General features: G+C 44.2%; 11 protein-coding genes across 13 annotated transcripts; 10 read left to right on the top strand and 1 right to left on the bottom strand.

Annotated features, from left to right (window-relative positions):
* Positions 1-12,654: 12,654 nt before the first annotated feature.
* Positions 12,655-14,702, top strand: LOC105924242 (serine/threonine-protein kinase pim-2-like). 2 transcript variants are annotated; one of them, XM_036135098.1, is made up of 5 exons: positions 12,657-12,890; positions 13,318-13,466; positions 13,763-13,971; positions 14,062-14,214; positions 14,290-14,701. In XM_036135098.1, exons 1-5 carry the CDS (start codon positions 12,839-12,841, stop codon positions 14,468-14,470), a joined length of 744 nt encoding a protein of 247 aa, XP_035990991.1. In that variant the 5' UTR covers positions 12,657-12,838; the 3' UTR covers positions 14,471-14,701. The 2 variants fall into 2 exon arrangements, with proteins under 2 accessions (XP_035990990.1, XP_035990991.1); XM_036135097.1 differs by having other exon boundaries at positions 12,655-12,890; positions 14,062-14,702.
* Positions 14,703-19,951: 5,249 nt separating this feature from the next.
* On the bottom strand, positions 19,952-24,244 carry LOC110367987 (N-lysine methyltransferase KMT5A-A). Of its 2 annotated transcripts, XM_036135096.1 has the most exons (6): positions 23,949-24,065; positions 23,236-23,372; positions 21,501-21,700; positions 21,149-21,363; positions 20,635-20,856; positions 19,952-20,511 (listed from the first exon to the last, which is right to left on the bottom strand). In XM_036135096.1, exons 3-6 carry the CDS (start codon positions 21,665-21,667, stop codon positions 20,105-20,107), a joined length of 1,011 nt encoding a protein of 336 aa, XP_035990989.1. In that variant the 5' UTR covers positions 21,668-21,700; positions 23,236-23,372; positions 23,949-24,065; the 3' UTR covers positions 19,952-20,104. The 2 variants fall into 2 exon arrangements, with proteins under 2 accessions (XP_035990989.1, XP_021170616.2); XM_021314941.2 differs by lacking the exon at positions 23,236-23,372 and having other exon boundaries at positions 23,949-24,244.
* Positions 24,245-52,606: 28,362 nt separating this feature from the next.
* LOC118562608 lies at positions 52,607-60,493 on the top strand. Its single transcript, XM_036135084.1, has 9 exons — positions 52,607-52,730; positions 52,822-52,850; positions 52,945-52,960; positions 53,077-53,104; positions 53,233-53,305; positions 53,421-53,564; positions 53,685-53,881; positions 60,253-60,328; positions 60,479-60,493. The coding sequence occupies exons 1-9, from the start codon at positions 52,676-52,678 to the stop codon at positions 60,491-60,493; spliced, it is 633 nt and encodes a 210-aa protein (XP_035990977.1). The 5' UTR covers positions 52,607-52,675.
* Positions 60,305-66,596, top strand: LOC118562607. Its single transcript, XM_036135083.1, has 19 exons — positions 60,305-60,356; positions 60,531-60,649; positions 60,817-60,993; positions 61,282-61,490; positions 61,586-61,683; positions 61,798-61,823; positions 61,993-62,014; positions 62,105-62,132; positions 62,234-62,318; positions 62,444-62,590; positions 62,672-62,883; positions 62,973-63,076; positions 63,168-63,286; positions 63,393-63,560; positions 63,716-63,915; positions 64,011-64,123; positions 64,283-64,389; positions 64,526-64,702; positions 66,381-66,596. Exons 2-19 carry the CDS (start codon positions 60,548-60,550, stop codon positions 66,594-66,596), a joined length of 2,310 nt encoding a protein of 769 aa, XP_035990976.1. The 5' UTR covers positions 60,305-60,356; positions 60,531-60,547.
* Positions 66,597-68,822: 2,226 nt separating this feature from the next.
* Positions 68,823-71,585, top strand: LOC118562606. The gene is made up of 13 exons (XM_036135082.1): positions 68,823-68,909; positions 69,005-69,102; positions 69,217-69,242; positions 69,412-69,433; positions 69,524-69,551; positions 69,653-69,737; positions 69,863-70,009; positions 70,091-70,302; positions 70,392-70,495; positions 70,587-70,705; positions 70,812-70,979; positions 71,135-71,334; positions 71,429-71,585. The coding sequence occupies exons 2-13, from the start codon at positions 69,045-69,047 to the stop codon at positions 71,583-71,585; spliced, it is 1,326 nt and encodes a 441-aa protein (XP_035990975.1). The 5' UTR covers positions 68,823-68,909; positions 69,005-69,044.
* Positions 71,586-72,530: 945 nt separating this feature from the next.
* LOC118562605 lies at positions 72,531-75,294 on the top strand. Its single transcript, XM_036135081.1, has 13 exons — positions 72,531-72,617; positions 72,713-72,810; positions 72,925-72,950; positions 73,120-73,141; positions 73,232-73,259; positions 73,361-73,445; positions 73,571-73,717; positions 73,799-74,010; positions 74,100-74,203; positions 74,295-74,413; positions 74,520-74,687; positions 74,843-75,042; positions 75,138-75,294. The coding sequence occupies exons 2-13, from the start codon at positions 72,753-72,755 to the stop codon at positions 75,292-75,294; spliced, it is 1,326 nt and encodes a 441-aa protein (XP_035990974.1). The 5' UTR covers positions 72,531-72,617; positions 72,713-72,752.
* Positions 75,295-76,239: 945 nt separating this feature from the next.
* On the top strand, positions 76,240-79,003 carry LOC118562604. The gene is made up of 13 exons (XM_036135080.1): positions 76,240-76,326; positions 76,422-76,519; positions 76,634-76,659; positions 76,829-76,850; positions 76,941-76,968; positions 77,070-77,154; positions 77,280-77,426; positions 77,508-77,719; positions 77,809-77,912; positions 78,004-78,122; positions 78,229-78,396; positions 78,552-78,751; positions 78,847-79,003. The coding sequence occupies exons 2-13, from the start codon at positions 76,462-76,464 to the stop codon at positions 79,001-79,003; spliced, it is 1,326 nt and encodes a 441-aa protein (XP_035990973.1). The 5' UTR covers positions 76,240-76,326; positions 76,422-76,461.
* A 945-nt stretch (positions 79,004-79,948) lies between these two features.
* LOC118562603 lies at positions 79,949-85,162 on the top strand. Its single transcript, XM_036135079.1, has 16 exons — positions 79,949-80,035; positions 80,131-80,228; positions 80,343-80,368; positions 80,538-80,559; positions 80,650-80,677; positions 80,779-80,863; positions 80,989-81,135; positions 81,217-81,428; positions 81,518-81,621; positions 81,713-81,831; positions 82,798-82,953; positions 83,935-84,149; positions 84,281-84,366; positions 84,503-84,621; positions 84,745-84,870; positions 84,968-85,162. Exons 2-16 carry the CDS (start codon positions 80,171-80,173, stop codon positions 85,160-85,162), a joined length of 1,698 nt encoding a protein of 565 aa, XP_035990972.1. The 5' UTR covers positions 79,949-80,035; positions 80,131-80,170.
* A 1,482-nt stretch (positions 85,163-86,644) lies between these two features.
* On the top strand, positions 86,645-91,127 carry LOC118562602 (mesothelin-like protein). The gene is made up of 16 exons (XM_036135078.1): positions 86,645-86,698; positions 86,981-87,193; positions 87,370-87,540; positions 87,617-87,763; positions 87,924-87,973; positions 88,075-88,207; positions 88,402-88,484; positions 88,589-88,715; positions 88,874-89,064; positions 89,320-89,410; positions 89,516-89,636; positions 89,910-90,091; positions 90,308-90,463; positions 90,552-90,685; positions 90,782-90,915; positions 90,994-91,127. Exons 1-16 carry the CDS (start codon positions 86,645-86,647, stop codon positions 91,110-91,112), a joined length of 2,106 nt encoding a protein of 701 aa, XP_035990971.1. The 3' UTR covers positions 91,113-91,127.
* A 4,526-nt stretch (positions 91,128-95,653) lies between these two features.
* Positions 95,654-96,692, top strand: LOC118562612 (uncharacterized protein YBL113C-like). The gene has a single exon (XM_036135095.1). The coding sequence runs from the start codon at positions 95,725-95,727 to the stop codon at positions 96,688-96,690; it is 966 nt and encodes a 321-aa protein (XP_035990988.1). The 5' UTR covers positions 95,654-95,724; the 3' UTR covers positions 96,691-96,692.
* Positions 96,693-98,583: 1,891 nt separating this feature from the next.
* LOC110368138 (mucin-5AC) lies at positions 98,584-134,965 on the top strand. Its single transcript, XM_036135077.1, has 28 exons — positions 98,584-103,447; positions 103,966-104,177; positions 108,526-108,611; positions 111,758-111,885; positions 112,009-112,134; positions 112,232-112,422; positions 112,504-112,595; positions 114,342-114,472; positions 120,659-120,783; positions 123,217-123,343; positions 123,626-123,838; positions 124,015-124,185; positions 124,262-124,408; positions 124,569-124,618; positions 124,720-124,852; positions 125,047-125,129; positions 125,234-125,360; positions 125,519-125,709; positions 126,237-126,327; positions 126,515-126,635; positions 126,802-126,983; positions 127,200-127,355; positions 127,444-127,577; positions 127,674-127,807; positions 127,886-127,980; positions 130,566-130,821; positions 131,031-131,084; positions 134,654-134,965. The coding sequence occupies exons 1-28, from the start codon at positions 98,606-98,608 to the stop codon at positions 134,755-134,757; spliced, it is 8,502 nt and encodes a 2,833-aa protein (XP_035990970.1). The 5' UTR covers positions 98,584-98,605; the 3' UTR covers positions 134,758-134,965.
* Positions 134,966-140,126: the final 5,161 nt, after the last annotated feature.

The raw sequence follows: 140,126 nt of genomic DNA, 5'->3' as shown, positions 1-140,126 counted from the left end.
AGTAAGAGCGTTGACTACTAGACTACTGGAACCATTTTATTTATTAATAGGGTTATTGCCATTTAGGATCACCATCCAATGACCTCCAGTGGCAGGCCGCCCCTCCCCCTCACACACACTCCCAATAGACAGCAGCACTCATAGAAAATAGCATGAAGACCCATTGCCATTTAGGATCACCAGCCAACGACCCCCTAGTGACAGGCCACCCCTCCCCCACACACGGCCAATGGACCAGCAGCAGTCATAGACTTAGACAATAGCATGAAGACCCATTGCCATTTAGGATCACCAGCCAACGACCCCTGGTGGCAGGCCACCACTCCCCCACACACACACTCCCATTTGACCAGCAGCACTCAAACTTAGGTTAAGGCCCATTGCATCACGTGACTGCAGTAGTCGAGTGGTTAATGCTCCAGCATCTCATGTGGGAGAACAGGGTTCGACTCCTGGAGTTGACAACACTTTTCCCTGTTTAGTATGTGGACAGTCCAAGATATAATTACTATGAGCCATTGTATCACCATGGTTCCGGTAGCCTAGTGGTCTGTGCCCCGGCGTGTGCCCCCAGCGACCGGGGTACGATTCCGGCCTATCGGAACCTTTTTTTTTTTTTTGTCCTTAGTTAATTTAATCCTCTGGAGAACCAGGAGAGCCCCTGAATTTAGACTGGAATCCCCACAGTGGACTGGAATCGATGATATAAGGACTATGAGCCATTGTATTAGTGGTGGTTCCGGCAGTCGAGCGGTTCAGGTTCTTGGCTTGAGGTGGACGCAGATCTGGTTCGAGTCTCTACCAAACAGGTACTGCTCTTCCCTGCAGTAAGAACGTTGACTACTAGACTACTGGAACCATTTTATTTATTTTTTCTGGGGGAAAAAATATAGATCATAACCTGCCTTTGGACGCTGCAGCCCCAGAGAACCAGGAGGGAATCGATGATATAAGGACTATGAGCCATTGTATTAGTGGTGGTTCAGGCAGTCGAGCGGTTAAGGTTCCCGACTTGAGCTGGATGCTGATCTGGCTCGGGTCACGTCCTAACAGGTACTGGTCTTTCCTGAAGTAAGAACGTTGACTACTAGACTACTGGAACCATTTTATTTATTTATTTTTTCGCCAATGCCTGTCCCTGTTGGCGAAGTGGTCGAGGCAAACGACTCCCAAGCGGGAGATCCGGGTTCGATTCCCGATCCAGTCCAGCATTGGATGTCCTTCTAAGGACATCTTTTGCCACATCGGTGGCTATTTTTGTATTTTTATTTATGAATTGGATGGGCAAAAGGTGTATTGAGGTTTATGGCTCCGGTAGTCTAGTGCTCCTTATGGATGCACGGATGCAAGCCGAACCAGGGCACCACATGGGCCTTTCCTACCCAGGAAATGTGCACCCTAGGCCCGCAGGAACTTCTATGGAGAAGCCCCTGGTTCTCTAGAACCAACATCCATAACTGGACCCCCCCATCCCTCCCCCAAACACAACCCCAAGGGACCACCAGCACTTAAACACTTGGAAAATAGCATGAAGACCCATTGCCATTTAGGAACACCAACCAACGACCTCCAGTGGCAGGCCGCCCCTCCCCCACACACTCCCAATGGACCACCAGCACTCATAGACTTAGAAAATATCATGAAGACCCATTGCCATTTAGGAACACCAGCCAACAACCTCCAGTGGCAGGCCGCCCCTCCCCCACACACTCCCAATGGACCACCAGCACTCATAGACTTAGAAAATAGCATGAAGACCCATTGCCATTTAGGAACACCAGCCAACGACCTCCAGTGGCAGGCCGCCCCTCCCCCCACACCCCCCCAATGGACCAGCAGCCCTCATAGACTTAGAAAATAGCATTAATATGCACATGATACCCACGTGACACACAATAATCCCTTGTGGTATGTTTAACATGCCATAATACCAAAGTGGCACACAATAGTCCCTTGTGGCATGACCGGTTTTCACTAAGACCCTTAACTAAATTTGGTTGAGTCCATGATACGATTGACACATGTGTCAATCTGTATCATGGTCTCAACTTAAACACTAGGCCATTGCCAATTAGGATCACCGGCCAATGACCTCCAGTGGCCGGCCGCCCCTCCCCCACACACTCCCAATGGACCACCAGCACTCATAGACTTAGAAAACAGCATGAAGACCCATTGCCATTTAGGAACACCAACCAACGACCTCCAGTGGCAGGCCGCCCCTCCCCCACACACTCCCAATGGACCACCAGCACTCATAGACTTAGAAAATAGCATGAATGCCCATTGCCAATTAGGATCACCAGCCAATGACCCCTCGTTGCAAGCCGCCCCTCCCCCACACACACTCCCAATGGACCACCAGCACTCATAGACTTAGAAAATAGCATGAAGACCCATTGCCATTTAGGATCACCATCCAATGACCTCCACTGGCAGGGCGCCCCTCCCCCACACACTCAATGGACCATCAGAACTCTATCACTTAGAAACTACAATTCAAATGGACATGATACCTAGTTGACACTCAATAATCCCTTGTGACATGCTTAACATGTACATAATAGCCGAATGGCAAACAATAATCCCTTGTGGCATGCCGCCCCTCCCCCACAAATGGACCATCAGAACTCTAACACTTAGAAAATGGACATAATACCTAGTTGACACACAATAATCCCTTGTGACATGCTTAACATGTACATAATAGCCAAATGGCAAACAATAATCCCTTGTGGCATGCCGCCCCTCCCCCACAAATGGACCATCAGAACTCTAACACTTAGAAAATGGACATAATACCTAGTTGACACACAATAATCCCTTGTGGCATGCTTAACATATACATAATAGCCAAATGGCATACAATAGTCCCTTGTGGCATGCTCTCTGAAAACAAGGGCACTTTTTAACTTGTGATACAGTATCGCCATCTAGTGGATTTTGCCTATCATTGCAGTTTTACCGAAATGGCGTTAGGGGTTCCCGCATGGCTGTATTCAAAATGATACCGAAAAGGCCCATGCGGCTCTCCCCGCCACATAGGAACATTGACTGGCATGGCAGCATCAAAATGAATGGAAACGCTCTGCCACTTCGGAAACTCACCCTAACCCTAACCCTAACCCTAACCCTAACCCTTCCTCTCTTGCTATTGGGTCCATGTGTAAGCGTGAGACCATCGGAGGGCTCGGGTTTGTGGCGCTCAACGCTCGCAGCATGTGCACCGTTACCTGGTACTTCAAATCGGTTATCACCTGGGCTTTCCTCTCCCCCTCCATCTCCGGGTGAGCTTGAGCAATATGCCTGTCCAGCCTTGTGCTAGCATAACTGCAGCCCTCCACTGGACAGGGCATTTTTCTAATATTGACCCTCCCACTACTGTACTTGATCAATATTTCTCGCTCTTTTGAATTTTTAATGCCATGACTATTTCTTAGGTGCCTGCCTATATAGGTAAATTCAGAACGGCAGAGTGGGCAACAAACACTATGCTTTGGGGGCGCCATGTTGATATGAGAATCTGAAAAATAAGATAAGATAACACGAGCTGTGTTAATATCTCAAAGCCAGGTACAGAGCCCCATTTCCCAGCGTGATGCATAAGAGCTTCACAACTTACCGTGTGAACAGTGGAGGGGAAAGAAGTCCGCTCCAGTCCTGGGCTGTTAAGTACTGCTCCTCAGTCATTCGTTGATTGGCATGTTAGGTACCCACAGCTGCCTTCTGCTCATGCAATCAAGAGTGCAGCAAGTGGCTGCAGGTGTACCAAGTAAAGCCTCCTGAGAACCAGGGGAAACACTGAGTCTCCACATCAGACCCTGCACCCACCCCTGCTACCAGCAACCAAGCCCGGGCACCAGCGCACTCACACACACCCATGGACCATGGAGCGCCAACCTCCATAGACTTCACATCCAGCCTAATCCTACACCAAAATGTCAAAATCCGCTCTCCCTGATATTTTGCTGCAATGCTTGACAATCCATGGGATTTAAGATGTGATATTTGGGTAAAAGGGGCCAAATCGCCTAACCCAAACCCCAACCCAAACCCTAACCCATCCTGTCCAGCTTCCACCATCATCTCCCGTGCCCTCCCAAATGACAGAGGTGCAGGAAAGCTCTTTTTGGTGCTTAAGTCGTCACAAAACCCCTCCAGGTTGATGCTCCCACAAAGACGACCAGGTGCTTGTTCAGCTTTTAGGGCCGCAAAGGGTATGTCAACATTTCTCCGGAAGATGTCGCAGAGCAAGAGGTGCACAACCCTTACGCCAAGAACAGCAGGAGTAGCATCTAGAGCCTGGCAGACCGGGAAAATGCGTTCCAAACGCTTTGTTTGGAGCTCATTTCTAGTCCAGTGATGTAACGGCGGCGGGACTTCGCCAGCACTTGCAGCTGAGTAAGGGGCCAACCCGATAAAACCTCTGGTGTGAGTGAGGCTGTTGGGGTTAACGGTGTTGGTCCCCAGGCTGACACTCAACTGGAAGTCTGATGCTGACAGAGGATGCCCATAGAAAAGCTCCTCCAGGGCAAGCTCGAACTGAAATGCCCTCCAACATGCATCATACCTGGCCACTCCCTCATTTGTTTCAAAGATGCTTCGCAGCTCCGTCACAAAGTAGCTAAGCACCTGGCGCAGGGTCCAGATAAGGCCGTTTTCTACAGCCCAGTCTTGAAACGGGACAACCAATGGGTTCTCCAACAGTAACATCGTCAATGCCTGATGACAGAAGAAGGTCTTGGGATTGATCTTGTCGGGTATGTCACCCTCAAATCTGCGGACTTGTTCGATCCGAAGTCCAAGCTGCAAGAGTATCTTCTCCTTTAAATCATCCATGTGCCCAATGTACTGCCACGCCCTGGACATCAGTGCCCGCTGGAATTGAGGGTGTGACATACGGCACGTAACCAATGCACCACTGACTGGATGCCGAAATGGCATTTGCACATGGATGTGTGGGGAGTCCACATAGAACTGAATAAAGTTCAACTTACCATCAACACAAAGGACATCCTGCAAACTTTGATGCAAGCTGAGCGGCAAGTGGTCAAGATTTGACTGGTAATTGGTGGCCTCATGGATCCCCAAGATGGAGTAAAGTGATCCACGAGGGCCTACCAAGTCCTGCAGAGCAAACCTGGAGAACAGGAGATGGATGTCTTGGTCTCGGGCTGCTATCTTGCAAGCCGTGTGGACTGAGAGACTGGCAACACCTGAGGGAGCTACCAGGCCTGTGATGTCAATAGGCTCCTCATCCTTCTGCCCGAACATGGTCAAATAGAGAGCAGGCTTCAGGAGGTGGCTCTCACCGACATTCTTCATAGCACGATCAAGAAGAGAGAGGATAAAAGACAGGTCCTTCTTGAGGACATGATATCGAGCGGTGTTCGACGATATTTGCTTCTGCAGGGACGGCCTCCTTTTATCCTCTCCCTTGTCCCCCTTCAGCTCCTTCTGGAACTCATGCACAATGGTATTGAACATCTCACAAGCATAAGTACCAAAAAGGGACTTCTTTGAGAGACGTGTGTCTAGGTCGCTCAAGCTGGTGGGTGTGAAAATAATGGACAGGTGGTAACCACCATCCACATATGCAATAGTGTACCCACAGCTGTTTCGTAGAGCACTCAAGCCCAGTGGGGTACACTGTGTCAGATCCACATGCTTTTTCAGGAATATATAACTATCCTGAAGCATGTTGGCATGACAACGAGGCAGCATCAGATAGTGGAGGGGAGCTAAAAGCGCTGTGGCATGTTTTAGCTCCACCACCAGTCCATCAATATCAAAACTGAATGTAAGATCACGTTCAGGTTCGCTAATGTAACTAGAATGGAAAGCCATGCGGATATCAGCTCCCAGAAAGTCTGACAACTTAGCATACTGTGAAACAGTCTCACTAAGTGTCTGTGAATTCAGGGATCCAACCTCATTAATGTCAGACTGGGGGTCTTCCATGGTTTGCATAGCTTGGCTGTCAGATCGAAAATGACACAAGTAACTGTGAATCTACTTATATAGCAAAGTGCAAAAACATTAATTGCACATTACACAAACTAATGTAATGTCTTCAAAACTAAAATAGAGTTTACATATCAATGTTTTTTTTACAAATTGCTGTTTGCACATCTCTATATGTCCCCCATGTATTCAACATGGCAGCCATGTCCAATGTGTACCCCATGTCCACATCACCAAGTACCAAGTACGTGTGTGTACATGTGTGTGTGTATGTGTGTGCGTGTGTATGTGTGTATGTGTCTGCATGTGTGTGTGTGTGTGCGTGTGTATGTGTCTGCATGTGTGTGTGTGTGTGCGTGTGTATGTGTCTGCATGTGTGTGTGTGCGTGCGTGTGTGTATGTGTCTGCATGTGTGTGTGTATGTGTGTGTGTGCGTGTGTGTATATGTGTGCGTGTGTGTATAAGTGTGTGTGTGCGCGTGTGTGTGTATGTGTGTATGTGTCTGCATGTGTGTATATGTGTGCGTGCGTGTGCGTGTGTGTGTGCGTGTGTGTATATGTTTGCGTGTGTGTGTGCGTGTGTGTATATGTGTGCGTGCGTGAGTGTGCGCCTGTGTGTGCGTGTGTGTATGTGTGCGTGTGTGTGTGCGTGTGTATATGTAGCGTGTGTGTGCGTGTGTGTGCGTGCGTGAGTGTGTGCGTGTGTGTATGCGTGCATGTGTGCGCGTGCACGTGTGTGCGTGTGCACGTGCGTGCGTACACGTGTGCTCGTACACGTGTGCGCGTACACATGTATGCGTACAGGCGTGCTCGTGCACGTGTGCTCGTGCACGTGTGCTCGTGCACGTGTGTGCGCGTACACGTGTATGCGTACACGCGTGCTCGTGCACGTGTGCTCGTTCACGTGTGTCCACAAGCATGTATAAATACACCACAGCAATTTTTGGGGTTTTGGGAAACTCCATGAACCATTACATATAAGGTGCACGTGTGTGCATACACGTGTGCTCGTACACATGTGCTCGTGCACGTGTGTGCGTGTACGCGTACACGTGTGCTCGTGCACGTGTGCTCGTGCACGTGTGCTCGCGCACGTGTGTGCGCGTACACGTGTATGCGTACACGTGTGCTCGTGCACGTGCACGTGTGCTCGTGTGCGCGTACACGTGTGTGCGTGCACGTGTGCTCGTGCACGTGTGTGCGCGTCCACGTGTGCGCGTGTGCTCGTGCACGTGTGTGCGCGTACACGTGTGCTTGTGCACGTGTGCGCATGAATGTATAAATACACCAAAGCGACTCCATGAACCCAAATGTCCCACATGTTCCCAAATGTCACAAATGCTCCCAAATGTCACAGATGTTCCCAAATGTCACAGATGTTCCCAAGTGTCCCACATGTTCCCAAATGTCATAAATGCTCCCAAATGTCACAGATGTTCCAAGTGTCACAGATGTTCTCAAGTGTCACAGATGTTCCCAAATGTCACACATGTTCTCAAGTGTCACAGATGTTCCCAAATGTCACAAATGTTCCTAAATGTCCCATATGTCCAGGTTGTGTTTGATTACACATCAAGTCCATGAACCCAGACAAATGACATGTCTATGGACTAAGGAGGACACCCTGAGCAAGGAAAACCAACTCCCAGCTCGATGCGACACTTCTAGTGACACTATAGTCTCACATTTCATGTCACCCAGGACCTATTCCAAACGACTCAGGACACTCCAAAACACACCCTGGTAAGGTTCCCCTAGGGACAGCCCACCACAACACTTAAAGCAATTTTTGGTGTTTTGGTCAACTCAATGAACCATGGCAAATGAGGTGTCTGCGGACTCAGGGGGACGCCCTGAGCACGGGGAACCAACTCTCGTCTCGATACGACACTCCTACACTTTGGTCAAAAATGAATGGGAGTCTATGGCAGCTATAGGAAGGGGAGGGGCTAGGACCACCAAACTTGGTGAGAAGGTGGGTCACCCACAGAGGCCCCTCTGGGCCAAGTGTGGTCATCTTGCTTTATACTTTTTGAGTTATTGAGCTTGTCCGAACTTTTCAGATGAATGGGAGTCAATGGCAGCTATGTCAAGGGAAGGAGCCACATCCACCAAACTTGGAGGGTTTGTGGGTCCCCTCAGACACACTCTCTGGGCCAAGTATGGTCCCCCTACCTCTTGTACTTTTGGAGTTATTGAGCTTGTCCGAACGACTTTTCTGGTTTTCATCCCTAACCCCCAACCCCAACCCTAACCCAATACAACCCATTTGATAGCCTCCTGTCACCCAGTGAACCCTAGCGACATTCTCAAAAACGTAAGGTAAGGCTGCCATCCAGTGGCCAATGCTCGGTATTACACCTGCTCCTTCAGGTCTTCCATGAGCCCTAGTGGCCCATTCAAATTAATAGCGAAATGGCTGTGCATGCTTTCCCTGGATTTAGGGAGCATGCTCTGCCATGCCATCGTATAATGCATGGGACACTATGGACAGGGGGGACGAATCCTCTAACCCTAGCCCACCCAAGCCTGGTTCCAGCGGCCAGGCCAGGGCACGCTCTCACACAAGCCCGGGCCCTGGCTCAGCCTCATCCAGAACCTGCATCTCCAGGCAAACCCGGGGAACCCACTCTTAAACCCCCTTCACGAACAAAACCCAAGTGGCGCGCCCGCAAAGCCTCCGCGCCCCTGGTACGGCTGAAAAGCCTGACACTTCTCCCCTCTGGCCAGCAGGTGGAGCTGTTCTGGCCTACTCAGTCTATGCTGCAGGAAATCATATAAGCGTTCAGTAGTATCCCAGCAGCAGAGCCTCAACGCAACAGTTCCCTGCTTTGGCCAGCAGGGGAGACCTGGTGTTACTGCAGTTTCATGCACACACAGGCCTTTAATCAACGCTCGTGTTGGCCAGAGAAGGCCCAAAATCACCACAGATCATCTTCAGGGTGCCTCCAACGCATTCTGCGCCTTTGAAAGGGATCGCAGCTCTACATTTCGAGTCAGATTTTTTTCAAAGTGTGCACCTTCCCCTGGGCATTGGCGGGCGCTAGAGTGAGCCCACAATGCTGACATTGCTCTGAAAAATACTTTACTATGTGCTTCACTAGCTCACCCAGTTTCAAAAGCCTAGCTGGCTTGCTTTTTCTGGAGAAAAAAAGATAGATTATAGCTTAGCTACAATTAGAACCAAGGGGGGGGAGGCAATAGATTTCCCTGTTGGCAAAGTGGTCGAGGCAAATGACTCCTAAGTGGGAGATCCGGGTTTGATTCTCGCTATGCCTCACGATCCAGTCCAACATTGGATGTCCTTGTAAGTGTGGCAGGAGCAATACACTTAGTACTCTAACACTAGCACCATAGGGATCAACCAATGAATTGCGCCTGGGGGATATAAAGTGGAAAGCACTAAACCTAAGGCACACAGGTGCGGGATACATAAGAAGGGCCACAGACACTGATCCAGTTCACTTGTTTATTGAAATTTACAATCCAATAATAAAACTAATTAGTCCTTTTATTTCAGCAGTTTGTTAAAATGATTGCTTCTCAATATAAAACACTTGGCTAAAACACACACCAACAGGGGACCGAGGCCGTTCTGGGACGTGGACAACCAAGGAGGGGTTACACAAAACACAAAAAAACACCACCACTTACAGTGCACTGCAAAGTCAACTACCACCACCAGAGGGACCACCACCGCCACCAGGTTGGGCTCTCGGCCCCTGAAACCAGACAAACAATGATAAGAATAAATCTCAGGACACATGGACTTACAATAGCACAGTACAAAATGAATAAAATGTATTGCACTTATTCCCAGTAACCCGTCACAGATTACGTGTTGTAAAGGTCCACAAAAAAGGACGGCGCTCGCCCGATCAGGGCTCGCTGTATCTACGTGAGTAGTCCTTGGCCTCACGGTGGGTGAACAGTCTTTGTATAAATAGAGCAACCGACGGTGGTCAAGGAGCACCGACCAGAGCCGACACGATACGGCACTACGCCGTACTGTCCAGCGCCACGCGTAACCACGGCAACGGCACTAGCGGACGCGCTATCAGCACGCAAGTGATCCCGTATGCACCCAGACAGGACAAAACGGCAGCGTCTAGGTAGAAATAGTAGAGGAACGTTAGAATTACATTTTAAAAGTTCATGCACCAGCAACAGCCACTACTCACCATTCAAGGCACTAAAACATGCAAGCCATGCAGAGAGAAAAGCAGGGGAAACAATCACCGCAGCCTGGAACAGAATATATACACAACTAAACATCCCGTGATTGGCTCTAACAGCCAATCACGGGCCCGATCCCTCACCGTTAAGATGTGGAGTGCTCCTCGGTCCGCACAGGTCCGTACTATAATAAAGAGTAGTATTAGCGGACGGCTCTACAGTTTAGGTTGGAGACGTTGGGATCTCCTTACCTGTTGCGGGCTGCGGACAAACGCAGAAGTGAATGCCGGGGGGCAAGCCCTCGCGAGAAGTCGAACAGGGGAAACAGCAACCACAACAGTGCTTTTATGGCCCGACCGCGAGTGCAGGCAGCCAATAAGGACCCCGTCCCTTAAGTGGCCAAGCCTACATGGCGCATTACCACATCAGGACATCTTTTGTCACATCAGTGGCTATTTTTCATGAGTTGGATGGGCAATAGGTGAATTGAGGTGTATGGCTCCGGTAGTCCAGTGCTCCTTATGGATGCAAGGATGCAAGCAGAACCAGGGGGCCACATGGACCTTTTCTACCCAGGAAAGGAGCAGCCTCGGCCTGCAAGAACTTCCATGGAGCAGCCCCTGGTTATCCAGAACAAACATCCATGACTGGGCCTGAGTAGTGGATATTTTTTAAAAGAAAGTTAGAACCTAACAAGAAATCCATGTTGTTAGGTTCTAACTTTCTAACTTTACATAACACATATGTAAATATATGTTTTTGTATATTGTGTCAAAATACCTCTAAAATCGGTGGTGTGGTGAGCTCAACCATATTCTCTACCATTCACAAATTAAGAGATAATTTGGAAATTAAAGGTATTACATAAAAAAGATAACATAAAGAGCTCTTTAATTGTGTATTTAAATTGATTGTTTTCTTTTTATTAAACTGCATGTTTGACTGATTGTTTTTCTTTCTCACAAAGATCAAGCATTCATGTATTAAATGAGTGAAATGATGATTATTTTAGTGCAGTCCAAGTGTCAGACAGGCTAAGGAGAAAATAGTTTGTGGAAAAAGGAAGTAGCGCTTGGAAGGAGACTGCAGCTGCTGGCTACAGGAAATCTGCCGAGAAGAAAAGAGGAAGTGGAATCAGATGCTTTGGTTCAATGACCTGCTGCCTGGGGTCGGAGAAAGAGGAGCGAAAACTTTTGACTCGACCAGAGATCTGCATAGGGTGAAAAGTTTATGAGGTGATAAGGTACTGGGTGCAAGTGTTCGGTGGAGACGGGGGGGGGGGTTGAGGTTTGCAACCTCCCAACGGCTCTCTCAGCACATAAAAGAAGGGTGATTTGGGTACTCGTGGCTCAGATTCTCATCTCAGAAGACATGCAGCGTGGAGCAGAAGAGAAGAAGACCCAAGACGGAAGGACGATCGTGGAGCCAAAGGAAGAACACGGCGCCCGTGTCTCTGAGAACCGCCGAGACTGAGTCAGATTATCTATTTTTCGTGTTTTTCCACAATTCGGGGCCAACGATCTGCAAATCCTGTCAAGAAGAACTGCTGTGGTTTTGACCTGGTTGATGAGAAGATCCTAGATGTCCAGAAGATGCGAGTTGCACCCATGAGATGTCAGCTCTGCAGTTAGACCAACCTCTCAAGCCAAGGAGACGCACCTCAGGCACGGACATCAAGGCAGAGACTCAAGGCGTGAGTCTTTGTGAATGGGGCATCAACGGGACATCGGGTTTGCCATCGAGAGAAGGCACGTTGTTCGGCTGAACAACTCCTTATCCAGCAATCAAAGCCACTATAAGTTTCCATCTGAGGTTCGGGTCAGTTTGCTCCTCCAAATTTAAAATCCTCTCCTAAATATATTAGTAAGCAGCCTTAGATAAGAGATAGGATGTTGATTAAATATTCATTTGTAATATGTTAAATTGCTTAATGCTGTTTCTAATCCCCTGCTAAAGCATACTAATTAAAGAAGCATATAAAATTTTGTTCAAAGTTGTGGACATTCAATTTGTGAGTCAACATTTTCTGAGTTCTTCTATGATTGTAAAATAGTCATGGTGCATGGTTCTAGAAATATTTTGGAGGTCTTAAAAGGTTGCCTTTAGCCCAAACTATAAAACAACACCCTTAGGGACTTTTGAGTCTTTAAAAAATACTGATCGTGTAACAAGTGCTGATTTATAGGAGTAGGAGCCACCGTTAACTAGGGCGGTGGTCGGGGTACAGGTGGCCTCGGGCTACTAGGTTGCCTGACCTGTCCACTGCAGAAGGGTGTGGCCCTAGGACGAAGGTGGTTAGCTGGTCAGTCGTATCCTACTCATCTAGCTGAAAAGGTCTCACAGGAATTCTAAACAGGGTAATACTCGTTAGATTCAGAGGTCCTTAGAACCCCAGCTAGTTTGAGCTTTAACCCAAAATAGGAAGGATGTGGGGGAAGTGGGGTTTTAGTTCAAAGCCAAAAATCTGACAATTGTTATTTATTTAGCTCAGTGGTTGCATCCCGATCCACACTGCACTCCAGTAGAAGAAAAAAAGAAGAAGAAGAAGAGTCTTCAGGAAGTAGGTGGCGCCATCCTGTCAAGTACGGGGTCTCCTGGCACGTGGAAGGACCTCAGAGCACACAGCGGCAGCAGTAGCAGTAGTAGTAGGAACGACATCAGAATTGCTCCCTATTTCTGCTATTTCTACACAGTAAAAAATGGACCCAACAGCACCAAAGCCCAGCCATATACTTGCAAGAAGGGAAATAGGTAAGATGCTTTAGTACATGCAAAATGCATGCGCAAAAGGTTTTTACCTTAAGGGTATTATAGAATAGGCTAGCAACACACTTAGCCACAGATAGCATCTGCATTAACAGATATAATTTACAACCCACAATGGGTTTTGCAGGTAAAACACACCTTGATATATATATATATATATATATATATATATATATATATATATATATGTAGTCTCATTGTTATGAAGTATTTTTTCTTCTTATGTAATAACACATTTGTTTTACATAGATGTTTTTCACAATACTTTTTTTTAACGAGGTGATTGTTATTTTTAGTTCCTGAACACAGATTGTACCGATAGGTTGGTTAACTGTTAGTATTTCACTATTTGACATGCCAGAGGCCTCCAGTTTTGGTCCAGTTCAGATTGTGTCATGGTTCTGTCCCTCAGCCAAGGTCTGCAGTCCACGGTACCGCTGCGGAACTCCGCTCGGCAGAGGCAGCTTTAGTTGGGTGATTTCGGGGGAGCGGCTGTCAGATGGGCTCCCGGTCGCCATCAAGGTGATCTCCAGGGAGCTGGTCAAGGAGTGGGTCCAGCTGGTAAGTACGCTTCTTTCCTCCGGAAGCAGTCCGCTGCACAGGCGGCGGAACCACAGCTGCAGGGGGATGGGGATGATGTCATTGTCATTGGATTTCCCCGTAGTGATCTGCCCCAGTAGGAGAGTTATACAAACACCTGCAGACAATACACCAGGCCAAAGTTTTATCAGGGAAAGCACAGAAAAGCTGAAATGAGCTCGTTTGCTCGCCACATCACATCCTGCTGCTCTAGCTTCTTCTTTCTTTTGTTTTGATGATTTATGAATCAATGACTCAGTGCAACTCTTTCCCTGCAGCCTGGAGCAATAAGGCCTGTACCCTTGGAGATCGCTCTGTTGCAGCGACTCTCTGAACCTGAGGGTCAAAGCGGCGTGATCCGGATGCTAGACTGGTTAGAGGTGGAGGAGCTGGGCTTCCTATTGATCACGGAGCGGCCGGCCCAGTGCCAGGATCTCTTCGATTTTATCACAGAGCGAGGCGCGCTTCCTGAACGTCTCGCGCTCAGGTGTGCCTCTTGCAGCTACCGTGGTAACGTGTGCCTGTGGGTCCTCTGCCGGCCTCTTGTTAATGCCCCGTCTTTGCTCCGCCCCCTCAGGTTCTTCAGGCAAGTGGTCCAGACGCTGAGGTACGTGCACCTCCACGGCGTTGTGCACCGGGACGTTAAAGACGAGAACATTGTGGTAAACACGGAGACGATGGAGGTCAAGCTCATCGACTTTGGATCCGGGGCGCTGCTGAAAGACGGAAAGTGCGGAGCTCAGCCGAGGAACCCCACGACGACGGTGAAAGCGGAAGGGTTTCTGATGTTTTTTGCTCTGTGCAGGTACGCGAGTCTACAGTCCTCCAGAGTGGGTCCAGGGCCGGACCTACCATGCCATCCCGCTCACCGTCTGGTCGCTCGGCGTGCTGCTTTTCCACATGGTGTGTGGGAACAACCCTTTCGAGCCCGACCGGTAGATCGTCGAAGCCACGCCCCTGTTCACGTGTCCCCGCTCGGAAGGTGAGCACTGGACCCACCCCTGCAGACGCCCGCTTTATTGACTAGTGTTGACACGTGCTGACTCGGTTCGCTGGTGTCTCTCCTTTCGGCCCGAGGACCGGCCTTCTCTGGAGGCAATCCTCTCTCACCCCTGGATGAGCGGAGGGGAGAAAGAAGAGGAGGAGGAGGAGAAGAAAGAGCTCGAGGAGAAGAAAGAGCACGGGTCGCTACCCAGCTCGCCGCTGTGATCCCTGTCCGATCACAACCAGAGACTGACTTTTTCTATTTATTATTCTTTTTTACTGATTTAAAATTTGTCTTTTGATTTGTTCTATTAAAGAAAAAAACTTTGCCTGCAATGAGATTTTATTTATCATCAGTTTCTCGATGGTTCAGTGTTATGAAATTGCACCTGTTTGATTATGAAGATTATTATTATTATTAATTATTGTTAATATTTTTATTATTATTTATACCGGTGGTGAAGATTCTTATCCAGGTCATGGTCATTAAAAAAAATGGACTTCTTTCTTCGAAGACATCTTCAAACGTTGAAAATGTCTTCAAACCTTCGGGAAAAAGTCCAGTTGTTTTGCTATTTACACCGCATAGGTGTTATCGGTTGGTTAGACTTGTCCAGAAAACGTCCACCAAGAAGGACTGATTGAGAGGTACCAATGCTCAATTCACTATGCTAAGCTTGTCGTGTGGGGGAAACCCAAAACGCAATAAGGGTGAGATTTTCACAGAATGAACATTATATTTGACAGAAAAAGAAGAGTCAGACCTGGTTTGTGAAGCATTTTATTGTACATGGATGGAATGCTGTATTGTGCATTGGAAACCAACATACATACTTACCTTCTAATCGTACGGGGTATTTATGGCTGCTTACCTGTTACCTAGAGAAATTCAAAATACAATTCGAATGCAGCAAAACTACCATTGAACATATGCTATAAATAATTTTTATAAGATAAAACAAAACAATATAAACTTACAGTCAAGACAGTCTTTTCTTTTTTAATTAAATTCGGCAGCCATTTAAGTCGGAAGTCATCATTTGTTAACAAGGTTTGTACCTTGTTTGTAGGACATTTAGTAGACTTATCTTGATGTTATTCTTAATATGTAATGTTTATACGGTTTAATCCAGGTGTGTCTGGCTGTTGTTGGAGTGCTGTTCTGCAAAGGTTCATAGAGGAAGCATCAACCCACTCATCAAAATACAACACAGCTGGAACGGTGGAGGAGGAGAATGTGCCCTTCTTGAGGGGCGATTCGGTGATGCGGTCTGCTGTACGTCGCCGGTCTGACGTTTTATTGTGTGTTGTAATCGTCCGTCCGTCCGTCCGTCTTCTTCCGCTTATCCGGGGTCGGGTCGCGGGGGTAGCAGCTTCAGTAGGGAGGCCCAGACGTCCCTCTCCCCAGCCACTTGGGCCAGCTCCTCAGGAGGAATCCCAAGGCGTTCCCAGGCCAGCCGGGAGACATAGTCCCTCCAGCGTGTCCTGGGTCTTCCCCTGGGCCTCCTCCCGGTGGGACGTGCCCGGAACACCTCTCCAGGGAGGCGTCCAGGAGGCATCCTGACCAGATGCCCGAGCCACCTCAACTGGCTCCTCTGGACGTGGAGGAGCAGCGGCTCTACTCTGAGTCCTCCCCGGATGACTGAGCTCCTCACCCTATCTCTAAGGGAGAGCCCAGACACACTACGGAGAAAACTCATTTCAGCCGCTTGTATCCGGGATCTCGTTCTTTCGGTCACGACCCAAAGCTCGTGACCATAGATGAGGGTAGGAACGTAGATCGACCGGTAAATCGAGAGCTTCGCCTTTTGGCTCAGCTCTCTCTTCACCACAACGGATCGGTACAGCGCCCGCTTCACAGCAGACGCTGCACTAATCCGCCTGTCGATCTCCCGCTCCATCTTCTCCTCATTCGTGAACAAGACCCCAAGATACTTGAACTCCTCCACTAGGTGCAGCACATCCTCCCCAACCCGGAGAAGGCACTCTACCCTTTTCCGGTTCAAGACCATGGTCTCGGATTTGGAGGCACTGATTTTCATCCCGGCCGCTTCGCACTCGGCTGCGAACCGCTCCAGTGAGAGCTGTAGATCACGCCCTGATGAAGCCAATAGGACCACGTCATCCGCGAATAGCAGAGACACAATCCTAAGGCCACCAAAACGGATCCCCTCAACACCTTGGCTGCGCCTAGAAATTCTGTCCATAAAAGTTATGAACAGAATCGGTGACAAAGGGCAACCTTGGCGGAGTCCAACTCTCACCGGAAACGAGTCCGACTTACTGCCAGACTCTGACACCGGTCGTACAGAGACCTGACAGCCCTTATTAAAGGGTCCGGTACTCCATACTCCCGGAGTACCCCCCACAGGATCCCCCGGGGGACACGGTCGAATGCCTTCTCCAGATCCACAAAGCACATGTAGACTGGTTGGGCAAACTCCCATGCCCCCTCAAGAATCCTGCTGAGGGTATAGAGCTGGTCCAGTGTTCCACGGCCAGGACGAAAACCACACTGCTCTTCCTGAATCTGAGATTCGACTATCCGACGGACACTCCTTTCCAGAACCCCTGAATAGACCTTACCAGGGAGGCTTAAGAGTGTGATTCCTCTGTAGTTGGAACACACCCTCCGGTCCCCCTTTGTAAATAGGGGGACCACCACCCCAGTCTGCCAATCCAGAGGAACTGCCCCCGATGTCCACGCAATGTTGCAGAGCCGCGTTAACCAACACAGCCCCACAACATCCAGAGCCTTAAGGTACTCAGGGCGAATCTCATCCACCCCCGGGGCCTTGCCACCGAGGAGCTTTTTAACAACCTCGGCAACCTCAGCACCAGAGATGGGAGAACCCGACCTAGAGTCCTCAGGCTCTGCTTCCTCAATGGAAGACGTGTTGGTGGGATTAAGGAGGTCTTCGAAGTATTCCGCCCACCGACGCACGACGTCCCGAGTCGAGGTCAGCAGCACACCATCCCCACTGTAAACAGTGTTGGTACTGCACTGCTTCCCCCTCCTGAGACGCCGGATAGTGGACCAGAATTGCTTCGAAGCCGTACGAAAGTCTTTCTCCATGGCCTCTCCGAACTCTTCCCACGCCCGAGTTTTTGCCTCGGCGACCAGCCGACCCGCCTGCCGCTTCGACTGCCGGTACACATCAGCTGCTTCCGGAGTCCCACAGGCCAAAAAAGCCCGGTAGGACTCCTTCAGCTTGACGGCTTCCCTCACCGCTGGTGTCCACCAGCGGGTTCGAGGGTTGCCGCCGCGACATGCACCGACAACCTTGCGGCCACAGCTCCAACTAGCCGCCTCAACAATAGAGGCGTGGAACATGGTCCATTCAGACTCAATGTCCCCCGCCTCCCTCGGGACGTGTTTAAAGTTCTCCCGGAGGTGGGAGTTAAAGCTCCGCCTCACAGGGGACTCTGCCAGACGTTCCCAGCAAACCCTCACAGTGCGTTTGGGCCTGCCCGGTCGGACCGGCTTCCTCCCCCGCCATCGGAGCCAACTCACCACCAGGTAGTGGTCGGTGGAGAGCTCCGCCCCTCTCATCACCCGAGTGTCCAAGACATACGGCCGCAGGTCAGATGAAACGACAACAAAGTCGATCATTGAACTGCGACCTAGGGTGTCCTGGTGCCAAGAGCACATATGGACACCCTTATGCTTGAACATGGTGTTTGAGATGGACAATCCATGACGAGCACAGAAGTCCAACAACAAAACACCACTCGAGTTCAGATCAGGTGGGCCATTCCTCCCAACCACGCCCCTCCATGTCCCACTGTCATTGCCCACGTGAGCGTTGAAGTCCCCCAGCAAAACGAGGGAGTCCCCAGGAGGGGCACTCTCCAGTACCCCCTCCAAGGACTCCAAAAAGGGTGGGTAATCTGAACTGCTGTTTGGCGCATAAGCGCAAACAACAGTCAGAACCCGTCCCCCCATACGAATGCGGAGGGAGGCCACCCTCTCGTTCACCGGGGAAAACCCCAACGTGCAGGCACCGAGATGGGGGGCAACCAGTATGCCAACCCCAGCTCGGCGCCTCTCACCATGGGCAACTCCAGAGTGGAAGAATGTCCAGCCCCTCTCAAGGAGACTGGTTCCGGAGCCAGAGCGGTGCGTCGAGGTGAGTCCGACTATCTCTAGTCGGAACCTCTCAACCTCGCGCACAAGCTCAGGCTCCTTCCCCACCAGAGAGGTGACATTCCACGTCCCAAGAGCCAGCTTCTGCAGCCGAGGATCGGAACGCCAAGGTCCCCGCCCTCTACTGCCACCCGTTGCACAATGCACCCGACCCCTTTGGCCCCTCCGACAGGTGGTGAGCCCATTGGAAGGGGGACCCATGTTGCCTCTTCGGGCTGAGCCCGGCCGGGCTCCATGGGCAAAAGCCCGGCCACCAGACGCTCGCCAACGTGCCCCACCTCCAGGCCTGGCTTCAGAGTGGGGCCCCGGTGACCCGCGTTGTAATAGTAAACTCAATAAATACTTATTGAACTAGATGGTTCAATAAGTATTCTGCCCCATGACCTTCATCCAGGTTCGATGACCGACTTGCACATCAGGACCACTACGGGCCTGCACCACAGTTTATCATCGTCAACTGAAGTGCTTCATCAAAATAGGACTCGACGGGAACACTGGATGAGGAGCGGACATAAAATGTGCTCCACAAATATTTTTATAAAAAAATTAATAAAGTAAATACACTTCTCAAAATAAAGTGTAAAATCCAATATGCTTATGTGTTAATATGAACATCCTCTGCGGGACGTTATTACCAGGCTCCTTTCCACGTATTGGCTTCCTCTGTGTTCCGGTCCCTGCCTGGAAAGGGACAGACGTGGACCTCAAAGCATGTCTGGCTCAAAACCACCCCCTCTGGTGTGTCTAGTGTCAGTGTTGGGCAGAGATTCCGGGCATCCAGTCAGTAAGATTTATGTGTCCGTGTAACACCGTTTTATATTAGTAGCAGAACAACCAGATCACATAAATGCATTAAACATGAACCTTGTAAACATATTTCCCCTTTCATCTTAGATATCGGATTATGTGTATATGTGCTAGGTCATGAGGTCTTTGACTTTAGCTCAAGGGATAAGTATCAAGGGGTGGGCCTAAGATTTTGTTTAAAATCAACCAGATTTGTGTATCTTTTACCTTAAAAAGAAGGAAACTTTATTTGTCATTGCAATTGTACTTTCCAACGAAATGTGCCTTGTGCATTTAACCCATCCCTGGGGAGCAGCAGGCAGCTACCTGGGGCTGCTCCGTAGCCCCTACCTGGGTTAACTGTTTTGGCAGAGGGCTTCTCGGGGGCTGCGTATCACTCAACCTGTAAAACCCGTCCACGCAGGCCTGTGACTGGTCAGCTGGAAGAACGGGGTTCTCTAAGGGGGCTGTATCACACTGAGGTTTGCTGTATAGCGGAGCTGAGAATGGCAGGGCGGGTTTTTGTTCAAACATGAGCTAGGAGAAAATGGAAGGACTGAAAATGGTTTATTTTCTATATTATTCAATAAATAAAATATAACAACATAAAAACAAACGAAACCATTGCAACCTCTGCAGAAACACACACACACATACACACAACTTAGCTGTGTGTGAGAGGGTTAGATTGTGGGAGCTAGGTTTAACTGTCCAGCCACGAGAGACCCTGAGCCTCCCCACCAAATGACCTTTGGGTCACCCCATAGTCAATAAGGAGCTCCTCGCCAGCCTTTATGTCCCGTGCGGCTTTAATGAGAAGCACGGGCAGGGCCTCACCTGGGACATGGAAAACCATCCCTTTGACATTTAGTTTTTTGGTGGAGTGGTTTATCATCCTCCCAAAGGTGGCTTTGTCTGGGTGGCATTGGCAAGGCGCCACTTGTGAATTGACACAAAGTTTCTGCTCCCCAGCCTTGAAGAAGAAGATGTAGCTCCCCTCGCCGGGTTGCAGTGCCTCCAGCACGCGCCTGCCCTCTTCGGCGCTGACTACCGGTCCGTGGTAGTCGCAGACAACAGCGCCTCTGGCGAAGTCCTTCGTGGCAAAGACCCCTATGTGTGGAGGAGTGAAACATGGTCACTTTTGTAAACGGCACACTGTCTGGATTAAATGCATCAGAGAATTTTAACGCCCATCACGATGGGCAACCAAACTGCCATGTAACATCGACCCACCGTTGCCTGCTCTGGGCTTTTTGCTCTCCGCAATGGTTAGTCCAGGCCTCCTCTGTTGTTCTATGTGCCCTATCAGGTCTGAGTCCTTTCTCAGGTCCACTTTAGGTGGCGGAGTCCAGCCCTCTACGACCTCCCAGGCAGAGATGCAGTTTGAGTTCAAGCCCGAGCTCCTGATGTAACCCTGGACCGTGTGGACAGAGGGCTTTTGTCGGGTCCAGTAGGCTAGGAGAAAACAAGGGAAACCACCCACGTTCACTGTTACAATCAGAATCAGTAAAAAACCGGGCCAAAAACAACGTTGCATAACAGTGCCCTCATTTACATCAGGCTTAATATTTGGATATTTATTTTTTTCCATTACAGCGTAGAGCTTGTGGAAGCATTTGTACTTGGAAAAAAAAACAAATAGGTTTTGATCGCAACCCCGAGGTGCCTAACGATCTGCATATCGGCGTATGAATGTGTGCACATTAGTGAGAGCGACTGGGCTATTTTGAGCGCTTTGAGTACTTACAGAGTAGGTGTGTCTGTCTGAGCTTTCGCTGACGAATCCTCCATCTATCATACAGCGCCCTGTCCGCGGAGAAGCCCTTCTCTCGCCTCTGCTTCTTTGTGGGCGTCTGTCTGTGTAATGTCACAGGAAACTCCTGGAAAAAGGCGCCCACTTCCGTGCTCTCTCCGGGGCTGGTTTCCTGCGGCCGCTTGCGCTCCGGATCGCGGCCAGAGGGGCTGGGAGAGGAAGGAAGGACCATGGCCGTGGACAGAAAGGGAGCGAGCAAGAGAGAGAGAAAGAAAGACAGAGGGATGTGTAAACATGCAACTGAAGGCTTAGCGCCCCCGCCCCCCTCCAATCCTAACCCACCCACCTGCTGGCCAAACTGTTGAGGTCGGTGGCCACCATCGCCAACTCCTGAGGGGTCAGACGTGAGGGGGGGGGGGGTCCTGCTCGTCCTGGGCAATTCCGAGATACCCCAGAAGTGCTCTCATTGCTGTCTTGGAAAGGAGGTTTGCGTCTCGCGCAGCAATGAGGCATGCGTCCTGGCTGGAGACGACCGGGAAGTTGTAGCTGTGAAAATAAAAAAAAAAATATTATTAGCTTTTCCGTGGAGGGGGGAACTGCAGCCTCCTTTACATGTTTGTAATTAATCTAGGTTTTAAACAAAAAAAAAAACAGCAAATAAAAAATTACTAAATGAAAAAGACATCAGGGGTAAATTGTTCAATTGTTATTAATGGAGAGGCTGTTATGCTGCCATCTGTTGTGTCTTCTGAGTGCTGCAGTTGTATTGAACTGTTCTGAAAAAAAAAATTAAAAAAATAATAAATACGACACGCACGTTAAAAACGGCTGTTCTCTTCAGCTACAAGAGGACTACGTTAGTATAAATGAGTCAACTCCATCCAATTACTTAAATTTCCACATCCCCAGATCTACAGGAAGAGGAGGAGGAGTAGCGGCAATCTTTCAGTCTGATTTATTAATTAGTCCAAGGCCAATTAATAACTACAGTTCTTTTGAAAATCTAACTCTCAGTTTCCCTCATCCAAACCGCAAAGTAATAAAACCTCTTCTTCTTGTTTTGTATCGTCCACCAGGCCCTTACACTCAGATTTTGGATCAGTTGTCAGACTTCTTGTCTGATTTGGTGATAAACACTGAGAAAGTTATTATAGTGGGTGACACTGAATGTGATAACCTTAGTGCAGCCTTTAAAACTATCCTAGATTCAATTGGTTTTGCTCAAAATGTGTGTAAACTGACGCAGACCTGGCTCCATGCTTTAGACTTTGGGCTGACATATGGCGTTGATTGTGAAAAACTAACAGTATTTTCTCACAACTCTGTCCTATCTGACCATTTTTTAATAACCTTTGAGTTTAATTTAACCGAGTTCTCCACCCCCAAAAGAGGGTTTCATTACAGAAACCCTTTTTTATATCGGATAAAGCCGTTTCAAAAGGCTATTGGAGGACATCAGGGTCTATTTTTATCACTCTACTGAGTTCTACTGTTCTTCAGTTTTGCATTGCTTGTCATCATTTCAGCTTTTAACTTTTTGTTCTCTCTCTTTTTTTCTATATAGAAGGTACACCTGGTCTGATGTTCTGTTAACTGTGACATCATCCAGGGAAAACAGATCACCCGCTACTACTATCTAATGTAGAACAGATTACTGGATCAATGTGTGCTTCTGTGCTTCTTTGTCTGTCTTGTTGTGTCTCTGCTCTGTCTTCTCTAACCCCCTGTCGGTTTGAGGCAAATGACCGTTCATCCCCGTTAATGGGGAGTTTTTCTTTCCGCTGTCGCTTCATGCTTGCTCAGTATGAGGGGTTGCTGCAAAGCCATGGACAATGCAGACGACTCTACCTGTGGCTCTACGCTTCTCCAGGAGTGAATGCTGCTTGTCGGGACTTTGATGCAATCAACTGGTTCCCTTATATAGGACATTTTTGACCAATCTGTGTAATCTGATTGAACTTGACTTTGTAAAGTGCCTGGAGATGTGAGACATGTTTCCTGAATTGGCGCTACATAAATAAAATTTAATCGAAATGCTGGGTTTTTACACCCCCACCTTCTCGAAAAACAACTTCGCTCACTAGCGATGAAGACGGCTCAAATCAACGTGAGCGCTGGTGATGATGGTCCCAGAACGGTTAAAAAAGAAATGGCTCGCGGCCGTCTTGGTGTCCCTCACGATACCTGACCTGACTTTGGTGAAGTAGGTCTCGAGTAGCTGCATAGGATGAGAGGAAAGCATTGGCCATGGCAGTTGGGAAAATGTAACTGCTGTATAAGTCAGTCATAGCTGGTGCGCTCCAGCTATGGCTCTCCTGCGTCTCTCGTCTGTGGAAAGGAAATAGCACGACTGAGAGCCATCCCTAAGGGTTAAATTGGGTCATGTTTATGTTTTTTAATCAGTATTTGTTATTAAATGTGAAAAAATTATCAATCCGTTGCTTCGACGGATTGATTATGTGTAATGGTATACTAAAAGGGGTGCCGGGTGGCCGAGAAGAAAATTGGCTAGCTAATGTTTTTGGACCTTGAATGTCTCTTTTTGACTTACAGATGTGTTTTGTGATACTTCACTGTCAAGTGTAATAGGACTGCATGATTTATGTCCATATGTATATGTATAAACGGGTAGTAATAGATGCTATTTAATGTGGCCTTGTTGTTCTGTTTGCTATCTGTGTTAATTTCCAAAAACAATAAAGACACGATTTAAAAACAAACCAAAAAAAAGGGCAAACACATTGAGCTGAGCGCCACAACGGCTCGACCAAACCACAGGGAGATGCCTTCTCACCTGCAGGTTTTCCACCACCCACGGCTTCACGTGCGCCTTCAGCAGCATCAGGGCCACGCAGTAATAACAAAGGCGTGTCTTGTTCTCCTCCGTGTGGTGGCGCTCCTGGTCCAAATTAAAAGAGTCGGCTTTGGCCCTTTTTGTAGACCGCCTCGGTGTTTCTTGTCCAGTCCAGCTCATTGTTAAAATACACTCCAAGGTACTTATACTCCTCCATAGTGTCTACAGGGACCCCCTGGATGGAAACAGGGGTCACAGGTGTTTTTGTCCTCCTCAGATCCACTATTAGCTCCTTTGTCTTTGTCACATTGAGCTGCAGATGGTTCAGCTCACTCCAAGTGACAAAGTTTCCCACCACTCTACTATATTCACTCTCATCACCCTTTTCAATGCAGCCAACTATTGCTGAGTCATCAGAAAACTTCTGAAGGTGGCAGGACTCAGTGCAATAGATGAAGTCTGAGGTGAAAAGGGTGAAGAGGAAGGGGGAGAGGACAGTCCCCTGAGGGGCCACAGTGTTGCTTACAACCCTGTCAGACACACAGTTCTGTAGGCGTACATAATGTGGTCTGCCCGTCAGGTAATCAACAATCCAGGACACCATGGGGGCCTCCACCTGCATCGCCGTCATCTTCTCACCCAGTAGAGCCGGACGGATGGTGTTGAAGGCACTGGAGAAATCAAAGAACATGATTCTCACAGTGCTCGCCGGCTTTTTCAGATGAGTGTAGACTCTTTTTAGCAGAAAGATGATGCTATACTCAACTCCCAGGCGGGGCTTGTAGGTGAACTGTAGTGGATCAGTTAAGGGCCTGACCATGGGTCTTAGCTGCTCCAGGACTAGCCTCTTAAATGTCTTCATGATGTGGGACGTCAGTGCTACCGGTCTGTAGTCCTGAGAGCCGCTAGGACGCGGCGTCTTTGGCACAGGAACGAGGCAGGACGTCTTCCACAGCACAGGGACTCTCTGGAGGAGCAGGCTTAGGCTAAAGATTAGGCTAAGTACTCCACACAGCTGGTAGGCACAAGGTTTGAGCACTCTGGGGAATACACCATCGGGGCCTGCAGCTTTGCCGGAGTGGAGTCTGGTTAGCTGTCTTCTCACCGGGTCAGGAGTAAAGGACACTGTAGTGGTAATCGCCGCTGTCTCCGGAGAATTTCTCAGGGGTCGAACACGGGCCTTCAGAGACAGGGGAAAGCTGATCAGAGGAATCAGCTGACGAGTTACTAGGAGGCAGAGCACTAGATGACGCGAAAGCTGGCTGACTGGACGCGGGGGTTAACGCGGCTTTAAGTTGAGCTGGTGGATGGAGCGCAGGTGGGGAGCCTGAGCAGCACCACAGCGGAGGCAGACAGGAGGAGCAGCTGAATGAACCAGAGTGAATCCAGGAAGGGGGGTCTCTTGTCCGGCTTGGTACCACCAAGTAGGTCTTCAGTGTTGTCTTCAGTGCACGGAGACAACAAGGGTGAGTAAATCCAGAGCATGACGAACTGAAGAAGACAGGAGACAGAGTTAGAGCTTGGAATCAGGAACATCAAAACTCAGGAATGGAGATCGGTCGACAGGACAATGGCCTAGGCGTATCACAACGGACTAACACTCTGGCGTCCTCCAGCTGACTGAACATTCCTTTTAAGCTCAAGCAGAGTAGCCGTAACGAGCCGCAGGTGCGGGCCACAAAATATTTTTTTTTCACTCTACTGAAGGATATTATCTTAAACAATACAGGACATTTAACTGTAAAGGATTGGCAGAAGCCTGAAATAAGCTTAGAAGGTAAGGTGCTAGAACACCCTGCTGCATTGTTATCTACACACTGGTAGCCAAAGTTCTTCCTTTAAACAAGATTTTCTCTTAAAGTAATAGTTATATACTAGGTTATTTGCTAAACTTTAATAAGTTAAAAATATCAGTTCCTGACTTCTTAAGAGAATACAAGCATTGATACAACACATCATGTACTGAGATCTGAGGGGGATGAGAGACATGGACAGGTTCCTTAAATTGAATGCGGCAAACAGGATATCGGATTCTCCAGTGGGACGAGTGAAAACTTTCCTCCTGTCTTTAAAGTGATTTAAGTGAGAAGATCCTGTTACTGTCATGATTTTTGACAATTGTTTGGCCCACATGCAGAACACACACTCAAGAGACCAGAATGTTTTACGCTTAAAACGTTTTATTGAATGTGACTAGACTGGATCAGGGTTTCCGGAGCTGAGAGAAAAATGGAGGGGAGACAGAGTAGTTAGAGGGGAGAACAACGGAGTAGAAAAAAAATTCAAACAGGCATGAGAACTCACTGCGAGACGACAACTTTACCACCAGGGAAAGGTGATGGAATGAGAAGGATGGGACTGCTGCCGGTGTGGCGCTGAGGTTGCAGACAGGTAATGCTTTCCGGGAGGGTCAGAGATGAAGTGGTGGTGACGCAGGGAGGCTGGACAGGGGATTGGTGGAGGGTGAGTGAGGCTTGATCAGGAGACGAAGGCTCAGGAGGAGCAGAGTCGGCAAGCTGCCAGACGGAAACTTGGGAGACAGGTTTTCACAGGGGGAACTGGAGAGCAGTTTGGACGATCCGTGGATAGTCCTGGGAACAAAGGTTCAACACTTGGGTGGGACCTGGGAACAAGAGACGCAGGATTAGGTTCACTTGAAAGCTTAGGTTCAAGCAGAACGGAGATGGCTGAATCATACCACATGGTTTTCCACACTGGTGAAAAGTGCTGGTAGCAGCCTCCTTTTAAGCTCCTCCTGGAGAGCCTGAAATGACAAACACCTGTGCACCGCAGCCTCCCTGCTAATCACCCGCCACCTAAGAGGACAGAAAGGGAGCAGCAGCACCACCACCAGCCGTTTCTAAAGTCTGCCACAGGGGTCAATCAGTCTCCAGTATTCCTACCAAAGAACCTGACCCCATCAGAGAGAATGCTTCTGTGCCTGTCCACATCAGGATGGACGCCTCGGTTCCTGTGTTCGAGTGTCAAACAAACACTTTTGTTCTTGTCTCCGTGGGTTCGCTGGACAACACTGTTCCTGTCTCTGAGGGTGTGTGTTAGAATTATTTTTTCTATTCTCTATATGTTTTTTATTTCCCATATTCATCGTACTTATCATGTATTTACTCATTACTATTTAAAATGTTTTTAGGTTTGAGTTTATTCAGATATTAAAGTGCCTTTCAGATGACTAATCTTTCTCTCCTATGTGACAGAGTAAGGTTTGTGAAGAGAAAGATTCTCATGATATAAAGTTGTTTTGCAGCACCTCACCATCTGTGGCAGCTTTTTTCTCTGAGAACTGAACTGCTTTGTATTATTTTGAAAGTCACAGAGTTGTTTTGCTTCTCTCTACTCCCTAGATTACCCTTAATCGGCGACCACCACTCTGAGACCACTTAAGATGCAAAACTCTGGAAAGCATAAAGTATATTTCAGATTATTTAATCTACCACAGTCAGAGAAATGGTTACAAACACATCAGCGCTGATGGGCTCTTGATCGGCAAGAAGCCCCGATTGCTCATCATTTAAACATTATAAAGGAGTTTAGGAGGAGGTTCCGGTGACGTCATCCTACCGAATGGCAGCCTAGGGCGATAGCTCTCCACTGATTTTGACTATTTCACCCCATTTAAATACCAATATTCACATTTTGTCACAGTAAGTTGAAGGTGAAAGGGGTGTGAACATGGGGAAAAAAGAAAATAGACAGAAAACTGTGGTAGAAGACCGTCAGAGCGAAGAAAAGGCATCGAGGACCACGCCATCTGAAGAAGCTAGCGAAGAAGCTAATGCTAGCGCTAACAATGGAGCTAACGAGTCAACTTCTATTAGTTTAGCGACAGTGCTAAAAGAAATACGAGGGTTTCGCAAAGAATTTCAAGACTTTAAATCAGATTTGATCAACGTAAACCAGAAGATCACTGAAGCTGAGACAAGAATTGACCAGATGGAGGACCGGGTCCAGGGCGTGGAGCAAGTTTTGACCAGGATGCTAAAAGTAATGAGCGAACAGGAAAGCAAACTAATAAACCAAGAAGCAAGATCCCGACGTGATAATTTGAGAGTGTACAACATCCCGGAGCAGGCAGAGGGGACATCGGTGGCTGGTTTCATGGTAAAAGTCTTCCGGAGCTGTCTGGACATCCCCGAGTCCCTCAGCCTTGACATTGAGAGAGCGCACCGTGTGGGCCCCCCCAGCTCACGGGAGAATGGCGAAGATAAACCCCGCTCGATCATAATAAAGTTCGCTCGCTACACAACTAAAGAAGAAGTTCTTCGCAGAGCCTGGATGAAAAAGACTGTGCTTCTGGAGGGAAGAAGAATCTATTTTGACCAAGACTACCCTCCTGCTATCCTCCAGAGACGCAGGGAATACACGGAGGCTAAGCGGGCTCTGCGCGAACAGAACATCCGAATCCAAACTCCCTTTCCCGCGAAGCTGCGGGTGTTCTACAAAGACGGGACCGTGCTGTACAACACCGCGGAGGAAGCGACGGCGGACATGAGAGCGCGGGGCTTCACGGTGACGAAGGTAACGCAGAAGGAGAGCCTGATGGAGCAGCTGACACGATGCGCCGAGGAGCACCGGGAAAGAGCGATCCGAGAGAGGCTGCAGGTCTACAGGAGACGCGCGCCCTCCGCGTCCGAGGACCAGTGAGGTTACACAAGCTCTATAACAACCCACGCGGTAAGGTCTGTATATGAGACATGACTCTTTTCCCCCAATAAATGAGGATATGTATGTGGAGAAACTTTAGTGGAGAAGTACACTCTGGGCTGTTTGTGGGGCCCTTCCCCGTTCGGAGGGAGAGGATTCCCCCTCGCGGTGGTGGATAGACACTACACCTTGCAGGGTCCTTCACGAGAGACCCCTACCCTGGAATCACAGTTTTGTGTGAATAATTATTTCTCTTTTAGTTGTTCTTGTTCTATGTTCTTGTTTGTTAAGGGAGCTGACCATTCTATTTTACATCATGACATATTATACCACATAAATAATGAATAATGGTATTAAATGTATTTCATTTAATGTAAATGGGCTAACAAACCCAATAAAACGAAGCAGAATCCTAACTAAGATGAAAAAAGACAAGGCACAATTGGTATATCTGCAAGAAACTCACTTAAATGATAATGAACATGAGAAATTGAAGAGAATGGGATTTACAAATATGTTCTCTTCCTCCTATCAGTCTGGTCGAAGACGTGGTGTGGTCATCCTCATCTCAAAAACACTAAATTTCGAAAAATCATATGAATTGAAAGATAAAGAGGGAAGATTCATATTGGTAAGGGGTAGCAGTGAGGGCAATTTGGTGACACTCATGAACATTTATGCACCACCTGGGAGTGACTTGAGTTTCTTTAAAAAAATCATTAACATCATGGTAACAGAAACTCAAGGCTTCTTAATATGTGGTGGAGACCTGAACGTCAGTCTCCGGCCGGAATTAGATAACTCTAATGGAAAAAATCTGGAATCAAACACTCTACATAAGAAGATTTCTGCTCTTTTCAATGAGGTGGGGTTGATTGATATTTGGAGAGACCTTTTTCCCACAAGACGTGATTACTCACACTACTCAGCCCCTCACTCACTTTACACCAGAATTGATTATTTTATTACATTTGGCAAAGACAAAGATAATATTCAAAGCTGTGGAATGGGGACAATAGATGTGAGTGATCACGCACCCCTAACTCTGGTGATCGATTTAAATTTATGCCCCAAGGTGACTACTTGGAAACTAAATTCATATTTGCTCCAGGACATTAACGTTAGGAAACAAATTAGAAAAGATATAAAAGAATTTTTAGATATAAATGACAATGAAGAGGTCTCTCCCCCAATTCTTTGGGACACCTTAAAAGCTGTGCTAAGAGGAAAAATTATAGCGATAAGCTCATATAAAAAGAAGATGAAAAACAAAAGATTAGAAGATTTACAAAAAGATTTAAAAACCTTAGAAGGCCAACATAAACAGACCTCAGCACCAAACATCCTGAAAGAATTAAAGAGTATAAGAAATGAAATAAATAATTTAAATACACAAGAGATTAAAAAGAAATTAATGTATTTGAAACAAACATACTATGAAAGTGGATCAAAATCTATGAAAATACTTGCATGGAAATTAAAAAAGAAACTAGCAGACAACACAGTAACAAAGATTAAGGATCCCAAAACAAAGAAAGTTGTCACCAAATTAAAGGAAATTCATAAAGTATTTGAAGATTTCTACAAAACACTGTATACCAAAGTCCCTGGGGAAAACATAAATTATATTGATGACTTTCTGAAATCATTGGACCTGCCAAAACTAAATCCTAAGCAAAATGAACAAATGGTGGAAAACATAACAGAGGTGGAACTCAAAAGAGCCATTAGTAGACTTAAGTCAGGCCGCTCACCAGGGGGAGACGGCTACACAGCTGAGTGGTATAAGGAATTCAAACATGAGCTGATCCCCATAATACTTCCTACCTTAAATTGGGTACTGAAAAAGGGAGAAACACCTCCGAGTTGGAAAGAGGCTATAATCACTGCAGTACCAAAAGAAGGTAAAGATAAGAATGAATGTGGTTCATATAGGCCCATTTCTGTTTTAAATATTGACTACAGATTATTTACTTCTATAATGGCCAGACGGATGGAGGAATTCTTACCAATGTTGATACATAACGATCAAACTGGATTCATAAGAAACCGACAGACACAAGATAATATACGCAGAACACTTCATATTATAGACCAAATTAATAAAAATAAGACTGAGGCGGTGCTGGTAAGTGTCGACGCTGAGAAAGCGTTTGTAAAGAAAATCCCAATTAACTGAGTCAGAGTATTATACAAATTTGGGTTACATGAAACCGTTATTCAAACTATAAAAGCCTTATATACAAACCCCACAGCAAGAATCAAGGTTAACGGATATTTATCTGACAGTTTCATATTACAGAGAGGAAATCGTCAGGGCTGCGCATGGTCCCCACTTTTGTTTGCTTTATATCTAGAACCACTGGCCCAGTCCATAAGACAAAGCCAAAATATTAAAGGAATTACAATTAAAGGGAGGGAGCATAAGCTTGCTTGTTATGCAGATGACATCTTAATATTTTTAGGACAACCGACAAACTCACTACCTGAACTCATTCATCTGTGCAAGCAATATGGTAAAATGTCTGGGTACAAAATTAACATGAACAAAACTCAAACCCTTTCCTATAATTATAATCCACCTGTGGAAATGGTTACCAGATACCCAATGATGTGGCAGGCCCAATCCTTAAAATATTTAGGTATTACCATACCAAAGGATCAAACCAAACTATTTGATGTGAACTATGTCCCATTACTAAAGAAAATTGTCGAAGACATAAAACGGTGGAACTTGATTCCTTTTTTCACTCTACACTCGAGAATAGAATCCATCAAAATGAATGTTTTGCCAAGATTACTGTATTTGTTTCAGACCCTCCCCATATCTATTGATCAAAATGTCTTCAATGAATGGGACAAAATGATTTCACGATATGTATGGGAGGGGAAGAGACCAAGAGTCCACTTCAAAACCTTACAACTAGATAAAGAAAAAGGAGGATGGGGCCTGCCATCTTTGAGAAACTATTACCGAGCTGCACAAATGAAAACCGTAATAAATTGGTGTGATGTTTCCTGCGATGCTCAGTGGAAGAATATAGAGGAGAAAACTCTTTCAGTTCCAATACAATCTGTATTGGCAGACACAAATATCGGGAAATATATACATAATACCGGTAGTCCCTGGGTTGAATGTACTCTCTCTGTGTGGCAAAACGTGGTGAAAGAATATAAACTGGAAAAAGATATCGCAGGATTGAAATGGTATGCATACGACTCTGATTTTATACCAAACCAATTAGATTCACGATTTAAAATTTGGACTTCTAAAGGGTTAAAAACTATAAATGATCTAATTAAGGATGGTAAAGTAATTGCATTTGAGACACTGAAACATAAATATAATTTAGAAAAGCAGGATTTCTACCGCTACTTACAAATACGACATTACATAGAAACAAAGGTTGATTTAACATCGGATGCTAATGTATACTTACTGAAACTATTTAAAAATGCATACACAGGGGATGGAAACAAGAAATTAATTTCTTTTTTGTACAAATTTTTGACAAGTCATGGGTCGTTCTCAACTGGGACTGTTAAGGCACTATGGGAGAAAGAAGCAGGAATAAACATAACAGAAGAAGAATGGACTCTGATCTGGAAGCATCAGTGGAAATGTACGTCTTCACAGAGATGGAGAGAGTTTGGATGGAAAACACTGATAAGATACTTTATTACCCCATATCAAAAATCACACTATGATGGAAATCCTCCTGTTTGCTGGAGAAAATGTGGAAACCTGCAAGCAAACCATTTTCACATTATGTGGGACTGCTCGGTAGTTAAACAATATTGGAAAGACATCCACAAAACACTACAGGAGATATTTAAATGTATAATTCCCTTTGATATGAAAACTATTTTCTTTGGAAACATACCACAAGGTTGGATGAAAAATGATAAATCTCTTTTGAGCATGTTGTTAGTTGCTAGTAAGAAGGGTATAACCAAAAAATGGTTATCACAGGAGGTACCACATCTGTCAACATGGTGGGAGATAATGTTGGATATTTATAAAATGGAAGAGATGACAGCAGCTATAAATAACAGACAGGGATGGTTCATGTCATGCTGGGAAAAATGGATTGATTATACAAACTTAAAAAGGCCCGATTTCATTCTGAAAATGTGAATATGTGAGATAATGGCAATGGTCACTCCCTTCTGTTCCCTTATGTGTGTGTTTTTTTTTTGTTTCTGTTTGCTCTCTTTTCTTTCAACAATGGGAAACATGTTAAGATGTCTAAATACTAATGATATATGTACTTTTCTGTACATGTAAAAAATACCCATTTGTATAAATTTGTTGAAAAACTCAAAATAAAGAATTAAAAAAAATAAAAAATAAAGGAGTTTAGGTTAACACCCATAAAAGGCCGTACATATCGGTAAACGGTGTCATCAGTGGATAAACGGTGTCAACTCCTGGACGCTATCAATCAATCAATCAATCAATCAATCAATCAAATTTTATTTGTCAATTACAATTTGCATTGCAATCGAAAAGTCAGTTCCAGTACAACCGTCCATCACATACACTTAACAAACAAACATTTGGGGGGAACGATTGACTGAGGCCTTGCGTTGCCAAGGAACGCAGCCAGCCAGCCGCTGCTAAAAAGCGCAGCCGTCAAGGCCGCATTCCTCCAAACTGCCCAGACCCCGCCTAAACGGAGTTTACAGGCGCTGCCTTGAAACTCTCGAAGAAAGAGCAACAACATGGGGGAAAGAGAGGGGGAGGAAAAAAAAAAGACAGATGTTTGCCTATTTATGCTCTCACCTATAAAGAGACAAACAACCGACACAAAAAAACCCTCATAGCACAAAAGCACAAATAAACACAAGACAACATGTATGCAGAAGGTAAACATTTGAGACCTGTCGCGTGAGTGTAATTCATCAGTTTTTATGAGTATCAGTTATGCGTGTGTGTATGGGCGAAAGTGTTTTATCTCCGTGAACACTCTCCAGAGGCCATTGTCCTTGATGTTATCAGCCGACCCACAGTTCAGAGAAGCATCCTCAGGTGTCAGCGGGGGAGGGGGGTAGCCGGGGGCTTTTCTGGGCACTCTCCGCCATAACAATCCAGGAGTAGAGATAGGGAGGGAATCCAAATATGTTATTTGTTATGAGACAAGCTGCACTGCCTTTCCTGTCAGCTTTTAAGTCTTTTGCTGGCTCCACATAAATCCAATTTTCCAAATTATTGGGCTTTTTCGCGCTTCACTCCCAGATTTTATCCCATCTCCCCTTGAGTTCAACCCCAAAGTCAGTCTGCGTTCCAACACAGGCAGCTTTTCGGCTTCGCTCCATTCACCTGCCAGGTTTGTCCGTTCACAGCCAGAGTGAGCGCGTCATGCAGCCGGCAGCCTGATCAAGGCCAAATGGCTCCGACATCCGCTGTATTTGCCGATACTTCAAAAATCCACAAAAACCAATAAGTAGAGATCCCAGTATCCTTAATCCAATGTGAAAATTTCAAACGTCCAGGAATGACAAGGTCGAAAGACACACCGTTTTCCTCCAGGAATTTAGGGTGTATCTCACAAAATAAGTCAAATCAGGACCGGACGGGTCCCCCTTCCGTTGCCTACCCGTCAAAAAAAAATTTATCAATAGTATTGAGAGACCAGCTTACCAGATCAATGTTTTTCAGAGTTCGGTTGATATGAAGAAAGTGCTCAGAAGACAAGACATAGCAAAGCAAAGCAGGAGAGGGGGGGGGGTAAAAGCTGCAGAGAGAGAAAAGACACGACCGACCTCGTAGAGAGACAGAGAGACAGATGAGTCATTTCCTCGTTGTCCGGTGTTATCCAAGTGTGGCAGACAGTCCTGGGATAAACAGCTCGTTCCACTTGACCTCCTTGATATCCTATCAGACCCCCTGATGATGTGTCTTAATGGCACATCACCAAAGATGATCAACCAGTGGAACGACAGCTCTCAGGCTGTCCCTCTCCAAGAACAGCTGGTGATTCTGTCCACTCCAAGCGCATCAGCTTCCGGCTTCCAGAGTCCGTCAATCTTTAATCTCCATGGCAACCAATTCTGTACCACGCTCTCTGGGGTCACACAATCTCTTTTGGTGTGCCCGAATGGCACATCATAAAAAAACAGCCCAGTTGTCCGTTAGCCCCCCTGTTGGTATGCTCCAAAGGCACATCACAACAAAAACAGTTCCAGAAATGGGCCGGACAAACCTCAATGGAAACATCTTAGCATCAATCAGCATGAATACTTCATAATTACGCATTTTTAGTCATGACCACAGTCCAAGCATTTTATTTAAAATTTAGGGTTCAACTATTTGAGCTAGGCCTGTTTTAGGCTCCTATGCGCACATTATTTTAAGTTTACTTTAGACTAAGTAAGCTAATGCTGTTCAGTAATCAAGGCAAAATTTGTCTACTCTACTTCCACTCCAAGAAACCTCCTACTTGGTCCTCCACTCTCCATTCCTATGGACAAACATCCATCACTTTCAAACCTCACAAATCCAAGAGTACCAGTAGGGGGCATCACAGGGCGGGCTGGGTCTTCAGCAGAAAAACCCCATCTCATCTAAGAAATGGTAAAAAACTGATGGAGCCCAGTCTAGGGCACTCCCACTCTGGGCCAATCTGAGCGAGAAGACACCCTGTATTGAATCTAAAAATTAGCCTTACCAAGTTATTTTATGGATCTGTGGTACCCCTCAGATCCAGGCTCTCTATATAATAAAACAAAAAGATTGCAGGGACTGTAGGTCTTGGTGTGTGTATCTGTAACAGATAGTTTCAGATACAGTTTCCATTCTTAATCACAAAACCATAACAATAAACTTAGTGCAACATCACAGTATAAATCATCATAACACATAAAATCAAACATAGTGATGGAAGTCAGTGGAAAAGAGGAAAATAAAAACATTCGTGACGTCAATAATGCAAGTAAAAAAACCATCAGGCCAGTCTGAGCACGTGGCTGACATGAATCTATTTGCGCATAAGTGGTCAGCTCAGGGTTCTCAGGCAATTGCTCCTTCATGGCAAAAAGAAAGAAGAAGAAAAAAAATATTATATTTCTCTGACATGTTACTCCCAAACTTCTTAAGTCTTTTTCTTGCTCCTCTGCGTGGACAAAAACGATTTAGTTGGATGGTAATGAGTGTTCTGTCCTTTTTCAGGCAATAAGCATTTTATCCCCAGTAAGATGCTTTGTGAAGATGGTTGGCAGACACCAAGCCTTGTTTACTGTTGAAGAACAGAAACAAGGTGTAATTAGTGTTCTTATCAAGACTCCCAATCTTGTGTCATTTACCTTCTTCAAACACTTTCACATCCAGATATTTCCGTTCCCAATTATTGTGCTCTTAGCTTAACCTCCTTTACTGTAATCATTAGATCTTGCATTACTCTTATATTAACGGAAAAATCTGAAAGTTCAACTTTATCTCCAGCAGCATTTCTTCATAATTCTTTAACAAAATGTTCCCATGTGTGTCTCACCTTACAATGTCCAACAGTTGAAAAATCTCTGCAACAGAAATTTGTCATCATATGGATACTGTGTCAAGGTTAATCTCAACCTTATTTAGCACACTAAGTCTCAACAAGGAATTGTATTTAAACCTTTCAGAAACTTCTTGCTGAACCAGCTATAAAATACTTCACATTTTTCTAAAAAGCCCAACAGAAAAACCCTTAAGTTTGTAAAAGAAAGCTCTACTATATATATTTCCAGAATATGGTTGTGATGGTACTCAGAGACAACCCTATGTACTTCTTACGTCTTATTTTGAAAAACTCAGCTGGGAAAAAGGAAGTGTTGTTCATGCCCCTAGCGCACATAAAGTCGTGATTCGTTGCTATTCAGGAAGTGGGTGTAGCCCAGGGCGGAGACAGGAAGTAGTTCTGTGAATCAGTTTCAGCTTGACGTGCATCAAACCAAAGGACTTCTAGCCCGGTTCTGCCGGAGGTTTTTCCTTCCCGTTAATGGGTGGTTTTTCTTCCCACTGTCGCTTCATGCTTGCTCTGTATGAGGGATTGCAGCAAAGCCATGTACAATGCAGATGACTCTTCCAGTGGCTCTACGCTTCCCCAGGAGTGAATGCTGCTTGTCGGGACTTTGATGCAATCAACTGGTTTCCTTATATAGGACATTTTTGACCAATCTGTATAATCTGACCCAATCTGTATAATATGATTGAACTTGACTTTGTAAAGTGCCTTGAGATGACATGTTTCATGATTTGGCGCTATATAAATAAAATTGAATTGAATTGAATTGAATAGTTGAATACGCCTTTCCCCCAAAGCGAAGAGCAATTCTAACCCCATTATTTTCTTATTTTTTAATAATTTCTGCTTGTTTTAACAGATAGCTTTTGTAAGCAACCCTGGTTGTATTTTGTGTCCCCCTGTTTGAATCTTGTTTAAAACAAACCTTTAAACTGTAGTATGCTGTGATCAGTAACTCCTTTTTTCTCTTTAAAAACATCTCCCCCTGAACATTTTACTGCTCCATACTGTTCTAGTTAGAATTTTTTAAGAGTCTTTAAACCTTTTTCAGGTAACATTAGTTTAATTGATAACACACCCAAGCATAATTTTATCCATTATTACTACCGTTGCTTTTCCTGCAGTTTATCCAAATTCAGCATCTGTGTTATGTTATGTTTATGTTAACTTATATCACCCAGTGATCTATAAATCCTTATTTTATGTTTGCACCTTGTTTTGTCCCAGCAGATTAAAAATCCCCATTCTAGAATTTGCTTTTTTGTTTCGTCAATCACTGTCTGTTGTGATTATTGAAGAAATTGTGCAGTTCCCTTGAACCCTCTTAAATATTGACCACCCGTTGATAAGTGATCAGCATTAGGTTTTGTCCTTCTTCTAATTCTTTGTTTAGCCTTGTTATCTGCATTTTAATCTGTGGATTGGTGGAATTCTTTGTATAAACACTTCTTTGTGTCCGTATTTGTTTAGGCCTCTATAATTCTGTTCTTTGCATTTTAAGTGTGAACCTGGTCAGGATAGAGAAAGTCATCTCCGATGCTCCTTTTGGCAACCCCACCAAACCCAAAAACAAAAATGTTCACAGTCAGTGTTAGGTTACAGGTAATCCCTGTGGGAACACAAAGTCGTCTCCTTGGTCCAACCTGGTTCCAAGTGCCTGGGCCATCGAAACACTCCACCACCTGCGACAAATCTCTGACATTTTCAAACCACAGCAGCTATTCCTGGGTGTCTCACACCCCCTGTCTGTGAAATGTCTCTCGTCGTAAGCCCAGGCTTTCAGCTTATCTCCTGTTAAGTGTCCCCCTTTTGAGCCCATTTACCCCAAGTTGCATATTGTTGAATCCCCATTTTCAAATGTTCTGTCGTTAAGAGTCCAAGAGTGTGTTCTAGGTGCATTTTCTGAACGCCAACCTCTCCACGTCATGTTCGTGAAACCTTGTAGTTGAATTCCATCACCTGTGAAGCAAAGCAGTCATGCATAGTCCTGTTCAAGATGTTTTGTAGCACAGCAGGAGTTTCACTGTTGGGTGCCATTGCAGCTTTGATGTTCCTCAGAGCCAACCTTCATGCATTGATATCATGTTCAAGCTGTTATCCTCCTATCATTATCTTGTGTCCAGGAGTCGCTTCTGCTGTCCTGACCAAATTCCAAAAGTCCAACTAATCTAATTGACCTCATTTCTTTTCTGTATGTACACACGAGGATATTCATGAAATTATCCTGGTCTAAACGAAAATAGTCGGCTAAACTCTGTTTATGTGTTTTTTCCCTTCTGGATGTTTTAACATCTAGTTAAAGAACAACTATTGTGATATTTTGTGTTCAAAAAGGGACCTCTTAGGTAACTGCGTACAATTCCAAACTATTTTCACTGGTGTTTTAATCCCTATTTACCCATATTAGTTAGTAGAATAAGTCATTATTCTAATCTTGCAGTTTTATCCATTTAAGTCCATAACCTTTGTGGTGCTTTATTGATGTCTGCCGGAGTGGCAGATTTTACAGGCGTCCTAATTATTTGGCTCCTATTCGCGCCTCTGCTTACTTTAGGATACCCAGTAAATGTTGTGCTCACAATTTCTCCTTCGCTTGAACAAGGTTAAAAGGTTTAGAGTTTATTCTGCTTATATTGAAAAATTGGCTTGCTCACTTGTTCATTGATTCGTTTATGCTATTAACTGTTGCTGTAATGCCTACTTCAACTTTTTCGCCCACTAGTTCTGTCATGATCATAATTATCACTCATTGATGTAAATGTACTTTTTCCCATATCGTCTGAATCGCATACATTGTTCTTATCCACTTTCTTTTAACATTTACACGGCCCCTCTATGTATCCCACTCGTTGCTTTAATCACCAATATTTATAAGTTGTTGAACCTGTTTAGGTTTAGCATAATTTCTTAAGCTGCTCTATGCTTTCATCTGGTAAATTAACATTTTGGTGCAAAATTAATTTCTTTTAGCGGGGTCCCCTATTTCTTCTCATGCACCTTGTGTTTTGCGAAGCTTGTCGTATCTTAAAGGTGCCTCTTTGAATCTTATTTAAACCCCTTGTGGGGTTAATAAAATTCCAAAACATATCTATATATGTTTTAGATGATTTAAATAAAAACTTTGTTAGAAAAGTAAAAGAAAATCCTTCTTATCAGCGGCATCTTATCTCATCTTTTCTTTCGGGCCAGAACCTCTCACCCGAATGCGTTTGACCTTCATATAGCTCGCTAATAACAGCTCTGACTTAAAACAATTAACATCCTAGGGGTTTAATAATAATCTTGATTGCTTTTAATCTGAAAGTTTTCTCCTAAGCGCATCCGCCAATGTGTTTGTTTCTAATGTGTGTTTTGTTTTTTAATTGTGTACAGGAAAATCTGAAGTGAAATGCAGAAGGGGTGTCTGCCAACTCATCTTTGTTTCGTGTTGCGGTCCATTGAAGGTTATCTGATGCCTCTGTCTTTGCCCCCGCCATTAGTTGTCCATTTTCAGTCCTCACGTCTGAGTTCAGCAGCACAACATCCTTCCAGGACAAGCAGTGTCCATGAATCTTCTTTCTCCAATCGTTGTGTCTGAAACCACAAGGAATTCTGCCAGCATTTTGCCAATATGGATTTTGTCCAAAATCAAATTATCTAATACAAGAATTGTCCATCTTCATTGGTAGTGTAGTGTACATAAGTTGAAAAGAAAAAATTAAAACAAAAATTACAGTAAAACTGTCTCAAAACAAAACCAACCACATCGTTCCCTCTAAAACAAACTATTCTTAAAGTTCTTCACCTTTACCCCAGATCTTGATCCCTTAAAAATTTATTCAAGCAAAATATTTTCACAGATAGTTCAACCTCTTTGTATAAGTTCAATAATAAAAAACATATTTCTCTTAACCTTGTAGCATCACATTCCCCATTAAACCTCTATGCAGCTTCTGTAAAAATGACTGATTTTTGTCCAAAATTTGATTAAAAACTGGATTAGGCAGGAGTCAAGTACATCACCTTTTTTTTCTCTGTCCCCTGGACCACTGTGGCACCGCTTGGTACTCACTTGCTTCTGAGAATGTCTAAGAAGAAAGAGACTAAAATCTCTCTGTTAGCAGATTCCAATTATATATATGACCAGGTTTCCTTGCAAGAAAAAGTGAGAAAACAGGATAGAAATGTTAATGTGAGTCAGTGGAGAGGGCAACAGTGGGAAGGGGTACATGAAAAATTTCTAAAGCCACCTTTCTACCACTAGAAGGTCTCAATATTACCTGGTGTCTAAGTTGGTTAAAACTTAGCATAATTTAGTCACTTTTGTCAATCCCTGTATGTCCATTTTAAATCTTGACTTCTTACCATACGACCTGAAAGAGCTCACTTTCCAGAGTCTTCTGTTGGAACAAAGGTGGCTTTGCAGCTTCATTTCCCATTACCTGAAAGAAGTAACTCGGAGAAAAACAATGCTGTTAGTGTATTAGGTGACAAAAGAAAACCTGGTCTTTTTAGTGTCTTGGTTCTTAATGTGATGTGTCTAAGTTCTTGGTTGGTCCAGGGCAGGTAGGAATCTCTCGTTCCTTTTCTTTCAGCGTTTTGTATTAAAACATCTCCTTTTCTTAAATTATCTGCCGAGCAACCTTGAATGTTGTCACTTTTTTACCACTGGTGATGCAAAAATTAAAGCAAAGGAATCATTTAACAAAGAAATAACCAAAATACACAAAACAATAAAAACCCAAAAGTAAAAAGTCTCCCAAGGAGCGTAATCTGTGTGTTCCAATAGATTATTGTCTTATAACAGTTTTTTGACTTCTTTCTGGTCCTTTGACTATGTGTATTTTACCTTTATTTATATGTAACTTTTCAATCTTAATTGGTCAAGGGTGAAACTTTAAAGCAACCACTTTCTCTTTCAGGCTTTTTAGATTCTAGTGTTTTTCTATAAATGATAGGAGTTTCCCCGTAATTCAGCACATTGAGAAGGCTACCCAAAACAAACAGAGATTAGAACTAGAATTTAACCCTTCGGAAGCTCGCCTTTTATTTTATTTTTGCTGATATATTTTTCATGCCCCCTCAGGCCAGAACACAAGTAAAAAGGAAATAAAATAAATGAATAGAAAACCCTTAGAAAAAGCAACCATACTTAGTTCTATACAGTTTTGTTCAAACCCAAAGCACAGTTTTTTACATCTATTTAAATTAAAGATCATGTATATCTAAATTTCTTTCACATGGACTGGTTTGCGATGAATCATTATTGTCACAAGGAATGAGAGCTCAGTAATTTTATTACTGTAGGGCTAAAAACAAGTGATAGGATCTAATTTCATACAGTAAACTCAACAAGCTTTTATGTACAACTTATTACCAGTTCCAATTTCTAACAAAGCTGAAATGTTTTTTGTTCAAGCCACGTTAATCTTTCATTGCAACAATTTAATTCAGCCGGATTTTTAATGTGGGAAGAAAACAAACTTTGTTATTGAAGTCTCCCTTCTCCCTCCTTTCATTTTTTGACCTATTTCATGCTTAAAAATGTATTTGAATTACGGAGCTGCAGTCTCCATAAACAAATGAACATTTTTGAAACCATGATATTTATAATTTGAACTGAATTAATTCACACAGACGGACGTTTAGTTACATACGATACATACATACATACATACATAGTTACATAGAAACAACGACATTCAGACAAACAAACACACGCAGGCCTTTACTTCTGACAGGGAGGGAGGGCTGGTCAGATCCTAGCGACGGATATGGCAGCGTCTTTCAAAATGCCCTGGCCAACCACACGCCCAGCACAAGGCGTAATCTTTGGTTTGTCCCTTTCTATGATTTCTGTACTGCGGTGTATCTCTGCTCGGAATTTGACCCCATGGAGGTCTCTAATACATCTGAAATGGGACATCTGGAGGGAGGGACCACACAACCTGGTCTGCACCAAACACAGGTGTCAGGGCAATAACCATCTGAGCTTTTGCAACATTCTTCTTCTTCCTCCTTTTACTTTGATTGTCTCTCACCTTTTTTAGCTGTTCAGCTAAGAGTTGTTGTTCTAACTTCTGTGAATCACTGCTAATCTGTTTCATATTCTTTTCACCCCTATCCAGCTGATGTACCAAAGCAGCCATCCATTGATCTAAAGGCATATCATAACTCGCAACCATTCTGTCCATGTCCTCCTTAACATCCTCGGTTTGGCCCTTTAACATTGCCTGTTTAAAGAGTTCCTGCAGCGTGCCTGATAACGGGCAAGAGCCCGTCTGGTCTTCCCATACTTTCAACATTCTATCCACTTATGCTGAAGCCGTCTCCCCCGCACGTGTAGTGTCATTTAAAAGACCAGAATCCGTACTCACTGGATAAAACGTCCTCAGTGTGCTCCAAAGTTGCCGTGCCACCGGGGCCAAAGGAGCAGCTGCTCCTAGTTCGTCAGTTCCAGCAGAAACTTCAACCGCATGTACCTCATGTGGTTCCAGGTATGCTGATAAGCCATTCCTCACATCACCAATAGCCAATACATGCCCGCTCAAAATTTTCAAGAATACTTTGATCCAAAGGTGCGCCCCTTCTCTTGGATCAGGAAACATGTTCCTCAGCTGAACACCGTCAGCACCTGATAGAGGGTTGTAAGCAACTGCATGCACCTGTCCTGTAGTACTGTGAGCCTGAAACAATGGCAGTTGCACACTTTGTTTCGTTGCAGGTAAAGAAAGATCAGTTTTGTTAGAATGCAGATTATATCTGGGGCCCTTTTCCGCCCTGTATTTGCGCGTGTCATCGGTTTTCATAACATCTGTGTCATCTGATTCTGCAGTTTTAAGAGCGTGTCTTTCCACTTGTTCTATCGCATTCCATAGCTGGTCTCGTTTGTGTTTATCTAACCTACTTTTTCCATGTAATGGTCTTACGTCACAGCTTATCTGTCCCCCACATAACTCCATACCAGGCACCTGCACCGAAGGGTCTGATGAAGTCACCACACTCCTGGCCTTGGATAACAGTTCTCTAGTATCACCACATAGATTGTTTTGCATAACAGCGGCTGCACCAGAAGCAGACATGTCTGGAATGACTGGAGGAGTTGTGTACTTACCTTCTTGTTTGAAAGAAGATGATTCACTTACCCCCTGCAGACTTTCACTCTCTTGTTGTTGTTTGTCAAGGCCTGAGAAGCATATGCTGAAATAAAGTTCAGTTAGTTTTATCAAGCCTGTGTGTCAGAATTGGAGACCCGGCTCCGTGCTGTTGAAAAACCAGCTGATAGCCGCTCTTTTGCTAGCGCGGAGCCGCATAGAGTAACTTCACGTAGCGAACCTAAAGCAGTAGCACCCGAGCAGCCTGGTAACCAGGCTGGCTGGGTGACAGTTCGTAGGAAGCATAGCTCTAGATTACAGACCCCAGATCACCACCAACCCATCTGCGTTTCTAATAAATTTTCCCCTCTGAGCGACAATCTCGCCGAGGAGCCGACCTTAATTATTGGCAGCTCCATAATGAGAAATGTGGCACTAAAGAAACCAGGGACCATAGTTAAATGCCTACCAGGGGCCAGAACAGGCGACATAGAATCCTACCTAAAACTACTGGCTAAGGATAAGCGTAAATACCGCAAAATTGTTATTCACGCTGGCGGTAATGACACCCGGTCACGCCGATCAGAGGTCACCAAAGTTGGTGTTGCTTCGGTTTGTGAGTTTGCTAAAACTATGTCGGACTCTGTAATTTTCTCTGGTCCCCTGCCTGATCTGACCAGTGATGACATGTTTAGCCGCATGTCATCATTCAACCGCTGGTTGTCTAGGTGGTGTCCAGAAAACGACGTGGGCTACATTGATAACTGGAGAACTTTCTGGGGAAAACCTGGTCTGATCCGGAGAGACGGCATCCATCCTACTTTGGATGGTGCAGCTCTTCTTTCTAGAAATCTGGCCGGATTTATTAGTCCTCCTAAATGCTGACAACCCAGGGTCCAGACCAGGAAGCAGAGCCGTAGTTTAACACACCTCTCTGCAGCTTCTGTACTGTTACCCACCCATTATCCTATTGAGACGGTGTCTTTCCCACGGCCAAAACTTAACAGATCAAAAACTGATCTAAAAGGAACAAATCATAAAAACCTAATAAAAATCAATATGGTTCACCTTGAACCTAAAAATAAAATAATAAAATGTGGTCTATTAAATATAAGGTCTCTCCCTCCAAAGACTTTGTTAGTTAATGAATTGATTTCTGATAATCAGATTGATTTGTTTTGTCTCACAGAAACCTGGCTACAAGAGGACTACGTTAGTATAAATGAGTCAACCCCCTCCAGTTATTCAAATTTCCACATTCCCAGATCTGTGGGAAGAGGAGGAGGAGTGGCAACTATCTTTCAGTCTGATTTATTAATTAGTTCCAGGCCAACTAATAATTACAGTTCTTTTGAACATTTAACCCTCAGTTTCCCTCATCCAAACTGCAAAGCAATAAAACCTCTTCTGTTTGTTGTTTTGTATCGTCCACCAGGCCCTTACACTCAGTTTTTGGATGAGTTGTCAGATTTCTTATCTGATTTGGTGTTAAATACTGATAAGGTTATTATAGTGGGTGATTTTAACATCCATGTTGACACTGAATGTGATAACCTTAGTGTAGCCTTTAAAACTATCCTAGATTCAATTGGTTTTGCTCAAAATGTGCATAAACCGACGCACTCTTGGCTCCATACTTTAGACCTTGTGCTGACATATGGCATTGATTGTGAAGAATTAACAGTATTCTCTCACAACCCTGTCCTGTCTGATCATTTTTTAATAACATTTGAGTTTAATCTAACTGAATTCTCCACCCCCAAAAGAGGGTTCCATTATAGTAGATTTTTATTGGATAATGCTGTATCAAAACTTAAAGAGTCTGTCCCCTTCTTAATATCCTCAGTATTGCAGAAATGCCCTGTAGATGGCAGCATTGCTGTTTCTTCCCATTCACAAATCGATACCTTTGCTAACAATGTGACTTCCTCATTGCGTTCTGCATTAGACAACGTAGCTCCCTTGAAAAAGAAGGTGATTATTCACAGGAAGCTGGCTCCTTGGTTTAATTCAGAGCTGCGTTCCTTGAAGCACAATGTTAGGAAATTGGAGAGAAAATGGCGCTCTACACACCAAGAGGAATCCTACTTAATCTGGAGGGACAGACTATTGTTGTATAACAAGACCCTCCGCAGAGTTAGAGCAGCATATTTTTCATCATTAATTGAAGAGAATAAAAATAATCCTAGATTTCTCTTTAGTACAGTTGCCAAACTTACCCAGAGCCACAGCTCTGTTGATCCATCCATTCCCTTAGCTCTCAGTAGTAATGATTTTATGGGATTCTTCATAAATAAAATTGATGCCATTAAAAATAAAACAATTGGCATCCTCCCAAACATGATTACCTCGTCCTCAGTAAGTGAGGCAGCATTGGAGGAATCTTTAGAATCTGCGCAGTGTTTGAACTGTTTAGAAGCAGTAGAGCTTTCTGAGCTATCTAAAATTTTAGCTTCATCTAAACCTTCTACCTGTATGTTAGACCCAATCCCAACCAAGTTGTTTAAGGACATATTCCCTTTGATCAGTGGCACTATTTTAGACATGATTAATCTATCCTTAGTAAATGGATATGTACCACAGGTTTTGAAAGTAGCTGTTATTAAACCTTTACTTAAGAAACCTTATCTTGATCAAGATGAGTTAGTAAATTACAGACCTATATCTAATCTTCTTTTCTTATCTAAAATTCTTGAGAAAGTAGTTGCTAATCAACTTTGTGAACATTTACAAAGTAATGACCTACTTGAGGAGTTTCAGTCAGGCTTCAGAGCTCATCATAGCACTGAAACAGCTCTGGTGAAGGTCACTAATGATATTCTCATGGCCTCAGATAATGGACTTGTGTCTATACTTGTCCTGTTAGATCTCAGTGCTGCGTTTGATACAGTTGATCACAATATTCTCCTACAAAGACTTGAACATACTGTAGGGATTAAGGGGAAAGCATTAGGCTGGTTTAAATCTTATCTGTCAGACAGATTCCAATTTGTTCATGTTAATAATAAATCTTCCTCAAACTCTAGGGTCACCTGTGGAGTACCACAGGGTTCAGTCCTTGGACCAATTCTCTTTACTATATATATGCTTCCGATAGGCAAAATTATCAGACAGCATGGGATTAATTTCCACTGTTATGCTGATGATACTCAGCTATATTTATCCATAAATCCTGATGAATCCAATCAATTACTTCGACTGCAGTCATGTCTTGATGACATCAAAAGCTGGATGACTTTAAATTTCCTGCATCTAAATTCTGACAAGACCGAAGTTTTAATCTTTGGGCCAGAGTCCTCAAAAAATAAACTTCTTAACCAATCACTTAATCTGTGTGGCATTAACCTGGCCTCTGGTAATAAAGTAAAAAATCTTGGTGTTATTTTTGACCAAGACATGTCATTTAAATCCCATATTAAACAGGTTTCCAGAGTTTCCTTTTTTCACCTCCGGAATATCGCCAAAATTAGAAACATTCTGTCCAGGAGTGATGCTGAAAAACTGGTCCATGCATTTGTTACTTCAAGGCTGGACTATTGTAATTCTTTACTATCAGGAATTCCACAAAATGCAGTTCAAAGCCTTCAGCTGATCCAAAATGCTGCAGCAAGAGTTCTGATGAAAATCAACAAGAGGGATCATATTTCTCCAACTTTAGCTTCCCTTCATTGGCTTCCGGTTAAATCAAGAATACAATTTAAAATTCTTCTTCTAACGTATAAAGCCCTTCATAATCAAACTCCATCATATATCAGAGCTCTGATTACCCCGTATGTTCCTAACAGAGCACTTCGCTCTCAGACCGCAGGTCTGCTGGTGGTTCCTAGAGTCTCTAAAAGTAGAATGGGAGGCAGATCCTTTAGCTATCAGGCTCCTCTCCTGTGGAACCAACTCCCAGTTTTGGTCCGTGAGGCAGACACCCTGTCTACTTTTAAGACTAGGCTTAAAACTTTTCTTTTTGACAAAAATTATAACTAGTGACTCATGTTACTCTCAGCTACCTTTATAGTTTTACTGCTATAGGCTTAGGTTACTGGAGTATATCAGGATCTAATTTTCTCACTATATTGAGTTCTACTGTTCTTCAATTATGCATTATGTGTTGTCATTTCTGCTTTAACTTTCTGTTCTCTCTCTTTTCTCTTCATAGTAGGTACACCTGGTCTGGCGTTCTGTTAACTGTGACATCATCCAGAGAAGACGGCTCACCCGCTACTACCATCTAATGTAGAACAGATTACTAGATCAATGTGTGCTTCTGTGCCTTTTTGTCTGTCTTGTTGTGTCTCTGCTCTGTCTTCTGTAACCCCAGTCGGTCGAGGCAGATGACCGTTCATACTGAGCCCGGTTCTGCCGGAGGTTTTTTTTCCCGTTAATGGGTGGTTTTTCTTCCCACTGTCGCTTCATGCTTGCTCAGTATGAGGGATTGCAGCAAAGCCATGTACAATGCAGATGACTCTTCCTGTGGCTCTACGGTTCCCCAGGAGTGAATGCTGCTTGTCGGGACTTTGATGCAATCAACTGGTTTCCTTATATAGGACATTTTTGACCAATCTGTATAATCTGACCCAATCTGTATAATATGATTGAACTTGACTTTGTAAAGTGCCTTGAGATGACATGTTTCATGATTTGGCGCTATATAAATAAAATTGAATTGAATTGAATTGAACCTGCCGGGACAGCGTCCTGACCCCGGTCCAATGAGAGCTTATTTTTTGTCTCTCAGACACCAAAACTTACTATGTTCCTATATGCCTTATTATAGTGTTGTTACACGGCAGTTTCAATGAGCCAGTGTACTCTGGATGAGCAGGTTATACGTCACCTGAACAGGTGCAGTCTTACCCTTCACTTTCACTGGCTCAATGTCAATAACGTGTCACACACACACACACACACACACTCACAACCAAACACATACACATCTTTTCTGGCCAAGCTTCAGTTAACTCTATACGTACCCTTTTACTTACCTCTTTCAATTATAGTTGGACTAGCAGCTTTTAAAATTGTTTAAGAGAACTTTTTGAGCTATTAAAACCAAAACTCCAGCGGCTAGTCAGAATGTTTTGTCCAAACACGGTTTTACTCTTCAGCCCTACAAGGATATAACTCTATGTCTCACAGACACATGGACGCTTATCCATTTTTGAAAGTTATACGTCGCCATTAGTAGTTACGAACAATTTTAGCCACAACAGAAATCCTAGTCAGTCCCCACGTAAACGCTTCCCCGGTGCAACGCCCTTTTAGTTCCGTTTCTATTTCCTTTTTTATTCATTTTATTAAATGTTCACTTTTCTTTATCTTGTGCGGTTGCTTTACACTGGCCAGTTACAACCCACCTCTCGATGCGCAAAATTTTCAGAGGGTGGCTTTTATTACTGTGTGCAGACGAACAGAGAAAAATTGTGTTTTCGTTTTCACACAGCAAAGGGACTCGAAACCCACCTCCTAGATCACCTATTTTGCTTCAGGGCCTGTTCCTGACTCCGCGGACTTTCACCTCAGGTGGTCATGCGCCTACCCGGAAAAGTGGCTTTTAAGCCATCTCTATGAGATTGCTAGGGACTCTAAACCCAATTTCCGAGATGGCTGGTGGCTTTTGTGACCCTTATGGGGTCCCTGGACCTTAAACCAAAGCCTGCACGCGCCTTACTCGTATGGTAATTATCGACACCTTCGTAACCGGTTAATCAAAAACCGTTTCTCTGCCTCATGCAATGCAAAAAGTCCGCCCGTCCAGGAAGAAGAAACACTGGAGATAGGAATGGAATTTCCTTACCTTCTGCCCGGCCGTAGTCTGTGTGTTTTTCTTCCTGGATGGCGTCCTGGCCGGAAAAACCGGAGATGGTCCGTCGCCTTTCTGGGTCCGAGGCGGAAACACCAGTTTGTTAAATCCTCTATAGACCCAGCTCGTTTACCCTTAATCGGCGACCACCACTTTGAGACCACTTAAGATACGAAACTCTGGAAAGCATAAAGTATATTTCAGATTATTTAATCTACCACAGTCAGAGAAATGGTTACAAACACATCAGCGCTGATGGGCTCTTGATCGGCAAGAAGCCCCGATTGCTCATCATTCAAACACTATAAAGGAGTTTAGGTTAACACACATAAAAGGCCGTACATATCCAAACTGCGTCATCAGTAGATAAACGGTGTCAACTCCTGGACGCTATCAGACAGATGAGTCATTTCCTCGTTGTCCGGTGTTATCCAAGTGTGGCAGACAGTCCTGGGATAAACAGTTCGTTCCACTTGACCTCGTTGATATCCTAACACTCTCCTTGCAAGATAATTAACTGACTGTCAGGTTTAAAAACCTAAAACATTCATTAAACAAACAAGAGGAGAGACAACAGAACAGTTAATTTTCATAGATCTTGCAAGGAGAACTAAAGGGAGATGCTTAATACAGATCTCCAAATTCGCTCTGAAGCAAATCTGTCGCCTCCTCTTTTTATTTAGGAAAAGGAATCCCTGGTTCCATTGTCAAGCTAAGGGGTAGGGATAAGAAAAACAACTGTGACCTTCAAGATAATACTAAGCATTACACACAGTACAGTTGTGCTTAAGTACTCCAGATAGCTGAATAGAGTTCATAAAAACACTTATCATAGTCACAACATATTTCTCTGCTTTCTGCAGGCCTTGTGCAACGATAAGAGAGAGATCTAAAACATTTAAACTTCTTAGTAGTAAAGAGTAAATATATATGATAAATGCAATTAACATAATAAATAACATAAAATATGCAGAAAATAGTAAGAATAATTTCATTTCTGACTTCCCTGTTGTCTCTCTTCCTTTAGTTGTTAATGAATGTTTTAGGTGTTTGAACCTGACAGTCTGGCTGACGCCTCAGTTCCTGTCTTCACTCTAGAGTTCTGTGAGGAGGGAATCTAGATGGACCCGCCTCTAGTCGATGTACCTGAGCTCATCTATGAGGGGTTCCAGGTAGAGCCACCTCCAGTTAATGTACCAGTACTAGTTGAGTCAGGGGTCCAAGAGGATCTGTCTCTAGTCGGTGTGTCAGTGTCTGTCGACCCAAGTGGATCAACCTCTAGCTTTCGCTCTTGTCACTGAGGTTTGCAGAGAGCTCACCCAATGACCTCAGTACCCAGGGCCTCGTCGAGATGCTAAGCATCCAGGACTACATGGTTATAAGGTCCCGAGGTTGCTGCGAGAGTTCCTGCATTCGGAGGTGCTAAGTTGGGTTCTTTCAGGGAACTTCAGGCAACTTCCTGACTTGTTGCGTGGGTTGCTGTTAGCAGAGGTTCTGCAGGGGCTGCTTCAGAGGTTCTTGGGCACCAAGTTTTTTGGTGTCCCTGACCTCAAGCTTCTGGTCACGACAGGTCCCAAGGTCCAGGTTCTATCTAAAATCAAGCTCCAGGTTCTGTTCGACGACAAACTGCTGATAAGATGCAGATATTTCATTTGTGGTGCTCGTCTGAGTCATCATCACCTGCCTAGGGTCCTGGTCAGTTGCATTCTCCAAGGGTCTTGCTCTGCTTAAAGGGTCCTCGGCATCACCCATCTGAGACTCTGCTCCGCCGAGGGCTGCCTTCGGGGCGCCCACCTGAACCCATGGCATGTCTGACTGAGCTCTTAGTTCACCCTTTTTGGGTTGTTAGTGGGGTTTTTTTTGGACTTTTGCCCTCCGTCCGAGGCCCCCCTCTGCCCACCCCGTCTGGTTTGTTTTTTGTTCGGATTTTTTCTCTTCATATGTTCTGTTCATGTTCTGTTCTGTTCATCTCTGAATTGTCTCGTTACTGCAGTGTGCTTTACAGATAAACTTGCCTTTGCCTTTTTTAAAGACTTTGGCTTATGATTAATGACGCTGCAGGTCAGAATTGTTGTGAGAGGATGAATGATGGACCTTTTCTGAGAAGGTTAGTGTTGACAATAAGGTTGAGTGAGACACAACTGAACACTCTGGTTTTACTGGGTGTTGTCTGTTAGAGGAAGAACAATTTCACCCACAGGCAAATTCTTTCAACGCTGGATTTAACACACTTTTGGTTCCATTGTGCATGGCTGACGATATCTATCAATATCATGTTTAAAATTGAATTGAAGTTAAAATTATATGACGGAAAAGCAATAAAGTTTATAATAGTGAATCATGGTGTTTTACACAAAAATAGTGGTGAAAAATAAATCTATGAATTAGGGGTCCACCAACCTTTAAAAATGGATATTAAACTTACCTGGCACGCATGTGTTTACATTATGCCACCCAATAGTTAAGATTCACAGTAAAGGTAAACATCTTGTTAAGGTTGCAAAAAACTGTAATAATTAAAAAATACTGTTAAGTCATGAAAGCTGTTTTAAATTTTTTTGTAAGCCAACTTCTTTTAACTGAAATACCTTTTACAGACACAAAATGCTGTACATCATACTTAAAAGAAAATTACCAACAAAATTAAAAGATTTACCATAGATGACTGACACAAAAGCTTACTGAAACAAATGAGGGTCAACTATCTAACAGCTTTGGAGCAACAGACTAAAAGTCCTTAACCCCGCTTGTACCTAATGCAGAACCAGATCAGTCGCCTGCGTCAGTAGTCTTAAAAAATTGCTGTTACGTGTTATTGCAGCAGCCCAACTAAAGAGGGTCAGAAATCTGCAACCTTCATAACCAGAGAAAGAACTGTAACTGTAACCTTTTCATTTCAGCTCCTCTGCTTGCCAATGGAGAACTTTATTTAAACGGGATACAGATGCACCCTTCAGAATGGAAAAAACATATTGAAATAAATTGTGAAAAGTGCGCTGACTGAGTGACCCATTTTTTTCTAATGGCACATTTCTGAAATAACATACATGCTAAGTTATTTTGGAATGTGTGCTTGTGCTATTGTGTCTTTGCCAAATATTTGTTTGCTCCACCCAGAATATAGCAATTTAACCTTTGAAGATGGGTCCTCATTTCTTTGTCAGAGAATGAAGGAACCGGGTGAGTTTAAGTCTCTACTTGTTTTAGAACATAAATTCTGATGGAATTGCAGATTCTGACCTATAACGGTTGTACAAAAACCAAGGTGATTTGGTTCTTATACTGAGTAGTGCATTTAATAGTCAGAATGATCTTAAATGAAATGCGTGTTCGTGTGTCTGTGAAGATGCCACGATTGTTTGTTTAAGGTTACTTACTAAATTGCAATTATGCCCTGAAAATGTGTTCACTCCTCTATGATAAAACAAACATTACAACATTATGTGAAATATTTGCAGATTCAATTTGAAACTGGAATTTACCAATAAATTAAGAAAACATCCGTTTTATGTGAAAGTGATTATTTAATCATTTACCAAAAAGTACAAATACGTATAATTTGATCAGTCTATATACAGTACTCAGCTAACCTATTCCTTCTCTTGATTTTTCCCAGCAGTTTGCAACAATCTTCTCGGTGTAAAATGTTATTAAAAATAACTTAACTAAGGCGAGGAGAGCTACATTCTTACGATGGATGTCCCCCAAGTTTCTGCACATGTTCTACGACTCTTGCTGCTCGGGATCGGTAAGAGCTGCCCAAAACTCCAAAGAGGATCAATATGTTCTCTAATTTATTAATATGGATTTAATCAAGATTTTTATTGTAACCCCTCTAGTATGTATTTCCTCGTTGGCCTCCACAACCGTAAGTTTGATAGTCTGGTTTATGATTTCTTTCTAGCTAGCAAAATATCTCTGAAATGTCTTTTAAAAATTTAGCATTGTAAATTTCTTTTCAGTCCAACACAAGACAAGGTATGAAAAATATAATTAAAAATTTTAAAAGACAACATAAAAAATACAAAAAACTACTCAATGCCCTATAATAAAATACAAGGTGTAATACAATTTATTAGTTTTATTCCATATAGGTGACAGTTTACCAACACATCAAAACAGGTCAGCATGCATACTTTGCTTCTATTTCTTAATTATTTAAAATAAATATTCTTTTTGAGCTGGAAAACTGATTCACTAAAAGTTTACATATCAAGAATACATTTTTTCTGTTTTTCTATTTTTTAAAGGATTTCTGTAAACCAGTTCAATGTTATCCATGACTCTTGCCAAGGTGTGAATCTACAGGATGCTGGTCGCAGTGTAAGCATTGCACAACATCATCATCAGTCTATTAATATGTGCAGTGTAAACACACAGCCGTGACTCCCTCTGGTGTTTAGTCACAGACATTACTGCTTCCTCTGCCTTTTTCCAGATATCTACAGCAGTAGATATATTTGTAAGGGATCTTACTTGTAAAAGGGTGGAAAATGCAAGCCTACCAGAGGGATTCCTCATAGAGATGGAACAAAACATCCGGCGCTTGGTAGACTCATCCTTAAAAGCCTATTTGAACCAGGTAATTTGAGGAAATTCTCATTTTATGCAATACTCAATCTAAATATTTATCACACTCTATATGCAGATGGGGAGAAAAAACTGTTACAAACATCAAATTGCATTTTTGTTAAAATAACAGGTCTCCAATGAATCTAGAGCCGATGTTCTGGAAATATTTGGAATCCTGGATAGTCTAAATCTGGGTGACTTCAGAGACCCAGCATTTATCAGGCTGTGGTTCTCTCTGAAGATGGCTCCTCTTTTGCCCTTTGTTGATGAGAGCTTCTTAGTCCAACTTGGCAACCAGAACTTCAGCTGCAGTTCTTACCAGGAATTGTAAGTAAATTAAGCAATGCTATGCCTTTTTAAGATGTTATCTTTCATGTGTAGTGCAGGGAATAGGTCTCATTTCTACTGATGCATTGGTAGTAACAAAATCCCAATTACAATAAGAGAACTGAGGACTAAGTTATTATGTACAAGGTTGTGAAATGGTATAACACACCTTACAGATTTACAAAATATGTTTTTATCTATTACAGGTAAAAATGTGTCAACATCAATGAGGTTTTGTCTGAAAAAGTTTGTATCCCTTTACCTTTAACTGGTTGAACCTCCTCGGGCAGCAAAAACCTCCATAATTTATACACCGAGCTGCGTCTCGGTGTATAAATGTGTGTGCGTTAGTGAGAGCGACTGGGTGAATGTGGCTATAGTGTACAGCGCTTTGGGTGGTCAACATGACTGGAAAAGCGCTATATAAGTTCAGTCCATTTACCATTTTTACCATAAAGTGTTTGCTTTATTGGTGGTTAGGGGACCCGGTGGTGCCAAATATCCAGGAGCCTCATTTCTGTCAGTTTGCTCCACGGCAGCTTTAGCTACAATTCAGTTCTATTCAATTGTTATTTCTATAGCTCCAATTCACAACACACGTCATCTCAAGGTTCTTTCTACAGTCAGACTCCATCAGATCCTCCAGGTTGGTGAGAAAGTTTCCTCTCTAAGGAAACCCAGCAGGTTGCATCAAGTCTCTCCAAGCAGCATTCACTCCTCCTGAAAGAGCGTAGAGCCACAGTGGACAGTCGTCTGCATTGTTGATGGCTTTGCAGCAATCCCTCATACTGAGCATGCATGAAGCGACAGTGGAGAGGAAAACTCCCCTTTAACAGGGAGGAGAACCTCCAGCAGAACCAGAACCAGGCTCAATGTGAACGCTCATCTGCCTCCACCCACTGGGGCTTAGAGAAGACAGAGCAGAGACACAGAAAGCACAGAAGCACACATTGATCCAGTAATCTGTTCTACATTAGATGGTAATAGCGGGTGATCTGTCTTTTCCGGATGTTGTCACAGCTAACAGAATGTCAGACCAGGTGTACCTTCTATGAAGAAAAAAAGAGCACAAAAAGTTAAAAGCTGAAATGACGACAAGCAATGCAAAACTGGAGAACAGTAGATCTCAGCAGGGTGAGAGAAATAGACCCTGATGTCCTCCAGCAGCCTAAGCCTATAGCAGCATAACTATAGAGGTAGCTCAGGGAGCCACTCTGACTAGAAGCTTTGTCAAAAAGGAAAGTTTTAAGATTAGTCTAAAAAGTAGACGGGGTGTCTGCCTCACGGACCAAAACTGGGAGTTGGTTCCACAGGAGAGGAGCCTGATAGTTAAAGGATCTGCCTCCCATTCTACTTTTAGAGACTCTAGGAACCACCAGCAGACCTGCAGTCTGAGCGAAGTGCTCTGTTAGGAACATACGGGGTAATCAGAGCTCTGATATATGATGGAGCTTGATTATTAAGGGCTTTATACGTTAGAAGGAGAATTTTAAATTCTATTCTTGATTTAACAGGAAGCCAATGAAGGGAAGCTAAAACAGGAGAAATATGATCCCTCTTGTTGATTTTCATCAGAACTCTTGCTGTAGCATTTTGGATCAGCTGAAGGCTTTGAACTGCATTTTGTGGACTTCCTGATAGTAAAGAATTACAATAGTCCAGCCTTGAAGTAACAAATGCATGGACTAGTTTTTCAGCATCACTCCTGGACAGAATGTTTCTAATTCTGGTGATATTCCGGAGGTAAAAAAAAAGGAAACTCTGGAAACCTGTTTAATATGGGATTTAAATGACATGTCTTGGTCAAAAACAACACCAAGATCTTTTACTTTATTACCAGAGGCCAAGTTAATGCCATCCAGACTAAGTTATTAATTAAGAACTTTATTTTTTGAGGACTCTGGTCCAAAGATTACAACTTCTGTCTTGTCAGAATTTAAATGCAGGAAATTTAAAGTCATCCAGCTTTTGATGTCATCAAGACATGACTGCAGTCATAGTAATTTTTTTGGATTCACCAGGATTTATGAATAAATATAGCTGAATGTCATCAGCATAACAGTGGAAATTAATCCCATGCTGTCTGATAATTTTGCCAATCTGAAGCATATATATAGTAAAGAGAATTGGTCCAAGGACTGAACCCTATGGTACTCCACAAGTGACCTTAGAGTTTGAGAAAGATTTATTATTAACATGAACAAACTGGAATCTGTCCGACAGATCAGATTTAAACCAGCCTAATGCTTTCTCCTTAATCCCTACAGTATGTTCAAGTCTTTGTAGGAGAATATTGTGATCAACTGTATCAAATGCAGCACTGAGATCTAACAGGACAAGTACAGACACAAGTCCATCATCTGAGGCCATAAGAATATCATTAGTGACCTTCACCAGAGCTGCTTCAGTGCTGTGATGAGCTCTGAAGCCTGACTGAAACTCCTCAAGTAGGTCATTACTTTGTAAATGTTCACAAAGTTAATTAGCAACTACTTTCTCAAGAATTTTAGATAAGAAAAGAAGATTAGATATAGGTCTGTAATTTGCAATGATGTCTAGATGTTGGACAGGAAGAACAGATGGTTAGAAAGAGGGGTGAAACACAGATAACATGATGACATTTGATATTATTGCCAGATTGAGAAAGAGAGAGTATGCTGTGGGGAGTTAGATGGCAGAGAAGAGAGAAAGCTAGAGAGGAGAGTGAAAATATGGCCTGAGAAACATACTCCCTCTTACACAGACAGACAAGCCGTGTTCTCATCAACCTTTTTAATGTGTATTTTGAAATATCACATTAGAAAAGGTTGATGGAAGCAGCAGAATTCGAATTAACAACCTAAATTTCGCCCAAAAAAATACACTAGCTTGATTTGATTTGAATTTTTTGTAAACCAGTAAACTCCCTAAAGGGGAGATGGAAACATTTGTTGAATAAGCTCTGACATAGCGAACGTTTACCTCACATGACTGATCAGCTGTTTCCGCTGCTGGCGTCTTTCTGAATGTTCCCTTAATCCCCAGAAACATGTCTGGAAGCAACAACAGGTACATGTGGACCGACATGGACACTCTAGCATATCTTGGTCTCATCTGTCAAAAAATTAACACATAGATTAAAACCTTGCTTCATTACATTATCTGTGGTCTGTGCCGTTAACAACCTCTACTTCCTGTTTGTTTTGGCAAACGTCAATATTTGATGACATCACGTTTTTTGCCCCCTGGTTAAATTGCTAGAAACTAGTAGATGGAAACACGTATGATTCACATTTTAATTTTTGCAACATTTCAAAAGTTCACAGAAAATTAGAATTAGATGGAAATACGGCTACAGACACAGAGAGTGAAACACAAATACAATCAGAAAGAAAACAGACGGAGACAGAAGAAGAGCAAGAGACAGATAGGCAGCAGTGTTTCCCCTAGGAAGTTTGTCTTGGGGAGGCAAAGATTTTCCTTCCACTTAACTGTCCATTACCATCTCAGAATACCGCTGAATGAGCGGCCAGCTTCTCTCTATTTTTCCCTTATTTATCCGTCTTTCGGTCTCCTTTTGTGTTTCTGTCTCTATCATGTGTCTTTATACAGGGTTATATTATGAAGGCATCTCTTCTTCTTGAATAAAAAACCCTAAATTACTCTAAACTCTGGCAGATCTAGGTTTAGAGTGTAACTTAATTCAGTGTTTATTTTATTATATTTGAGATCTGTTTCTGATCATTCATGTGTTAAGAATAAAGCAGCAATTTGCTTTTATCTATTTTCAGACTCAGGAAGGTGGATTGTTATTTCTGGCAGACAGATCTGGTGATGTGCAACAATAAGAGCAAACTGTGTTTTTTTAGGACACCTGAAAATGACCAAAGAGTCGTTTACTTGCTGAGAACGTGCTATGCTGGGGTAACTAGTTGGGTCATATAAGCACTTATTGCTCTAATGGCCGCTGCACGTTTCCCCCAACAGAACAGGCTCCACGGCTTGTAGACTGTGGTAGGAAATTTAAACAGCTAGGGTATGAAGGGGGAGGGTGTGGGGGAGGTTGCACGTCAGGGTTTGTTGGGGGGGGTTCTGGTTCATTGGCCCAACATCTTGCGACATCTGTGGCAATGTGCTGTGTGATAAAACTGCACTTTTCAGAGTGGCCTTTTATTGTGGGCAGTCTAAGGCATACCTGTGCACTAACCATGGTGCCTAATCATAAAAATCAACAAGTGGGATCATATTTCTCTGTTATATCAATAATAGAATTTAAAATTCTTCTTCTAACGTATAAGGCCCTTAATAATCAAGCTCCATCATATATCAGAGCTCTGATTACCCCGTATGTTCCTAACAGAGCACTTCGCTCTCAGACTGCAGGTCTGCTGGTGGTTCCTAGAGTCTCTAAAAGTAGAATGGGAGGCAGATCCTGTCATGAACAGGGACAGATGAACCCAGTATTAAGCCAGACAAGAAGGAGGTATGATTAAATAAGGTTTAATATATCAAAAAAGGTGTGGGCAGGACAAAAACAGAACTTGTGGTCAAATAACAGTCCGAGGTCAAACCAGGTAATCATATGAGCGAGAATGTCCAGGGCAAAATCCAAAAACAGAGTCAAAAAAAGGGTTGTAAGCATTTGTTTCCAGACGAAGAAAGCCCAATAATAGCATTTTCTGGTGCCGTTTGGCAGAGATGTTGATGGCAAGGAAAAATAAATAGTTCAGACCATCCATCCATCCATTTTCCAACACGCTTATCCCTGGAACCCCTCACGCTGGGATCGTGAGCGGTGCCGGTGTCTATCTCCAGCTGTCAATGGGCGAGAGGCGGAGTACAACCTGGACAGGTCACCAGTCGATCACAGGACAGAAATAGTCCAGACTTTGGCCCAATTTACTGTGATATCACCAAGACCTGCTGTGCTTGGATAGCACAGGTGACAGGTGTCGTTGTGCCAAATGACTTATCCCTACCAGAATGTGTATCCCGCGCGTCGGGAGCGCATTCAGCTGGAAGAATGAATCCAGTCAACTCCGCCTCATTTCCAACCTATTAGGCGGGGAAATAAAGATGTTTTACTTTAAAGATAAAGATGTTTTACAAAGACTGGGCTATTTCTGTCCTGTGATGGACTGGTGACCTGTTCAGGTTATACCCCGCCTCTCGCCCATTAACAGCTAGATATAGGCACCGGCACTTCACGAACCCAGCAGGGATAAGCGTGTTAGAAAATGGATGATGGATGGATGGTCTGAACTATTTATTTTTCCTTGCCATCAAGATCTTTGCCAACTGGCACCAGAAAATGCTATTATTGGACTTTCTTCGTCTGGAAACAAATGTTTACAACCCTTTACGAGCACAGCCGTGATGAACTGATGAACTCGCTCAGCTGACAATACAGCGATCTGATTGGCTGAGCAGCAAAACTCGAATCACGTGACCTCTTGGACCGGAACGCCACAGTTTAGATTTTTTATTGGCTTTAACTTATTAATGTGCAAGTGAAAACGTGGGAACATTGGTGTTTTGAGATCACTGCTATGTGTAGCAACTTATCCCGGTGGAAAAAAGTTGCCCCCTGACAGTTCATATGAAAAGTCATCCTACAGATTCTGGCCCATGGACTATAAGGGAGTAATTTTAAAGTTCAAATGTATATGCAGACCACACTCAGAGTGATGTTCTTACATTTGCATTTATCCATTATTACTTAGTATTTGTAACCCAGTTATTGCTGCCATGGTCAGAAACTGGGTGGATTTAAAGCAGACATGTTTGTCAAAGCAGCAGCGACTGCTTGCTCTCTACAGGTGTGCGTTTACCTGCGGCACAAAGCACCACATGTGACTCAGACACGGGGAGCTGAAATGAGCGACCACAAGTAAAACATTGCGGTTGTCATTACATGTAATTTTTCAGGTGAAGCAGAGGGGAAAAAATATGGAATCACTCAGGGAAAGTATTATGGAATCATTAGAAAAGAAACAAACAAAGGAACATTTCAGCAAAGTGCCCGTTATAACAGCCTGCCGTCTCAGAGGTATGGACATAAAAGGTGACAAATATTCATCAATCTGGCTCAAACTTTGTCTGATACCTGAACATATGCATAGACATGTGTATGTCTGTGTATACGCACATGTGGAGTAGGTGAGGATGTGTCTGCATATACATATCAATTTGTTTTTGTTTGATTTATTTTATCTTATCTATATATTTCTGCTTCTTTCTTAATTTTTATCAAGACTTAACTATTTTACAAGAGCTGATTTAGCAGATGAATTTCTCCATTGTGAGATTAATAAAGTCTTACCTTATCTTATTAAAAAGGATATATTATAAAACAGTTTATTCAATTAAATGTGCATGCTTATCATTTAAAGGATAAGGTCTATTACTGTGGAGCTTCAGACGATTCAAGGTACTGACAGGAAATTAATCTACAGCAACTTCATCACAGTATTTCTTTCAAGAAAAAACACACAAGGTAGGATATTTATATTTTTGTGAGATTTTTTTTTGTGGGGAAATAAAAACATATTGTTGGTCAAATTCGATTAAAACATAAAAATTGTAATTACACAATATCTGACTACTAAATAAAATAAGACTTTACTTAAGTAATCTTGTGATGAGGTTCTTATTTGTGCTCTTTTTACAGAAACTGGATGTACAGAGATGAGGATAGGAAGTAAAGAGTGGCTGCAAAGAAACATTGGAATTTTTTTAAACTTTGCAACTCTTCAGGAAATTAAAAGATTTAACAACAACTTCTCTGCTGTAAGTGATTTTAGGGCTAGGTTAATTTATTGGTATATATATATATATATATATATATATATATATATATATATATATATATATATATATATATACACACTCCTTACAATGATCAAGCATGGATATTTTCAAAAGGAAGTCATGAAATCTAAAACATGTTGTTATAGATTGAAGTGCTTGAAGAGCTTTCACCACAACAGAAGGCTGAGCTAATGCTGGACCCAGACAGCGGGGCTTTGGATGATGCAAACTTCGTAAGGGAGGTGCTCACCAATTTGAAACTGTCAACCGGAGACGAACAGCTCAGTCAGTTTTTCCAGACCTTTGTGCAAATCAGCAAACAGGTGACTGCTTAACACTGACCTCGTCATTTTCGCCCCACAAAGATGTTTCTCACTCCACCCATGAACGACCTTGTCTGGTCTCTAGCAATGCATGACAAGCAAAACTCAAGTCAGTTGTTGGATTGCTGTCGAGGAATGTTGACAGAACTTTTCTCATGTCTTGATTTCTGGCTGTAATGTAACTGAGTAGGAAGATTGGCCCACAGTCTGAATTTCTCAGCTTTCCTTCATGATAGTAAAAGGAGGAGGTGACCTCTTGAACTACAGCTCGAATGCTTTGGTTTACAGAAAAACATGACCTTCATCATAAACACAGCTGTACGAGACACCATATTGAACATAAGCCTGACGGCCCTCGCGCCGGCATTTGAGGGCTTTGGACCACAGGAATTTCAGCTTTGGTTCCACGTCTACCTTGTTCCTGTAATACCAAGCCTCCGTCCTGACTACTTGTGGGTTATTCCGAGGGACATCAGCTGTACATCCTACGCGGCCATGTGAGACATATTTTAAGACGCAACAAGCTGATACTTTGGGGGTTTATGATGGCGATAATGTGGTTCCAGCAAAGTGAATTTTTCTCTTTCTTCAGACTGACTGGTCTTCAGAAAACGTTGACGTTTCTGCTGCCAATGGAGCTGTCAATGGGCATCAAATCAAGTATGGAGTTCCTGAGAGAGACCTTCCCACGTAGGTGTCAAAACATGTTTGCCGGCACGAGCTGTGCTAAAAAAGAAACCTCTAACACCGCACTGACAGCAATCTATTGAAGCCATGCCTTATTTCGTTTTTGTCCTTCAACAGGCTGCTCAACATCATATTCCTTCACGGTAAGATCGATTTCACAGGTGCAAATTGCAGATCATGCACTGTTAGAAATGATCCAATCCACAAGGCTTTTGCTACATAAACTATGCAAAGTGGCAAAGCTAATACTCCTCGGATTAAGGTAGATTTAGCCGCTAGTCTAACATTTTTGCTACTATTATTTGTCCTCAGTGCAAGGAGACAGCTGTTGATGGTAAGCCTTTAACAGGTCTCATGTTGACGTACTAATATGATTTGAATGTCACGTCCCGAGTTCTGATCCCTAAATCTGCTCATTTTCCAGAGAACCTCATCTGTGCTGCAGTCAATAGGTGGGTGGTTCAATGAGTGAGCCAACGTTTAGTTTGCAGCTTCTCTGACGCACAGTGTTCAGAAGGTGACTGTGGGTTTGTTTTCTCCTTGTTTGGCTCAGATCACAGCTCCAACAAACACTGGCAACCGACAACTCCTCTACAGCTCTGTGCTCTTTTACCATCACTGAACATGCCTGTTCTGTGGTAAGACTGTGATCCGGAACCTATAAGTCCAAGACAAAAATGGGGCTTATGAAATGACAAGCCTATTACAAACACCTGGGAGCCCTGACGGTTCTCTCTTCCTTTTCTGTTTCTCTTTTCCCAAGGCTGACCAGCTTGCAGCGCAAAGCCTGGCCACACTGTTAAAATGCTCGTTGGAAAGCCATACGACATACCCGGTGGAAGTCTGGAAGCTCTTCTTTCAAAAAGTCTCTCCCGCTCTGGATGAGGCTCTTGAGACGTTTGCCACCGTGGTGAATCCATTGGCTGTTTTCAAAATTTCTTGCCTTCCTTCCAAAGCATTCTCAACATCTAACCGGTTTTCCCAACCGCAGACCCCCAACAACAGCAGCCCAGCCGTATCGAACGCCCTTGATGCCCTGAGAGAGGCGAGACTAGCCAACCTCAGCAATGCACAGCTACAGAGTGGCACTTTCATTGGTGATCTGGTCCAGCGAAACATTGGTCCGTTCCTGGCCTCCCCATCCACAAACTTCCTGTTCTGCCTTAGCTCCTACAACTTCAGCTGCCTGACCTACCAGATTGTGTAAGTACGCATCTTGTATCACGAAGGGAGGTATTACAACCAGAAACCTGCACATACTGTGCCGTTAATTACCTTTCCTCAAATCTTAGTGTCAAGGGGTTAAGCAACCAAAGGGAGCTCATGAACAGCAGCAAGCAACAGGCAGTCTTTACTTATTTCATCAAACCATTCCTTTCAAGAGTGGGAACACCAGGTAAAGCCAGTCTCTTGTGATCCATTTGCTAGTCTTTTTGTAGCAGAGGCCGTTATTTTACAGCCAAAGTCTGTATCCAACCTCTCTGCAGATGCTGGCTGCACCTCATCTACTAATGGGAGTCAGGAATGGCTACAGGCAAACCTTGGCGGCTTTGCTTCTTTTGCAACCATCCAAGAGTTGCAAACCCTCAACCCACACTTGTCTACTGTAAGTGCCAATGGCAGCTGTTGATCTAGCCTCTCAAACCAACTTGTTGGGATCTGCTCAACTGCAAGCATACCTGTTTCATTCCACATTGCTTTCTTTGTTCTAGACTGAAGTATTGTCAGAACTGGCTCCCTCTCAAGTGGCACAGCTTCTTATGAGCGTAGGGAGCTCAGACGCCACCACTCTTATTGATCTTGTCTTTGAGCGACTTGAAAAGGGTGACGCTCTTGAAAACCTAGATGACTTCCTGACGCAGCTCACGCTAAACGGACAGGTACGTCCCACTGTCAACCCCAGCACAAGAGACAACGTCACGCTGAAGACGTACAAGTCTTAGCCCTCTGTAGGGCAGCTTTATCGCAACCTTTGCAATATGCTTTGTGTAGTACATTTGTCGCACAACTTACCATCGTTGTGCTACTTTGCAAGGTTCCACAATTCCAGACGGCCGTTCGAGATGCTGTGATGACCAGAGCCTTTTACATCCTAAGCCTACGTTTCTCAACCTTCAGCAAAGAAGATTTTTATCTTTGGTTCCATGTGAAACTGGTTTCCATCCTTGCCAGTTTCACTCCACAGATGCTACACAGCACAATATCCAGCCTGAGCTGCACAAACTACCATGTTGTGTGAGTAGCAATCTAAAGCAATGTATTTCAAAAACATTTCATTAGAATCCACTACTGATGGACCATAAAAAAAAACGTTGCCACGACCCTTGCAGTGTGGGAGGGTTCGCCAAAGTGTTTCCTGCCATACCCCCGCGCAGACGGCAAGAGATCACCAATGTTCTGCTGGGCTATCTGAAAAGCTCTGCCAGCGTCATCAACAAGCCCGGTAAGAATGAAAGAGGGACCCTGGCCCAAGGATTTAAAATGTAGAGCCATTAGGTTGAAAGGGCATCCAGAACAAACGCGGACCTCTACAAGTCTGATCATTTAAAAGAAGACCCTGGAAATTGTGTCTATTCTAACATACGCATGCGTACTACCTCAGTTTGCAGGCTGACAATGGAGACTGATGTCGAATGGATGGTAACAAACTTGGGTCCCTTCTCGCAATACGCAACCTACTCTGATCTCAAAGCCTTCAACCTCTCTCAGGTAAATCAGACATTTTAATGAAGATCCTTTCCAAAGGACACAGTGCACTATTAGCTATTTAAGGGCTCTGTACAAGGCTTGCTCTTCAATGCCCAGAAAAACTGCATTCATTCTTACTCTTGGTCGGTTTCATCAGGTCAACATCGTAGGTGTTCTCACACCACAACAGAAGGCTGAGCTAATGCTGGACCCAGACAGCGGGGCTTTGGATGATGCAAACTTCGTAAGGGAGGTGCTCACCAATTTGAAACTGTCAACCGGAGGCGAACAGCTCAGTCAGTTTTTCCAGACCTTTGTGCAAATCAGCAAACAGGTGACTGCTTAACACTGACCTCGTCATTTTCGCCCCACCAAGATGTTTCTCACTCCACCCATGAACGACCTTGTCTGGTCTCTAGCAATGCATGACAAGCAAAACTCAAGTCAGTTGTTGGATTGCTGTCGAGGAATGTTGACAGAACTTTTCTCATGTCTTGATTTCTGGCTGTAATGTAACTGAGTAGGAAGATTGGCCCACAGTCTGAATTTCTCAGTTTTCCTTCATGATAGTAAAAGGAGGAGGTGACCTCTTGAACTACAGCTCGAATGCTTTGGTTTACAGAAAAACATGACCTTCATCATAAACACAGCTGTACGAGACACCATATTGAACATAAGCCTGACGGCCCTCGCGCCGGCATTTGAGGGCTTTGGACCACAGGAATTTCAGCTTTGGTTCCACGTCTACCTTGTTCCTGTAATACCAAGCCTCCGTCCTGACTACTTGTGGGTTATTCCGAGGGACATCAGCTGTACATCCTACGCGGCCATGTGAGACATATTTTAAGACGCAACAAGCTGATACTTTGGGGGTTTATGATGGCGATAATGTGGTTCCAGCAAAGTGAATTTTTCTCTTTCTTCAGACTGACTGGTCTTCAGAAAACGTTGACGTTTCTGCTGCCAATGGAGCTGTCAATGGGCATCAAATCAAGTATGGAGTTCCTGAGAGAGACCTTCCCACGTAGGTGTCAAAACATGTTTGCCGGCACGAGCTGTGCTAAAAAAGAAACCTCTAACACCGCACTGACAGCAATCTATTGAAGCCATGCCTTATTTCGTTTTTGTCCTTCAACAGGCTGCTCAACATCATATTCCTTCACGGTAAGATCGATTTCACAGGTGCAAATTGCAGATCATGCACTGTTAGAAATGATCCAATCCACAAGGCTTTTGCTACATAAACTATGCAAAGTGGCAAAGCTAATACTCCTCGGATTAAGGTAGATTTAGCCGCTAGTCTAACATTTTTGCTACTATTATTTGTCCTCAGTGCAAGGAGACAGCTGTTGATGGTAAGCCTTTAACAGGTCTCATGTTGACGTACTAATATGATTTGAATGTCACGTCCCGAGTTCTGATCCCTAAATCTGCTCATTTTCCAGAGAACCTCATCTGTGCTGCAGTCAATAGGTGGGTGGTTCAATGAGTGAGCCAACGTTTAGTTTGCAGCTTCTCTGACGCACAGTGTTCAGAAGGTGACTGTGGGTTTGTTTTCTCCTTGTTTGGCTCAGATCACAGCTCCAACAAACACTGGCAACCGACAACTCCTCTACAGCTCTGTGCTCTTTTACCATCACTGAACATGCCTGTTCTGTGGTAAGACTGTGATCCGGAACCTATAAGTCCAAGACAAAAATGGGGCTTATGAAATGACAAGCCTATTACAAACACCTGGGAGCCCTGACGGTTCTCTCTTCCTTTTCTGTTTCTCTTTTCCCAAGGCTGACCAGCTTGCAGCGCAAAGCCTGGCCACACTGTTAAAATGCTCGTTGGAAAGCCATACGACATACCCGGTGGAAGTCTGGAAGCTCTTCTTTCAAAAAGTCTCTCCCGCTCTGGATGAGGCTCTTGAGACGTTTGCCACCGTGGTGAATCCATTGGCTGTTTTCAAAATTTCTTGCCTTCCTTCCAAAGCATTCTCAACATCTAACCGGTTTTCCCAACCGCAGACCCCCAACAACAGCAGCCCAGCCGTATCGAACGCCCTTGATGCCCTGAGAGAGGCGAGACTAGCCAACCTCAGCAATGCACAGCTACAGAGTGGCACTTTCATTGGTGATCTGGTCCAGCGAAACATTGGTCCGTTCCTGGCCTCCCCATCCACAAACTTCCTGTTCTGCCTTAGCTCCTACAACTTCAGCTGCCTGACCTACCAGATTGTGTAAGTACGCATCTTGTATCACGAAGGGAGGTATTACAACAAGAAACCTGCACATACTGTGCCGTTAATTACCTTTCCTCAAATCTTAGTGTCAAGGGGTTAAGCAACCAAAGGGAGCTCATGAACAGCAGCAAGCAACAGGCAGTCTTTACTTATTTCATCAAACCATTCCTTTCAAGAGTGGGAACACCAGGTAAAGCCAGTCTCTTGTGATCCATTTGCTAGTCTTTTTGTAGCAGAGGCCGTTATTTTACAGCCAAAGTCTGTATCCAACCTCTCTGCAGATGCTGGCTGCACCTCATCTACTAATGGGAGTCAGGAATGGCTACAGGCAAACCTTGGCGGCTTTGCTTCTTTTGCAACCATCCAAGAGTTGCAAACCCTCAACCCACACTTGTCTACTGTAAGTGCCAATGGCAGCTGTTGATCTAGCCTCTCAAACCAACTTGTTGGGATCTGCTCAACTGCAAGCATACCTGTTTCATTCCACATTGCTTTCTTTGTTCTAGACTGAAGTATTGTCAGAACTGGCTCCCTCTCAAGTGGCACAGCTTCTTATGAGCGTAGGGAGCTCAGACGCCACCAGCTCTTATTGATCTTGTCTTTGAGCGACTTGAAAAGGGTGACGCTCTTGAAAACCTAGATGACTTCCTGACGCAGCTCACGCTAAACGGACAGGTACGTCCCACTGTCAACCCCAGCACAAGAGACAACGTCACGCTGAAGACGTACAAGTCTTAGCCCTCTGTAGGGCAGCTTTATCGCAACCTTTGCAATATGCTTTGTGTAGTACATTTGTCGCACAACTTACCATCGTTGTGCTACTTTGCAAGGTTCCACAATTCCAGACGGCCGTTCGAGATGCTGTGATGACCAGAGCCTTTTACATCCTAAGCCTACGTTTCTCAACCTTCAGCAAAGAAGATTTTTATCTTTGGTTCCATGTGAAACTGGTTTCCATCCTTGCCAGTTTCACTCCACAGATGCTACACAGCACAATATCCAGCCTGAGCTGCACAAACTACCATGTTGTGTGAGTAGCAATCTAAAGCAATGTATTTCAAAAACATTTCATTAGAATCCACTACTGATGGACCATAAAAAAAAACGTTGCCACGACCCTTGCAGTGTGGGAGGGTTCGCCAAAGTGTTTCCTGCCATACCCCCGCGCAGACGGCAAGAGATCACCAATGTTCTGCTGGGCTATCTGAAAAGCTCTGCCAGCGTCATCAACAAGCCCGGTAAGAATGAAAGAGGGACCCTGGCCCAAGGATTTAAAATGTAGAGCCATTAGGTTGAAAGGGCATCCAGAACAAACGCGGACCTCTACAAGTCTGATCATTTAAAAGAAGACCCTGGAAATTGTGTCTATTCTAACATACGCATGCGTACTACCTCAGTTTGCAGGCTGACAATGGAGACTGATGTCGAATGGATGGTAACAAACTTGGGTCCCTTCTCGCAATACGCAACCTACTCTGATCTCAAAGCCTTCAACCTCTCTCAGGTAAATCAGACATTTTAATGAAGATCCTTTCCAAAGGACACAGCGCACTATTAGCTATTTAAGGGCTCTGTACAAGGCTTGCTCTTCAATGCCCAGAAAAACTGCATTCATTCTTACTCTTGGTCGGTTTCATCAGGTCAACATCGTAGGTGTTCTCACACCACAACAGAAGGCTGAGCTAATGCTGGACCCAGACAGCGGGGCTTTGGATGATGCAAACTTCGTAAGGGAGGTGCTCACCAATTTGAAACTGTCAACCGGAGGCGAACAGCTCAGTCAGTTTTTCCAGACCTTTGTGCAAATCAGCAAACAGGTGACTGCTTAACACTGACCTCGTCATTTTCGCCCCACCAAGATGTTTCTCACTCCACCCATGAACGACCTTGTCTGGTCTCTAGCAATGCATGACAAGCAAAACTCAAGTCAGTTGTTGGATTGCTGTCGAGGAATGTTGACAGAACTTTTCTCATGTCTTGATTTCTGGCTGTAATGTAACTGAGTAGGAAGATTGGCCCACAGTCTGAATTTCTCAGTTTTCCTTCATGATAGTAAAAGGAGGAGGTGACCTCTTGAACTACAGCTCGAATGCTTTGGTTTACAGAAAAACATGACCTTCATCATAAACACAGCTGTACGAGACACCATATTGAACATAAGCCTGACGGCCCTCGCGCCGGCATTTGAGGGCTTTGGACCACAGGAATTTCAGCTTTGGTTCCACGTCTACCTTGTTCCTGTAATACCAAGCCTCCGTCCTGACTACTTGTGGGTTATTCCGAGGGACATCAGCTGTACATCCTACGCGGCCATGTGAGACATATTTTAAGACGCAACAAGCTGATACTTTGGGGGTTTATGATGGCGATAATGTGGTTCCAGCAAAGTGAATTTTTCTCTTTCTTCAGACTGACTGGTCTTCAGAAAACGTTGACGTTTCTGCTGCCAATGGAGCTGTCAATGGGCATCAAATCAAGTATGGAGTTCCTGAGAGAGACCTTCCCACGTAGGTGTCAAAACATGTTTGCCGGCACGAGCTGTGCTAAAAAAGAAACCTCTAACACCGCACTGACAGCAATCTATTGAAGCCATGCCTTATTTCGTTTTTGTCCTTCAACAGGCTGCTCAACATCATATTCCTTCACGGTAAGATCGATTTCACAGGTGCAAATTGCAGATCATGCACTGTTAGAAATGATCCAATCCACAAGGCTTTTGCTACATAAACTATGCAAAGTGGCAAAGCTAATACTCCTCGGATTAAGGTAGATTTAGCCGCTAGTCTAACATTTTTGCTACTATTATTTGTCCTCAGTGCAAGGAGACAGCTGTTGATGGTAAGCCTTTAACAGGTCTCATGTTGACGTACTAATATGATTTGAATGTCACGTCCCGAGTTCTGATCCCTAAATCTGCTCATTTTCCAGAGAACCTCATCTGTGCTGCAGTCAATAGGTGGGTGGTTCAATGAGTGAGCCAACGTTTAGTTTGCAGCTTCTCTGACGCACAGTGTTCAGAAGGTGACTGTGGGTTTGTTTTCTCCTTGTTTGGCTCAGATCACAGCTCCAACAAACACTGGCAACCGACAACTCCTCTACAGCTCTGTGCTCTTTTACCATCACTGAACATGCCTGTTCTGTGGTAAGACTGTGATCCGGAACCTATAAGTCCAAGACAAAAATGGGGCTTATGAAATGACAAGCCTATTACAAACACCTGGGAGCCCTGACGGTTCTCTCTTCCTTTTCTGTTTCTCTTTTCCCAAGGCTGACCAGCTTGCAGCGCAAAGCCTGGCCACACTGTTAAAATGCTCGTTGGAAAGCCATACGACATACCCGGTGGAAGTCTGGAAGCTCTTCTTTCAAAAAGTCTCTCCCGCTCTGGATGAGGCTCTTGAGACGTTTGCCACCGTGGTGAATCCATTGGCTGTTTTCAAAATTTCTTGCCTTCCTTCCAAAGCATTCTCAACATCTAACCGGTTTTCCCAACCGCAGACCCCCAACAACAGCAGCCCAGCCGTATCGAACGCCCTTGATGCCCTGAGAGAGGCGAGACTAGCCAACCTCAGCAATGCACAGCTACAGAGTGGCACTTTCATTGGTGATCTGGTCCAGCGAAACATTGGTCCGTTCCTGGCCTCCCCATCCACAAACTTCCTGTTCTGCCTTAGCTCCTACAACTTCAGCTGCCTGACCTACCAGATTGTGTAAGTACGCATCTTGTATCACGAAGGGAGGTATTACAACCAGAAACCTGCACATACTGTGCCGTTAATTACCTTTCCTCAAATCTTAGTGTCAAGGGGTTAAGCAACCAAAGGGAGCTCATGAACAGCAGCAAGCAACAGGCAGTCTTTACTTATTTCATCAAACCATTCCTTTCAAGAGTGGGAACACCAGGTAAAGCCAGTCTCTTGTGATCCATTTGCTAGTCTTTTTGTAGCAGAGGCCGTTATTTTACAGCCAAAGTCTGTATCCAACCTCTCTGCAGATGCTGGCTGCACCTCATCTACTAATGGGAGTCAGGAATGGCTACAGGCAAACCTTGGCGGCTTTGCTTCTTTTGCAACCATCCAAGAGTTGCAAACCCTCAACCCACACTTGTCTACTGTAAGTGCCAATGGCAGCTGTTGATCTAGCCTCTCAAACCAACTTGTTGGGATCTGCTCAACTGCAAGCATACCTGTTTCATTCCACATTGCTTTCTTTGTTCTAGACTGAAGTATTGTCAGAACTGGCTCCCTCTCAAGTGGCACAGCTTCTTATGAGCGTAGGGAGCTCAGACGCCACCACTCTTATTGATCTTGTCTTTGAGCGACTTGAAAAGGGTGACGCTCTTGAAAACCTAGATGACTTCCTGACGCAGCTCACGCTAAACGGACAGGTACGTCCCACTGTCAACCCCAGCACAAGAGACAACGTCACGCTGAAGACGTACAAGTCTTAGCCCTCTGTAGGGCAGCTTTATCGCAACCTTTGCAATATGCTTTGTGTAGTACATTTGTCGCACAACTTACCATCGTTGTGCTACTTTGCAAGGTTCCACAATTCCAGACGGCCGTTCGAGATGCTGTGATGACCAGAGCCTTTTACATCCTAAGCCTACGTTTCTCAACCTTCAGCAAAGAAGATTTTTATCTTTGGTTCCATGTGAAACTGGTTTCCATCCTTGCCAGTTTCACTCCACAGATGCTACACAGCACAATATCCAGCCTGAGCTGCACAAACTACCATGTTGTGTGAGTAGCAATCTAAAGCAATGTATTTCAAAAACATTTCATTAGAATCCACTACTGATGGACCATAAAAAAAACGTTGGCACGACCCTTGCAGTGTGGGAGGGTTCGCCAAAGTGTTTCCTGCCATACCCCCGCGCAGACGGCAAGAGATCACCAATGTTCTGCTGGGCTATCTGAAAAGCTCTGCCAGCGTCATCAACAAGCCCGGTAAGAATGAAAGAGGGACCCTGGCCCAAGGATTTAAAATGTAGAGCCATTAGGTTGAAAGGGCATCCAGAACAAACGCGGACCTCTACAAGTCTGATCATTTAAAAGAAGACCCTGGAAATTGTGTCTATTCTAACATACGCATGCGTACTACCTCAGTTTGCAGGCTGACAATGGAGACTGATGTCGAATGGATGGTAACAAACTTGGGTCCCTTCTCGCAATACGCAACCTACTCTGATCTCAAAGCCTTCAACCTCTCTCAGGTAAATCAGACATTTTAATGAAGATCCTTTCCAAAGGACACAGCGCACTATTAGCTATTTAAGGGCTCTGTACAAGGCTTGCTCTTCAATGCCCAGAAAAACTGCATTCATTCTTACTCTTGGTCGGTTTCATCAGGTCAACATCGTAGGTGTTCTCACACCACAACAGAAGGCTGAGCTAATGCTGGACCCAGACAGCGGGGCTTTGGATGATGCAAACTTCGTAAGGGAGGTGCTCACCAATTTGAAACTGTCAACCGGAGACGAACAGCTCAGTCAGTTTTTCCAGACCTTTGTGCAAATCAGCAAACAGGTGACTGCTTAACACTGACCTCGTCATTTTCGCCCCACAAAGATGTTTCTCACTCCACCCATGAACGACCTTGTCTGGTCTCTAGCAATGCATGACAAGCAAAACTCAAGTCAGTTGTTGGATTGCTGTCGAGGAATGTTGACAGAACTTTTCTCATGTCTTGATTTCTGGCTGTAATGTAACTGAGTAGGAAGATTGGCCCACAGTCTGAATTTCTCAGTTTTCCTTCATGATAGTAAAAGGAGGAGGTGACCTCTTGAACTACAGCTCGAATGCTTTGGTTTACAGAAAAACATGACCTTCATCATAAACACAGCTGTACGAGACACCATATTGAACATAAGCCTGACGGCCCTCGCGCCGGCATTTGAGGGCTTTGGACCACAGGAATTTCAGCTTTGGTTCCACGTCTACCTTGTTCCTGTAATACCAAGCCTCCGTCCTGACTACTTGTGGGTTATTCCGAGGGACATCAGCTGTACATCCTACGCGGCCATGTGAGACATATTTTAAGACGCAACAAGCTGATACTTTGGGGGTTTATGATGGCGATAATGTGGTTCCAGCAAAGTGAATTTTTCTCTTTCTTCAGACTGACTGGTCTTCAGAAAACGTTGACGTTTCTGCTGCCAATGGAGCTGTCAATGGGCATCAAATCAAGTATGGAGTTCCTGAGAGAGACCTTCCCACGTAGGTGTCAAAACATGTTTGCCGGCACGAGCTGTGCTAAAAAAGAAACCTCTAACACCGCACTGACAGCAATCTATTGAAGCCATGCCTTATTTCGTTTTTGTCCTTCAACAGGCTGCTCAACATCATATTCCTTCACGGTAAGATCGATTTCACAGGTGCAAATTGCAGATCATGCACTGTTAGAAATGATCCAATCCACAAGGCTTTTGCTACATAAACTATGCAAAGTGGCAAAGCTAATACTCCTCGGATTAAGGTAGATTTAGCCGCTAGTCTAACATTTTTGCTACTATTATTTGTCCTCAGTGCAAGGAGACAGCTGTTGATGGTAAGCCTTTAACAGGTCTCATGTTGACGTACTAATATGATTTGAATGTCACGTCCCGAGTTCTGATCCCTAAATCTGCTCATTTTCCAGAGAACCTCATCTGTGCTGCAGTCAATAGGTGGGTGGTTCAATGAGTGAGCCAACGTTTAGTTTGCAGCTTCTCTGACGCACAGTGTTCAGAAGGTGACTGTGGGTTTGTTTTCTCCTTGTTTGGCTCAGATCACAGCTCCAACAAACACTGGCAACCGACAACTCCTCTACAGCTCTGTGCTCTTTTACCATCACTGAACATGCCTGTTCTGTGGTAAGACTGTGATCCGGAACCTATAAGTCCAAGACAAAAATGGGGCTTATGAAATGACAAGCCTATTACAAACATCTGGGAGCCCTGACGGTTCTCTCTTCCTTTTCTGTTTCTCTTTTCCCAAGGCTGACCAGCTTGCAGCGCAAAGCCTGGCCACACTGTTAAAATGCTCGTTGGAAAGCCATACGACATACCCGGTGGAAGTCTGGAAGCTCTTCTTTCAAAAAGTCTCTCCCGCTCTGGATGAGGCTCTTGAGACGTTTGCCACCGTGGTGAATCCATTGGCTGTTTTCAAAATTTCTTGCCTTCCTTCCAAAGCATTCTCAACATCTAACCGGTTTTCCCAACCGCAGACCCCCAACAACAGCAGCCCAGCCGTATCGAACGCCCTTGATGCCCTGAGAGAGGCGAGACTAGCCAACCTCAGCAATGCACAGCTACAGAGTGGCACTTTCATTGGTGATCTGGTCCAGCGAAACATTGGTCCGTTCCTGGCCTCCCCATCCACAAACTTCCTGTTCTGCCTTAGCTCCTACAACTTCAGCTGCCTGACCTACCAGATTGTGTAAGTACGCATCTTGTATCACGAAGGGAGGTATTACAACCAGAAACCTGCACATACTGTGCCGTTAATTACCTTTCCTCAAATCTTAGTGTCAAGGGGTTAAGCAACCAAAGGGAGCTCATGAACAGCAGCAAGCAACAGGCAGTCTTTACTTATTTCATCAAACCATTCCTTTCAAGAGTGGGAACACCAGGTAAAGCCAGTCTCTTGTGATCCATTTGCTAGTCTTTTTGTAGCAGAGGCCGTTATTTTACAGCCAAAGTCTGTATCCAACCTCTCTGCAGATGCTGGCTGCACCTCATCTACTAATGGGAGTCAGGAATGGCTACAGGCAAACCTTGGCGGCTTTGCTTCTTTTGCAACCATCCAAGAGTTGCAAACCCTCAACCCACACTTGTCTACTGTAAGTGCCAATGGCAGCTGTTGATCTAGCCTCTCAAACCAACTTGTTGGGATCTGCTCAACTGCAAGCATACCTGTTTCATTCCACATTGCTTTCTTTGTTCTAGACTGAAGTATTGTCAGAACTGGCTCCCTCTCAAGTGGCACAGCTTCTTATGAGCGTAGGGAGCTCAGACGCCACCACTCTTATTGATCTTGTCTTTGAGCGACTTGAAAAGGGTGACGCTCTTGAAAACCTAGATGACTTCCTGACGCAGCTCACGCTAAACGGACAGGTACGTCCCACTGTCAACCCCAGCACAAGAGACAACGTCACGCTGAAGACGTACAAGTCTTAGCCCTCTGTAGGGCAGCTTTATCGCAACCTTTGCAATATGCTTTGTGTAGTACATTTGTCGCACAACTTACCATCGTTGTGCTACTTTGCAAGGTTCCACAATTCCAGACGGCCGTTCGAGATGCTGTGATGACCAGAGCCTTTTACATCCTAAGCCTACGTTTCTCAACCTTCAGCAAAGAAGATTTTTATCTTTGGTTCCATGTGAAACTGGTTTCCATCCTTGCCAGTTTCACTCCACAGATGCTACACAGCACAATATCCAGCCTGAGCTGCACAAACTACCATGTTGTGTGAGTAGCAATCTAAAGCAATGTATTTCAAAAACATTTCATTAGAATCCACTACTGATGGACCATAAAAAAAAACGTTGCCACGACCCTTGCAGTGTGGGAGGGTTCGCCAAAGTGTTTCCTGCCATACCCCCGCGCAGACGGCAAGAGATCACCAATGTTCTGCTGGGCTATCTGAAAAGCTCTGCCAGCGTCATCAACAAGCCCGGTAAGAATGAAAGAGGGACCCTGGCCCAAGGATTTAAAATGTAGAGCCATTAGGTTGAAAGGGCATCCAGAACAAACGCGGACCTCTACAAGTCTGATCATTTAAAAGAAGACCCTGGAAATTGTGTCTATTCTAACATACGCATGCGTACTACCTCAGTTTGCAGGCTGACAATGGAGACTGATGTCGAATGGATGGTAACAAACTTGGGTCCCTTCTCGCAATACGCAACCTACTCTGATCTCAAAGCCTTCAACCTCTCTCAGGTAAATCAGACATTTTAATGAAGATCCTTTCCAAAGGACACAGCGCACTATTAGCTATTTAAGGGCTCTGTACAAGGCTTGCTCTTCAATGCCCAGAAAAACTGCATTCATTCTTACTCTTGGTCGGTTTCATCAGGTCAACATCGTAGGTGTTCTCACACCACAACAGAAGGCTGAGCTAATGCTGGACCCAGACAGCGGGGCTTTGGATGATGCAAACTTCGTAAGGGAGGTGCTCACCAATTTGAAACTGTCAACCGGAGACGAACAGCTCAGTCAGTTTTTCCAGACCTTTGTGCAAATCAGCAAACAGGTGACTGCTTAACACTGACCTCGTCATTTTCGCCCCACAAAGATGTTTCTCACTCCACCCATGAACGACCTTGTCTGGTCTCTAGCAATGCATGACAAGCAAAACTCAAGTCAGTTGTTGGATTGCTGTCGAGGAATGTTGACAGAACTTTTCTCATGTCTTGATTTCTGGCTGTAATGTAACTGAGTAGGAAGATTGGCCCACAGTCTGAATTTCTCAGTTTTCCTTCATGATAGTAAAAGGAGGAGGTGACCTCTTGAACTACAGCTCGAATGCTTTGGTTTACAGAAAAACATGACCTTCATCATAAACACAGCTGTACGAGACACCATATTGAACATAAGCCTGACGGCCCTCGCGCCGGCATTTGAGGGCTTTGGACCACAGGAATTTCAGCTTTGGTTCCACGTCTACCTTGTTCCTGTAATACCAAGCCTCCGTCCTGACTACTTGTGGGTTATTCCGAGGGACATCAGCTGTACATCCTACGCGGCCATGTGAGACATATTTTAAGACGCAACAAGCTGATACTTTGGGGGTTTATGATGGCGATAATGTGGTTCCAGCAAAGTGAATTTTTCTCTTTCTTCAGACTGACTGGTCTTCAGAAAACGTTGACGTTTCTGCTGCCAATGGAGCTGTCAATGGGCATCAAATCAAGTATGGAGTTCCTGAGAGAGACCTTCCCACGTAGGTGTCAAAACATGTTTGCCGGCACGAGCTGTGCTAAAAAAGAAACCTCTAACACCGCACTGACAGCAATCTATTGAAGCCATGCCTTATTTCGTTTTTGTCCTTCAACAGGCTGCTCAACATCATATTCCTTCACGGTAAGATCGATTTCACAGGTGCAAATTGCAGATCATGCACTGTTAGAAATGATCCAATCCACAAGGCTTTTGCTACATAAACTATGCAAAGTGGCAAAGCTAATACTCCTCGGATTAAGGTAGATTTAGCCGCTAGTCTAACATTTTTGCTACTATTATTTGTCCTCAGTGCAAGGAGACAGCTGTTGATGGTAAGCCTTTAACAGGTCTCATGTTGACGTACTAATATGATTTGAATGTCACGTCCCGAGTTCTGATCCCTAAATCTGCTCATTTTCCAGAGAACCTCATCTGTGCTGCAGTCAATAGGTGGGTGGTTCAATGAGTGAGCCAACGTTTAGTTTGCAGCTTCTCTGACGCACAGTGTTCAGAAGGTGACTGTGGGTTTGTTTTCTCCTTGTTTGGCTCAGATCACAGCTCCAACAAACACTGGCAACCGACAACTCCTCTACAGCTCTGTGCTCTTTTACCATCACTGAACATGCCTGTTCTGTGGTAAGACTGTGATCCGGAACCTATAAGTCCAAGACAAAAATGGGGCTTATGAAATGACAAGCCTATTACAAACACCTGGGAGCCCTGACGGTTCTCTCTTCCTTTTCTGTTTCTCTTTTCCCAAGGCTGACCAGCTTGCAGCGCAAAGCCTGGCCACACTGTTAAAATGCTCGTTGGAAAGCCATACGACATACCCGGTGGAAGTCTGGAAGCTCTTCTTTCAAAAAGTCTCTCCCGCTCTGGATGAGGCTCTTGAGACGTTTGCCACCGTGGTGAATCCATTGGCTGTTTTCAAAATTTCTTGCCTTCCTTCCAAAGCATTCTCAACATCTAACCGGTTTTCCCAACCGCAGACCCCCAACAACAGCAGCCCAGCCGTATCGAACGCCCTTGATGCCCTGAGAGAGGCGAGACTAGCCAACCTCAGCAATGCACAGCTACAGAGTGGCACTTTCATTGGTGATCTGGTCCAGCGAAACATTGGTCCGTTCCTGGCCTCCCCATCCACAAACTTCCTGTTCTGCCTTAGCTCCTACAACTTCAGCTGCCTGACCTACCAGATTGTGTAAGTACGCATCTTGTATCACGAAGGGAGGTATTACAACAAGAAACCTGCACATACTGTGCCGTTAATTACCTTTCCTCAAATCTTAGTGTCAAGGGGTTAAGCAACCAAAGGGAGCTCATGAACAGCAGCAAGCAACAGGCAGTCTTTACTTATTTCATCAAACCATTCCTTTCAAGAGTGGGAACACCAGGTAAAGCCAGTCTCTTGTGATCCATTTGCTAGTCTTTTTGTAGCAGAGGCCGTTATTTTACAGCCAAAGTCTGTATCCAACCTCTCTGCAGATGCTGGCTGCACCTCATCTACTAATGGGAGTCAGGAATGGCTACAGGCAAACCTTGGCGGCTTTGCTTCTTTTGCAACCATCCAAGAGTTGCAAACCCTCAACCCACACTTGTCTACTGTAAGTGCCAATGGCAGCTGTTGATCTAGCCTCTCAAACCAACTTGTTGGGATCTGCTCAACTGCAAGCATACCTGTTTCATTCCACATTGCTTTCTTTGTTCTAGACTGAAGTATTGTCAGAACTGGCTCCCTCTCAAGTGGCACAGCTTCTTATGAGCGTAGGGAGCTCAGACGCCACCACTCTTATTGATCTTGTCTTTGAGCGACTTGAAAAGGGTGACGCTCTTGAAAACCTAGATGACTTCCTGACGCAGCTCACGCTAAACGGACAGGTACGTCCCACTGTCAACCCCAGCACAAGAGACAACGTCACGCTGAAGACGTACAAGTCTTAGCCCTCTGTAGGGCAGCTTTATCGCAACCTTTGCAATATGCTTTGTGTAGTACATTTGTCGCACAACTTACCATCGTTGTGCTACTTTGCAAGGTTCCACAATTCCAGACGGCCGTTCGAGATGCTGTGATGACCAGAGCCTTTTACATCCTAAGCCTACGTTTCTCAACCTTCAGCAAAGAAGATTTTTATCTTTGGTTCCATGTGAAACTGGTTTCCATCCTTGCCAGTTTCACTCCACAGATGCTACACAGCACAATATCCAGCCTGAGCTGCACAAACTACCATGTTGTGTGAGTAGCAATCTAAAGCAATGTATTTCAAAAACATTTCATTAGAATCCACTACTGATGGACCATAAAAAAAACGTTTGCCACGACCCTTGCAGTGTGGGAGGGTTCGCCAAAGTGTTTCCTGCCATACCCCCGCGCAGACGGCAAGAGATCACCAATGTTCTGCTGGGCTATCTGAAAAGCTCTGCCAGCGTCATCAACAAGCCCGGTAAGAATGAAAGAGGGACCCTGGCCCAAGGATTTAAAATGTAGAGCCATTAGGTTGAAAGGGCATCCAGAACAAACGCGGACCTCTACAAGTCTGATCATTTAAAAGAAGACCCTGGAAATTGTGTCTATTCTAACATACGCATGCGTACTACCTCAGTTTGCAGGCTGACAATGGAGACTGATGTCGAATGGATGGTAACAAACTTGGGTCCCTTCTCGCAATACGCAACCTACTCTGATCTCAAAGCCTTCAACCTCTCTCAGGTAAATCAGACATTTTAATGAAGATCCTTTCCAAAGGACACAGCGCACTATTAGCTATTTAAGGGCTCTGTACAAGGCTTGCTCTTCAATGCCCAGAAAAACTGCATTCATTCTTACTCTTGGTCGGTTTCATCAGGTCAACATCGTAGGTGTTCTCACACCACAACAGAAGGCTGAGCTAATGCTGGACCCAGACAGCGGGGCTTTGGATGATGCAAACTTCGTAAGGGAGGTGCTCACCAATTTGAAACTGTCAACCGGAGACGAACAGCTCAGTCAGTTTTTCCAGACCTTTGTGCAAATCAGCAAACAGGTGACTGCTTAACACTGACCTCGTCATTTTCGCCCCACAAAGATGTTTCTCACTCCACCCATGAACGACCTTGTCTGGTCTCTAGCAATGCATGACAAGCAAAACTCAAGTCAGTTGTTGGATTGCTGTCGAGGAATGTTGACAGAACTTTTCTCATGTCTTGATTTCTGGCTGTAATGTAACTGAGTAGGAAGATTGGCCCACAGTCTGAATTTCTCAGTTTTCCTTCATGATAGTAAAAGGAGGAGGTGACCTCTTGAACTACAGCTCGAATGCTTTGGTTTACAGAAAAACATGACCTTCATCATAAACACAGCTGTACGAGACACCATATTGAACATAAGCCTGACGGCCCTCGCGCCGGCATTTGAGGGCTTTGGACCACAGGAATTTCAGCTTTGGTTCCACGTCTACCTTGTTCCTGTAATACCAAGCCTCCGTCCTGACTACTTGTGGGTTATTCCGAGGGACATCAGCTGTACATCCTACGCGGCCATGTGAGACATATTTTAAGACGCAACAAGCTGATACTTTGGGGGTTTATGATGGCGATAATGTGGTTCCAGCAAAGTGAATTTTTCTCTTTCTTCAGACTGACTGGTCTTCAGAAAACGTTGACGTTTCTGCTGCCAATGGAGCTGTCAATGGGCATCAAATCAAGTATGGAGTTCCTGAGAGAGACCTTCCCACGTAGGTGTCAAAACATGTTTGCCGGCACGAGCTGTGCTAAAAAAGAAACCTCTAACACCGCACTGACAGCAATCTATTGAAGCCATGCCTTATTTCGTTTTTGTCCTTCAACAGGCTGCTCAACATCATATTCCTTCACGGTAAGATCGATTTCACAGGTGCAAATTGCAGATCATGCACTGTTAGAAATGATCCAATCCACAAGGCTTTTGCTACATAAACTATGCAAAGTGGCAAAGCTAATACTCCTCGGATTAAGGTAGATTTAGCCGCTAGTCTAACATTTTTGCTACTATTATTTGTCCTCAGTGCAAGGAGACAGCTGTTGATGGTAAGCCTTTAACAGGTCTCATGTTGACGTACTAATATGATTTGAATGTCACGTCCCGAGTTCTGATCCCTAAATCTGCTCATTTTCCAGAGAACCTCATCTGTGCTGCAGTCAATAGGTGGGTGGTTCAATGAGTGAGCCAACGTTTAGTTTGCAGCTTCTCTGACGCACAGTGTTCAGAAGGTGACTGTGGGTTTGTTTTCTCCTTGTTTGGCTCAGATCACAGCTCCAACAAACACTGGCAACCGACAACTCCTCTACAGCTCTGTGCTCTTTTACCATCACTGAACATGCCTGTTCTGTGGTAAGACTGTGATCCGGAACCTATAAGTCCAAGACAAAAATGGGGCTTATGAAATGACAAGCCTATTACAAACACCTGGGAGCCCTGACGGTTCTCTCTTCCTTTTCTGTTTCTCTTTTCCCAAGGCTGACCAGCTTGCAGCGCAAAGCCTGGCCACACTATTAAAATGCTCGTTGGAAAGCCATACGACATACCCGGTGGAAGTCTGGAAGCTCTTCTTTCAAAAAGTCTCTCCCGCTCTGGATGAGGCTCTTGAGACGTTTGCCACCGTGGTGAATCCATTGGCTGTTTTCAAAATTTCTTGCCTTCCTTCCAAAGCATTCTCAACATCTAACCGGTTTTCCCAACCGCAGACCCCCAACAACAGCAGCCCAGCCGTATCGAACGCCCTTGATGCCCTGAGAGAGGCGAGACTAGCCAACCTCAGCAATGCACAGCTACAGAGTGGCACTTTCATTGGTGATCTGGTCCAGCGAAACATTGGTCCGTTCCTGGCCTCCCCATCCACAAACTTCCTGTTCTGCCTTAGCTCCTACAACTTCAGCTGCCTGACCTACCAGATTGTGTAAGTACGCATCTTGTATCACGAAGGGAGGTATTACAACCAGAAACCTGCACATACTGTGCTGTTAATTACCTTTCCTCAAATCTTAGTGTCAAGGGGTTAAGCAACCAAAGGGAGCTCATGAACAGCAGCAAGCAACAGGCAGTCTTTACTTATTTCATCAAACCATTCCTTTCAAGAGTGGGAACACCAGGTAAAGCCAGTCTCTTGTGATCCATTTGCTAGTCTTTTTGTAGCAGAGGCCGTTATTTTACAGCCAAAGTCTGTATCCAACCTCTCTGCAGATGCTGGCTGCACCTCATCTACTAATGGGAGTCAGGAATGGCTACAGGCAAACCTTGGCGGCTTTGCTTCTTTTGCAACCATCCAAGAGTTGCAAACCCTCAACCCACACTTGTCTACTGTAAGTGCCAATGGCAGCTGTTGATCTAGCCTCTCAAACCAACTTGTTGGGATCTGCTCAACTGCAAGCATACCTGTTTCATTCCACATTGCTTTCTTTGTTCTAGACTGAAGTATTGTCAGAACTGGCTCCCTCTCAAGTGGCACAGCTTCTTATGAGCGTAGGGAGCTCAGACGCCACCACTCTTATTGATCTTGTCTTTGAGCGACTTGAAAAGGGTGACGCTCTTGAAAACCTAGATGACTTCCTGACGCAAACCTTTTTAATTTATTTTTCAGTCTTTGGCATAATTTGCTTTTATTACACAGTTTGTTGACAGTAAAGGGGCAGAAATGCAGGCTATATAACCGAAGGCTAGAAAGTTAACACAGGATATTTGTGCCCACGATGGTAGTCTATGGTGACGCTTCACTATCTCAGCAAAAATTGGTTTCTTTCGATGTGAGTTTTTTTTCTTAAATTCCACTTTTATCACATTTCTTGTTTCCAACAAGTTTATTAATGTCAACAACTCTGTTTGCTATATGTTAGGTAAATTAAAATCAGGGCTAACAGAAGAACAGTGAAATACAACACGTGTCTATTTTTTTACAAACATAATAAATGACAGATAAAAAATTTCGGAGATGGATTCATTCATATGTAAGATTCAGTACCCTTGTGCCCTCATGTCTGAGCTAGTCTCAAAATCCTTAACACAAAAATATTTTCTTTCAAATCTCCTATTGAGAAACTAGATGTTGTTGCATATAAACATATTAACATGTTTAAATGTTTGCAGCCGTAAATACCAATTTCAAACCTGAATAGTAGACTTGCACAGACTTGCAAAGTTGTAACTCTGTTGTGGGCTTTGTCACCCTTTTTTCTGGTTTAAAAATAAAAATAAATCATAACCCTTGAACTGATGTCCAAAATCTGTAGGGTGGGTCTTACCTTTTTTAACTGTTACTTGTTTTTTCCCAGATGGATGTTCTAGATCTTCTCACGTTCAGTCAGCTAAGACAGCTTGCAACAATGCCCTCACACCTAAAAGGAATGCAAGATGTGAGCAAGGTCATGGGAGTTATCCAATCAGCTGATTTTGCTGCTTTCTTTGACACAGTCTCACCAGTGATTGAGGTAAATGTGTGTAACAGTATCATTGTTAGACTCATCCTAGCTAATGTTTTGTCCAAGGATGAAATTATACATTATAATCCATAGTACAACCCAAAAAGTCTATAAATATATGGTTTAATCCAGAATAAATAAAAATGACTTGAATATGATCAACTAACATCTATTATCCAGTCCAAATTTAGGATTAAACAAATAAACATAGAACTTCTTCAAGTTATATCTAGCTTACTTCAATTTTAAAGTTACTCAGAGACATTTATATTACACTTTGAGAAGTAGTACTTTCAATTTCTCTTTCTACCAATAAATGGGTCTCTCTACTGGTACAGTATTTAGCTTTTGGACTAATGTTTGCACAAACGTTGTTAGAATGACCCAAAATGACAACCTTCCGCTTAAATGTGCTGTGCATCAGCCATGAGGAATATATATATCAGTAAAACGGAATTGGGTCTCTCTACTGGTACAGAATATAGTTTTTAGAGTAATATTTGCACAGACACTTTTAGAATGAGCCAAAATGCCAACCTTGGTTCACTCTACCAGGCAAAAATGATGAATCTAAATGATCTTGTTTGAAATGCTTATGAAAAATATAGACCTGTATTTGAACATATTTTTCATAAAGTTGAAAGCATTATCAAAACGAAACGGCAGCAAGAATCCCAGGCAATGTTTACAAGATGCCAATGAGACCATGTAGGAGTTATTATTTGAAGACAATGAACAGGTTCAGGAATGGACAGCTTGACCTGTGCAGTTTGGAGAAACAGTTTGAGAAGTGAGCCTAAGATGGTGTGGCGCAAAGAGATAGCAGAAATATTAGGCCATTATAGAGGCGTAAGAGATGAAGAAAGGAAGAAGACCACAGAGACGCATTGGGGCTGAAGGAAAGGAGGAAGTTCATTGTATATGTGACATAGGAGGATGCTGTGGATACTCTCTGTTTGGACAAACATCTGTTTCTAAACTCACCTACAGGCCCAATCTGCCAACTACACACTGGAGGTCAAATCCACCTTCCTCCAGGCAGTTCTGGACAGAGGAGATTTCTCCCTCCCAGCTGTTAGTGATGAAGAGTTCCTGTTGTGGATGAGGGTGCGACTGAGGCCTTTGTTGGTCAATCTTTCATCAAGTCTAGTTAAACCCTTTTTCAGCATTGGGACAAACAGGAGCTGCTACAGTCACAGAGAGATGTAAGTTGTTCAGGGAAATAATAGGATAACAGAAATCTGAAAAATATTGCACAAAAGCTCGTTATTGGAGACAAGGTTTTTTGTTCAATTTTATTGTTGCTTAATAATAATTGTAATTATTGTTTGTTTAGCATTACAGTGCTTGACAATGTACAGATGACACTCAGCAAAAGCACCAAAGAAAATATCTACAACAACATTGTTCTTTTCCTTCAAGGTTTGTGTGAGAAAAGATGGTGCCATGCTGTAAACCAGCTATAAAACTCTGTGCACATCTACAACAGAAAATATGTTTTAAACTGTTTCATAATAAACAAACTAAGAAACCTTCTTTTGAAAAAAATCTCTACAAGGAGTGAAGTGCTACAGCGGTGGAAGCTTCTACCTCTTCCTGAAGAACACCTTCCTCAGCTTCGGCTTTCCAGATGTGTCCACGCTCATTTCTCTCCTGCCACCGACACGCAAGTCAGAGGTGAACATTATTTAACTGCTGAAAACAGACCTAGAGGAAGATTGGTGTAGTTTGAGTATGTGACGATGAAAGCGATGTATCTGACAGAGATTTAAACCATGTTACCTTTTTATTCTTCTCCAGCTCCTAAACACCATCAGCACCTCAGAACTGGGTCAACTCCTCAGTCAGCCGGGGGTAATTAATAACAGTCCAGACGTCTGCATCATCTTCAGCCACTACAACAACACCGCCACCTTCCTACAGTCGGTATGTCCCTCTCGTCAGTTTAACATGTTTGTAGCATCATCTCAGTGGTAATCTGTGTGGGTTCTCCTCACCGTGTCATTAATGGGTGCTCCTGCAGGAGGACGTCCCAGATGATGTGAGGAGGACCATCCTCCCCTGTGTGTGGCCCTTGGCTCTGAGCAGCAGCAGCAGATCTGAGGTTGATCTGTGGTTTAACGTACGCCTGAAGGACTACCTGAGGTTCCTCACCAAGGAGCTCATTAGTTCTACTGAGGTCCAGAACGCCTCATGTCTCGCCTTCCAGAAGCTGTAAGTTGGTTTCTCACTGCGTATCATGACCAAATGTGTGGGCTGCAAAAAAATTATTTTTTATCATTTTCCATGCAACAGGGTGTTGTATATGGGAAATATCTTCACATACAACAGTTCTGAATTTGGACAGAAAGATGTGTACAGCAGCATCAGGAAATACTTGAACACTGGTGAGATTTCAGATCCTGTTCCTGTTTATTATTTAGAAACAGTAAAATATATGTGTGATGACTGTGTAATGAAAAATACAATTTTAAACTTAAGCTGGAATCTGAATGATGCACTTGCCAAATCATAACCATCATGTTTCCTATCAGCAGATTATACACCCTTACACGGGTATGTTTTGCACTCAGGTTCTGGAGTCAGATGCTACGATCCCAGAGATCCAGAACTGAGCTGTTCCTCCTGGTTTGTCAACTACATCGGCAGCTTTATTACATTTATCACTCTGGACGATCTCACCAGCTTCATTTCCACCTTCAAGGTTTGTTTTTCCTTTCATCTCTATAAAAGAGTGGTAGTTTTTGTCTGTCTTGTTGTGTCTCTGCTCTGTCTTCTCTAAGCCCCAGTGGGTGGAGGCAGATGAGCGTTCACACTGAGCCTGGTTCTGGTTCTGCTGGAGGTTCTCCTCCCTGTTAAAGGGGAGTTTTCCTCTCCACTGTCACTTCATGCATGCTCAGTATGAGGGATTGCTGCAAAGCCATCAACAATGCAGACGACTGTCCACTGTGGCTCTACGCTCTTTCAGGAGGAGTGAATGCTGCTTGGAGAGACTTGATGCAACCTGCTGGGTTTCCTTAGAGAGGAAACTTTCTCACCAACCTGGAGGATCTGATGGAAGCTGACTTTTGAAAGTGCCTCAAGATGACATGTTTCATGAATTGGCGCTATATAAATAAAATTGAATTGAATTTTACAAAATTTAAATCAAGTTTTTCTAGGCCAAAAACGTCTTGTAAAAGATAAAATAGGCAGGAAATTTAAAATTTCTCACAAAATGTATTGATCTCAAAACCCATTCTGTCTACACTGGGCTTTAAGGGATCAGAGACTTGAAGAAAAAGGCCCTGTTCATGTAATGTGTGCTGAAGAAATCCTGTTTTAAGTTAGTAAATTATGGATGTGTTTACATTTGAAGCTGCAGTTATTCTTGGAGGATCAATCTAATCTGGAGCTCTTCAGCAACACAGCGGTCTCTAGAGATGTGACAGACTACTACATCTCCCAGCTTTATGCATTCAACCCAGCCTTCAGTGCTTTCAAGTAAGTATTTATCCCTCATGGCTTGATGGCACGACATTATCTGACTAAAACATATAGCATCATTCATCATCTCAGGTCTTTCAGTCTATAGGCCAAATTACTCATCTTTACTCATGGTTGAATTATACTCCACCTTTCATTCAGGCTCCCAGGCTCTCTGTTGTGCTCCTCAAACGTCCCAAGCTCAGTATTTTCTTCTCTTACTGAAGCTGAGACCATGGTCATCTTGGACAGGCTGAAGACCTTCTGCAGTGGAACAGAAGATCCCGAGGTACTAGATCAAGACGTTCCTGCACAGAATTATTGTTTGTCTTAACAGTTCTGTTCAGCAATGTTTTTTTCTAGAGTATTTTATGAATTCATATCTCAATCTGAGTGAAACAACTTTTTAAAATGATGATAGCTGTTTTGCGTAAGAATCTAAACATTTAAAACAATTCAAAATTAATTTGTCTGAAGATACTCTCAGAAAATCTACCCTGTTTTGAAGCTGTTGTCCAAGACTAGAGCATCTATAACGAAATATTTAAACCTGTTGAATGAAATTGAACAGGTTTCTGCAGCTCTGACGTCCAACATCAAGACCTTCACAAAGCAAACCTTTGAAGAACTTGCAAATGCCTCTTCAGCACTGACCAGAGATCAGATCCTGTCAGTGTCCTCCTCAGTTCTGGTGTCCTCCTTGTCAACCCTGGGCTCTGTGAAAAACTGGGGCCAGGACCAGACCACCACCATTATCCAGTCCATCACCTCCTCAGGCTTCCAGGTAGAAGTTTTGAGCTTTTCTTCCACTTCCCTAAAACCTGTTGTTATCCATTGATTGGCTGCACGATCATTGAACTGAATTTGTTTTAGAAACTTAGGATCCAATATTAGTGAATGCTTGATTAGTTCCTAGTTAAAAGATAACCTGGTTTTAATGGATAACCATGTACCTGGCAGATCAACAGTGCAGCATCTCTGGAGTCCCTGGGAACTCTTGTTGTTGGACTTCGCTCAGAGACGATACAGATGATCTCATCTTCTGAAGTCCTCAGTGCCTCCAGGAACCCCAACCTAGTTTCTAACATGCTGGAAGCCCCAAAGGTTGTCCAGCAGACATTTGTCACAAAGGTACACGATCACCATGTCCTAAAGTCTAGCAGCATTGCCCGAATAAGAAAAGTGAAAATGATTGCCTACTTCTCAGATCATTTCTGTGGACACAAATCCGGCTAAAGTGGTGCAGAATGTCCCTGATGTCTTAGCAAGTGAGATCCCACCTTCACTGCTGGTGTTTTCTGAGAGGACAGCAAACATCAACGTGATAAACAGAAAGACGTGGACACCAGACCAGGTCAGTTCTTAGTTCTGCTGTTAGATGGATAAATACAAACCTGATGCTGTGAGAGATATTTTGTGAAAAGTCTCAGAAATCACCCACCATGTTTAGGAGATTTTTCAAAAAGGATATTAACATCTTATACGAAGACTCTCTCATTTCTTGTTCTTTATAGTCCGCCATGTTTATTGGGACTTTGGCTGAAATCAACGTTGACATTGAGCAGTAAGTAACCAAAACCCGCAGCTATTAGTCATGAACGTTTAATTTAAAAAGAATTAGCTTTACATGCATTAAACTCTGCTTTTCTGTCTTTCTCTCTACAGGTTTTCACCGTCTGTGCTGCAAGGCTTCAGTTGTTCCTCTGTTCAGAAAATGTCAAAAACCACAATCAAGCAGATGATCCGTGCCTGTCGACAGAGGAAAGGCAGGGCTAAGGTGGAGCTGAAGGAACCACAGGTAAGTTCAGCAAAGAATAATTTATTGATATTAGGTGCTAAAAGAAGCTTGCAATAATAATTATACTGTCAGAAACTGTGAAGATGAGAAGCAACAGCAATCACCAGTTATGGATCGTAACATTAATCTAAACATTTCAGTTCATGACAGCAACTAGAGCAGAGCTCTTAGATATCAGTCTTGTTTCCCTCCAGCTGACCTGCATGTACAACCTGCTCCGTGACGACCTCTCTCTGAACTTCACAGATTATCCTTCAGACATGCTTCTCTACTTGAAGTGAGTCTTTCTCCAAGCATTTGGCCGCCTCAACAGCATTATTGTGTCACTTGCTTGTAAACGAGACATTTGTACTAAATATGTTGTGTATCAATGCACTACAGCATTCAGGATGTCCAGAAAGGAAACTGCAGGTCCTACTTTTCTGCACTGGGTGCTGCAGACTTCACTGTAGCCTCTGGTATCTTGAACAAGGGCCCAAAGAAGTTCAGTGAAGCCAAGAACTGCTTGGTGAGTCCCAGTAAAATCAAGAACCATTATAAAAACATTTCTATGCCAGTCTCCCTACCATAATATGTTACTTTATAGTAGAAAACATTACCCGTAGGCTACCAATTACTGTATGTATAGTAAAGAGCTTCACTGATAACCTGGCTGTCATGTTTTAGGGGATCAGTGGCCCCCGCCTCAGCAGAGACAACGTGGAGGTCCTGGGGAACATGGCCTGCAGCCTGGAAAGATCCGACATCGAGAACTCAGATCCTCTCATCCTGGAAAACCTCAAGGCCTGCAAAGATCTCTCTGACGGCCAAGTGGCTGCTGTGGAAACACTGCTGCTATCTGGGAAGACAAAATACGGGTACAAAAGCTGAATCCTCTCCTTCTATAGGAAAACATTTCTGCTGATTTTCCAAATTCTTGTGGGATTTGCAGGCATTCAGATATCACCTGACAGACCTGCTTATATCCAAAAGAATAAAAATCTTTTTCTTATCTAGATTTCGTACAAAGTGACCGACAGCTGTGCTAAAGGATCTAAAACTTTCTGATTACCTGTTTTTAAGGATTTACAGCTTTCAAGCAAGCTATATGTTGTATTGTCTTTCATTTTTAGAGCTGTAACCACTTGGGACCTGCAAACACTGGAGGACCTCAAGATACTTCCCCTCTACTTTACAAGAAACATCTGGGACCACCTTACAGCTGTGTGTCCTTGTCATCTGTTTTTAAGGAAACTAATTAGTCTAATGATATTTATTGAAAATTACCTCTAGATATTTTATTGCAATAATTTTTTACTGTTTTTTCAGCCAATAAAGAGGAAGTTCCTGAGAGGTTTTCTGCCAAACTTGAGGAAACAAAAACCAGAGAAGAACAAGCTGAAAAACCTGTTCAAAAAGATCAGCCCCACTTTGCTAAAACAGGGAGAAGGTAAATAATCTCAGAAGCACTCACTGAAGTTGAAACTGACAACATTGAGAGCTCATTTTAAGGGTTGCATAGCTATGCCAGCATAACTAACGAACATAAAAATGACAATTGAATGTTTCAGAAAACAACAAATTAGACATACTGAAAACTCTTACATCTAGCAATTTCAGAAACACAGTTTATCATGTTTTCTAGAAATTATTATTAAGCTGTTTAACAAGAAAATGAATATCCAACTTTGCAGCAGCTTCACAAAATGTCCTGTTTTTAAAGGATGCACTGAGGGCAACATCACCCATACGACCATTAGCGACCCATCTTTTCCTTTTGGCTTCGACGTTACCCAGTTTGACCTCTGCCTGGATGTTTCTGTTCTGAAAGACAACCTCAACGCTCTCTGCCAGAAAGTGGATGATGACGACTTCCAGAAAATTATTCTGAAGAAGCTCAACCAGGTAACCTGGGAACATATGGCGGTTTGGATAAATAGCATTATGTGCTTTATGATCTTGAAGAAAACTCAGAACTAACAGAGCCAGGGACTACCGTGACCCGGTGGTCTTTTCATAAGGTTACAATCCACAAATTATTATTGTATAGTTTTATACATCAAGACTTCAGGTAAAACTTAACACTTTGCTGTTGTAATTTCATGGTCTCTGTACTTCCAGGCCTTCCCCACTGGAGTTCCTGACCAGGAAGTACAGATGCTTGCCTCCGTATCTCGCGCAGCAACACTTGATGACATCTCTAGATGGAGCATCACTAGCCTGGACACCTTGGCAGCTCTCATGGACCCTGAAAATGGACCCTGGGAAAAGCCAAAGGTACAGCAGATGGACAGTAAACACTACAAAAACATTCGTTTGGCTGTAGTTTGGTCTCTAGATGTGTTTTTCTTCATGTTATATTTAGAGCAAAGAAATCATCACCAAGTACCTGAACACCTCTGGAAATTCCCTGGGCAGCAGGGAGCTGAACTTTATTGACTCCAACCTTTGCTCATTGGACACCAGCATGTTGCAGAACATCACATCAGACAGTATTGGGTTGGTGTCAGCATGAATAAATAAATAAGCATATCTGGCATGACATGTCTGCTGTTACAGCTCCACTGAGTGCATCTTTATCTTCACTCTTGTCAGAAACGCCAAGCTTCTTAATGTGGCATCGTGTTCAGCTGAGCAGAAGAGAGTCCTCTATGAGATCAGCAACAGCTCCTTCAGCATCCATCGGGATAATCCTGTTATCTTTTACAACCTGGTTAAAGGCTATCTCGGTGAGCCTTCATGCTAACTGTCTAGTTACCCGTCCGAGTAGAGTTCAGTCCGGTAACCTTCTTATTCCCTGTTGGCAGGCGGAGCGCCTCGAGCGGACATTGTCACGTTATCAACACAGAACATCAGCATGGATGTGGAGACGTTCACAAATCTAGATATCAATGTCATAACTGTAAGTATGAATGGAGATAGATAGAAGCATTTATTGTTGTGAATTCTTTGCATCATAAATGTTAACTCTTTAAGTGAATACACAATTTCTGTGAAATAAACCAAATGTTTTTTTTAACAAATTGTGTGTGTTAAATATACAGGGTTTATCTGTGACCAACGTCCAGGATCTAATGGGTGAACATTTACTGGACCTAAAATTATTTGAGAAGAATGCTGTGATTCAAATGTGGGTAAACTTGCAGAAAGAATCTGAACTGAAAAGGATGGGAGCTGGTCTCTCTACTGACAGGATGGTCAGTCCAACTACAATGACCACATTATCAAATACTGTTGCCTGCTCAGGGAGGGCAACACAAGATGTTACAGCTTCTACTACATTATCATTAACACATAATACAATTAACACTGGGACAGATTTTTCTTCAGGAAAGACTGGGAAACAAACTACAGATGCTGAAAACACCATTACCTCAGGGCCATATTCTGCTGCAACAAGAAATAGGACTAAAACAAGTGCTGCAATCAGTGTTAGCACTAAGCAGACTTCAACTAGTACCAGGACAGAAACAACCAATACTGCACCCAGTCCTATTACGTCACAACCAGAGTCTACTGCAACAAGGTCTAGAGCTTCAACACTGGAATCCACAACAATCTCTGAGAAAGAGACAGCGGATGTTTCGACTAGCTCTGTCACACAGACAACAAACACTGGTGAAACAAGTTTGTATATAACAAAACGTAGCACTACATCCACTACTGGGAAGTCAACAGAAGATGCTTTGACTAGTGGGATGACAACAACAGCAACAGATTCCTCACCTCGTGTTCTGACAGCAACAATAGATACAGTTAATGGTGCAACAACATCAGCAACAGGGGTTCCAACTGGCACAATGACAGCATCTCCTGATGGGGGAACTACCACTGGGACAACGGCATTTCCTAAAACCAATGCTGGAACAATAACACCACTCATTGCAACTCACAGTGGGGTGTCAACAACATCTGCTACAACAAGCAGTGAGACTATGACAAATGCTAAAACCAGTGTTAGCACTGCAGCTAAGCAGACTTCAACTAGTACCAGGACAGAAACAACCAATACTGCACCCAGTCCTATTACGTCACAACCAGAGTCTACTGCAAAAAGGTCTAGAGCTTCAACACTGGAATCCACAACAATCTCTAAGAAAGAGACAGCAGATGTTTCGACTAGCTTTGTCACACAGACAACAAACACTCTCACTGGTTCTGAAACATCAACATTTGGTGGAAAAACCACCTTAGGGTCAGCAACAGCCAACACTGGAAAAACTTCACAGAAGACAACAACTGATTCTGCAACCACTGCTGGAAAATCAACTGATGATTCCATGACCTCTGTTGGAACAACAGACATGACTGCTGCAGCTACTGACTCCACAGCAAAGGTTTCAATCAGTGCTGGGACTTCAACAAAAGATGCTGGAACTATCACCATGATGGCAACAAACACTGGTGAAACAAGTTTGTATATAACAAAACGTAGCACTACATCCACTACTGGGAAGTCAACAGAAGATGCTTTGACCAGTGGGATGACAACAACAGCAACAGATTCCTCACCTCGTGTTCTGACAGCAACAATAGATACAGTTAATGGTCCAACAACATCAGCAACAGGGGTTCCAACTGGCACAATGACAGCATCTCCTGATGGGGGAACTACCACTGGGACAACGGCATTTCCTAAAACCAATGCTGGAACAATAACACCACTCATTGCAACTCACAGTGGGGTGTCAACAACATCTGCTACAACAAGCAGTGAGACTATGACAAATGCTAAAACCAGTGTTAGCACTGCAGCTAAGCAGACTTCAACTAGTACCAGGACAGAAACAACCAATACTGCACCCAGTCCTATTACGTCACAACCAGAGTCTACTGAAACAAGGTCTAGAGCTTCAACACTGGAATCCACAACAATCTCTAAGAAAGAGACAGCAGATGTTTCGACTAGCTTTGTCACACAGACAACAAACACTCTCACTGGTTCTGAAACATCAACATTTGGTGGAAAAACCACCTTAGGGTCAGCAACAGCCAACACTGGAAAAACTTCACAGAAGACAACAACTGATTCTGCAACCACTGCTGGAAAATCAACCGATGATTCCATGACCTCTGTTGGAACAACAGACATAACTGCTGCAGCTACTGACTCCACAGCAAAGGTTTCAATCAGTGCTGGGACTTCAACAAAAGATGCTGGAACTATCACCATGATGGCAACAAACACTGGTGAAACAAGTTTGTATATAACAAAACGTAGCACTACATCCACTACTGTGAAGTCAACAGAAGATGCTTTGACCAGTGGGATGACAACAACAGCAACAGATTCCTCACCTCGTGTTCTGACAGCAACAATAGATACAGTTAATGGTGCAACAACATCAGCAACAGGGGTTCCAACTGGCACAATGACAGCATCTCCTGATGGGGCAACTACCACTGGGACAACAACGGCATTTCCTAAAACCAATGCTGGAACAATAACACCACTCATTGCAACTCACAGTGGGGTGTCAACAACATCTGCTACAACAAGCAGTGAGACTATGACAAATGCTAAAACCAGTGTTAGCACTGCAGCTAAGCAGACTTCAACTAGTACCAGGATAGAAACAACCAATACTGCACCCAGTCCTATTACGTCACAACCAGAGTCTACTGCAATAAGGTCTAGAGCTTCAACACTGGAATCTACAACAATCTCTAAGAAAGAGACAGCAGATGTTTCGACTAGCTCTGTCACACAGACAACAAACACTCTCACTGGTTCTGAAATATCAACATTTGGTGGAAAAACCACCTTAGGGTCAGCAACAGCCAACACTGGAAAAACTTCACAGAAGACAACAACTGATTCTGCAACCACTGCTGGAAAATCAACTGATGATTCCATGACCTCTGTTGGAACAACAGACATAACTGCTGCAGCTACTGACTCCACAGCAAAGGTTTCAATCAGTGCTGGGACTTCAACAAAAGATGCTGGAACTATCACCATGATGGCAACAAACACTGGTGAAACAAGTTTGTATATAACAAAACGTAGCACTACATCCACTACTGGGAAGTCAACAGAAGATGCTTTGACTAGTGGGATGACAACAACAGCAACAGATTCCTCACCTCGTGTTCTGACAGCAACAATAGATACAGTTAATGGTGCAACAACATCAGCAACAGGGGTTCCAACTGGCACAATGACAGCATCTCCTGATGGGGCAACTACCACTGGGACAACAACGGCATTTCCTAAAACCAATGCTGGAACAATAACACCACTCATTGCAACTCACAGTGGGGTGTCAACAACATCTGCTACAACAAGCAGTGAGACTATGACAAATGCTAAAACCAGTGTTAGCACTGCAGCTAAGCAGACTTCAACTAGTACCAGGACAGAAACAACCAATACTGCACCCAGTCCTATTACGTCACAACCAGAGTCTACTGCAACAAGGTCTAGAGCTTCAACACTGGAATCCACAACAATCTCTGAGAAAGAGACAGCAGATGTTTCGACTAGCTCTGTCACACAGACAACAAACACTCTCACTGGTTCTGAAATATCAACATTTGGTGGAAAAAACACCTTTGGGTCAGCAACAGCCAACACTGGAAAAACTTCACAGAGGACAACAACTGATTCTGCAACCACTGCTGGAAAATCAACTGATGATTCCATGACCTCTGTTGGAACAACAGACATGACTGCTGCAGCTACTGACTCCACAGCAAAGGTTTCAATCAGTGCTGGGACTTCAACAAAAGATGCTGGAACTATCACCATGATGGCAACAAACACTGGTGAAACAAGTTTGTATATAACAAAACGTAGCACTACATCCACTACTGGGAAGTCAACAGAAGATGCTTTGACTAGTGGGATGACAACAACAGCAACAGATTCCTCACCTCGTTTTCTGACAGCAACAATAGATACAGTTAATGGTGCGACAACATCATCGACAGGGGTTCCAACTGGCACAATGACAGCATCTCCTGATGGGGCAACTACCACTGGGACAACAACGGCATTTCCTAAAACCAATGCTGGAACAATAACACCACTCATTGCAACTCACAGTGGGGTGTCAACAACATCTGCTACAACAAGCAGTGAGACTATGACAAATGCTAAAACCAGTGTTAGCACTGCAGCTAAGCAGACTTCAACTAGTACCAGGATAGAAACAACCAATACTGCACCCAGTCCTATTACGTCACAACCAGAGTCTACTGCAATAAGGTCTAGAGCTTCAACACTGGAATCTACAACAATCTCTAAGAAAGAGACAGCAGATGTTTCGACTAGCTCTGTCACACAGACAACAAACACTCTCACTGGTTCTGAAATATCAACATTTGGTGGAAAAACAACCTTTGGGTCAGCAACAGCCAACACTGGAAAAACTTCACAGAGGACAACAACTGATTCTGCAACCACTGCTGGAAAATCAACTGATGATTCCATGACCTCTGTTGGAACAACAGACATGACTGCTACAGCTACTGACTCCACAGCAAAGGTTTCAATCAGTGCTGGGACTTCAACAAAAGATGCTGGAACTATCACCATGATGGCAACAAACACTGGTGAAACAAGTTTGTATATAACAAAACGTAGCACTACATCCACTACTGGGAAGTCAACAGAAGATGCTTTGACTAGTGGGATGACAACAACAGCAACAGATTCCTCACCTCGTGTTCTGACAGCAACAATAGATACAGTTAATGGTGCGACAACATCAGCAACAGGGGTTCCAACTGGCACAATGACAGCATCTCCTGATGGGGGAACTACCACTGGGACAACAACGGCATTTCCTAAAACCAATGCTGGAACAATAACACCACTCATTGCAACTCACAGTGGGGTGTCAACAACATCTGCTACAACAAGCAGTGAGACTATGACAAATGCTAAAACCAGTGTTAGCACTGCAGCTAAGCAGACTTCAACTAGTACCAGGACAGAAACAACCAATACCGCACCCAGTCCTATTACGTCACAACCAGAGTCTACTGCAACAAGGTCTAGAGCTTCAACACTGGAATCCACAACAATCTCTAAGAAAGAGACAGCAGATGTTTCGACTAGCTTTGTCACACAGACAACAAACACTCTCACTGGTTCTGAAATATCAACATTTGGTGGAAAAACCACCTTAGGGTCAGCAACAGCCAACACTGGAAAAACTTCACAGAGGACAACAACTGATTCTGCAACCACTGCTGGAAAATCAACTGATGATTCCATGACCTCTGTTGGAACAACAGACATGACTGCTGCAGCTACTGACTCCACAGCAAAGGTTTCAATCAGTGCTGGGACTTCAACAAAAGATGCTGGAACTATCACCATGATGGCAACAAACACTGGTGAAACAAGTTTGTATATAACAAAACGTAGCACTACATCCACTACTGTGAAGTCAACAGAAGATGCTTTGACCAGTGGGATGACAACAACAGCAACAGATTCCTCACCTCGTGTTCTGACAGCAACAATAGATACAGTTAATGGTGCAACAACATAAGCAACAGGGGTTCCAACTGGCACAATGACAGCATCTACTGATGGGGCAACTACCACTGGGACAACAACGGCATTTCCTAAAACCAATGCTGGAACAATAACACCACTCATTGCAACTCACAGTGGGGTGTCAACAACATCTGCTACAACAAGCAGTGAGACTATGACAAATGCTAAAACCAGTGTTAGCACTGCAGCTAAGCAGACTTCAACTAGTACCAGGACAGAAACAACCAATACTGCACCCAGTCCTATTACGTCACAACCAGAGTCTACTGCAACAAGGTCTAGAGCTTCAACACTGGAATCCACAACAATCTCTGAGAAAGAGACAGCAGATGTTTCGACTAGCTCTGTCACACAGACAACAAACACTCTCACTGGTTCTGAAATATCAACATTTGGTGGAAAAAACACCTTTGGGTCAGCAACAGCCAACACTGGAAAAACTTCACAGAGGACAACAACTGATTCTGCAACCACTGCTGGAAAATCAACTGATGATTCCATGACCTCTGTTGGAACAACAGACATGACTGCTGCAGCTACTGACTCCACAGCAAAGGTTTCAATCAGTGCTGGGACTTCAACAAAAGATGCTGGAACTATCACCATGATGGCAACAAACACTGGTGAAACAAGTTTGTATATAACAAAACGTAGCACTACATCCACTACTGGGAAGTCAACAGAAGATGCTTTGACTAGTGGGATGACAACAACAGCAACAGATTCCTCACCTCGTGTTCTGACAGCAACAATAGATACAGTTAATGGTGCGACAACATCATCGACAGGGGTTCCAACTGGCACAATGACAGCATCTCCTGATGGGGCAACTACCACTGGGACAACAACGGCATTTCCTAAAACCAATGCTGGAACAATAACACCACTCATTGCAACTCACAGTGGGGTGTCAACAACATCTGCTACAACAAGCAGTGAGACTATGACAAATGCTAAAACCAGTGTTAGCACTGCAGCTAAGCAGACTTCAACTAGTACCAGGATAGAAACAACCAATACTGCACCCAGTCCTATTACGTCACAACCAGAGTCTACTGCAATAAGGTCTAGAGCTTCAACACTGGAATCTACAACAATCTCTAAGAAAGAGACAGCAGATGTTTCGACTAGCTCTGTCACACAGACAACAAACACTCTCACTGGTTCTGAAATATCAACATTTGGTGGAAAAAACACCTTTGGGTCAGCAACAGCCAACACTGGAAAAACTTCACAGAGGACAACAACTGATTCTGCAACCACTGCTGGAAAATCAACTGATGATTCCATGACCTCTGTTGGAACAACAGACATGACTGCTGCAGCTACTGACTCCACAGCAAAGGTTTCAATCAGTGCTGGGACTTCAACAAAAGATGCTGGAACTATCACCATGATGGCAACAAACACTGGTGAAACAAGTTTGTATATAACAAAACGTAGCACTACATCCACTACTGTGAAGTCAACAGAAGATGCTTTGACCAGTGGGATGACAACAACAGCAACAGATTCCTCACCTCGTGTTCTGACAGCAACAATAGATACAGTTAATGGTGCAACAACATCAGCAACAGGGGTTCCAACTGGCACAATGACAGCATCTCCTGATGGGGCAACTACCACTGGGACAACAACGGCATTTCCTAAAACCAATGCTGGAACAATAACACCACTCATTGCAACTCACAGTGGGGTGTCAACAACATCTGCTACAACAAGCAGTGAGACTATGACAAATGCTAAAACCAGTGTTAGCACTGCAGCTAAGCAGACTTCAACTAGTACCAGGATAGAAACAACCAATACTGCACCCAGTCCTATTACGTCACAACCAGAGTCTACTGCAATAAGGTCTAGAGCTTCAACACTGGAATCTACAACAATCTCTAAGAAAGAGACAGCAGATGTTTCGACTAGCTCTGTCACACAGACAACAAACACTCTCACTGGTTCTGAAATATCAACATTTGGTGGAAAAAACAACCTTTGGGTCAGCAACAGCCAACACTGGAAAAACTTCACAGAGGACAACAACTGATTCTGCAACCACTGCTGGAAAATCAACTGATGATTCCATGACCTCTGTTGGAACAACAGACATAACTGCTGCAGCTACTGACTCCACAGCAAAGGTTTCAATCAGTGCTGGGACTTCAACAAAAGATGCTGGAACTATCACCATGATGGCAACAAACACTGGTGAAACAAGTTTGTATATAACAAAACGTAGCACTACATCCACTACTGTGAAGTCAACAGAAGATGCTTTGACCAGTGGGATGACAACAACAGCAACAGATTCCTCACCTCGTGTTCTGACAGCAACAATAGATACAGTTAATGGTGCAACAACATCAGCAACAGGGGTTCCAACTGGCACAATGACAGCATCTCCTGATGGGGCAACTACCACTGGGACAACAACGGCATTTCCTAAAACCAATGCTGGAACAATAACACCACTCATTGCAACTCACAGTGGGGTGTCAACAACATCTGCTACAACAAGCAGTGAGACTATGACAAATGCTAAAACCAGTGTTAGCACTGCAGCTAAGCAGACTTCAACTAGTACCAGGATAGAAACAACCAATACTGCACCCAGTCCTATTACGTCACAACCAGAGTCTACTGCAATAAGGTCTAGAGCTTCAACACTGGAATCTACAACAATCTCTAAGAAAGAGACAGCAGATGTTTCGACTAGCTCTGTCACACAGACAACAAACACTCTCACTGGTTCTGAAATATCAACATTTGGTGGAAAAACAACCTTTGGGTCAGCAACAGCCAACACTGGAAAAACTTCACAGAGGACAACAACTGATTCTGCAACCACTGCTGGAAAATCAACTGATGATTCCATGACCTCTGTTGGAACAACAGACATAACTGCTGCAGCTACTGACTCCACAGCAAAGGTTTCAATCAGTGCTGGGACTTCAACAAAAGATGCTGGAACTATCACCATGATGGCAACAAACACTGGTGAAACAAGTTTGTATATAACAAAACGTAGCACTACATCCACTACTGTGAAGTCAACAGAAGATGCTTTGACCAGTGGGATGACAACAACAGCAACAGATTCCTCACCTCGTGTTCTGACAGCAACAATAGATACAGTTAATGGTGCAACAACATCAGCAACAGGGGTTCCAACTGGCACAATGACAGCATCTCCTGATGGGGCAACTACCACTGGGACAACAACGGCATTTCCTAAAACCAATGCTGGAACAATAACACCACTCATTGCAACTCACAGTGGGGTGTCAACAACATCTGCTACAACAAGCAGTGAGACTATGACAAATGCTAAAACCAGTGTTAGCACTGCAGCTAAGCAGACTTCAACTAGTACCAGGACAGAAACAACTAATACTGCACCCAGTCCTATTACTTCACAACCAGAGTCTACTGCAACAAGGTCTAGAGCTTCAACAGTGGAATCCACAACAATCTCTAAGAAAGAGACAGCAGATGTTTCGACTAGCTCTGTCACACAGACAACAAACACTCTCACTGGTTCTGAAATATCAACATTTGGTGGAAAAACAACCTTTGGGTCAGCAACAGCCAACACTGGAAAAACTTCACAGAGGACAACAACTGATTCTGCAACCACTGCTGGAAAATCAACTGATGATTCCATGACCTCTGTTGGAACAACAGACATGACTGCTGCAGCTACTGACTCCACAGCAAAGGTTTCAATCAGTGCTGGGACTTCAACAAAAGATGCTGGAACTATCACCATGATGGCAACAAACACTGGTGAAACAAGTTTGTATATAACAAAACGTAGCACTACATCCACTACTGGGAAGTCAACAGAAGATGCTTTGACTAGTGGGATGACAACAACAGCAACAGATTCCTCACCTCATGTTCTGACAGCAACAATAGATACAGTTAATGGTGCGACAACATCAGCAACAGGGGTTCCAACTGGCACAATGACAGCATCTCCTGATGGGGCAACTACCACTGGGACAACAACGGCATTTCCTAAAACCAATGCTGGAACAATAACACCACTCATTGCAACTCACAGTGGGGTGTCAACAACATCTGCTACAACAAGCAGTGAGACTATGACAAATGCTAAAACCAGTGTTAGCACTGCAGCTAAGCAGACTTCAACTAGTACCAGGATAGAAACAACCAATACTGCACCCAGTCCTATTACGTCACAACCAGAGTCTACTGCAATAAGGTCTAGAGCTTCAACACTGGAATCTACAACAATCTCTAAGAAAGAGACAGCAGATGTTTCGACTAGCTCTGTCACACAGACAACAAACACTCTCACTGGTTCTGAAATATCAACATTTGGTGGAAAAACAACCTTTGGGTCAGCAACAGCCAACACTGGAAAAACTTCACAGAGGACAACAACTGATTCTGCAACCACTGCTGGAAAATCAACTGATGATTCCATGACCTCTGTTGGAACAACAGACATAACTGCTGCAGCTACTGACTCCACAGCAAAGGTTTCAATCAGTGCTGGGACTTCAACAAAAGATGCTGGAACTATCACCATGATGGCAACAAACACTGGTGAAACAAGTTTGTATATAACAAAACGTAGCACTACATCCACTACTGTGAAGTCAACAGAAGATGCTTTGACCAGTGGGATGACAACAACAGCAACAGATTCCTCACCTCGTGTTCTGACAGCAACAATAGATACAGTTAATGGTGCAACAACATCAGCAACAGGGGTTCCAACTGGCACAATGACAGCATCTCCTGATGGGGCAACTACCACTGGGACAACAACGGCATTTCCTAAAACCAATGCTGGAACAATAACACCACTCATTGCAACTCACAGTGGGGTGTCAACAACATCTGCTACAACAAGCAGTGAGACTATGACAAATGCTAAAACCAGTGTTAGCACTGCAGCTAAGCAGACTTCAACTAGTACCAGGATAGAAACAACCAATACTGCACCCAGTCCTATTACGTCACAACCAGAGTCTACTGCAATAAGGTCTAGAGCTTCAACACTGGAATCTACAACAATCTCTAAGAAAGAGACAGCAGATGTTTCGACTAGCTCTGTCACACAGACAACAAACACTCTCACTGGTTCTGAAATATCAACATTTGGTGGAAAAACAACCTTTGGGTCAGCAACAGCCAACACTGGAAAAACTTCACAGAGGACAACAACTGATTCTGCAACCACTGCTGGAAAATCAACTGATGATTCCATGACCTCTGTTGGAACAACAGACATAACTGCTGCAGCTACTGACTCCACAGCAAAGGTTTCAATCAGTGCTGGGACTTCAACAAAAGATGCTGGAACTATCACCATGATGGCAACAAACACTGGTGAAACAAGTTTGTATATAACAAAACGTAGCACTACATCCACTACTGTGAAGTCAACAGAAGATGCTTTGACCAGTGGGATGACAACAACAGCAACAGATTCCTCACCTCGTGTTCTGACAGCAACAATAGATACAGTTAATGGTGCAACAACATCAGCAACAGGGGTTCCAACTGGCACAATGACAGCATCTCCTGATGGGGCAACTACCACTGGGACAACAACGGCATTTCCTAAAACCAATGCTGGAACAATAACACCACTCATTGCAACTCACAGTGGGGTGTCAACAACATCTGCTACAACAAGCAGTGAGACTATGACAAATGCTAAAACCAGTGTTAGCACTGCAGCTAAGCAGACTTCAACTAGTACCAGGACAGAAACAACTAATACTGCACCCAGTCCTATTACTTCACAACCAGAGTCTACTGCAACAAGGTCTAGAGCTTCAACAGTGGAATCCACAACAATCTCTAAGAAAGAGACAGCAGATGTTTCGACTAGCTCTGTCACACAGACAACAAACACTCTCACTGGTTCTGAAATATCAACATTTGGTGGAAAAACAACCTTTGGGTCAGCAACAGCCAACACTGGAAAAACTTCACAGAGGACAACAACTGATTCTGCAACCACTGCTGGAAAATCAACTGATGATTCCATGACCTCTGTTGGAACAACAGACATGACTGCTGCAGCTACTGACTCCACAGCAAAGGTTTCAATCAGTGCTGGGACTTCAACAAAAGATGCTGGAACTATCACCATGATGGCAACAAACACTGGTGAAACAAGTTTGTATATAACAAAACGTAGCACTACATCCACTACTGGGAAGTCAACAGAAGATGCTTTGACTAGTGGGATGACAACAACAGCAACAGATTCCTCACCTCATGTTCTGACAGCAACAATAGATACAGTTAATGGTGCGACAACATCAGCAACAGGGGTTCCAACTGGCACAATGACAGCATCTCCTGATGGGGGAACTACCACTGGGACAACAACGGCATTTCCTAAAACCAATGCTGGAACAATAACACCACTCATTGCAACTCACAGTGGGGTGTCAACAACATCTGCTACAACAAGCAGTGAGACTATGACAAATGCTAAAACCAGTGTTAGCACTGCAGCTAAGCAGACTTCAACTAGTACCAGGACAGAAACAACCAATACTGCACCCAGTCCTATTACGTCAGAACCAGAGTCTACTGCAACAAGGTCTAGAGCTTCAACAGTGGAATCCACAACAATCTCTAAGAAAGAGACAGCAGATGTTTCGACTAGCTCTGTCACACAGACAACAAACGATCGCATTGGTTCTGAAATGTCACCAACCACCTCTGGGTCAGCTACATCCTTTTCACCAGCTAGTGCTCAGGTGAGAACTGGATCTTTGGTGGATTGAGGTCATATTTTTTCTACATCCTATTTCATTAGAAATTTAGTTTTAGCTGTTTAACCTGCTACCTTTTTAGGTAATCTCCATCTTTTTTGCATATTTAATACATTTCTTAGCTCTGAGAAATTAGTTTCGACTCCTGAAGTGTTTGAAAATTTTCAACCATTTGTAGTATTCCATTGTAGATTTATGGACAGATTTATGGACCTTCCTCTTTCATATATTTTACACCAACGTATACAAAATAAACTGCATTCACAATAACAAATAAGATTGCAGTATTCAAATGAACATGTTAGTTTTTAACATTAAGGTGTTGTCTTCCAGCTTCTTCAGAATGTAAATCTCAGGAATTTTTCAGTACATGCCATTTTTGATTTTAATCTCTAGCGTAGAATTTCCCTCAAGAGAAAGAAAAACAACCCTTGTGCTTTTCAGCATACCACTTTGTTCAAGTTTTTACTTCATCCTCATCCTAAAAATACATTTCCCCACAGACCCAGTCCTCCAATTACACACAGGGCATGAAATTAGCCTTTCTCAAGGAAGTGCTGGATAAAGATTTCTCTCCTACGGCTGTTAGTGATGAAGAGTTCCTGCAATGGCTGAAGGTGGAACTCAGACCTTTGTTGGTCAGTCTTTCTTCAAGTCTGGTTAAGGACGTCTTCAGCATTGTGAAAAACAGGAGCTGTAACAGCACCCAAGAAATGTAAGTTTTTGCAGGAAACTGAATTAATATTGCACAGTAGCAGGATTTTGTAGACAACAGATTGTATACGGACATCTAATCAAATATTGTGTAAAAGTGAAATATTATCCCTCAGCAGGATCCTGGAGGTTCATGGGAGTTTGCCCAACCAGTCTACATGTGCTTTGTGGATCTGGAGAAGGCATTCGACTGTGGCCCTCGGGGGGTCCTGTGGGGGGTACTCCGGGAGTATGGAGTACCGGGCCCTTTAATAAGGGCTGTCAGGTCTCTGTACGACCGGTGTCAGAGTCTGGTCCGCATTGCCGGCAGTAAGTCGGACTCGTTTCCGGTGAGAGTTGGACTCCGCCAAGGTTGCCCTTTGTCACCGATTCTGTTCATAACTTTTATGGACAGAATTTCTAGGCGCAGCCAAGGTGTTGAGGGGATCTGTTTTGGTGGCCTTAGGATTGCGTCTCTGCTATTTGCGGATGACGTGGTCCTATTGGCTTCATCAGGGCGTGATCTACAGCTCTCACTGGAGCGGTTCGCAGCCGAGTGTAAAGAGGCCGGGATGAAGATCAGTGCCTCCAAATCCGAGACCATGGTCTTGAACCGGAAAAGGGTAGAGTCGTTCCTTTAAACCAGGCCAATAACATCCCTAACAACTCCTCATTACAGAGGAGTGGACCAGTTTCGGTTCAATCTGCTGGCTTAATGGCTTTAACGACCGCCCATTACTAAGGGGTGGACCTGTTTTGGTTGTATTTGCATGTTATCTAAGCCATTACAAGGCCTTTGTTTGGCAGTAGTATAAAGCTTGGTACTCCACATTACTCCAGACTTTTTGAATTGAGAAAGCTTCCTGGAGAGGAAGCGAAACGTCTTCAGTTACGGAAAACAAGCCCAATTGCTCTGTTTTTTACTTTTTTGGAATGACCATGACCTGGATGACTGAGAACCTTCACCAGCAAGGGTAGAGTGCCTCCTCCAGGTTGGGGAGGATATGCTGCCCCTAGTGGAGGAGTTCAAGGATCTTGGGGTCTTGTTCACGAATGAGGGGAAGATGGAGCGGGAGATGGACAGGCGGATTGGTGCAGCGTCTGCTGTGAAACGGGCGCTGTACCGATCCGTTGTGGTGAAGAGAGAGCTGAGCCAAAAGGCGAAGCTCTCGATTTACCGGTCGATCTACATTCCTACCCTCATCTATGGTCACGAGCTTTGGGTCGTGATGGTAAGAACGAGATCCCGGATACAAGCGGCTGAAATGAGTTTTCTCCGTAGTGTGTCTGGGCTCTCCCTTAGAGATAGGGTGAGGAGCTCAGTCATCCGGGGAGGACTCAGAGTAGAGCCGCTGCTCCTCCACGTCCAGAGGAGCCAGTTGAGGTGGCTCGGGCATCTGGTCAGGATGCCTCCTGGACGCCTCCCTGGTGAGGTGTTCCGGGCACGTCCCACCGGGAGGAGGCCCAGGGGAAGACCCAGGACACGCTGGAGGGACTATGTCTCTCTGCTGGGAACGCCTTGGGATTCCTCCTGAGGAGCTGGCCCAAGTGGCCGGGGAGAGGGACGTCTGGGCCTCCCTACTGAAGCTGCTACCCCCGCGACCCGACCCCGGATAAGCGGAAGACGACCGACGGATAAATGGATGGAAGTGAAATATTTTAATCCTGTCATTTCAGAAAGTGAAACTGTTATTTCATAGAGATTCATTAGATTTAGAGTAAATGGTGAACAGTAAATGGTAAATGGCTTATACTTTTATAGGGCTTTAGCAAGTCCAACGACAACAAAACGCTCTACACAATAGTCAGTCAATCACCCCTTCACACCCTGACGGTGGTGAGCTTTGTTAAGCCGGGCGTACACTGTACGAGTTTTTCAGTCGTGGTACTTATATACATCTCAAACTGTGAGACGGAACCGCGGGGTTTAAAAAGTTTACCGCTCACGATCTGTGCGGCGCGACGCTCGGACGAGACCGGACTGCTCACACTGTACGTCGTGTCCCCTCTGGGACCGCTCGCTGTGGGGACAGAGGCAGGCGAGCGACGGTGGGTGACAGGGACCCAGAGCAGGGGTTCGAGCCCAGCTCTGGCGAGGCACGCAGGAGGCACCGGGCGTCAGGGGAACGGAGGGGAGAGAGGAGGGGAGAGAGGAGGGACGAGACGCACCGGCGGCCGCGCAGCACGGCAGGTCGCCTGGCCCGCACCCCCCCACCCCGCGGCGGCCAGCACGTTGCGGACCGCGGAGGAGTGCCGAAACAGGCGGCCAGCGCGTTGCGGACCGCGGAGGAGTGCCGAAACAGGCGGCCAGCGCGTTGCGCGGACCGGACGGCTTGCCCTCCCCAACACCGGCCGGAGGTCGCTTCAGGGACGCCCGCTTCCCTCCCTCCGCTGGCGGGGACGGAGAGGAGGGGAGGGCGCCCCCTCGTAGCTCTGCTTGAACAGCAGGATGCGCTCACGAAAACCTCACGACAGCCGACTGAATTTCAAACATGTTTGATTTTCACCGATCGTCCGATTCCTGATCGGGAGGTAGTCGTGAGAAGCCAGTCCCCCTCCTCCCCCCCCTCTACGATCAAGCTGAAATTTGGCCCGATTCAAAAAATGCTCGCACGACTGAAGAATCGGCCCGAAAAGGGGAAAAACTCGTACAGTGTACGCCCGGCTTTAGTGGCCACAGCTGCCCTGGGCCAGACTGACAGAGCTGAGGTTGCCATACATCGGCACCACGGGGGCCTCTGACCCCCGGCAGCAGGTACGTTGTAGAGTAAAACACGACATAATTAAAATATTCACTGCCTACGGAGACACAACGTTCTCTCTCTGGAAAGACAGGACATGGTACTTTTAGCCACCTATAAACCTCATATGGCAAAAATAATATCAAGCCATTGATGGGGGTTTTATCTTTATCAAAGAGGAAGAGAACACCATTCAGTAAAATAAAGAAAGACGCATTTTTTTCTTTACAAATTTATTCAGAGGGGTCTCTGTCACTGAACGCAGTCAGAAAGGCAGAGCAACAAGAAAAAGACAAAAAATATACACACTGCAGCTGCTCCAAGTTATGAGCAGAGTAAATTTTCCACCACACCATTAATATAAAAAATAAAGTTATTTTATGTTGTTTTTTTACTTTTTAGGAGTTTATTAATATTATGCATACTGACTATAGATACAGACCAAAGAGCAGGGGTGCTGCTGTCACATTTAGAATGTTTCAGAAGGCCTGTATTTAAATTATTTAGAAGGCCTGCATTCAACCAATCAAAAGAGGATGTTTTATGCACAGATGTCAGGCTTCTGAAAAGTGAGTCCATTTCTTTACACTGCACACTTTGTTGGGCCTCCTCTTGCAGTAATTACTGCATCAATGCACCATGGTCTTGTGGCCATCAGCCTGTGTTTCTGCTGATTTGTTCAGGGAGCCCAGATTGCTTTGATAGCTGTCCTCAGGTCACTTATCTTGTTGTGTCTGGTGTCTCTCATCTTCTTCTTGTCAACAGCCCTGAGATTATCTAAGGGGTTATGGTCAGGGGGGCTTGCTGGTCAATCAAGAACAGGAACATGATGGTCATTGGACTAGCTTTAGGTACATCTGGCAGTGTGGGCTGGTGCCAAATCCTCCTGGAAATAAAATTTCCTTACAGCTTGTCAGCAGTAGGAAGCATGAAGTCCACTAGAATTGATAGATGGCTGCATTAACTGTTTACTTCAGAAAACCCAGTGGACCAGAACCAGCAGATGACATGGTTCCCCAAATCATCACTGAATGTGAAAAATTCCCTTTGGACTTCAAGAAATATGGATTCTAAGCATCTCCACACTTCTTCCAGACTTTGGGACCTTAATTTTCAAATGAAATCCAGAATTTACTTTCATCTCGGAAGAGCACTTAGGGCCATTGAGTTTTCTGTGGCTTCCCCTCCTTGTGAAGGGTTTTGATGACTGTCTTCTGGACATCTGTCCAGTCAGTCTTTCCCATGATTGTGTTACCTACTGACCCAGAGTCAGAGACTCTTTAGAGGCTCAGGAAAACTTTTCAGGTGTTTCGAGTGGATTAGATTATTAGGGTGTGACACCATGAGTATCCAATCATGAACATTTTCACAGTTTTCTAACTTTCTGAGACACTGAATCTCAGGTTTTCATTTTTTGTAGGCATAATTATCAAACAAGAAACAAAGACCTGGAAAATATGTGTAATCATTCTATATAATTATTCTATATAATATATGAGTTTCACTTTCTGAGTTGACAGGCAAAACATATTGCAGTTTTATACAATATTTAAAGCTTTTGATGAGTACCTGTACTTCATGATATTGTTTGCTTGTTTATATTAATAAATTAATTAAAATCTTTTTCAGGATTTCAGTGCTTGAAAGCGTACTGAAGACATTCAGCGATGACACAAAGACAGAGATCCACAAAAATATTGCCCACTTGCTCCAAGGTTTGCTTAAAAAATATTTATTTTTCTGATTTTCTTTGTGTGTGTGTGTGTGTGTGTGTGTGTGTGTGTGTGTGTGTGTGTGTGTGTGTGTGTGTGTAAAAGGATTTTGTGACACTAGTGGTGGCTGATAGGAAGGGGGGCTGAGACAGGTGGAAGACATGCGGCAAAGGACTGCAGGCTGGAGTCAAACCTGGATCAGCCGCATCAAGGACTAAGGCTCCTTTCGTGGGGCCAACAGTCGGAGCTCTATCGTGGGGAGGAAAGGAGCATTGAACTGCTGTCCCAATTTCAGACAGCCTTTAACTCTGACGTCCTATGTGACGGAAACGCACATGAATGATGAGAGTCAAAGCCGGTGGTACAGCCTTCCGAAAATGAACTAGGCTTCTTTTCCTACCTCCTTTCTTAGTCACTCTACTATAAGCGACATCTGCATTGCATTTACGCTTGCGTACGTCATAAGAGTTTAAATGTTAGCTACCAAACAAACCCAGCTGTCACTATAATTTGGGTGGAGAGCAGGTAGCGGACGTGAACATACGGCTCGCATGATTTGGTTTCAAGGCTTCAAAAGCCTGAATATGCGTGCCGTACAATGACCGGTGCACTTTGTGCTATGTTCAAATGCTGTAATATGATAAATGGTAAACACTAAATGCAGTGACGTGCGGTAGGGTTCATAGCTGGTGAGGCACTGACGTCATCAGAGTCAGATTTACAAATAAATACACTTTACAGAGTAGACTCGTTGCAAAGTGCTGAAGGAGACTGGTTGAGCCAAATAACTTCACCAAGATACATGGAAAAATATTGATTCATTGATGGAAAAAAATAAATAAAACTAAATTATTTGATTGGTAACAGTTTATGAGTTATGATGGATTTCTGCATTTGTAACACATTCAAAAACTATAATCCACATTACGCACATTTCATTACAAAAACAAAACATGAATAATTATGGCTGTCTTACCTCTACTTATAAATGAAGTCCATGCGGCGCTCTTTCTGAACAAAAATATCTTCATTTTCCGGTAAAAGTTCTCTTTATCTTCTTCAGTTTTAAAACTCTCTCAGTCTCAGTGGAGCTCACTGCCAGGGAGGAAAGCCTTCCTTCATCAGTCCTGTTCCCGCTGGATGTTTAGAGTCTTTTTAGTGCTTTACTTGTTTAGCATAACTCGCTAATAAAACATCCATAACTTGCTGTCACTCTAGTGTTTTAGGATCAGGAGCGGTGCTCCTTGAGCGCCCCCTGCCTAGCGGCCAAGGAACTGCCGGCCTCACCTACAACCAGTTCTCTGCTGGTTATGATCGCCCAGCAGCACGAAAACATGTTATCTGCACACAGTTTGATGACCAAAACACAATAAGCGATTCACATACATTAAATTATGGAAAATCAGTTCATAACTGTTTGAACAATTGAATTTATGATCTAGAGACAGGAAGATGCATTCACAGAACGGAAGCCAGCGCAGTTAACATGGGATTGTGCAATCCCAGGGGAGGCCAAGCTCGCTGCGGCCTCACCGGCTTCACTATCAAGCGCCACCAAGGATTTACATGGAAAATAGCGAAAAGTCTGCGATTTTAACGAGAATATGATAAAAAATAAGGAAATTAAATAAAAAAACGTATTACAAATGACTGAGTGAATCACAATTTATATTATGTTATCATTATTATATATTTTCTTTCTTTCCATGATGACAAGTGAGGCCTGGCCTCACTTGCCTCCCCTGACTGCACGTCACTGACTAAATGGCCTGTATATGTATAGACGACCACGAACCACTTTACACTGTAATCAGTCATTCACCAATTCACATACATTCACACCCTCACAATGATGAGCTGTGTTAGTAGCCACAGCTGCCCTGGGGCAGACTTACAGACATGAGGCTGCCAAACATCGGCACCACCGAGTTCTCTGACCACCGCCAGCAAGCAATTCGGGTGAAGTGTCTTGCCCAAGGACACAACGACTGAGACAGTCGGAGTGGGGGATCAAACCAGCAACGTGCCAATTGCAGGACCAAATCCCTAACTCTTGTGCCACTGTCGCCCCTATATGGACTTTATAGGCAGGCGGAAAAAGCCCAATGGCTGAAGAAACATGATTGCAAGGCTCCACAGAGTTCACCCAAAGACAATGGTCGGTGAAGTTGTGCCAGAAACCTTTGGATCAATACATTAGGAATTACCTTTTAAACTAGGTACCACTTTATAATCCTTATTCCATGTCTCAAAATAAAGACAATTGTCAATTGTTATTTTGTGTATAAAATAATCAAAATATTTAGTGATTCTAAGACTTTTCTGATCCAACGATAAGGTGAATGTCCTGAACTTCTGTAGCGTTTTAAAAAGTCCTGAGGACCCCAAAGCTCTTCACAGCGTATTCATCTATTCACACCTGATGGCAGCTTTTAACCCATCCCCCTAAGCAGAGAACACATTTAGTTGTAATGTATGTTTCAATGACAATAAAGATGATATTACTATTACAATCAGCGCCACTGGGCATTTTGCCACTGACAGCAGGCAAAGAGGGGGAAGTGTCTTTCTCAAGGGCATGGTCAGAGCAGGTGCTCGAACTGGCTGTCTGCTGGTTACAGGACGACTTTGTTACCTCCTGCAGCCACAATGGTGCACGATGTTGTAGAGAAACAATGCAGTAAAACTAAGAGACAAAGCAGGACACATGCAATAATCTTCCCAAGAGATATTGTATTGTAACAGCATTACAATATCTCTTGGGAAGGTCTCATGTAAAAGAGGAGGGTTATGATACACAATAAAACTTGAAAGTTTTGAAAAACAAACTTTTAACTAGTATTTAATTGTTTTTCATAGCCCTGAAAACATTCTGCTAACTGCTGAGCTGCTTTTTGCATGCTTCCTCTGGTATTTTGAGGAGTTTCCTTTGGCGATGAACTTCAAGGTTTTGGGGTGAAAGATCTCCTTCTCAAACCCTAATCTTTTGCTCCAAGATTAAACATGAAAACTCAAAAGTTTGGAGAATTTCCAAACTTGTCTGAGAAATGCTCCAAAGTAACCAATACAGAAAAACATCTAGATTGTTTTTCTCCACACTGATGTCTCATTTGTACCCAAAATAAGATGCTATACATTGCTTAAAACAGATCAAAAGCCGCTGAAGTGCTACAGCGGTGGAAGCTTCTACCTCTTCCTGAAGAACACCTTCCTCAGCTTCGGCTTTCCAGATGTGTCGACGCTCATTTCTCTCCTGCCACCGACACGCAAGTCAGAGGTGAACATTATTTAACTGCTGAAAACAGACCTAGAGGAAGATTGGTGTAGTTTGAGTATGTGACGATGAAAGCGATGTATCTGACAGAGATTTAAACCATGTTACCTTTTTATTCTTCTCCAGCTCCTAAACACCATCAGCACCTCAGAACTGGGTCAACTCCTCAGTCAACCGGGGGTAATTAATAACAGTCCAGATGTCTGCATCATCTTCAGCCACTACAACAACACCGCCACCTTCCTACAGTCGGTATGTCCCTCTCGTCAGTTTAACATGTTTGTAGCATCATCTCAGTGGTAATCTGTGTGGGTTCTCCTCACCGTGTCATTAATGGGTGCCCCTGCAGGAGGACGTCCCAGATGATGTGAGGAGGACCATCCTCCCCTGTGTGTGGCCCTTGGCTCTGAGCAGCAGCAGCAGATCTGAGGTTGATCTGTGGTTTAACGTACGCCTGAAGGACTACCTGAGGTTCCTCACCAAGGAGCTCATTAGTTCTACTGAGGTCCAGAACGCCTCATGTCTCGCCTTCCAGAAGCTGTAAGTTTTTGAATCATAATATCATAACAATACCAAAATAAAGTCATGAAACCAAACTTTCTGTCATTTTCTATTCAACAGGGTGTTTTTTATGGGAAAAATCTTCACCTACAACAGATCTAAGTTTGGACAGGAAGATGTGTATCCCACCATCAGGAGCTACTTGAGAGCTGGTGAGGTTTTAATTCTCATTGTTTGTTCATGCTCTTGTTTAGCCAGTAGTCCTACATGGGGTAGATGATACAAAAGCAAACTATTTCAACCTTTATTTAACCCGGAAGTCACCACAGAGATTAAAAATCTTATTTTTAAGTGATACATGGGAACAAACATAAATGCTTTCTTGAGATTAATGGACTAACAAACATCAAAGAAAAATCAAGAAATCATTTAACCTTTAGCTCCCTTTATATTTACATCCCTAAATAAAGTCAAGCACAACAAATTGCTGGCAGAAATCTTGTACTTCAGGGTCAACAGGGTCCATCTGATTGCACCTTAATCTGGGTATAAATCTAGAGGTCTGTGACAGGCCTCAGAGACATTTTAAACACCTTGAGTGAAATGAAGAGACAAAACAACAGTTTAATCAGGTGGCCCAAATCCCATCCTGACATGGCCTAGAACCAAATCCTGTGGATTGACCAAAGGACTCACAAGGCTCATGCAGGCTGACTGGAGGTTAAAGGGGCAAAGAAAGTGTCTGCAGATTGGACCAGTGTTGGTCAGAACCAGCGAAGATACACCGGAGAGACCCCTGAGGTCCTAGAACCCAAGAAGTCTCAGTGTTGCAGCAGTTCTTTGACTCAATAGCAGGAAGAACTGGCAGGACCGACAAATTGAGTTTAGGTTTTTCACAGAATTCAAGATTAGGGTGACCAAATGTAGCAAAGTCTTTCATATGAAGACACCAAAGGTAGTTAACAATCCCAATATTCTTCTGAATAAGCCAGAGACAGGGCCCAACCAGCAAAACCTATAAATCAGTTTATATAGATATGTATCATATAAATCCAATCCAATCCACTTTCTTTATATAGCACGGTTTAAACAAACACAAGGTTTCCAAAGTGCTGCACAAAGAGATAAAATAAATAAAAATAAGTAAAAGCGCTGCCCGCTCAGAATAAAAATATGCATGTATATACATAAAATCAACGCTCTACGTGGTGTCAAAAGCCAAAGAAAAGAGGTGTGTTTTAAGAAGAGTTTTAAAACGGGACAGAGAAGTTGCCTGTCTAATGTGCAGTGGCAACCCATTCCAAAGTTTTGGAGCTGCAACGGAAAACACTGGATCCCCTCTGAGCTTAAGCCGTGCTTTAGGCTCTGTCAGGAGCAGCTGGTCAGCTGACCTGAGAGATCGGCTAGGGCTGTAGGGGTGCAGCAGCTCAGAGAGCTAAAGTGGGGCAAGGCCATTTAAGGCTTTGAACGTAAATAAAAGAATTTAAAAATAAATCCTAAAATGGATGGGTAGCCAGTGAAGTGAAGCTAAAAGAGGCGAGATATGTTCATACTTGCGTGTGCCAGTTAGAAGACGTGCGGCAGCATTTTGTACCAGCTGAAGACGAGCAATTGAGGACCTGCTAATCCCCATATAAAGTGCATTACAGTAATCCAGCCGAGTGGATTACTGTCTCAAAATGCTGTCTCTGAAGGACTGATTTGATCTTTGCCAGCTTCCTTAACTGGAAAAAGCTTGATTTCACTACAGCCTTTATCTGGCTATCAAATCCCAAGAAAATACATTTAGGTTTGTGCTTGTAAAGCTAAATATGTTGGGAAAACTTTGTCGAAGCCAGTTATCCACATTTCTGAACCTGATATGAAATCTTCAACACATTTCTAAGTGAAGCAATTCTATGATAACTGTTCAGATAGCGAGATGAATACATTTTGGTTATACGTCCCTCTTTCCTCAGGTTCCGGAGCTAGATGCTACGATCCCAGAGATCCAGAACTGAGCTCTTCCTCCTGGTTTGTCAACTACATCGGCAGCTTTATCACGTTTATCACTCTGGACGATCTCACCAGCTTCATCTCCACCTCCCAGGTTTTTCATGACTGTTGAAAATAGAGTTGAAGTTATAACTTCCATTTTAATTAATGAGGTAAACCAACAAAATAAAATAAGTAATGAAATTAGTGAATAAGTATGAAAATTAGCCCAATAAAAGCTGAAATAGCCTGTTCAGTTGGAGCTAAAAGTCCGTCCGTCCGTCCGTCTTCTTCCGCTTATCCGGGGTCGGGTCGCGGGGGTAGCAGCTTCAGTAGGGAGGCCCAGACGTCCCTCTCTCCAGCCACTTGGGCCAGCTCCTCAGGAGGAATCCCAAGGCGTTCCCAGCAGAGAGACATAGTCCCTCCAGCGTGTCCTGGGTCTTCCCCTGGGCCTCCTCCTGGTGGGACGTGCCCGGAACACCTCACCAGGGAGGCGTCCAGGAGGCATCCTGACCAGATGCCCGAGCCACCTCAACTGGCTCCTCTGGACGTGGAGGAGCAGCGGCTCTACTCTGAGTCCTCCCCGGATGACTGAGCTCCTCACCCTATCTCTAAGGGAGAGCCCAGACACACTACGGAGAAAACTCATTTCAGCCGCTTGTATCCGGGATCTCGTTCTTACCGTCACGACCCAAAGCTCGTGACCATAGATGAGGGTAGGAATGTAGATCGACCGGTAAATCGAGAGCTTCGCCTTTTGGCTCAGCTCTCTCTTCACCACAACGGATCGGTACAGCGCCCGCTTCACAGCAGACGCTGCACCAATCCGCCTGTCGATCTCCCGCTCCATCTTCCCCCCATTCGTGAACAAGACCCCAAGATACTTGAACTCCTCCACTAGGGGCAGCACATCCTTCCCAACCCGGAGAAGGCACTCTACCCTTTTCCGGTTCAAGACCATGGTCTCGGATTTGGAGGCACTGATTTTCATCCCGGCCGCTTCGCACTCGGCTGCGAACCGCTCCAGTGAGAGCTGTAGATCACGCCCTGATGAAGCCAATAGGACCACGTCATCCGCGAATAGCAGAGACGCAATCCTAAGGCCACCAAAACGGATCCCCTCAACACCTTGGCTGCGCCTAGAAATTCTGTCCATAAAAGTTATGAACAGAATCGGTGACAAAGGGCAACCTTGGCGGAGTCCAACTCTCACCGGAAACGAGTCCGACTTACTGCCGGCAATGCGGACCAGACTCTGACACCGGTCGTACAGAGACCTGACAGCCCTTATTAAAGGGTCCGGTACTCCATACTCCCGGAGTACCCCCCACAGGATCCCCCGGGGGACACGGTCGAATGCCTTCTCCAGATCCACAAAGCACATGTAGACTGGTTGGGCAAACTCCCATGCCCCCTCCAGAATCCTGCTGAGGGTATAGAGCTGGTCCAGTGTTCCACGGCCAGGACCAAAACCACACTGCTCTTCCTGAATCCGAGATTCGACTATCCGACGGACCCTCCTTTCCAGAACCCCTGAATAGACCTTACCAGGGAGGCTTAAGAGTGTGATTCCTCTGAAGTTGGAACACACCCTCCGGTCCCCCTTTTTAAATAGGGGGACCACCACCCCAGTCTGCCAATTTAGAGGAACTGCCCCCGATGTCCACGCAATGTTGCAGAGCCGCGTTAACCAACACAGCCCCACAACATCCAGAGCCTTAAGGTACTCAGGGCGAATCTCATCCACCCCCGGGGCTTTGCCACCGAGGAGCTTTTTAACAACCTCGGCAACCTCAGCACCAGAGATGGGAGAACCTGACCCAGAGTCCTCAGGCTCTGCTTCCTCAATGGAAGACGTGTTGGTGGGATTAAGGAGGTCTTCGAAGTATTCCGCCCACCGACGCACGGCGTCCCGAGTCGAGGTCAGCAGCACACCACCCCCACTGTAAACAGTGTTGGTACTGCACTGCTTCCCCCTCCTGAGACGCCGGATAGTGGACCAGAATCGCTTCGAAGCCGTACGGAAGTCTTTCTCCATGGCCTCTCCGAACTCTTCCCACGCCCGAGTTTTTGCCTCGGCGACCAGCCGAGCCGCCTGCCGCTTTGACTGCCGGTACACATCAGCTGCTTCCGGAGTCCCACAGGCCAAAAAAGCCCGGTAGGACTCCTTCTTCAGCTTGACGGCTTCCCTCACCGCTGGTGTCCACCAGCGGGTTCGAGGGTTGCCGCCGCGACATGCACCGACAACCTTGCGGCCACAGCTCCGACTAGCCGCCTCAGCAATAGAGGCGTGGAACATGGTCCATTCAGACTCAATGTCCCCCGCCTCCCTCGGGACGTGTTTAAAGTTCTCCCGGAGGTGGGAGTTAAAGCTCCGTATCACAGGGGACTCTGCCAGACGTTCCCAGCAAACCCTCACAGTGCGTTTGGGCCTGCCCGGTCGGACCGGCTTCCTCCCCCGCCATCGGAGCCAACTCACCACCAGGTAGTGGTCGGTGGAGAGCTCCGCCCCTCTCTTCACCCGAGTGTCCAAGACATACGGCCGCAGGTCAGATGAAACGACAACAAAGTCGATCATTGAACTGTGACCTACGGTGTCCTGGTGCCAAGAGCACATGTGGACACCCTTATGCTTGAACATGGTGTTTGTGATGGACAATCCATGACGAGCACAGAAGTCCAACAACAAAACACCACTCGAGTTCAGATCAGGTGGGCCATTCCTCCCAACCACGCCCCTCCAGGTCCCACTGTCATTGCCCACGTGAGCGTTGAAGTCCCCCAGCAAAACGAGGGAGTCCCCAGGAGGGGCACTCTCCAGTACCCCTTCCAAGGACTCCAAAAAGGGTGGGTAATCTGAACTGCTGTTTGGCGCATAAGCGCAAACAACAGTCAGAACCCGTCCCCCCATACAAATGCGGAGGGAGGCCACCTTCTCGTTCACCGGGGAAAACCCCAACGTGCAGGCACCGAGATGGGGGGCAACCAGTATGCCAACCCCAGCTCGGCGCCTCTCACCATGGGCAACTCCAGAGTGGAAGAATGTCCAGCCCCTCTCAAGGAGACTGGTTCCGGAGCCAGAGCGGTGCGTCGAGGTGAGTCCGACTATCTCTAGTTGGAACCTCTCAACCTCGCGCACAAGCTCAGGCTCCTTCCCCACCAGAGAGGTGACATTCCACGTCCCAAGAGCCAGCTTCTGCAGCCGAGGATCGGAACGCCAAGGTCCCCGCCCTCTACTGCCACCCGTTGCACAATGCACCCGACCCCTTTGGCCCCTCCGACAGGTAGTGAGCCCATTGGAAGGGGGACCCATGTTGCCTCTTCGGGCTGAGCCCTGCCGGGCTCCATGGGCAAAAGACGCCACCAGACGCTCGCCAACGTGCCCCACCTCCAGGCCTGGCTCCAGAGTGGGGCCCCGGTGACCCGCGTCCGGGCGAGGGAACACGAGGTCCAATAATCTTACTCATCATAAGGGGCATTTTGGGCTGTGCTTTGTCTGGTCCCTCACCTAGGACCTGTCTGCCTTGGGTGACCCTACTAGGGGCTTAAAGCCCCTGACAGCATAGCTCCTAGGATCATTGGGACACTCAAACCCCTCCACCACGGTAAGGTGGCAGCCCAGGGAGGGGAGCTAAAAGTGTTTTCTTAAAATGGAGAATAAAGGTGCAACACTTCAGAGATATTTCATGGTGCTGTACCATTAAGACTCTAGAAAACAACCAATAATATCTTAAAGTGGCGCAAGAACAGCCTTACCTTTTTAGGTCCAGAAAATGCAATGCAGATGTTACAGCGAAAGAGGTCCGTGGGGACATTCTAAATCCTGCTAAATGGGAAAACAGCGCCCCCTACGGTTTTGTCTGGACCTGTTGTCAGTAATAGTGTGTAGCAAGGAGCATGAGCATGCATGAAGCGACAGTGGAGAGGAAAAATCCCCTTTAACAGGGAGGAGAACCTCCAGCAGAACCAGAACCAGGCTCAGTGTGAACGCTCATCTGCCTCGACCCACTGGGGCTTAGAGAAGACAGAGCAGAGACACAGAAAGCACAGAAGCTCACATTGACCCAGGAGTACTTTCTATGTTAGAGAAGACAGAGCAGAGACACAGAAAGCACAGAAGCTCACATTGACCCAGGAGTACTTTCTATGTTAGAGAAGACAGAGCAGAGACACAGAAAGCACAGAAGCTCACATTGACCCAGTAATCTGTTCTACATTTGATGGTAATAGCGGGTGATCTGAAGGCAAGAGTGGGTCGGTTTATGCACATTTTAAGCAAAACCAATTGAATCTAGGATAGTTTTAAAGGCTACACTAAGGTTATCACATTCTGTGTCAACATGAATGTTAAAATCACCCACTATAATAACCTTGTCAGTGTTTATCACCAAATCAGATAAGAAATCCGACAACTGATCCACAAACTGAGTGTATGGGCCTGGTGGACAATACAAAACAACAAACAGGGGTTTTATTGCTTTGCAGTTTGGATGAGGGAAACTGAGGGTTAAATGTTCAAAAGAACTGTAGTTATTAATTGGCCTGGGACTAATTAATAAATCAGACCCTATTTTTTACCTTGGAGTGGCCATCGTTCTATTACTACTATCTTTGATTTGTCGATCATACAATTCAACCAATCAAATCAACAACTGAAGGCAACATGTTGGCCAATTACAGATGGAGAGGGGCGGGTCGCTGGGTCAGAGGTTCATGGCCTTCAGAGACACTGCGGCTCGTCTGTGGTCACCGTCGGTGTCTGTAGAGCAGAATGGATATTCGGTGTTATTACCAAACAATTATAAGAAGTGACAACAAAACAAGCGAGAGCGAGCTGCAAGCAGCGCTACTAATTTCTGTTTGAAACGTCAGCATTGAATTCAACATTGGAGTAAACGTTCACCCCTAGGAGGGTTAGCTAAACAGCTAGGAGCACAAGGAGCAGAACCAAGCAGGAAAACTGAAAAACTAAAGAAACTTGGGTTACTTGCAGGCAGAAGGGAATTCTTTGTTTTGATCCTTGTTCTCCTAGCTGCTGTAATTACAGAACCTCTGCTAGTCAGAATTTTTACTTCAGTGTTCAGCCTGACACCAGTGCTCATGCTTATGTATGCTTATGCTGGACCTTTGAGCCAAGACACAGCTCTACAGGTTGACGTATCTCACTGTTAGTTTCTAGCCCAAACCAGCATAAAACCTGCCCAGCTAAAAACAAAAAAACAAAACAATCCCAAAGCGAATCCACTGGTGCGTTCTTGGGTTAGGGGTTGCCTAACCCTAACCCGGGGTGCCTGAACTCGTCGCCGGTCAGTAAATCGTCGGATCTGCTCAGTAGAGGGGCGGAGGGAGTGAATGGTCTGGTTCCAAACCTGTTTGCATCGGTGGATGTGGTGGGCATCTGAGGTGACCAAGATCTGGTCTTTGTCTGTGGGAAACAGTGGCCAAGAACAAGTCAGTGTGAATCTAAACCAGGAGGTTGCACTGGTTCTAATAGTTGGTTCCAAAGACTTTGTCTGGGTGATCTGAATGGTTGACTGAACAATCCACTTCTTGTAGTTAGAGTGCAGAGGCAGAAAGGGGATCCATAGTCAGGGCTTGAGTCATACACAGTAAGACAGTCAGCAGGCAGAGGTTTCCAGTAGGGCAGAGACAGGCAGACGGTTCAGGGTTTTCTAGGTCCAGACATAGAAGCCAACACGACAGGCAGGCAAATCCACAGGAATGAGACAGGTCAATGACAAGTAGGCAATCAAGGAACGCTTGGTTTACTCTCACGATGTCTTTCAAGAATCTGGCAGTTACACGCTGGGAGAGAATTAAATATATAGTGCTCCTCCCAGGTGCAGCGACTCCCCTTAATTTGAGGCGTCGCAGGTGTAACTGCGAAATCTTATTACCTGAGCAGAGTAGGAGGAGGAGCAGACGGTGATTTCAGTGAGACTTCTCAGGAAGGAACAGACATAATCATTACAACTGATTCATAGGGTTTATTTATCTGAGGATGAAACTAGGTCTGCTGCTCACTTTGATGCTCTGTCATATAGCTGAACCAATTTGGTAAAAATAAAAAAAAGTGTTGAGATCAATGCGTTTCACGGTGATCACATTTATAATGCAAGCCTAGAGCATACACAGCACAGAGTTAGGAAGATTAGATACCAGAATATAAGAGAAATGTTGCAAGTTTATCTGGCACAGGACGGATTTATGTTTGTAAAACACCATACACACCCTGTGCAAAATGAACAAAACAGAACTTTTGATTCCTGTTTAAGTATATTTTATGTGTTTATATTTGAAGCTGCAGTTATTCTTGGAGGATCGATCTAATCTGGAGCTCTTCAACAACACAGCGGTCTCTAGAGATGTGACAGACTACTACATCTCCCAGCTTTATGCATTCAAACCAGCCTTCAGTGCTTTCAAGTAAGTATTTATCGGTTGTGCTATTGCACACTGTTTTAAGTTATTTAATGTTTAATAAATAACTCTGTCTGTTAGGTATTGTCTAGTGAATATCAGCCCAAACAGCTGATATCAGGACAAAAGTTGAAAGGAATCATTTGAGCACGTGGAGGTCCTGCCGATCTTTTAACAGCAAACTCTGCACACATATAGAATAAGGAGTGACAGCTTCTCTTTAAGTTCAAGGATTTATTAAGAGAAATAAAATGAGTATCCAAAGAACATCATTATAGAATGCTGTTGATCTGAATGAACACTATATTTTAATCAACAAATCCTCTTTACTAGCCTAGTGAAACTTAACTAAACTACTAATAAAAAAATAAAACTAAAAAGAAGCTAAGGAACTATGTAAACACAAAAGAAACAAAAAACAAAATAAAATAGTTAATCATCATGAGAATGATTCAGTGAATCCTGGTTCACTGCAGATCTGAGTTAGAGAACCAAAGTTAATCTTAAAGAAAATGGAATAAGGTTAATTAGCTTAACAACAACAACAACATTTGGTATGTGATTCAACCCATTCACAATGCAAATCTTAAGTTAAACAAAACATTATTTGATAAAACAACATTTTAAAAAATTCTTTGTTCAGTAAAACCAGTAAACTTTAGCTTTAACTAGAACGCTTAATTTATTATTGCGATTACTCCTCTGGGAAGCTAGGGCTAGTGATCGGTCACTAAATGGGTTAATCTTAAAGTTATACAAAATACCATAAAATTGACATTAATGTTGCAAATTAATGCGGTAATAATGTGGTAGTAATGCTCATAGCACTTTTGAATGATGGTGGAGCGGAACGAAACAAACCTTATGTTAGAAACAAACCGTAGTATCGCTGTATTTTATCGGGGAAGCTAATAGCTATGCGATTAGCCGAAACGTGACGGTTGGAAGCAGCTCTGGTTGCTGCTCTCGTGACTGTTTGAGCTGGTGTCATGGTCTTAAGATGTTTAACCCACATGCAGAACTCACACCGGAAAACAAGAGCAGTTTCAGATATTTATTAAACTAACTCAAACAAGCAAGAACACAAGAAGTTGAAGCTCGGCTGAGCAGATGGGGCAGTCGGCGCAAGCCGGGGCCCGATCATTCTGTGGGTGAGAAGCGAGAGGGTTAGACACGTCTACGGGGACGGGAGAACAAGATGGAGAGAGTAATGTGAACGAAACCTACCGCCGTGTGATGAAACCGGGCCGGGGGAGTGGAGTGGAGTGACGGACTCAGTAGGAGCCTTCTCGAGATGTGAGCCGGTGACTGTGAGACTGGTGGGTTGGTTGATGGAAGTCCGTGGGGAGGGGCCCGAGCAGCAGCGGCATAGGTGGGATCTGGAGTCAGCTGATGGAACCAGAGGGATCTGTCAAGGTCTCTAGCCCGGCTTGGTACCACCAAGTGAGCACAGGGATGTATTCAGAGCAGGATCCGGAACAGTCTAAACCTGAGGTCTTTCACTTGAGACATCTAGGCACGAGGGAACATTGGACACGTTTTCCAAAATGGAAAACATCCCGAGAGACACAGGAAACAAGCTTTAACGCTGGAGAAAAGTAAGCTGTCATAGACAGAGGGCTCTAAGCGTACCAAACAAGGTCAACACTCTGGCATCCATCAGCTGTCAGGGGCCGCACACTGCTGAATGAGGGAGAAGGGAGAGGGTGGAAAAAGGAAGAGCCGGTAGAAAACTGCACGGCGCTGCCAGCAGAGTCCTGACAGCCGGTTGCAGCGGGCGATTTCAGATCAGCTTTTTCGCCTGGCACCAGGCGAGGAGACCGCTCCTCACTGTCTCGAGTTAGCTTTCCTACAACAGCAGACTTAAGCTCCATTTACACTACCCTTTGGAAACCATGCCGAGAACGGTCCAAGCTCAGTAACTGAGATAACTATCGAGTGTAAATGGAACGCAACTGAAGGTTTGTCTTATCCACTTCCCAAAAGCCGCCTCTGTCAAGTAAATTTACCAAAGGTTGCCTTCTTCGCCTGACTATCCGCAAACAACAAAATATCACAATTATAACGAGACATTATAACTTCCTGAATGTTACAGGTGCCACCATTTTTATTTGCTTGAATCCCTCCTTCAATCCTTCAAGGAGAGTTTGTTCCCCAACGCTGCTTCAACAAAGCAACGGGAAAATGAGGACGATTGTCTGCGGGCAGCAAGGCTTTATACAGTAATGGCACCATGCTGTGAGAGGCAGTCCCTGATGCCTGTAAAAGTGTCATGTTTCATGTGGTTTTCAACTCAGTCTGATTTTTACCTCATGGCTTGATGGCACGACATTATCTGACTAAAACATGTAGCATCATTCATCATCTCAGGTCTTTCAGTCTATAGGCCAAATTACTCATCTTTACTCATGGTTGAATTATACTCCACCTTTCATTCAGGCTCCCAGGCTCTCTGTTGTGCTCCTCAAACGTCCCAAGCTCAGTATTTTCTTCTCTTACTGAAGCTGAGACCATGGTCATCTTGGACAGGCTGAAGACCTTCTGCAGTGGAACAGAAGATCCCGAGGTACTAGATCAAGACGTTCCTGCACAGAATTATTGTTTGTCTTAACAGTTCTGTTCAGCAATGTTTTTTTCTAGAGTATTTTATGAATTCATATCTCAATCTGAGTGAAACAACTTTTTAAAATGATGATAGCTGTTTTGCGTAAGAATCTAAACATTTAAAACAATTCAAAATTAATTTGTCTGAAGATACTCTCAGAAAATCTACCCTGTTTTGAAGCTGTTGTCCAAGACTAGAGCATCTATCACGAAATATTTAAACCTGTTGAATGAAATTGAACAGGTTTCTGCAGCTCTGACGTCCAACATCAAGACCTTCACAAAGCAAACCTTTGAAGAACTTGCAAATGCCTCTTCAGCACTGACCAGAGATCAGATCCTGTCAGTGTCCTCCTCAGTTCTGGTGTCCTCCTTGTCAACCCTGGGCTCTGTGAAAAACTGGGGCCAGGACCAGACCACCACCATTATCCAGTCCATCACCTCCTCAGGCTTCCAGGTAGAAGTTTTGAGCTTTTCTTCCACTTCCCTAAAACCTGTTGTTATCCATTGATTGGCTGCACGATCATTGAACTGAATTTGTTTTAGAAACTTAGGATCCACTATTAGTGAATGCTTGATTAGTTCCTAGTTAAAAGATAACCTGGTTTTAATGGATAACCATGTACCTGGCAGATCAACAGTGCAGCATCTCTGGAGTCCCTGGGAACTCTTGTTGTTGGACTTCGCTCAGAGACGATACAGATGATCTCATCTTCTGAAGTCCTCAGTGCCTCCAGGAACCCCAACCTAGTTTCTAACATGCTGGAAGCCCCAAAGGTTGTCCAGCAGACATTTGTCACAAAGGTACACGATCACCATGTCCTAAAGTCTTGCAGCATTGCCCGAATAAGAAAAGTGAAAATGATTGCCTACTTCTCAGATCATTTCTGTGGACACAAATCCGGCTAAAGTGGTGCAGAATGTCCCTGATGTCTTAGCAAGTGAGATCCCACCTTCACTGCTGGTGTTTTCTGAGAGGACAGCAAACATCAGCGTGATAAACAGAAAGACGTGGACACCAGACCAGGTCAGTTCTTAGTTCTGCTGTTAGATGGATAAATACAAACCTGATGCTGTGAGAGATATTTTGTGAAAAGTCTCAGAAATCACCCACCATGTTTAGGAGATTTTTCAAAAAGGATATTAACATCTTATACGAAGACTCTCTCATTTCTTGTTCTTTATAGTCCGCCATGTTTATTGGGACTTTGGCTGAAATCAACGTTGACATTGAGCAGTAAGTAACCAAAACCCGCAGCTATTAGTCATGAACGTTTAATTTAAAAAGAATTAGCTTTACATGCATTAAACTCTGCTTTTCTGTCTTTCTCTCTACAGGTTTTCACCGTCTGTGCTGCAAGGCTTCAGTTGTTCCTCTGTTCAGAAAATGTCAAAAACCACAATCAAGCAGATGATCCGTGCCTGTCGACAGAGGAAAGGCAGGGCTAAGGTGGAGCTGAAGGAACCACAGGTAAGTTCAGCAAAGAATAATTTATTGATATTAGGTGCTAAAAGAAGCTTGCAATAATAATTATACTGTCAGAAACTGTGAAGATGAGAAGCAACAGCAATCACCAGTTATGGATCGTAACATTAATCTAAACATTTCAGTTCATGACAGCAACTAGAGCAGAGCTCTTAGATATCAGTCTTGTTTCCCTCCAGCTGACCTGCATGTACAACCTGCTCCGTGACGGCCTCTCTCTGAACTTCACAGATTATCCTTCAGACATGCTTCTCTACTTGAAGTGAGTCTTTCTCCAAGCATTTGGCCGCCTCAACAGCATTATTGTGTCACTTGCTTGTAAACGAGACATTTGTACTAAATATGTTGTGTATCAATGCACTACAGCATTCAGGATGTCCAGAAAGGAAACTGCAGGTCCTACTTTTCTGCACTGGGTGCTGCAGACTTCACTGTAGCCTCTGGTATCTTGAACAAGGGCCCAAAGAAGTTCAGTGAAGCCAAGAACTGCTTGGTGAGTCCCAGTAAAATCAAGAACCATTATAAAAACATTTCTATGCCAGTCTCCCTACCATAATATGTTACTTTATAGTAGAAAACATTACCTGTAGGCTACCAATTACTGTATGTATAGTAAAGAGCTTCACTGATAACCTGGCTGTCATGTTTTAGGGGATCAGTGGCCCCCGCCTCAGCAGAGACAACGTGGAGGTCCTGGGGAACATGGCCTGCAGCCTGGAAAGATCCGACATCGAGAACTCAGATCCTCTCATCCTGGAAAACCTCAAGGCCTGCAAAGATCTCTCTGACGGCCAAGTGGCTGCTGTGGAAACACTGCTGCTATCTGGGAAGACAAAATACGGGTACAAAAGCTGAATCCTCTTATTTAGGTTGCATGCAAAAAACTCACATGGGATGTTCCACACGACTAAATGACATGTCACCTTCAGTTATCAAAGATAGACTTGGTTTGGAGTTTAATCCGTTTTCTATCAAGATCTTGGAGTACAAAACCAAAACCTAAAGGGACCATTGGGGAGCTCACAGCTTCAGGTCACTTAGGTGTCACTGAATGTTCTCAGGAACAACAAGTTTGGCCCAATCAGGCATGCAGTAGTACTTTGACATGACTCGGATATTTAGGTCCTTCTTTTTGTTCTCCAGTTTAGAAGCCTCATGAGAATCAATGCAAAATGTTCTAAGATAAAAGTAATTCATACACTGGTAGACTTAATTTGTTGAGTCTTGAAGGAACATTAACTTTCTAACCCTAAACCTACTGCTGTAAATGTACTCTGAGCACACTGTGGGTTCCTCTTTCGGTCTGTGCCATAGTCTGTTGTCAAAGTTTGACGGCTCAAACTAAAAACTATTCGTCTAATGCTTTCAGAGATCGCTCCACCTGGAACCAGCAAACACTAGTGGACCTTGGAATCCATCCACTGTACTTCACCAGAAACATTTGGGGACAGTTTAAAACCGTATGTCTCCACATTATTCTGCTTTTCTTTTACTATATAGTATATTTAAGTTTATTTCAAATGCTTGTTATAACAATAGGCAAGTTTGTTTACATAACCCTTCTTAATAGCCAATAAAAACAAGTAATCAGTTTTCCTTGTGTGAGAAAATCTTGTTCCATTGCTGCCTTTTCTGTGCATATTTCAGGCAACAAAGAGAAGGTTCCTTAAAGGTTTCATGCCAAACTTAAGAAAAGGAAAAACACAGAAGAAGAAGCTGAAGAGGCTGTTTAAACAAATTAGCCCCCGTGTGGCCAAACGAGCAGCAGGTAAATGGTTCACCAGCTTCATATAAAATATAATAAAAAATGAGCATATACCTGTTTTTTATTTATTTTATAAAATAGCAGGTCATTTATAAAGAAAATATTTATTTTATTGGTGTAAAGCAAAACTAACTTTGCAGCAGCTTCACAAAATGTCCTGTTTTTAAAGGATGCACTGAGGGCAACATCACCCATACGACCATTAGCGACCCGTCTTTTCCTTTTGGCTTCGACGTGACCCAGTTTGACCTCTGCCTGGATGTTTCTGTTCTGAAAGACAACCTCAACGCTCTCTGCCAGAAAGTGGATGATGATGACTTCCAGAAAATTATTCTGAAGAAGCTCAACCAGGTAACCTGGGAACATATGGCGGTTTGGATAAATAGCATTATGTGCTTTATGATCTTGAAGAAAACTCAGAACTAACAGAGCCAGGGACTACCATGACCCGGTGGTCTTTTCATAAGGTTACAATCCACAAATTATTATTGTATAGTTTTATACATCAAGACTTCAGGTAAAACTTAACACTTTGCTGTTGTAATTTCATGGTCTCTGCACTTCCAGGCCTTCCCCACTGGAGTTCCTGACCAGGAAGTACAGATGCTTGCCTCCGTATCTCGCGCAGCAACACTTGATGACATCTCTAGATGGAGCATCACTAGCCTGGACACCTTGGCAGCTCTCATGGACCCTGAAAATGGACCCTGGGAACAGTCAAAGGTACAGCAGATGGACAGTAAACACTACAAAAACATTTGTTTGGCTGTAGTTTGGTCTCTAGATGTGTTTTTCTTCATGTTATATTTAGAGCAAAGAAATCATCACCAAGTACCTGAACACCTCTGGAAATTCCCTGGGCAGCAGGGAGCTGAACTTTATTGACTCCAACCTTTGCTCATTGGACACCAGCATGTTGCAGAACATCACATCAGACAGTATTGGGTTGGTGTCAGCATGAATAAATAAATAAGCATATCTGGCATGACATGTCTGCTGTTACAGCTCCACTGAGTGCATCTTTATCTTCACTCTTGTCAGAAACGCCAAGCTTCTTAATGTGGCATCGTGTTCAGCTGAGCAGAAGAGAGTCCTCTATGAGATCAGCAACAGCTCCTTCAGCATCCATCGGGATAATCCTGTTATCTTTTACATCCTGGTTAAAGGCTATCTCGGTGAGCCTTCATGCTAACTGTCTAGTTACCCGTCCGAGTAGAGTTCAGTCCGGTAACCTTCTTATTACCTGTTGGCAGGCGGAGCGCCTCGAGCGGACATTGTCACGTTATCAACACAGAACATCAGCATGGATGTCAACACTTTAACGAGTCTGGATAAAGATGTGATATCTGTAAGTTTACATGAAGAAAGCAAAACCAGAAAAAGTGCTTTATGTCCAAGTAGTTTATAAACTTTAAGCCTTTTTATTCACCCCGCGAGTTTGCTTCATTCATTCTGGTCAGTGTTAACATCGCGCTACACACAAACGTGCAGGTCGCACAGTGCACCCTCACAGACCAGATACTGAATGTGGAGCAGAGAAATCCGGACTCCTTAGTTATTGTCCTTGGTGACTTTAACAAAGGAAACCTCACTCATGAACTTCCTAAATATAGACGGTTTATTAAATGCCCGACCAGAGAGGAGAGCATTCTGGATCACTGCTACACCACAGTCAGAGATGCTTATCACGCCGTCCCCCATGATGCACTGGGCCAGTCTGACCACGTCATGGTTCACCTGATTCCTGCTTACAAGCAGAAACTAAAGCTCTGCAAACCTGTAGTGAGGACATCAAAATGTGGACCAGTGAGGCTGTGGAGGATCTTAAGGCGTGTTTGGATTCTACTGACTGGGATGTCTTCAGGGCTGCTACCAACAGTCTGGATGAGTTCACAGAGGCTGTGACATCATGTATCAGCTTCTGTGAGGACTGCTGTGTTCCATCACGAACCAGGGTGTGTTACAATAATGACAAACCCTGGTTCACAGCCAAACTCAGAAGGCTAAGGTTGGACAAGGAAGAAACCTTCAGAAGTGGGGACAAACGCAGATTCAGAGATGCAAAATACAAGTTTAGCAAGGCGGTGAAGGAGGCTAAACGACAAAAACAGTTTTCAGCCAACGACACTGCTTCTGTCTGGAAAGGTCTTAGGCAGATAACAAATTACAAGCCTAAAGCCCCCCACTCCATGAATGACCGACGGTTAGCAAATGACCTGAACAACTTCTACTGTCGTTTCGACAGACAAAGGGACAGTCCTGCAACCACCCCCCACGACACCACCCAACAGATCACCTCCACCTCAGTGACAACTCTTTCCACACACGAAAGAGTTGTTAACAGTTGTTAATGCTGTCAACCTGGCCCTCCTCTACATCCTCCAGCACCTGGACTCTGCAGGAACCTACGCCAAGATCCTGTTTGTGGATTTCAGCTCTGCCTTCAATACAATCATCCCAGCTCTGCTTCAGGAGAAGCTTTCCCAGCTGAATGTGCCTGACTCCACCTGCAGGTGGATCACAGACTTCCTGTCTGACAGGAAGCAGCAGGTGAAGCTGGGAAAACATGACTCTGACTCCCAGCTCATCAGCACTGGTTCCCCCCAGGGCTGTGTTCTTTCTCCTCTGCTCTTCTCCCTGTACACCAACAGCTGCACCTCCAGTCATCAGTCTGTCAAGCTCCTGAAATTCCTGACGACACCACTCTCATGGGACTGTAACCGAGCGTTCTGGGTTCATATATATATATATATAATGTAAGCAACAGATGGAACAGCATGTTCAGCGGTAACCCCGCTTCTCCTCACTTTATTCTTCTCTCCAACAAAACAAAACAACAACACTCACGTGCTCCCCCTACCGTACAACCCAGCGAACTCTCGCTCTCCGGCAACTGGAAGGGACACCCCTTCTTTTCCATTCAAACATATAACCGTCTGTTACAGGACTTATCTCTGATGGTGATGAGTCCGCCTACAGGTGGGAGGCTGACCATCTGGTGACCTGGTGCAGGGAGAACAACCTGGAGCTCAACGCTGTAAAAACAGTGGAGATGGTTGTGGACTTCAGGAAGAACTCAGCCCAGCTACCCCCATCACCCTCTGTGACTCCACCATGGACACTGTGGAGTCTTTCTGCTTCCTGGGAACTATCATCTCCCAGGACCTAAAGTGGGAGCTGGACATCAACTCCCTCACCAAGAAAGCCCAGCAGAGGATGGACTTCCTGAAGAAGGCAGCTGAAGAAATTCAACCTGCCAAGAACAATGATGGTGCAGTTCTACTCCTCCATCATTGAGTCCATCCTCACCTCCTCCATCACCATCTGGTACGCTGGTGCCACCGCTAAGGACCAGAGCAGACTGCAGCGTGTCATCAGGTCTGCAGAGAAGCTGATTGGCTGCAATCTTCCATCTCTCCAGGACCTGTACGCCTCCAGGACTCTGAGGCGTGCAGGAAGATTGTGGCTGATCCCTTCACCCCAGTCACAGACTATTTCAGTCACTTCCCTCTGGCAGGAGGCTGCGCTCCATCAGGACCAGAACCTCACGCCACAAGAACAGTTTTTTACCATCTGCTACCGGCCTTATGAACAAGGTCAAGAGCCGCCTGTGATTCTGGACACTGCCTCTCTCCCCCGTTCAGGACTTACAAGCTACTGCGTTACATTAACGCACAGTTTACTGAGCGTATATAGCTTCTGTATATATATATCCATTCTATTTTATTTTGTTTTGTCTGCACCATCAACATCAAGTCAAATTCCTTGTAAGTGCAAACCTACTTGCCGATTAAACTTGATTCTGATTCTGTGGATGGGAAGTGATTTTAGTGGCCAGTGCTCTCAAGCATTATTGCATTATCTGTGTGGTAAAATGAAAGACTCTTGGCACCGAAAGGCAAACAGTCTTCCTGTTCCTGCTTTTTCTAACAGGGTTTGAAGGTGACAGACGTCCGAGGTCTCATGGGGGAGCATCTACCAGATCTGAAGCTGTTTGAGAATGACACTGTGGTTCAGACCTGGGTGACCCAGCAGCTACAATCTGACCTGGATACGCTGAATCTGGGCCTGTTAGGTGGCAGAGCAGACCCGATCACGCCAGCACCTAGCTCAAACACAACCGGCTCCAACATGACAGGCCAGAGTACTACAGGCGGCACTAATATTACAAATGGCACCGTGACACAGGGTAAAATATGACGTTTTCGTTCTATATGTGGTTCTGGTGGGGTTTAGGAAATTCCTTCTTTACTATTGTAATGAACCTCTCTGCATTAAGTAAAGATTTTTCTTTCTGATCTAATGGTTTAATGGTGTTGTGTCTTAGGCCTCATGTAGATTTGACTGTTTCTCTACATCAACATGCCACCGTCTAACAAACCTATTTCTTATTTTTAGAAAACGGAGACAGTTCAAGTACGCCCCCATCAAGCACACCACCACCTTCACAATGTGAGTGTGCTTGACCTTCAGTTTGTTTTGCCATTTTCCATCCATCCATTTTCCGAACCGCTTTATCCCTCATGGGGTCACGGGGGTTGCTGGTGCCTATCTCCAGCGTTCACTGGGCGAGAGGCGGGGTTCACCCTGGACAGGTCGCCAATCTGTCGCAGGGCAACACAGAGACAAACAGGACAAACAACCATTCACGCACACACTCACACCTAAGGACAATTTAGAGAAGCCAATTAACCTAACAGTCATGTTTTTGGTCTGTGGGAGGAAGCCGGAGTACCCGGAGAGAACCCACGCATGCACAGGGAGAACATGCAAACTCCATGCAGAAAGACCCAGGGGTGTACTCGAACCCAGGACCTTCTTGCTGCAAGGCAACAGCGCTACCCACTGCGCAGCCTAGTTTGTTTTGCTTCTTTTAAAAATATTCAATTCAATTTTCAATTCAATTTTATTTATATAGCGCCAACTCATGAAACATGTCATCTCGAGGCTCTTTACAAAGTTAAATTCAATCATATTATACAGATTGGTCAAAAATGTCCTATATAAGGGAACCAGTTGATTGCATCAAAGTCCCGACAAGCAGCATTCACTCCTGGAGAACCGTAGAGCTACAGGGAGAGTCGTCTGCATTGTTCATGGCTTTGCAGCAATCCCTTATACTGAGCAAGCATGAAGTGGAAAGAAAAACAACCCATTAGCGGGAAGGAAAAACCTCCAGCAGAACCAGAACCAGGCTCAGTATGAACGGCCATCTGCCTCGACCGACTGGAAGAAGACAGAGCAGAGACACAACAAGATGGACAAAAAAGCACAGAAGCTCACATTGATCCAGTAATCTGTTCTACATTAGATGGTAATAGCGGGTGATCTGTTCACAGCTAACAGAACGCCAGACCAGGTGTACCTACTATGAAGAAAAAAGAGAGAGAGCCAAAAGTTAAAAGCTGAAATGACAACAATCATTTCAATGTAATACAATGCAAATCTGGAGAACAATAGACTGGAGAACAGTAGAACTCAGCAGAGAGAGAGAAATAGACCCTGATGTCCTCCAGCAGCCTAAGCCTATAGCAGCATAACTATAGAGGTAGCTCAGGGTAACATGAGCCACTCTGACTAGAAGCTTTGTCACAAAGGAAAGTTTTAAGATTAGTCTTAAAAGTAGACGGGGTGTCTGCCTCACGGACCAAAACTGGGAGTTGGTTCCACAGGAGAGGAGCCTGATAGCTATAGGATCTTCCTCCCATTCTACTTTTAGAGACTCTAGGAACCACCAACAGACCTGCAGTCTGAGAGCGAAGTGCTCTGTTAGGAACATACGGGGTAATCAGAGCTCTGATATATGATGGAGCTTGATTATTAAGGGCTTTATACGTTAGAAGAAGAATTTTAAATTATATTCTTGATTTTTTTTGTTCTCCTCAATTAATGATGAAACATATGCTGCTCTAACTCTGCAAAGGGTCTTGTTATACAACAATAGACTGTCCCTCCAGATTAGGTAGGATTCCTCTTGGTGTGTAGAGCGCCATTTTCTCTCCAATTTCCTAACATTGTGCTTCAAGGAACGCAGCTCTGAGTTAAACCAGGGAGCCAGCTTCCTGTGAATAATCACCTTCTTTTTCAAGGGAGCTACATTGTCTAATGCAGAACGCAATGAGGAAGTCACACCGTTAACAAAGACATCTATTTGTGAATGGGAAGAAACAACATTGCTGCTATCTGCAGGGTATTTCTGCAATACTGAGGATATTAAGAGGGGGACAGACTCTTTAAAGTTTGATGCAGCATTGTCCGATAAAGATCTACTATAATGGAACCCTCTTTTGGGGGTGGAGAACTCAGTTAGATTAAACTCAAATGATATTAAAAAATGATCAGATAGGACAGGGTTGTGAGGAAATACTGTTGTTAATTCTTCACATTCAATGCCATATGTCAGCACAAGGTCTAAAGTATGAAGCCAAGAGTGCGTCGGTTTATGCACATTCTGAGCAAAACCAATTGAATCTAGGATAGTTTTAATGGCTACACTAAGGTTATCACATTCAGTGTCAACGTGGATGTTAAAATCTCCCACTATAATACCGTTGTCAGTGTTTATCACCAAATCGGATAAAAAATCTGACAGCTAATCCACAAACTGAGTGTAAGGGCCTGGTGGACGATACAAAACAACAAACAGAAGAGGTTTTATTGCTTTGCAGTTTGGATGAGGGAAACTGAGGGTTGAATGTTCAAAAGAACTGTAGTTATTAATTGGCCTGGGACTAATTAATAAATCAGACTGAAAGATGGTTGCCACTCGTCCTCCTCTTCCCACAGATCTGGGAATGTGGAAATTTGAATAATTGGAGGGAGTTGACTCATTTATACTAACGTAGTCCTCTTGTAGCCAGGTTTCTGTGAGACAAAATAAATCAATCTGATTATTAGAAATCAATTCATTAACTAACAAAGTCTTTGGAGGGAGAGACCTTATATTTAATAGACCACATTTAATTGTTTTATTTTTTGGTTCAAGGTGAGCCATATTGATTTTTATTAGGTTTTTATGATTTGTTCCTTTTAGATAAGTTTTTGATCTGTTAAGTTTTGGCCGTGGGAAAGACACCATCTCAATAGGGATAATGGGTGGGTAACAGTACAGAAGCTGCAGAGAGGTGTGTTAAACTACGGCTCTGCTTCCTGGTCTGGACCCTGGGTTGTCAGCATTTAGGAGAACTAATAAAACTGGCCAGATTCCTAGAAAGAAGAGCTGCACCATCCAAAGTGGGGTGGATGCCGTCTCTCCGGATCAGACCAGGTTTTCCCCAGAAAGTTCGCCAGTTATTAATGTAGCCCACGTCGTTTTCAGGACACCACCTAGACAACCAGCGGTTGAATGTTGAATGATGACATGCGGCTAAACATGTCATCACTGGTCAGATCAGGCAGGGGACCAGAGAAAATTGCGGAGTCCGACATTGTTTTAGCGAACTCACACACCGAAGCAACACCAACTTTAGTGACCTCCGATCGGTGTAACCGGGTATCAATTCAATTAAATATTATTTATATAGCGCCAATTCATGAAACATGTCATCTCAAGGAACTTTACAAAGTCAAGTGCAATCATATTATACAGATTGGGTCAGATTATACAGATTGGTCAAAAATGTCCTATATAAGGGAACCCAGTTGATTGCATCAAAGTCCCAACAAACAGCATTCACTCCTGGAGAAGCGTAGAGCTACAGGGAGAGTCGTCTGCATTGTACATGGCTTTGCGGCAATCCCTCATACTCAGCAAGCATGAAGCGACAGCGGAAAGAAAAACTCCCCATTAACGGGAAGGAAAAACCTCCAGCAGGACCAAAACCGGGCTCAGTATAAACGGTCATCTGCCTCGACCCACTGGGGCTTAGAGAAGACAGAGCAGAGACACAACAAGACAGACAAAAAAAAGCACAGAAGCTCACATTGATCCAGTAATATGTTCTACATTAGATGGTAATAGCAGGTGATCTGTCAAAAATATGGTTTATGTAAGAAACTAAATGGTTTGTGTTTGATTTCAGCTGCGACCACAAATGGTTTCCTGGAGTCTGCAAAATCACCAGCCTCTGTTCTCCTGGTAGCTCTGCTCTCGGCTGTTCTACAAGTACTACTACAACCAGCCTAAACAGCCCCTCTGCAGCAACTATCCTGGGGGTTTAACCAAGACGTTGTTTTACCTCATAGTTGAGTTATTATTACTAGCTGTTTTATGTATTCACATGTAGAAAACATGCTTAATTTTAATTCATTTTCAACTCTTTACTATCCTATCTTAGCATAACGTTACTGATTTGTCTCTAAAAAAAATCAATGAAATCTTTAAAAGTTTAAATGGAAATTTGTAGAAATTAAATAATAATCACATAAAGTGCATAAACAATGATAAATCATGATATACATGTATTAGTTATAATCTTTTAATAAAATATAATTATTTTCTCTCTGTACTTTGAATATCTACACAATATATAAATAAATAAATGCTTATGAACACAAACTTTTTGTGTGCCTCTGTTTCTAATGTGACATAAATCTTACAAAACCTCAAGCATGTGACATAGTTTGGTTGTAAATCTACTTGAAGAAACAGGTGATATGAAACGTATGTAAAGTATCTATGGAAGCAGTACATTTCAGAGCATTGTAAAGGGATGCTGCTATATCTCAACTGAAGGAAGAAAACACAGGAATCAATTTTCTATGTTTTTGTAATTTAGGCTTATAAATTATTCTCCATATAACTTTTTAAAAAATGTGACAGAAACCAGCAAAAAAAATTTCTGTTACATTCAAGGAGATACCTATCTCATTTCCAAATAAAAACATATTTTAAGCCTGGGCAGGAAAGAGGTAGGAATAACTTCGGACTTATTCTAATAGTTTATTAGAATTTGGAAAATTGGATTTCACCATTTGGAGCCAGCAAAAGACTTAAAGCTGACAGGACAGGCAGTGCAGTGCAGCTTGCCCTCATAACAAATAACATATTGGTATGCCCTCCCTATCTCTACTCCTGGACTGTTATGGCGGAGAATGCTCAGAACGCTCCCCCGCTCCCTCCTCCCCCGCTGACACCTGCGGATGCTTTCTGAACTGTTGGCCGGCTGGTAACATCAAGGACATTGGCCTCTGGAGAGTGTTCATGGAAATATAAACATTTTCGCCCAAACAGACACACATAACTGATGCTCATATAAACTGATGAACTTACGTACACGGGACTGGTCTCAAATGTTTACCTTCTGCTATATGTGTCTCGTCCTATTTGTGCTTTTTGTGCTAGAGGTTTTTGATATCTCAAACTGTATCCTGTTATAGGATAAAGTTTGAGTTATGTTTTTTCCCTCCCACCTTCCTTTTTGTTGCCTCTATCTTTCCACAGAGTAATGGCAGCGCCATCTTGGCAGCAAGGCCTCAGTAAATCATCTCCCCCTGAAATGTTTGTGATGTTTGTTTGCTTGCTATGGTGATTGTACTGAAACAACAATTTCCCTCTGGGATTATTAAAGTATTTCTGATTCTGATTGTTATAGGACTGAAGACAAACCAGTAAATCTAGAGCAAAGCAATGGCAACATTGCTGCTGAAAAAAAATTAGATAAACTTCTACCTTATCGTTCCAGCGCCTCAGATCCAAGCACAAACGCTGAGAAAACAGTTTTTAACAAATAGACCGGTGTCTTACAAAGCACATATCTCCATCAATGGCTGAACTGAAACCACAGGAAAGGATTTCTGGAAAAGAGTTTAAATTGCAAACTGAAAAAATTATCCCCACATTGTTAGAGGTTAAATACTGCTGAAACTATCTGATGTTTAAAAGTTGGGTTAGTTGAGAAGGGTAATTTTTTTTAGATTAGATTAGATTCAACTTTATTGTCATTACACAGGTACAGGTACAAGGCAACGAAATGCAGTTTAGGTCTAACCAGAAGTGCAATAGCAGCAAGTGCTATTGTGTGTGAGCACAGAGTGCAGTGCCATGGAAACTGCATCCTCTGTGCTCCTATTGCTGCGGTATGCAAACTGGTGTGAGTCCAATGTGGATAGTAGCGAGTCTTTTAGGTGTGCCAGGACCAGCCGCTCAAAGCACTTCAATACAATTCGTGTGAGTGCTACAGGGCGGTGGTCGTTAAGGCACTTTGGGCTGGAGTGTTTTGGCACTGGCACAATGGAAATGCATTTGATGCATGTTGGTACAGCTGCTTGGGCAAGAGATTGAAAATGTCTGTAAAAACCCCAGCGAGCTGCTCCGCACATGCCCTTAGCGTCCTGGGATGTTATCTGGTCCAGCTGCCTTGTGCGTGCTGATCCTGCTCAGTGCATTGCAGATATCTGTGGAGGAGAGTGTGATTGGCAAGTGGTCAGCTGAATTTTATGGGTATTATGGGGAATCCTTGGCTATAAGGTTTCTGGCACCGAAGGAAAGGCAGTGCATAAACTATTATTACAATTAATATACTTATTTCCCATTTGTCATGTTTGTTAAACCTAACATCACTTCAGGCCTCACCGAGGCAAATTGTCAAGGCTCAGCCATGCTGAGTTCCACAAAGCCTCTCTCTTCTTAATGAGGGGGGTGAAAAATGCTTCACCTCAAAAGACAAGTAAATGGACTGAACTCATATAGTGCTTTTCCAGTCATGCTGACCACCCAAAGTGCTGTACACTATAGCCACATTCACCCAGTCGCTTTCACTAACGCACACACATTTATACACCGAGACGCAGCTTGGTAGGCAACTTGGGGTTAAGTGCCTTGCCCAGGGGCACATCAACATGTGGCAAGGGGAGGCTGGAATCGAACCCACAACCTTCTGATTGCAAGACGACTACTCAACCCATCAGGCCACAGTCGCCCACAGATCCATTTGAAAACCACCAGATGTCACCCTGGTCACTCCATGTTTCAGCAGGTCACATTCCCTCATCCTGACCACAACCCTGCTTGTAATAGTAACAATAGCAATATCAGTGGGGAGTAGTGGGCTGCCACTGTGGGGCACCCGGGGAGCAGTCGGGGGTTGAGGGTCTTGACAGTTGGGATCGAACCGGGTACTTGCATCGTTCTCAGTGCGCTGCTCTAACCAGTAGGCCATCATTCCCCAAGTCCCCCCCAAGTGACCCGAAGGTAATGGCCTAGGAACAGCCTACTTTGGGGCCCTTTTTCAAAAGTTGTCTAATGGCTTATTCATGCCTTTACATTGGGGTTACACTTTAACCTCAGAGTTCGGGTTTGTAAAAGTGCTTGAGGATAAAAAAAAAAAAAAACATTTGCAGCCTTTTCTTCTCCATAAGATACCACAAGCCCTCAATAAGGTAATGATACTTCTTTTTGTTGAAAACCTCACAAGCTTGTTGTGTTGCTTGTGTTTTCCCCATGTGAACAGGTTGCACTCAAACACTTCAAAACTCACAGATTTGCTGCTGGTCACTACGCTTGTAGTCCGTGATGTTTTTGATGCCTCTCCACATGTCGTCTGTGTTGTTGCTGCTGAAGTGGTCGTCGATGCGCTGCTTGTACCTTTGCTTTGCTTCCTGGATGCCTTTTTTCAAATTGCTCCCAGCCCTGCAGCATTATTTCAGTTCAGTCTCTACAGCTGCTTCTTCACTTGATCCCAAGAGAGAGAAAAGTGGAAGGGGGAGTGTCACACGCTTGTCAACCTGGTACGGCAGTCCAAAAAAACAAAACAATGTCTCATCTGTGGAAGCTTCTTCTTCTTCTTTTATTTTTATTATTATTATTATTATTATTATTATTATTATTTTTCTTTGTAGCCAGCAGTGTAACCAACCATACCACGAACACCCAACCAACAATGAACAACAAAGGACAAACAGCTTAAATTCAGATTCATCTTAATTGGGAGAAAACATTATTAGGGATATATTAAATGCAAGATAGAAAATACAATACTATTTACATTAGACAAAGGACAAAAACACAATAGATTTACAAACTAATACAAACTGAAAATGTCTTAAACCAATTCCAATCATTACATGAAAATCTATAGCAACACAAAAATCTACTCTGGCCAGTGTCACCCCTCTTAATCTGCCTCTTAGTTTGAGCCAATACTGCAGTCTGCACACCTGAGTGTGTTACACCAGGACGAGGTCCCTCCACTGCAGGTGAAACCACGCCCAGAAAAACAAACAGGTTCAATCCAAACAAAGCAAACAAATAGGAAAAACAGTTGCCGTGCTGTTTATCTGTTTACCACTACTTAATTTCTAAAAACAATATTCAAATTAACATGTAACATTGGCTCATCGTTACAGGGAGGCAAAGGGAGAAGCACTTTTTCTGCTGAAACCAAACATGTAGAAGCAGAAAGGTCCATGGCTGAGGCAAAACATAAAACATCTGAGGTTTGAGGGGGAAGTTTTGTGTCAAAGGAGGGTGTGATGACTGTGATGACTCAGGCTGGTTGCCTGAGTGTAGGATGCTGAGCTAGTTCCTGAACTAAACCGTGTTCAGGAACAAGAACGTGTTCAGCTCATTGGCTCAGTATAGACTTTCATCAGGCTCAAAGCCTGTGATCTCCTTCATCCCTGTCCACACATCTCTTATAATATTCTGCTGGATCTTTCTCTGCAGCTTCTTCCTGTACATCTCCTTGTTCCTTTTATCTTGAGTTTATGTTTCTTATGTATACCTCTCAGTGATTTCTCGTCTCCCTTGTTGAAGGCTTTTTTTTTTCTCATTCAGCAGTACCTTCAGGTCACTGGGGTACCAGGGTTTGTTGTTGGGGAAGCATATCACTGTTCTGGTGGGGATAGCGTTGTCCACACAGAAGTTAATGTAGTCCGTCACACACTCAGTCATGGCACTGATGTCCTCTCCATGTGGCTGGCACAGTGCATCCCAGCCTGTTGCCTCAAAACAACCCTAAAGGGCTTCCTTGGCTTCCTGTGATAATTTTCTCACAGTTCTCTTTAATATTAATAATACATGTTATTTGTAATGCACTTTACATTTAAGAAAAATCTCAAAGTGCTACAGGTAAAATCATCATAGAAGGGTAAAATCAAAATTTAAAACTAAGCATCGCTTTAAAAATGTAATGATCTTGGCTCTGGTGCTGGTCTGATCCTGAACTCAGCACACCTGCTCCACTCCACCCTGCATGCAATCATCCTTCACCAGGTCCACCTGTTCTCTACAGTATAAAATCTGCCAACAGACCTGCCACCAGTGCCAGATTGTCCTCTAGCCATCCCGGTAAGATCAGTCCAGCATTCTTTGTACCAAATCAATCTATCTGCCTGCCTGTTTCCCGACCTGTGTTCTGCCTTCTGTTACTGAGTCTGCCTGATCCTCTTCTGATATTGCCTGCCTGGAATTCGGACCCCATTCTGACTCTGACTGCCCTTCTGGAAACCGGATCGGATCTGCCTCTGGACCCCTGTCTCTGCAAGCCTGGACTGCCTGCCTGTGTGCCCGAACCTTTCTGCCCGTGAGTAACTGAGCCAGACTAACCCCTGTGT

The sequence above is a fragment of the Fundulus heteroclitus genome, unplaced genomic scaffold (genome assembly GCF_011125445.2).
Source record: "Fundulus heteroclitus isolate FHET01 unplaced genomic scaffold, MU-UCD_Fhet_4.1 scaffold_99, whole genome shotgun sequence".
Taxonomy (NCBI): Eukaryota; Metazoa; Chordata; class Actinopteri; order Cyprinodontiformes; family Fundulidae; genus Fundulus; species Fundulus heteroclitus.
This window is presented reverse-complemented; position numbering and strand designations above follow the sequence as displayed.

Bases quoted from the DNA above. Each gene is read 5' to 3' on its own strand.
- LOC105924242 (XM_036135097.1), top strand. From the start codon at position 12,839: ATGGACCCAACAGCACCAAAGCCCAGCCATATACTTGCAAGAAGGGAA. The intron at 12,891-13,317 runs GTAAGATGCTTT...TCTGTCCCTCAG, and splicing joins ACTTGCAAGAAGGGAAATAG to CCAAGGTCTGCAGTCCACGG. The intron at 13,972-14,061 runs GTGTGCCTCTTG...CCGCCCCCTCAG, and splicing joins CCTGAACGTCTCGCGCTCAG to GTTCTTCAGGCAAGTGGTCC.
- LOC110367987 (XM_021314941.2), bottom strand. From the start codon at position 24,128: ATGAGCTGGACTGGACAAGAAACACCGAGGCGGTCTACAAAAAGGGCC. The intron at 21,701-23,948 runs GTGAGAAGGCAT...TTATTTTCACAG, and splicing joins GGGTGGTGGAAAACCTGCAG to CTACAACTTCCCGGTCGTCT. The intron at 20,512-20,634 runs GTGGGTCGATGT...CTCCACACATAG, and splicing joins AAAGCCCAGAGCAGGCAACG to GGGTCTTTGCCACGAAGGAC.
- LOC118562608 (XM_036135084.1), top strand. From the start codon at position 52,676: ATGGATGTCCCCCAAGTTTCTGCACATGTTCTACGACTCTTGCTGCTC. The intron at 53,105-53,232 runs GTCAGCATGCAT...TATTTTTTAAAG, and splicing joins TTACCAACACATCAAAACAG to GATTTCTGTAAACCAGTTCA. The intron at 53,882-60,252 runs GTAAGTAAATTA...TATCATTTAAAG, and splicing joins TGCAGTTCTTACCAGGAATT to GATAAGGTCTATTACTGTGG.
- LOC118562607 (XM_036135083.1), top strand. From the start codon at position 60,548: ATGAGGATAGGAAGTAAAGAGTGGCTGCAAAGAAACATTGGAATTTTT. The intron at 61,684-61,797 runs GTAGGTGTCAAA...GTCCTTCAACAG, and splicing joins CCTGAGAGAGACCTTCCCAC to GCTGCTCAACATCATATTCC. The intron at 64,390-64,525 runs GTAAATCAGACA...CGGTTTCATCAG, and splicing joins AAGCCTTCAACCTCTCTCAG to GTCAACATCGTAGGTGTTCT.
- LOC118562606 (XM_036135082.1), top strand. From the start codon at position 69,045: ATGGAGCTGTCAATGGGCATCAAATCAAGTATGGAGTTCCTGAGAGAG. The intron at 69,552-69,652 runs GTGGGTGGTTCA...TGTTTGGCTCAG, and splicing joins ATCTGTGCTGCAGTCAATAG to ATCACAGCTCCAACAAACAC. The intron at 70,496-70,586 runs GTAAAGCCAGTC...ACCTCTCTGCAG, and splicing joins TTCAAGAGTGGGAACACCAG to ATGCTGGCTGCACCTCATCT.
- LOC118562605 (XM_036135081.1), top strand. From the start codon at position 72,753: ATGGAGCTGTCAATGGGCATCAAATCAAGTATGGAGTTCCTGAGAGAG. The intron at 72,811-72,924 runs GTAGGTGTCAAA...GTCCTTCAACAG, and splicing joins CCTGAGAGAGACCTTCCCAC to GCTGCTCAACATCATATTCC. The intron at 74,688-74,842 runs GTACGTCCCACT...CTACTTTGCAAG, and splicing joins AGCTCACGCTAAACGGACAG to GTTCCACAATTCCAGACGGC.
- LOC118562604 (XM_036135080.1), top strand. From the start codon at position 76,462: ATGGAGCTGTCAATGGGCATCAAATCAAGTATGGAGTTCCTGAGAGAG. The intron at 76,969-77,069 runs GTGGGTGGTTCA...TGTTTGGCTCAG, and splicing joins ATCTGTGCTGCAGTCAATAG to ATCACAGCTCCAACAAACAC. The intron at 78,397-78,551 runs GTACGTCCCACT...CTACTTTGCAAG, and splicing joins AGCTCACGCTAAACGGACAG to GTTCCACAATTCCAGACGGC.
- LOC118562603 (XM_036135079.1), top strand. From the start codon at position 80,171: ATGGAGCTGTCAATGGGCATCAAATCAAGTATGGAGTTCCTGAGAGAG. The intron at 80,678-80,778 runs GTGGGTGGTTCA...TGTTTGGCTCAG, and splicing joins ATCTGTGCTGCAGTCAATAG to ATCACAGCTCCAACAAACAC. The intron at 80,864-80,988 runs GTAAGACTGTGA...TCTTTTCCCAAG, and splicing joins CTGAACATGCCTGTTCTGTG to GCTGACCAGCTTGCAGCGCA.
- LOC118562602 (XM_036135078.1), top strand. From the start codon at position 86,645: ATGGTCATCTTGGACAGGCTGAAGACCTTCTGCAGTGGAACAGAAGAT. The intron at 88,208-88,401 runs GTAAGTTCAGCA...GTTTCCCTCCAG, and splicing joins TGGAGCTGAAGGAACCACAG to CTGACCTGCATGTACAACCT. The intron at 88,716-88,873 runs GTGAGTCCCAGT...GTCATGTTTTAG, and splicing joins GTGAAGCCAAGAACTGCTTG to GGGATCAGTGGCCCCCGCCT.
- LOC118562612 (XM_036135095.1), top strand. From the start codon at position 95,725: ATGATGGCAACAAACACTGGTGAAACAAGTTTGTATATAACAAAACGT.
- LOC110368138 (XM_036135077.1), top strand. From the start codon at position 98,606: ATGTTTCGACTAGCTCTGTCACACAGACAACAAACACTCTCACTGGTT. The intron at 124,409-124,568 runs GTCAGTTCTTAG...TGTTCTTTATAG, and splicing joins AGACGTGGACACCAGACCAG to TCCGCCATGTTTATTGGGAC. The intron at 125,710-126,236 runs GTACAAAAGCTG...TAATGCTTTCAG, and splicing joins TCTGGGAAGACAAAATACGG to AGATCGCTCCACCTGGAACC.